The sequence below is a fragment of the Ylistrum balloti genome, unplaced genomic scaffold, assembly GCF_031769215.1.
Source record: "Ylistrum balloti isolate Yb309-2 unplaced genomic scaffold, AGI_CSIRO_Ybal_v1 Utg369816, whole genome shotgun sequence".
Classification (NCBI taxonomy): Eukaryota; Metazoa; Mollusca; class Bivalvia; order Pectinida; family Pectinidae; genus Ylistrum; species Ylistrum balloti.
In genome coordinates this window covers 480653-610828 of record NW_026781986.1, presented here as the reverse complement: position 1 = coordinate 610828, position 130176 = coordinate 480653, and the positions used below count along the sequence as shown (strand labels likewise).

General features: G+C 35.5%; 7 protein-coding genes across 10 annotated transcripts; 3 read left to right on the top strand and 4 right to left on the bottom strand.

Moving 5' to 3' along the window:
* The first annotated feature begins 6028 nt into the window (after positions 1–6028).
* LOC132544953 (uncharacterized) lies at positions 6029–18989 on the top strand. The gene is made up of 6 exons (XM_060208618.1): positions 6029–6101; positions 7774–7992; positions 10544–10774; positions 11305–11538; positions 18005–18223; positions 18787–18989. Exons 1-6 carry the CDS (start codon positions 6029–6031, stop codon positions 18987–18989), a joined length of 1179 nt encoding a protein of 392 aa, XP_060064601.1.
* A 14968-nt stretch (positions 18990–33957) lies between these two features.
* On the bottom strand, positions 33958–55215 carry LOC132544952 (cytospin-A-like). The gene is made up of 6 exons (XM_060208617.1): positions 55159–55215; positions 37449–40324; positions 36810–36939; positions 35926–36042; positions 34785–34847; positions 33958–34059 (listed from the first exon to the last, which is right to left on the bottom strand). The coding sequence occupies exons 2-6, from the start codon at positions 40295–40297 to the stop codon at positions 33958–33960; spliced, it is 3261 nt and encodes a 1086-aa protein (XP_060064600.1). The 5' UTR covers positions 40298–40324; positions 55159–55215.
* An 18922-nt stretch (positions 55216–74137) lies between these two features.
* Positions 74138–79450, bottom strand: LOC132544927 (uncharacterized). Its single transcript, XM_060208588.1, has 7 exons — positions 78739–79450; positions 78146–78278; positions 76431–76854; positions 75805–76024; positions 75392–75569; positions 74824–74877; positions 74138–74372 (listed from the first exon to the last, which is right to left on the bottom strand). The coding sequence occupies exons 1-7, from the start codon at positions 79448–79450 to the stop codon at positions 74138–74140; spliced, it is 1956 nt and encodes a 651-aa protein (XP_060064571.1).
* A 985-nt stretch (positions 79451–80435) lies between these two features.
* On the top strand, positions 80436–98602 carry LOC132544926 (nonsense-mediated mRNA decay factor SMG9-like). The gene is made up of 13 exons (XM_060208587.1): positions 80436–80525; positions 81547–81615; positions 81878–82109; positions 82597–82691; positions 83221–83333; positions 83698–83809; positions 84227–84322; positions 84787–84872; positions 85632–85726; positions 94971–95078; positions 96164–96280; positions 96634–96766; positions 97606–98602. Exons 1-13 carry the CDS (start codon positions 80436–80438, stop codon positions 97682–97684), a joined length of 1425 nt encoding a protein of 474 aa, XP_060064570.1. The 3' UTR covers positions 97685–98602.
* LOC132544928 (ELAV-like protein 2) lies at positions 87357–92737 on the bottom strand. 3 transcript variants are annotated; one of them, XM_060208589.1, is made up of 2 exons: positions 92710–92737; positions 87357–91661 (listed from the first exon to the last, which is right to left on the bottom strand). In XM_060208589.1, the coding sequence occupies exon 2, from the start codon at positions 91566–91568 to the stop codon at positions 90651–90653; it is 918 nt and encodes a 305-aa protein (XP_060064572.1). In that variant the 5' UTR covers positions 91569–91661; positions 92710–92737; the 3' UTR covers positions 87357–90650. The 3 variants fall into 3 exon arrangements, with proteins under 3 accessions (XP_060064572.1, XP_060064573.1, XP_060064574.1); XM_060208590.1 differs by having other exon boundaries at positions 87357–91579; positions 92710–92735; XM_060208591.1 differs by having other exon boundaries at positions 87357–91579; positions 92650–92722.
* A 2590-nt stretch (positions 98603–101192) lies between the features above and the next one.
* Positions 101193–107015, bottom strand: LOC132544942 (uncharacterized). Its single transcript, XM_060208606.1, has 2 exons — positions 105309–107015; positions 101193–104696 (listed from the first exon to the last, which is right to left on the bottom strand). Exons 1-2 carry the CDS (start codon positions 106653–106655, stop codon positions 101499–101501), a joined length of 4545 nt encoding a protein of 1514 aa, XP_060064589.1. The 5' UTR covers positions 106656–107015; the 3' UTR covers positions 101193–101498.
* Positions 107016–109928: 2913 nt separating this feature from the next.
* On the top strand, positions 109929–127202 carry LOC132544931 (microprocessor complex subunit DGCR8-like). Of its 2 annotated transcripts, none has more exons than XM_060208594.1 (17): positions 109929–110355; positions 110884–111231; positions 111604–111746; positions 112828–113182; positions 113510–113626; positions 114596–114665; positions 114999–115059; positions 115414–115483; positions 116634–116735; positions 117449–117547; positions 117871–117947; positions 118970–119070; positions 119393–119492; positions 120655–120711; positions 121123–121206; positions 122325–122435; positions 122907–127202. In XM_060208594.1, exons 1-17 carry the CDS (start codon positions 109992–109994, stop codon positions 122982–122984), a joined length of 2337 nt encoding a protein of 778 aa, XP_060064577.1. In that variant the 5' UTR covers positions 109929–109991; the 3' UTR covers positions 122985–127202. The 2 variants fall into 2 exon arrangements, with proteins under 2 accessions (XP_060064577.1, XP_060064576.1); XM_060208593.1 differs by having other exon boundaries at positions 112828–113188.
* Positions 127203–130176: the final 2974 nt, after the last annotated feature.

The window sequence follows — 130176 nt, the reverse complement described above, 5'->3', positions numbered from 1 at the left end:
GACCACATGTAAACACTATGAAAATTTCACTTCCTGTAAAGCTAGTTTTTGGTGCGTAGACACAGATTCGAGACTGCCCAAATAGTAATCTCCAACACAAAGCAAAAATATTATCCTGAAAAAAATGAAAACCAACATTGTCCCCTTTAACATGACAGGACCAATTTTAGCAAGGATTTTTTTTTTCATTTTTAATTAAAACCTTTATAATGGGGTAATCTAATGAGCAAAAAAATCACCCATGGCCACACCGAGAAACTGTGTACTGCTTCCTGTAACTCAATGTCACAACACTGCTCTGCACGAGATTTCCCGTTTCGTGCTTTCCCCCGAAGACATCGTCACGCAATACAATAATGCAAAATTTGTACACAAGATCATGTGCACTTTAACCTAGAGTTGCCTGGCCGATTTTCATTGGTTTTGAACAACATTTTCGCACGGACCTGTTATACTAATGATACAACTGAACGTGCATGATCAAAATACAGTACGGACAGTACCTGTTATAGTACTGATACGTCTGAACGTGTATGATCACGGTAACAGCACGGACAGTACCTATTATAGTAATGATACGTCTGAACGTGCATGATCGCGGAAACAGCATGGACAGTACCTAATATAGTACTGATACGTCTGAACGTGCATGATCGCGGAAACAGCACAGACAGTACCTATTATAGCACTGATACGTCTGAACGTGCATGATCGCGGACACCGCACGGACAGTACCTGTTATAGCTCTGATACGTCTGAACGTGCATGATCGCGGAAACAGCACGGACAGTACCTGTTATAGCACTGATACGTCTGAACGTGCATGATCGCGGAAACAGCACGGACAGTACCTGTTATAGCACTGATACGTCTGAACGTGCATGATCGCGGAAACAGCACGGACAGTACCTGTTATAGTACTGATACGTCTGAACGTACATGATCGCGGAAACAGCACGGACAGTACCTGTTATAGTAATGATACGTCTGAACGTGCATGATCGCGGAAACAGTCCAGGGTCAATCCTGATCTTCACTTGGAACACGTCGGATGTTATCATTCAAAAATCTCTCTATCGCTATCCAAAAATGGAAGAAAATCATATAATGGATTTCGAAATTATTACGCTTTTCATACAGCTTAGTGGAAAGCTGTTCATGTTGGTTTCAATGTAGAAGATCGTGATAAGTGGCTGATGTAGGAGAGGCTGTGGTATATTTGATTTCCGATTCTGGTAAATAGATTAACAGTCATCACCTTAATTGTATTTTTTCAATATCTGTTCATGTCAACGAATTCGTTTTGGAAATATATAGCAAAAAAGAGGATATGAAGACAAAACAAACGTTTGTTACCTTCTCCAAATGGGTAGAATGAGGTAATTTATATATGAATATTCATAAAAAGATTTCTTGCTCTTGTTGGTCAGAAGTGGTCATCTAAGGCATGTATTATGATGTTTTCATTTTCTCTCTGATTCTTGATGGTCAGTAATTAGTGGTCATTTTACGAGAGTTGCAAGTGGTTTCCTCAACATTAACATTATATTTAATCAAATAAATGTCCACTCCAACATTTTATAATTTTGTTGACGAACATTCACATTATAGATTACAAGAAGAATACTTCGTTTTCCGTAACTTTTTTTGCTTTTGGAAACAGAAATTTGTTTAATCTGCAAAGTAGAAAAAACAAAAATTGTGTGTACCTTGACTTTTTATCTATGAATAAAGAACTGCTGAGAAGGTTTTGATAGATAGTAGATATTAAACATTAGTAGCATTTGGTAAGTAAAGAGATTTGGACGTGTACATGAACTTGAGGTGTGTTATCGGTTTCTTTATTCAAGTGTATTCCAGTGTTTATCATATTACTTGCTTCTTGGTGTTGTATTTTTCTAAAAGTTGAAGCAAATCGTGTTGATAAAGTTTCATACCTCTACTCCATTTGGAGGAGAAGTATGAATAGTAATCGCATTCTCTTGATATCCGTCTCAGGCAAAACAATGTGAACCTCCTCTTAAACCGTTCTTCAGTGTTATGTTATGAAAAATCATTTTATGTCCTGGTTACACGGTTTAAAGATTTTAGCTTTCTAGAAATTAAAGGCATGAATATAAAGACATGTTGGAGTACAATGATATCGAATTATAAATACTGGCAACATGCCAAAATATTTCTCATTATAATACTAGGTGAAATATGGAACATCTAGTTTTCAATACTATATTCAACGATAACGGAAAAATAGGCGTGACGTAAAATTCGAAAATTACTCTCATATAAAACAAAACTTTTGATTTCTAAACTTTTATATTTCGAGAAAATGACGATGTTAGAAAGCTTATTGTTCCAAATAGCTGTCTTTCTTACAAATGTGAGAACAAGTATCCTTCCGGTTTACCATTGACAACGGTCTAATGTAATGTTGTTTCCGTCTCAAATCAAATTCCCTTTAACAGGATTTTTGTGTGCGGCATCTTTTTATTATACTTCTTTACATCGAGCTATCTTCTAGTTTATGGTATATTCGTGTTTAGCAAGACAATAAACCTGTGATATTTACCTAAAAGAGGACTCCACATTATACGTATCAAATTTCCACTAACATTGTTAATATGCATTTTATATTATGATTACTGACAATGAAAACTATAAGGAGCAAAGTGAAAAGTCGAGATTGACATACTTACATAGAATGGGGGAAAAAAGTATTTAGAAATATTGTTTCGTCAGTGACACTTTGCAAATATGAATTGTTACTTCGTCAGCGACGCGCGACAAACATAAACGTTACTTTGTCAGCGGCACTCCATTCATGAATGTCGCTTCCTCATCGACATTCGGCAATCATAAAAGTTACATCGTCAACGATACTCGGCAAACATCAATGCTACGTTGTCAACGATACTCGGCAAACATCAATGTTACGTTGTCGACGATACTCGGCAAACATCAATGTGACGTTGTTAAAAATACTCAGCAAACACCAATACTACGTAGTCAACGATACTCGGCAAACATCATTGTTACGTTGTCAACGATACTCGGCAAACATCAATGCTACGTTGTCAACGATACTCTCGGCAAACATCAATGTTACCTTGTCAACGATATTCGGCAAACATCAATGTTACCTTGTCAACGATACTCGGCAAACACCAATGCTACGTTGTCAACGATACTCGGCAAACATCAATGTTACGTTGTCAACGATACTCGGCAAACATCATTGTTACGTTGTCAGCGATACTCGGCAAACATCAATGCTACGTTGTCAACGATACTCTCGGCAAACACCAATGTTACCTTGTCAACGATACTCGGCAAACACCAATGCTACGTTGTCAACGATACTCGGCAAACATCAATGTTACGTTGTCAACGATACTCGGCAAACATCAATGTTACTTCGTCAGCGGTACTCAATACATGAATGTTATTCGTCAGTGGTACTCGACACGACAAATTAATGTTATTCCGTCAGTGGTACTCGACACGTGATTGTTATTTCGTCAGCGGTACTCAATACATGAGTTTTACTCCGTCAGCTGTACTCGACACATGAATGTTATTCGTCAGCGGCACTCGACACGACAAATTAATGTTATTCCGTCAGTGGTACTCGACACGTGATTGTTATTTCGTCAGCGGTACTCGACACGACAAATTAATGTTATTCCGTCAGTGGTACTCGACACGTGATTGTTTTTTTGTCAGCGGTACTCGACACGACAAATTAATGTTATTCCGTCAGTGGTACTCGATACGTGATTGTTATTTCGTCAGCGGTACACCACACGACACATGACTGTTACTCCGTCAGTGGTACTCGATACGTGATTGTTATTTCGTCAGCGGTACACCACACGACAAATGACTGTTACTCCGTCAGTGGTACTCGACACGTGATTGTTATTTCGTCAGCGGTACTCGACACGACAAATTAATGTTATTCCGTCAGTGGTACTCGATACGTGATTGTTATTTCGTCAGCGGTACACCACACGACACATGACTGTTACTCCGTCAGTGGTACTCGACACGTGATTGTTGTTTCGTCAGCGGTACACCACACGACACATGACTGTTACTCATTCAGTGGTACTCGACACGTGAATGTTATTTCTTCAGCGACTTCAACATCTTGTGAATAAATCACCCGCTAAAAATAGCTCAAAAATCGAATCCTCAATAGGGTTGCATCGGTTACCTTGTATTCAATTTCACATCTTTGACTTCAACAAATGTGACCAGTGACCACTTGAATATGAGCCAATTTATGTTAAATTCTTTACCCACACTGTGTCGGGGTTTATCTTAGGAAATTAAGGTCATATAACATGTTTCTTTGTCTTTCGCTTAATCAGAAGAAATCGGTTTTAAAATTGATCACTGTGACCTTGAATATTGGTCATGACTATTTCTTATTGCACGCTTGCATCGATCTTAATATTTTGTGAAGGTGTTTGCGGGATTGGTCGCGGTCAAATGATGCCAACTGGAGGGTTACACAGGTAACTCAATTGTTAAGGTGATTGACATAACGAACGATACGCGATGATGAAGATACTGTTACAGACGCATACGATACTAACCTTAGAGTTAGTGAGGTCTCGTGGTCACGTCAAACCTAAATCATGGTTCTGTTGATAATTGATCCGAAGTCACCTCGACTTGATATCGATCAAATTTAAAGAGGTTTTCCTGTTTGTGAGATGACTCCTGGGGTGTCCTTTGACACACTTAATACCGGCGCCAATTTTGACCACTGTGAGACATTTTCGTTCAAAGAAGGCATTGTCTGCAAGCATACGACGTAAACAGACAGCAGGTGGCTCATTGAACCATGCTGGTATAAAACTAGCCCACGTCAAACTTAGAATGTTTTACCATGTGTGGTAAAAACAAATGCAATTGATGACTCAGCTATTGTAATAGAAACATGTATTTTCTCCTTGAACAGAACTAATTATCAATATATTCGGTATATGATTTCAAACATAGCAATAAATATACTTTTTCCCTCAATTCGAAAACTCTTCCTCTGGTTTAATTGCCATATCGTCATTATAATCGAATCGTCATGCTCCTTGACAGTGATTTTGTTACCTGTAAACATGCTAACCATGGCAATAACAGACCCTCGTGTCCATGGTTCTTTCAATGGGCGCTAAAAGCAGCAATTTAGAAGGTTCAGAAAGATTGAATTATACCAGGTTGAACCGGAACATAGTCCCTAAGTTACGAAAGCAATAAAATTAAAGCAAAAAAAAAAAACATGGTAGAGCAAAAATGACGTGAACATTACAGATTTTATATGAAAGACAATTACCAAGGGGTCGCAACAGATCACTCTGCGAGGTCATTGCCTACGTTACCCAGCAAAGAAATACCAATGTCATTGATATTAGAATTTAATAATTTAAAAAAGTACTACTTAATATATATTAAAAGAATGTACAAAAGACACACTAGAGAATATCACGTTTCAATGCAAATTTTAATTAGACACAGTAGAGCAAAAACTTGTAATAAAGACCCTATTCATTAAGAATACTTGAAACAAATTTCCCACAAGAAACTCTAAAAATGTTTGACGAGACACTTTGTCTTTAGAATTACTGACTATGTTGTTGTCAATATAAAAAATAATGGCATATAAAATTCATTACAACATCTGAATTTACAGCGGGGTGGTCTAGCTGACAGTCGCAATAACTGAAATCAAATCTAATTATCATTTAGTACCAGGCAGACCTGTTTCCCCGTGAGACAATGAGGGCCATTGAATTTGTGTTGAAAACTGCAATACTAGTCATACAGAGATAAAGATTATTAATAAGCATACCAAACAACCCACAAACCGAGTGTAAAAGAAAAACTGATGGTGTACTAATTGAGCATGATTGCTAAATATTTTATTTTAAGTAGCCAATATCAATCTTTCGCATTCAATTGAAAACAAAGAAACCCGTTATTAAAAGCCACAGTTGATAAAAGGCAAGGCATCGTTTTAGTGATAGTAATGACAGTGAACAGGCGTCTATCGGAAATGGCCAAGCCTTCATGGTGGACAGTTTTCATAATGATATGTTGCTGTTACACAGGTAAGGACATACACAACTGTGATTTACAGTCCGCACGTTGGCATTGCAATTAAATATTTGCTAAACCATATTTAACATGTAGTGTTTCCGAAATCAGTTTCAATGTAAGGCTTTGGGTTATGAATACGTGTTTAATAGTTATTTACAATAATTAATGCCTCGTCATTAAAAAGAAACACCAAAGTTTACATTGGTTTTGTTTTATATCGATATCTAATGCACCTAAAAAGAGAAATGAGACAATGGTGAATATTCTGATAATCTGATGGCGAAACTCTATTGACATCAAAGCTGCTATACAATAATCTTTTGATTGCTAAACAAACAAAGATATTCGCATTGCTAATTACAATAACTTGAACATTGTCAACTAAACATTAATCTTTTATTGTTAACCAAACAATACTCTGTTCATACCACAATTGTGAATTATATAGCCTTTTTAGTTTCAAAGAATCTGGTTGAAAAATATTGAAGGAGATATTTGACCGAGAGAAATGTGTTGAGAAAAAACGGTGGGTGGGGTTAGTTTAGGGTGTGGGGTAATAATCCGTTCCAAAATTGTTAATTAACAATACCATTGTATAGAAAGAACATTTTATGTAATGGTTATAAAGCGCCTAGTGTCTGAGAAATCGGTCAAAAAATCATGAAACCCGGACGAAATTTAAATGCTGAAAAAGCGCAATAATTTCTTCAAAGATAATTAAATCAAACTGCTGTGAAGATAGATTGGTCGATGTGAGTAAATGGTTCACAATTGACAGAGAAGATATCCGGACAATATTAACATCATCAAAACAAGGGACATTAACCGTTCCGGGTACAATTGAACTGCAGTTCAGGAAAATACAATTTTATGTCATACGGTTAAGTTTGCCAAGTTTGAGGGAAATCGGTTAAAAACTAAAAAAAAAAGGAGATCTCCGGACGATATTAACATTATGAAAACAACCAACTCTTCAAGATGTAATCAAAACAAATTGTCTTTAAAGAAAACGTTTGTCATGGAGATTTAGCCTACCAAGTCTGAAAAAGGAGACCTCCGGACAAAGAAAACTTAACGTAGGACGGACGCCATACCAATAAAAAATATGTGATACATCTGATAACAAATGCTGATTTGATGGATTGCATGTTTAGTTGACAATAAAGTAAATCATTTCGTCCTCACACTAGTGTGACTTATTAGTTTCGAGCATGTCTAATTATGTTAATTAATACAAAGATCAGCCTTTAAAACGACATAGCGATGATTGAACTTGTTAATATATAGTCGAAATTCGTTATCTCGAACTCGGGAGGAACCATGGGAAAACTTCGAGATAACCGAATATTCGACTTAAGCGAATTCGAATATTTCGTGTGACACAGAGACCGAAGAAATGCTTCGAATTCAAGGGGTCTTCGACATATACGAGTTCGGGATCTTGAGGATTCGATTATATGTCATTGTCTTTCTTCGCTTGCCGCGTACTGAACGTCTATTTTCCAGTCCTTCGACTATGGCATATTAGTATTTTATAAAGGATGTATGATATTTGCTATCAAGAGAAGACTTGACCTGACACACATATCTATAATTAGATAGATAAAGTTATTCATAAATTCATTAGGTATCGATTTAGACAGATGCACAATATTTTGTATCTGTGATTATTAGTTTTTTCAGTCAGTAGCTTTTCCAGCCGGGTCATTTCCAACGTTGCATTGAACAAACCAACTAGCCAGTCCTCGACCGTGCAAGCTTCTTCGCGAGCTGTAGACGGAAAGGTGAATCCTCCAACCTGTATGTCTACCTCAGAGACAGGATATCAATGGTGGCAGGTTGATCTAGGATCAGTCTACACGATAGCGAATGTGTCTATTCAAAACAATATTGGTAATGGTAAGTATAGATATGCTTTCACGGCTCAACCGCTGGAAAAGTGTAAATGTCGTTGTGGTCTGTAGTTTCATCAAAACTACTTTTTAACTAAACAATCATTCTTCTTTGAAACATACTGTGTAGTTGGTTATATTATGGAGGAATTTACGCAGTCAAAGAAAATAAAAATTAAATACTCAATGAACATGTTTACAGTCAATGAAAATCCCAAACATTATCTGCTATGCTTGTATATATGGAAACCAGTTCATAGACATGTGCGAAATCTCATACGGTACAACTGCGAAATATTAACCCAACGAAATTTAACAGCTATAAAGAACAAACGCTGTTTCGTTTGAGAATTGAATAATAACACATTTGAATTTTGCTTGTAGTTTATTTTTGTACGAATAAGTAGAGATGTTAGTAAGTTTCCGGAAAATACTTTATCACAGGATGTTTTGCAGAAATTAAAATGAATCCGATTCGAAAAAAAAGTATTGGATGCTTTCCAATAATAATAGTAATGTACATACATGTATCCCGATTATTGATAAAGGTGTTATACGCTGCCCAAAATATGTTTCTGAGACAGTAAAAGGCTCAAAGAATCAGTGATATTTCTTTTTGGAATATTTCAGCGTTTGCTATTTTATTACCAGGATCGCACGAATTTAGGTTGGCTTTCACCTTAGCTTATACTGCTACATGTTTATGTAAAGTGAATAACATCAAAACGGCTGTTAGTATGTATGGATGACAGGTTACACCGTGTGTAAACATGGCTCCTGAGTTACTGTCATATTGAATTTTCTGGAGTGCTACAATATTGATTTAGCTGACGAGAACCGCGGAATATTTTGCATTCATCTTCCTTAACTTTTTTAAAGATTAAATTATATACAATAACATCACTTTAATTGGTTGTTTAATGACCATTGTCGCTGGCCGATGTTGATGTACTAGTAACAAGGAATCTGTCATGTTATGAAAACTCGCATTATATTTTCCATTGTTCAAGCATCTGGGTTTGGCTGTCCTTGGCTATGTAAACAAGCATACATGTAAATAAGAAAATGTGATGCTACTTTTCGCGTGATTAAATATTCATTCCCTTTCCATTCTAATAAAACAGATGGGTAGAACTGCTGATTAATTGCAAATGTTTGCGTTCAATTAGTTATGCTCGGCGTAAAACGGAACGTTCGAATCAATTACAAATGCACCACTACTAGCAACGGGTAAGCCCAGCATTTACGAGGTAAAAAACTTCGCACGGAACTCGTCACTGGCGGATAATTCAGGGAGAAATGTTCCGTCATCGCGCACGGCTTGAATCGTTTTCTTCTAGTCTGACGGCCCATTTTGATGTTCACTCACGTCTTGCCAAACATTCTTGTACTAGAGACAAATCTTACTATTTAGATGGTCACTCTAACGTTATTCTGCTGACGCGACTGATGTGTGCTGGCGTTCTTTCCTGCTGGAATACTGCTCAAAACCACTACGCATCCGCCGCCAAAACGGTGCCATCCTGCGACGCAAATCGCTGTCTTTGTCGCATTTACAATCCGCACCTTCCGTCACCGCGTTGGAAACAACATCGCGAATTATCTGAAAACATGACATTTTTTCCATTAGCGTATGGACCAGCTACGATGAATTTGGCTCGAGTTAGGGTATCACAACAAAACTGGTATGGACACCACGCTTTCGATTGGTAGGTTTTTAACCTGTTGTGGACTGTTTGAACTGACGTACAAACCGTTATTGTGTATTTGTCGTTTATACCGTGGTCGTATTTCGGTGTTGGCCGCTTCGGGGAGGATCGCATGTTGGCCCTGTGTGACGTAAACGGCTTAACAACAGGTAAATTGTTTTAACACTGCAACAAAAATGCTGTGACTACCGACACCCAGACTCTCAAGACTGGACGATGCATTCGGCCTTTTCCTCCGCATTTGTGATAGTCGAGGCTTAATGGTAATATTGACAAATAACTAAGTTTGACGAAGTCCTGAGAAACTCTAAAGCAATGTAAAGTTTGACTCGTAGTCCAGCGTGCCATGCCGTGTCGAAGGCCTTGTTACCATCTCAAAAACTGACATACGTATTTTCACCATTCTCCAAGTTATACCTTACACACTCTTTGAGATTAAACGATGTATATAAACTGCATAATCCTTTCTGGTATGCCGATTGGTGTTTATTTGGAAACGAATCGGAGTCTAAAACTGAAAGTAATCTTTACAATAATAGCATTTCAAACACTTTCAAAGTAACTGGTAACAATGTTATGTCCCTACAAATATTCAGGTCCTCTTTTAGCTTATTATATACATTTCACATTTCGCACAATTTACTTTTTTTCATTTCTACATAAACAATGGCCATTTATATTAACTATGAATAGATAAAAGAAACTGTATGTTGTGTATATTTTAAGCAGTCATAGAAATTAGAAGAAAATTGATAACATAACTAGCATGATTTCGATATATAGGTTTATACCAAATAAAAAGTTTTATTAAATGAAGATAACTTCGCCTATTTTCGTTTTTAGGTAAACCTCTGGGATATATTACTGTAGAAACATCCGAAGACGGCGCTATTGACGGAAACGACCATCTCCTTGATGCGAGGCTGTGTAACGATTTCACAGAGTCCCGTCCTTACAGTGGTGAAGTTATCGTGGTTCCATGCTCAAATGGCGCAATCGGACGCTTCGTTAGAATATCCAAGACAGTCGAAAATTCCGATGACACTTTGACCTTCTGTGAAGTTGTTGTTGAAGGTAATTATTTATGCACCATAAAATCTACAAGATATACAGAAGTACGAGGAAACATTATTAGGTTTTTCAATGCCTTTTTTAATTTCCTTCCGATATTTTGAAATATTTTCTTCAGATATGTAAGTAAGTAGAATAGTTCCCATATCACCACTAGAGAGAAAATTATATAACGTTTCGATGAATCACATTCTTCTTCAACAACAGATTGACAGTTTTAAATGTGTTCGGACCGATATAACAAGTGTACGGGACGGTCATAACTAAACAGGACTTTTCGGACCGATATAACAAGTGTACGAGACGGTCATAAATAAACAGGACTTTTCGGACCGATACAAAAAGGTGTACGAGACGGTCACAAATCTTTCGGACAGGTACAAACAAGTGTACGAGACGGTCACAAATCGACAGGACTTCTCGGGTGTATGTGATAAGATGTCGACAAAATTATAATGACATGTCAAACTAGCACAACCGCGATATATTACATTGATCAGTACTAGTATTAATATTTTCATATTTTGTCCTAGTCTTTAGGGATAAATGCAACTTAGCCAATATAGCACTTCATAAAACGGCCATCCAATCATCCTTATACCAAGAAAACGGTGCATTACGGGCTGTGGATGGAAATTTGGATCCTGAATTAGGTGGGGAATCTTGCATGCACACCAGATTCGAAGACACAGGTCAGTGGTGGCAGGTAGACTTTGGAGGCCTCTACAGCGTCACTAAGGTTTCTATACAGAACAGATTCCGTTCAGGTAAGAAAATATTATCATATCACTGTTGTGTAATCACATTTAATGTCCATGTTCATGTCAATAGTATTACCCGTTAGTCTTGGTCTCAGCTGTGTTTGTAATTGTTAATATGTATGTCAAGCGTCTGGCTGTATAGAATGTTGTTGTAACAAGACATGGTGTGGTTTTTTGTATGTGACATGGTGTCAGAAGCGGGATAAAGTGAAATCATTGTCAAAAGATGGAACAGGACAAATACCCCAAAATGGACTGGTCATCAAACGACCTACCGACGGCATTCAAAGCATTCAAAACTCATTGTGAATTTACATTTGGTGGACCACTTGCTGGTAAGAATGAAGAACAAAAATGAAATTATCTAATGCTATGGGTTGGAGAAAAGGGAAGAAACATCTTCTCTACATGGAATGTAACCGCAGATGATAGAAAAAAGCTCGAAACGTACTTCAATGGCATTGAAAATTACTGTAAACCCAAGTCAAATATAATATTTGCACGGTATCGGCTGAAGTCCCGGGTTCAGTCTGAAGATGAACCGTTTGAACAATTCATGACAGATTTGAGAGTCTTATTTAAAGACTGTGGTTATGCTCCTGAGATGGAAGATGAAATCGTCCGTGATCACACAGTCTTCGGTGTCAAGTCAGCTAAAGTTCGAGAAAAACTTATAAATGAAGGTTCTGAACTGACACTACAGAAGTCAATGGATATAGCCAGGACACACGAAATATCACAGAAACAGCTGAAAAGTATGTTTAGTCAAGAGGACCCCAAGGTCCACATCGTTAAACAAACAACGAATAAGACGAGCAGAAATACACAAAGTACGAGACGGAGACATGAAAAAACTGAAGTGAAATGTAACAAGTGTAGGTATGAACACAAATTCAAAGGAGCAACATCTCCTGCATATGGTAAGAAGTGTAATCTGTGCAAAAAGATGAATTATTTTGCGAGCCAATGTCGTAGTGAGAAACCAAAGTACAACAAAAAGAACAGTAAAATGTTAGTACAGGTGGTGGAGAATTACCTCACAGATGGCAGTACAAGTGATGATAGAGAGACAGATTTGTATGTAGGAATGGTAAATGACTTGCCAGTAAACAGACTCAATGATGATTGGACTGTGTTGTATAGTGAATGTAAGGGTTATCTCCCCTTTCCGGTAATTGTTCTGTTAATTTCTCCTGTAGGCGTCTCCCTGCCAAGTTGGCGTCCTTAGTAATCGTGTTTGTTTGCAAAATGAATACAAAAATCGTATACACACACAAAGATATAATATTCTCTACGAGTCGGACATTACATAAAACACAACTACAAACACACTCTATTACTAGCGGGAGTACGGCTAAGGGAGAACTAGGGCGTTATGCCGTCGAATAATAACAATAGTTCCCTGGCAAAACTAAGGCCAACTTAACTAAGGGGGAACACGTTTCGCCATCATCCTCGCCCGTCCCACAATACGTTCCTATGCGCCCTAGTAACCTTCAGCCCAGCTCCCAGCGTCCGCGTTACCCCTTATGCCAATAACTTCCCGGCGTCCGCGCCAAACCCCTGTACTGTTCACTGTGGCAATCCCGGACGTCTGGCGAAGTGCGCTTTCCCCTTTGAGCTTTACAATTATTCAATAATATCTCACCATCAACAAGGCCTTCCTGCTTTGACTCCAGCGGAAGAGAGAAGGACCCTGATGTTCCAACAACCCGGCCTTATATACCCGTAATAAATAACCTAGCTAATAAGGTCGCACTCCCGTTCAACTTCACAGGTGTGCTACGCATGACTACATTTCTATAGGACTGTCACGTGCACGTGATTGGTCACTGAAAGTCGAACTTATACCCCTTGACAATGATACGATAGAATAGGAATTAACGAATACAGGTAACGCTTGTAACAAACTAAGGAGCACTTGCTTTACATAATATACCGAAATCATGTTAATAAGTATCAATTGATAATAAGTTATTTTACAGTTGCATTAAATCACAAAATGTTACATGAACAACAAAATGCTGAGTCAAGTGATGTGAACAAACCCTGAAGTCATTACAGGTGAAAACCTCACTAGAGACATCTGAAGCCATGCTGAGGTCGTATAGTGGTCATGCAATTAAATCAATTGGACGCATTAACAACATTGCAATCTGTGGTAGAAGAGAGCGCTATGGCAAAAGAAGTCAAATCCCTTAAAGAACACCAACACACGCCCATGGAACAGAGGAGGGCGTAAATGTTATTGGCATAATTGTGCTGCGGCGAATCAGGACACTACAAACGTGATTTGAATACAGCTATCGAGAGAGGCAGAATGCGCGCGCCGAAAATAACGCCAGGCGAGCTAATATTGGAGCAGGGTACCATCAAATGGAGGCACCCGGTTTTTCAGTCAGTAATGTCAAACATGTGGACGATGGCCACGGCGGATGTTTTAGTCAACGGAATAAAAGCTACGATCTAAAAGGGCAAAGCTTATAACCTCAAATTAAGTTGATACAGGTGCCACTTTGACGCTTCTTTCGCATGATGTATATCAAGGGATTTCTGAAAATGACCACTAAGGCAACTCCTGGGAAAGGACACATCGGGAATGGAGAGCCCAACAGAAAAAAAAGTTTCAATAAATTGAAGCTGATGGTAACCAAGGCACCAGTGTTGACATACTTTGACACAAACAAACCGATTGTAATGACAGTGGATAGTAGCTCAAAAGGAATGGGTGCAGCAATCATACAGGACAGTAAACCTATTGCATATGCATCAAGGGTACTAACTCCTACTCAGGAACGCTACTCACAGATAGAGAAAGAGACTCTCGCAATAGTGTACGGATGCACAAAATTCCACCAATACCTTTATGGGAGGAAAGTTCAAGTGGAATCTGACCACAAACCGTTACAGAGCATATTTAAGAAGTCTATGTATCAAGTACCTGCTCGTCTTCAGAAACTGTTGCTCACACTCCAAAAGTATGACCTGGAGGTGACCTATAAACCAGGCAAATTGTTATATGTAGCTGACACACTGTCAAGGGCATTCCTAGAGGAAACAGAGGAAACTTTAGTAGAGGATCTTGCTGTCAATGAACTCTATTTGTTGGCATATTTAGCGGTTTCATCAGAAAAGTACAAAACTATCAAAGAAGGTACAGAGAATGACCTAGAGATGTCAAGGCTGAAATAACAAATAATGACTGGTTGGCCGGAAACCAAACAGGAAGTTGATCAACAAATTCAGACATACTGGAATTATCTCAACGAAATTGCCTGCATTGATGGATTGATGTTCAAAGGACACAAACTGATCATTCCAAAGTCTCTGCGACCAGAAATGCTTGACCGGATACATGAGGCGCACCTTGGTATGGTCAAATGTAAGGCACGTGCAAGGGAAGTACTATTTTGGCCAGGAATGAGTACTGATATAGAGAAGGTTGCCACATGCAACATTTGTGCTAGACACACAAACAGCAACGCAAAGGAACCACTTATACCCCACGACATACCAAACCGACCATGGGCTAAAGTGGCAATGGATCTATTTGAACTTATGGGTCAACATTACCTGCTTAGTGTAGACTATTTTTCAAAGTGGCCTGAAATCTCATAATTACAAGGACTGACAAGCAGCTCTATCATTAACCATGTAAAGAGCCAGTTTTCCAAATATGGAATTCCAGACCAAGTCATAAGTGGCAACGGACCACAGTTTGCGAGTCCAGAATTTACCAAATTCTCAAAAGACTACGGTTTTCAACACACTACCATGAGTCCACATTACCCCTCATCAAATGGCCAAGTGGAAAGAATGGTAGAGACAGTAAAGGGACTACTGAAGAAGGCAAATGACCCATACCTAGCAATACTCGATTATCGAAACTCACCGATCGATGGAATTGACCTTTCACCTGCACAAATGTTCTTGGGAAGGCAACTTAAGACCACCCTACCAACAGCAACCCCATTGTTGAAACCACGATTGTCAGACGAGATTCAGGACAGTTTAAAGTTAAGACAATTTTGACAAAGAAGTTATTTTAATAGACATGCAACAAAAGGTCTCAAACCATTACAAGAGAATGACACTGTCATGATGAAAACAGGTAATGAAAGAACATGGACGCACAGCACTGTAGTTGATAAACACCAGACACCTAGATCCAATGTAGTACAGACATCAGATGGAAAGAAATACAGAAGGAACAGGAAGCATCTCAAAGTAACAAAGTCCTTACCTACACTGGATGATGAGGATATAAAGCTGGAGATCACAAGTCCTGCAGTTCTAAGTCCAACAATACACTCCGAGGTTGACCTAAAGCACAACCTGCATGTGTACCAACTGTCAGTTGGTTCCAGTGAATATTAACATATACAAAGCTTAAACAGTTATAGTTCTAGTCAAAACAATATTTAGTTGTGATTTCCTGGCAGGATGTGTTCCAAGTGTTCTGTGACATGTTCCAATACGCGTTCTATTATTATATGTTCTTTGATCTATTCTTTGGTTTCTTAATGTTATACTACTCATTGACGAAGTTCAAGAACATTGTGATTAAGAATTACAACCATTGTATTGCTTTTATAAAAAGACTTTTGATCTGAGAACTGTGCTAAATGATAAGAAATAACAAACACTTGATATGGTAAATAAAACTCATTTTATTATTAGTGTTATAGTGTTAAAGATCTTTCAGTTAAAAAAAAAAAAGAAGAGAGATGTCGTGTAATCACATTTAATGTCCATGTTCATGTCAATAGTGTTACCCGTTAGTCTTTGTCTCATCTGTGTTTGTAATTGTTGATATGTATGTCAAGCGTCTGGCTGAATAGAATGTTGTTGTAACAAGACATGGTGTGGTTCTTTGTATGTGACAATCACCACTGTTATTTCCTTTTTATTGAACACAAAATACTTTTTGAAAAAAATGAGAAAAAAAAAATTCAAAAGGGATTGAGGGGGGGGGGGGGGGGGGGGGAACCAAGAACTACTTGGGAGTTTTGAATTTGTAATTATGGGGGTGACCAAGAATCGACTTGGGAGTCTCAAATTTTAAACTTATGGGGGTGGGGGGACCAAGAACTACTTGGGAGTCTCGAATTTATAACTTATGAGTGGGGAAGGGACCAAGAACTACTTGGGAGTTTTGAATTTGTAGTTATGGGGGGGGACCAAGAACTACTTGGGAGTCTCGAATTTATAACTAATGAGGGTGACCAAGAATTACTTGGGAGTCTCGAATTTATAACTGATGGGGTTGGGGGAGGGGAACCAAGAACTACTTTTGAGTCTCGAATTTATAACTTATGGGAGGGGGTGAGGAGGGGAACCAAGAACTACTTGGGAGTCTCGAATTTATAACTAATGGGAGGGGGTGGGGGAGAGGAGGGGAACCAAGAACTACTTGGGAGTCTCAAATTTATAACTTATGGGAGTGGGGTGAGGAGGGGAACCAAGAACTACTTGAGAGTCTCGAATTCAAAACTTATGGGTATGGGGGATTGGAACCAAGAACTATTTGGGAGTCTCAAATTTATAACTAATGCGGAGGACCAAGAACTACTTGGGAGTCTCGAATTTATAACTTATGGGGTGGGGGGTGGGGGGGGGGGAGAGGAGGGGAACCAGGAACTACTTTTGAGTCTCAAATTTAAAACTTATGGGAGGGGGGTGAGGAGGGGAACCATGAACTACTTGGGAGTTTTGACTTTGTAGTTATGGGGGGGACCAAGAAGTACTTGGGAGTCTCGAATTTATAACTTATTGGGGGGACCAAGACCTACTTGGGAGTCTCAAATTTATAACTTATGGGAGGGGGGTGAGGAGGGGAACCAAGAACTACTTGGGAGTCTCGAATTTATAACTTATTGGGGGAACCAAGACCTACTTGGGATGGGGGAGAGGAGGGGAACCAAGAACTACTTGGGAGTCTCAAATTTAAAACTTATAGGAGGGGGGGACCATGAACTACTTGGGAGTCTTGAATTGAAAACTTATGGGCGGGGGGAACCAAGAACTACTTGGGAGTCTCAAATTTATAACTTATGTTAGTAGTAAAAATAACAGAATTTTATATACACTCGTGTTCAATCATGAGAAATGGAGGACAATATAGAAACGATATGTAAAATATCAACAATCTTCAAAGGTGTCTTCATGCAGAACAAACTATAGTCCGAGATGAGATCGGAAGGGATCACATATTACAAAAGGAACCATGCCAGCTGGTCTCATTAAACATCATCCGGTGATGATGTGGATGGCCTTCAGACAAATTTGGAGACAAAAATAAATATAAAAAAAATGAAAAAACAAATGGGGAAAAAACGGAAAATTAGTTGAGATGTGACATTTCTTAAATTAAACAACAAACAGGGTGTTTGAATTTGATGGATTTCTTGATTAAAAATATTTCAAACATTTTAATACAAATCAAGTGATTTCTTTTAATTTGGTTTAACAGCAGACCGTCTGAGTGACTTTGTAGTGGAAATCTCTGAATCAAATGCCACGGGAGCAGACGGACATCTTGAAAACAGCAGACTGTGTTATAAGTACACCGAAGCTCATGTACCCTCGTCGGAACTGAGGAGCCTGACCTGTTACAATGACACCATCGGACGCTATCTCAGGATTACCAAGTATTCCGACATGTTGCACGCTTGTGAAGTCATTGTAGAAGGTTAGTACATACACGACTGAATATGAGGTATTTGTACAGGTATCAATTAAGGTGTTATATATCGAGAATACAGGCAGAATTTGAAAACCGTTAAAAATTTTGAGATATTTGTCAACACAATTCTTTGTAATGTGATTGATAGTAAATGCACTGTAACACTTATTTGTAAAAATGAGCTGTTCGAAATACATATACCTTGATCATTTCAATAAGGAGAGACTGATTTATTAAAAAAATGTTTACAACAATAATGCTGAAATTATTGGTATTCCACATGTATTTCAGGAGTTATTTTCGTTTTTTCTATGTTTTTCGTTGTTATATTTACGCTACTTTAAGAAAATGATAATCGTCATTTATTGGACGCTTTACTCACTGATGGAACAGCTCCAAGTCTAATGAAATGGCAAAATATCTTATTCCAGTTTAGCGGTAAATGTTGTCAGACTTGACGTTTACTGACTGTAAACGTCGATTTTGCTTGTTAGACCAAATAATGTATTCACACCGGAAATGTAAATATATAGTTTTAATAACATGTGTCTGGTGTCTCATTACTACAGGTAAACCAGTTGCATGTCTCGACAATGCCTGTCTAAACATCCCTACAATTAGACAAGGTGATGGTCAAACTTTACAGGATATAATAAATTCGTGGAAACATCAGTTGTCAGGAACAGGAACTAGGTGTAACTTCCGGCGCAAATGGATCAGTGAGAGAAATGCAAAAACAGCTGGATGGTATTGGTTTGCCGAAATGCAGTAATCACAGAATACCTAACAAACTCGACATGCCTCAAGGATAACAATGTACCACACGGCCACAAGGATAACAATGCACCACACGGTCACAAGGATAACAATGCACCACACGGCCACAAGGATAACAATGTACCACACAGTCACAAGGATAACAATGTACCACACAGCCACAAGGATAACAATGTACCACACAGTCACAAGGATAACAATGTACCACACAGTCACAAGGATAACAATGTACCACACAGTCACAAGGATAACAATGTACCACATGGCCAGAAGGATAACAATGTACCACACTTCCACAATGATAACAATGTACCACACAGCCACAAGGATAACAATGTACCACACAGTCACAAGGATAACAATGTACCACACGGCCACAAGGATAACAATGTACCACACGGTCACAAGGATAACAATGTACCACACGGCCACAAGGATAACAATGTACCACACGGCCACAAGGATAACAATGTACCACACGGTCACAAGGATAACAATGTACCACACAGCCACCAGGATAACAATGTACCACACAGCCACAAGGATAACAATGTACCACACAGACACAAGGATAACAATGTACCACAAAGCCACAAGGATAACAATGTACCACACAGATAACAATGTACCACACAGGATAACAATGTACCACACAGTCACAAGGATAACAATGTACCACACAGTCACAAGGATAACAATGTACCACACAGTCACAAGGATAACAATGTACCACACAGTCACAAGGATAACAATGTACCACACAGCCACAAGGATAACAATGTACCACACAGCCACAAGGATAACAATGTACCACACAGTCACAAGGATAACAATGTACCACACAGTCACAGATAACAATGTACCACACAGCCACAAGGATAACAATGTACCACACAGTCACAAGGATAACAATGTACCACACAGCCACAAGGATAACAATGTACCACACAGGATAACAATGTACACACGGTACCACAAGGATAACAATGTACCACACAGTCACAAGGATAACAATGTACCACACAGTCACAAGGATAACAATGTACCACACAGTCACAAGGATAACAATGTACCACACAGTGGATAACCCAGCCACAAGGATAACAATGTACCACACTTCCACAATGATAACAATGTACCACACAGCCACAAGGATAACAATGTACCACACAGTCATAAGGATAACAATGTACCATACGGCCACAAGGATAACAATGTACCACACAGTCACAAGGATAACAATGTACCACACGGTCACAAGGATAACAATGTACCACACAGCCACCAGGATAACAATGTACCACACAGCCACAAGGATAACAATGTACCATATGGCCACAAGGATAACAATGTACCACACGGCCACAAAGATAACAATGTACCACACGACCACAAAGATAACAATGTACCACACAGTCACAAGGATAACAATGTACCACACAGTCACAAGGATAACAATGTACCACACAGTCACAAGGATAACAATGTACCACACAGTCACAAGGATAACAATGGATAACAATGTACCACACTGTCACAAGGATAACAATGTACCACACAGTCACAAGGATAACAATGTACCACACAGTCACAAGGATAACAATGTACCACACAGTCACAAGGATAACAATGTACCACACAGTCACAAGGATAACAATGTACCACACAGTCACAAGGATAACAATGTACCACACAGTCACAAAGATAACAATGTACCACACAGTCACAAGGATAACAATGTACCACACAGTCACAAGATAACAATGTACCACACAGTCACAAGGATAACAATGTACCACACAGCCACAAGGATAACAATGTACCACACAGTCACAAAGATAACAATGTACCACACAGCCACAAAGATAACAATGTACCACACAGTCACAAGGATAACAATGTACCACACAGTCAATGTACCACAACGATAACAATGTACCACACAGTCACAAGGATAACAATGTACCACACAGTCACAAGGATAACAATGTACCACACAGTCACAAGGATAACAATGTACCACACGGCCACCAGGATAACAATGTACCACACTTCCACAAGGATAACAATGTACCACACAGTCACAAGGATAACAATGTACCACATGGCCACAAAGATAACAATGTACCACACAGTCACAAGGATAACAATGTACCACACAGTCACAAGGATAACAATGTACCACACAGTCACAAGGATAACAATGTACCACACAGTCACAAGGATAACAATGTACCACACAGTCACAAGGATAACAATGTACCACACAGTCACAAGGATAACAATGTACCACACGACCACAAAGATAACAATGTACCACACAGCCACAAAGATAACAATGTACCACACAGTCACAAGGATAACAATGTACCACACAGTCACAAGGATAACAATGTACCACACAGTCACAAGGATAACAATGTACCACACAGTCACAAGGATAACAATGTACCACACAGTCACAAGGATAACAATGTACCACACAGTCACAAGGATAACAATGTACCACACAGTCACAAGGATAACAATGTACCACACAGTCACAAGGATAACAATGTACCACACAGTCACAAGGATAACAATGTACCACACAGTCACAAGGATAACAATGTACCACACAGTCACAAGGATAACAATGTACCACACAGTCACAAGGATAACAATGTACCACACAGTCACAAGGATAACAATGTACCACACAGTCACAAGGATAACAATGTACCACATGGCCACAAAGATAACAATGTACCACACAGTCACAAGGATAACAATGTACCGCACGGCCACAAGGATAACAATGTACCACACAGCCACAAGGATAACAATGTACCACACAGTCACAAGGATAACAATGTACCGCACGGCCACAAGGATAACAATGTACCACACAGCCACAAGGATAACAATGTACCGCACGGCCACAAGGATAACAATGTACAACACAGTCACAAGGATAACAATGTACCACACAGTCACAAGGATAACAATGTACCACACAGTCACAAGGATAACAATGTACCACACAGTCACAAGGATAACAATGTACCACACAGTCACAAGGATAACAATGTACCACACAGTCACAAGGATAACAATGTACCACACAGTCACAAGGATAACAATGTACCACACAGTCACAAGGATAACAATGTACCACACAGTCACAAGGATAACAATGTACCACACAGTCACAAGGATAACAATGTACCACATGGCCACAAAGATAACAATGTACCACACAGTCACAAGGATAACAATGTACCACACAGTCACAAGGATAACAATGTACCACACAGTCACAAGGATAACAATGTACCACACAGTCACAAGGATAACAATGTACCACACAAGTAACAATGTACACACAGTCACAAGGGATAACAATGTACCACACAGTCACAAGGATAACAATGTACCACACAGTCACAAGGATAACAATGTACCACACAGTCACAAGGATAACAATGTACCACACAGGGATAACAATGTACACACAGTCACAAGGATAACAATGTACCACACAGTCACAAGGATAACAATGTACCACACAGGGATAACAATGTACCACACAGTCACAAGGATAACAATGTACCACACAGTCACAAGGATAACAATGTACCACACAGTCACAAGGATAACAATGTACCACACAGTCACAAGGATAACAATGTACCACATGGCCACAAGGATAACAATGTACCACACAGTCACAAGGATAACAATGTACCACACGGCCACAAGGATAACAATGTACCACACAGTCACAAGGATAAAGGATAACAATGTACCACACAGTCACAAGGATAACAATGTACCACACAGTCACAAGGATAACAATGTACCACACAGTCACAAGGATAACAATGTACCACACAGTCACAAGGATAACAATGTACCACACAGTCACAAAGATAACAATGTACCACACAGTCACAAGGATAACAATGTACCACACAGTCACAAGGATAACAATGTACCACACAGGATAACAATGTACCACACAGTCACAAGGATAACAATGTACCACACAGTCACAAGGATAACAATGTACCACACAGTCACAAGGATAACAATGTACCACATGGCCACAGGGATAACAATGTACCACACAGTCACAAGGATAACAATGTACCACACAGTCACAAGGATAACAATGTACCACATGGCCACAAGGATAACAATGTACCACATGGCCACAAGGATAACAATGTACCACACAGTCACAAGGATAACAATGTACCACACAGTCACAAGGATAACAATGTACCACACAGTCACAAGGATAACAATGTACCACACAGTCACAAGGATAACAATGTACCACACAGTCACAAGGATAACAATGTACCACACGGCCACAAGGATAACAATGTATCATACGGTCACAAGGATAATAATTCACCACACGGCCACAAGGATAACAATGTATCAGATGGCCACAAGGATAACAATGTACCACACAGTCACAAGGATAACAATGTACCACACGGCCATAAGGATAACAATGTACCACATAGCCACAAGGATAATAATTCACCACACGACCACTAGGGTTACATTTTACCAGATAGTCACACAAGGATTCCACTGTAGCACACCACCCACTATACAAGGACGATACCGAAGCACACATCCTCAAAGACATTAATGTACCACACAGCCACAAGGATTACACTATACCGGAAAGCCACACAAGGATTCCACTGTAGCACACCACCCACCATACAAGGACTACACTGTAGCACTCCACCGACCATACAAGGACTACACTGTAGCACACCACCCACCATACAAGGACTACACTGTAGCACACCACCCACCATACAAGGACGACACTGAAGCACACCACCCACCATACAAGGACGACACTGTAGCACACATCCTTAAGGATTACACTCTTCCACATGGCCACAATGGTTACATATCAATGTGTTACATCATTAGTGTAACAATGTGCCAAATCTTTATCATTACACTGTGACACATGATTAGTATTACACTGTGACACATCATCAACATTACACTGTGACACATCATCAACATTACACTGTGACACATCATCAACATTACACTGTGACACATCATCAACATTACACTGTGACACATCATCAACATTACACTGTGACACATCATCAACATTATACTGTGACACATCATCAACATTACACTGTGACACATCATCAACATTACACTGTGACACATCATCAACATTACACTGTGACACATCATCAACATTACACTGTGACACATCATCAACATTATACTGTGACACATCATCAACATTACACTGTGACACATCATCAACATTACACTGTTACACATGATTTATATTATACTGTGACACATCATCAACATTACACTGTGACACATCATCAACATTACACTGTTACACATGATTTATATTATACTGTGACACATCATCAACATTACACTGTGACACATCATCAACATTACACTGTTACACATGATTTATATTATACTGTGACACATCATCAACATTACACTGTGACACATCATCAACATTACACTGTTACACATGATTTATATTACACTGTGACACAACATCAACATTACACTGTTACACATGATTTATATTATACTGTGACACATCATCAACATTACACTGTGACACATCATCAACATTACACTGTTACACATGATTTATATTACACTGTGACACATCATCAACATTACACTGTGACACATCATCAACATTACACTGTGACACATCATCAACATTACACTGTGACACATCATCAACATTACACTGTTACACATGATTTATATTACACTGTGACACATCATCAACATTACACTGTGACACATCATCAACATTACACTGTTACACATGATTTATATTATACTGTGACACATCATCAACATTACACTCTGACACATCATCAACATTACACTGTTACACATGATTTATATTACACTGTGACACATCATCAACATTACACTGTGACACATCATCAACATTACACTGTTACACATGATTTATATTACACTGTGACACATCATCAACATTACACTGTTACACATGATTTATATTACACTGTGACACATCATCAACATTACACTGTGACACATCATCAACATTACACTGTTACACATGATTTATATTACACTGTGACACATCATCAACATTACACTGTGACACATCATCAACATTACACTGTTACACATGATTTATATTACACTGTGACACATCATCAACATTACACTGTGACACATCATCAACATTACACTGTGACACATGATTAATATTACACTGTGACACATCATAAAGATTACACTGTGACACATCGTCACCATTACACTGTGACACATCATCAACAGAACACAGAAACACATAAATAAAATAAAACTGTGGAAAATCATCAACATTACACTGTGACACATCATCAACATTACACTGTGACACATCATCAACATTACACTGTGACACATCATCAACATTACACTGTGACACATCATCAACATTACACTGTGACACATGATAAACATTTCACTTCAACACATAATTAGTATTACACTATGACACATGATTAGTATTACACTGTGACACATCATCAACATTACACTGTGACACATCATCAACATTACACTGTGACACATGATAAACATTTCACTTCAACACATGATTAGTATTACACTGTGACACATCATCAACATTACACTGTGACACATCATCAATATTACACTGTGACACATGATTAGTATTACACTGTGACACATCAGAAATATCCATCCATTTTGGGTTGTCACCTATGTGATGTTTGCATGATGTTAGAGTCTATGTACATATGTTTTTGTGATTTTGTCTTTTGTCGCACTGTTTTTCTGTTTCTCGATGTAGGTAATTAACTGAACCATAATGATGCACTCATGCCATACATCAATCAGAAAGAAGTGGTTGTCCATTAAGGATGTTTTAGCATATCTGATATCTTTTATCCCACTTGTCACCCTGTTAGTTATAATCAATAATTTCAGTGTAAATTCTGTGAATATTGAACGAGAGCGGTAAAACAAGGACAAATGCTATGTTGTTGCCATCAGTATAGTAGGTGTTGGTTGTTGTAATTGTCAATTATTTTTTATTGTTTTCACTTATCAAAATCAAGAATACCATTTGTATTTTGAAATTTAAAGTTCACTTTATTTAAAGCAAAACAATTTTCTATCACCATTCTCAAAGGAGTGTCCACAAGATCTGAATCACATTGACAACAGTAGGCAGATGTGTCCTGCTTTTATATAAGGCAATAAGTTACCATTGTATTGATACCACTAAGTCCAATTATTTGAAAAGTTGCCTCTATCATTGTCCTCTTAAATATTGAAATAATTACTCTTACGAGGAAATACTATACAAGATAGGCTGCCGCCTTACAATAAATACATAGATAAATGATCACTGTGTTATATTTATATATAATATCTGAAATGATTATTTTTTTAACATTTCTTACATTTTCAAATGTAAATTTGTAATATCTTTGAGTCACATGGCTTTGATGAAAAAAGTTACTTTGATACTTGATAGAAGCTGCAAGCGTCTGTTGGAAAAAGATACATAAATTTGTAAAATTGCAAAATAAATATTTCAGTATCATTAACAAAATAATGTTATATAATTATAAGTGATTGATTTTAAAATACAATAAGACTTTATAATCTAGCAATGTTATTCATAGAAGGAGTATTTGTGAATTCTATTTCATATTTCACTGACAACTTAAAGGACAGAATTTGAACTTAACACTATTTCCTATTGATATTGAAATAAAACATTTGCATTCCCATATAAATCAAGTTATAGATTATTTAATTAATTAAGCTACCAATGGTTTTCAAATTTTTAAAAAGTGTTATTTGGTAGAAGAAAATACCAGTAACCAATTATCATGTATTGTCCTTTTTAAAATTTGGATTCACTAACAGAAATTGTCACAATAAAAGAATCTGTTCACAGCATTTGTCTGCGTATTGTTTATTTAACATATACACATGTACATTTGTTTTGTTTGTTTTTGCTCCAGAAGCCATTTAATTTGCAACAAAATAGAAAAGTTTTTGAAAGAGTTGTTAGGAATCAAACTACATGTACTGTATATCTCCTAATAAGGGTGCAGGGCCCAAGTAATTGAAGGCAAGGGCACCCTTAATAAGACTTAAAATTTGAAAGTTTTTTTAAATGAACTGTAGGTGCTATGTATGTAAAAGACAGCTTACAGTTCAACTGAGAGTAAATAGAAATTTGAAATGACTGTACTAGCCCTGAACATTGACGCAACTGGACACTCAGCCAAGAAATTTTCCTGAAAAAAAGGCATGGGCATGCGCCCAAAAAAAGGTCATATACAGTGTATGTATGTGGAATTAAAGTAGCTGTTGAAATTTTTTTCTTTAAATCAAATCATCTATAGAAAGTTAGAAATGATGTTCACAGTATGCTTCTCTGAAAAGTTCTATAATTGTAAAGAAGAAAATAAAAACAATTACTATTGCACTATACGCGGAAATTTACGGTACTTAAAATATGTTTGTAAAAATTCCTGTTGATTTTAGATATGGTTTGTATGTAGTTACAGTTTTAGAATTATATTTTTAAGAAAAGAGGAAATCATTTTGACAAGGATATTATCTGATAACAATGTGCGTAATAGGAACTTGGCATATCCACTGATGAGAAGGGTTGGAAGACAAGAAAAATTCCATGGTATGTACATAATTCAAACACAAATTCAATAAAACTAGGGAAAAATATGAACTAAAGAAAGATTTACAAGGAGACTCCTAAGAAAGTGCAAGAACAAGACTAGGTGTTCAGGAAGAGTAAGTGTCTTCTGCTTCGTCACCAGCCATGTAAATCTTGGTCAGTCCCGGTAAGAAATGTCACATTCACAATGAGAACAAGGATACTAACGAACATCAAACATTTCCAGCTTCATATTGGACAAATTCATCATTTATATATTCCAATCAGCACACTGGAAAATGTTAAAATGAAATTGAATTGGAAACAGCTAGAAGTCATTATATTTTCAATGCCTCTGCTAGGACTCAAACCCAGGCCTTCTGGCTTACCAGTCTCCTGCTCAACCAATAAAACAAAAGTTAAGCTCTCTCTAGCCAAACAGTGTATTGCAGCTAGTATTCACCAATATTTATAAATTATATCTTAAAGAATGAAAAAGAAATACTATACAGCTCCTGTGTTGAACTTTAAAACAATTGTAGAACTTCTAACTGTGGAGAAATAAATCAAATTATAAAGTAAATCATAAAATTTAATTCAGTTTTGAGTTTTGTTGTTCAAGTACTGGTGTGTAGGTCTTCCATATTTTGTAATGGCAATTGTAACAGTCGTAATTGACAATATTTTGCAGATAATTATTTTCATATAAAATAAACAAGACATGAATGTATTAATCAGTTTATTAAGTTTTGTTATGACTTCCGTGATTACATACTGTACATTGACTAGAAATTTTGATAGCATTGCAGATATTATCTTCACACCTGTGTCAGATACATATCTCACCTGTTTCCCTCAGGTGCATACATCTGACAAATACTGTATATAAACATACTCATTTTTCATGCTGTACAAAGGCCTTTTTAAAATTTCTATTTAAGTCTTGACAAATTGGCACACATGCTAACCATTGCACTAAAACGATGACTTAATTTTTACACTAAATAGAATTGCACTCACAATTAAGTGCAGCTTTAAATAACTGCTCTTCAATAGAATAATAATCACACAAGTAATACAGTGTCAGTTTTTATATGTTGGATCATTCCGTGGACAAATAAAATAGCTGATTAAAAGTAACCACAAATTTCACCAAAAAAATAAATCAGATATTTGTGATTTTACAGTATCTGCAGATGTGAATGGCCATTCACAACAAAGCAGTAATCAAGACATTTGACAAATCTAGCTGAGTGCACTACTGAGTGGAAACTTCAGAAGTTCACAATACATTTGTGTCTAGGTTGTGGGTGTTTTGTGGACAAGTCCAAACATGAAATCTAGCCAATGTAAAAACACAAATAAACACATCCTTCAAAGAAGCTCTCACTTTCTCTCACTTTCCATCTCCTCTACCTTAACCAATTGTGATATTTCTTATTCAATGATTACATACTGAAATCACTTGCATTTTACTATAAATTTAAATTTTGTATTCATACAGAAGACTTCTTTGACTGTTAGTAATCAAAATTTTTCTGTTCTGTTCCAAGGAACAATGACCTTGGTGCCTTAGGAAGTGAGAAAATATCTATCATATTCCAGAGCACAATAGGGTATCACCACAAGGACCTATCACAATTGACACTTTGTAATAAAGGGGAATAACTCTAACATTGACAAAAAAAAAGTTTTGATTCTAAATTATCTAAACATCATGTCAACTGTTAAAAGAGAATTGAATGATTATTTCAAAAGTTTTCAGGTGGAAAACAATTTTGCAACATACAGACTTGATCAAGTGAAACCTACATCATTACTGCATCTTATTTACTATTACACAAGGCCAAGACAATACAGGAATTGATTTTTTTAATCTCCCCTATGTATCATCTGTGCAGCAAACACAAAATAAGTGTACAGAAAAAGCACAAGTGATCTACAGTATTTCTATTTTAAAATCTCTCCCATTTCAATCAATATATCACTATCTACCTCTCGTATCATTTTTTTGTGTCGAGAAATGGATCTCATATCTCAGTCTGCAGACCTCTTATCTCTCCCTTTCTCCTACTCCTAAAACATCATCAGTCTCTTAAAAATCTCTCATTTCATGTTCCAACATTTCTTTCTCTCCCAATTCTCTCTTTATCTGTTTAACTTTGTCCAGTAAAAAATAAACTTTGAGCAAGCTGGAATCCTCTTTCTCGCCATAAACACTAACACAATCTGTATAAATGGTAAATGTAAAAATCCTTATGCATAAAATACAGTATACCATCGCTATGATTTCAAATAAAGTCCTGGTGAAGCAGATCTGGAATAACACTTATCTCTTTAATCTTTTACAAGACACTTGACTGTTATACCTGGTACTTGAGTCAACACAACAATTGGACAATTACAGCAACTATATAATTTAAGTAATAAAAACAGATTAATTTCCGAAACAAAATTTGGATTTGAAACCTGGCCCTGGTTGATCAAAGACTGGTTAGAGATAAGGAGTGGTAAGCGAAAATTTTCAAATGTAAATACAACAAAATTACGTTTGTAGAGACAAGTCAAACTGATGTTTTTGGGTGTCAAGTTCTTTTTTAAAGTCCTTGTTTGTTCAGTGGCAATAGTTCAAATTTTTCACAAAACCACTGGTTAACACGAAATAACCTTTGAGCAACTGGGGTCAGATTGTAACTTGTGCAATATTCACAGTATTTTCCTTTATTTTTAACAACGATTAAAAGCCAACTTTATAACAGACAACATCTGTTCGTAAAACCACAGTATATAAAAACACCAAGCGAGTTGGTACACTTTATATAAAAACTAAAAAATATTTGAGACAATATTGACAAATTATATTATGCTAAAAACAATCAATCTTACTCTATGTATTGTACCAGATAAAATGCAAGGAAAACTGATCCTCGGAAAATGGTAAAATTCTGAGATACAAGTACAGATATATCATGATTAATTAAAAAATCACCAATAATCAATTAAGTAATTTTTTTCGTGGTGTCTTTTTTAAAGGGGGGATGGAGTTGAACAAATGCTGTTATGTCTTCAATGAAGGATGCTAAGTTTCTGGACCCTTAATACCCTCAAGGCATGAAAGGTGGCTAATAGGAAATGTTATATAGTTAAACGGATTATTCACAACAGGCAACGGGTCTGGGTTAGTAAATTTATCAGTCTGACGACCAGTTTCACCCTCTTATAGGGCTTCCTCTGGAGATCAGATTTATCTTAGTTATAAGCAAGCTTTCATTGCAAAAGAGACTTCTAACGAGCCCCCCAAATTACCGTAAAGTGATTAGACTTCACTAAGCCGTAAGGCATGCATCAGGATGTTACTACAGTAAGGCAAATTAAGAAGATATCTACGGTTTAAATTTCAACCAATCAATGACAGTGGCAGCCATGTTAAAAATGCAATGACAAAATAAATAAGATGAGGGACTTTTATAACACATCAAAGACTTGAAGATGGCCCAGAACAACATTTCTCAATGATTAAGATGTATATAATTGCTGTGGTATCTTTTGATTTACAAATTTGATTGAAACCATTTTGCAAAATGGTATAATGGCAACTTCATTGAATCAAGATTATTTTTTCAACCATTACCATAACTACCAGCCAAATGACAAAAGATAGAGACAATTTGAAAAGTTCCATCAATGTTTAAAATCTCAAGTGAATTATAAGTCACTGACTACTCTATTTGTGATTTATGTAAAAAGACACCAACATTAGAATGGAACGCATTTATACATAGTATTATCATACTTTCCTAACAATGTATTGTAGAGGCTACCCAACCCAAAGTATAGCTAAGCATGGAAAAGAAGTTTAATGAAAGGAATTTATCTAAGTGTGACTTTATCAGAAATACAGCGAAGCAAAGTAGAGAATCTTGATATCAGGAATTTTCTTCAGTGTAACTTTACCAGAAATAGAGCACAGCATAATTGAGAATCTTTATACATATATATGGGATTTAGCTAAATTGTGCATACAGATCAAAGTGTGAAGGTTAGTCTGGGAAATACAGGTGACATCTTTCCTCTGTGTAGTGCATTGATTACATAGGAATGGAATAATACTGTAACATGGATACATAAACTTACTTACACAAAACAAAGAAGTACTTTGGCAAGGAAGATAATACAGTCGTCTTCAAAATGTTTAAAACAAAAAGGGACTATTAATCAAAAGAAATAAATATGATTAAGTACAGAATTAAATACAATAACAATAATAACTTCACATAAACAGTATCTGCTACTACCTCTGTGTAAGCGAGTCTTATGGTCCGATATATATGGCTGAACTGACTTGAACAGAGCAGTGTGGGAGAAAATGCTCTCCATAATAAGGTGGTTATGTATTTGTATGATGAAAAATATGCATAGAACAGAATGAGTTTGATAAGGTATGTAGCTGCAGACATCACTTCATAAAAGTAAAAAGGAAGAAAAAGAGAGGAGGAGGGTCAAAATTAGATGTGACAACAAATTCTTTTATGTAACTTGTTCATTTCTTTTTTATCATAACTAATTGTAAAGAATGGAAATATCTTCATTTTTTAAAAGGGATTCAGCCCAAAATGTGTCACAAAGTGTCTATAGTGAAGCAAGTTGTATTTTCAAAACATGTATTGTCTAGAAGCAGGCGTTGTATTTGATACAATATATCCAAAATCACATTGCAATAGGTGAAATGTTTCCTGGAGCAGGACTGGGGCATGGCAAGGTGTTCACCTATCTACAAAAAATAAATGATGTTATCTGCTGATGTTGCCAGAGCAACAATATTCGTCATGGAGACAACGCCTGGTGAAAAGAGAGTTGCTGAGACAGAAAACCTGTCACCAACCAACTATGAAAAGTACTGAGTCCTAATCTTAGGTTAGGGCGAAGCAATATATATATAAATGCAGGTATTTAAAATGGGTTGGAAATGTAACAGAGTAACGAGACAGGGATCCTGCATCACTGAGATAAAAATCTCTTGGTAGGGAGCATTAATTGATGAGTAGATTGTATTATGCATTTCTAACTATCTACAGAAAACCATATGTTTCCAGCAATAAGCCCATGCATGTTAATAAGCCCGTACCTGATAAAAAAGCCCGCCAATAAAAACATGCTATTCAGTAGAAGTAACAGTGATTCCCTTGTCATGCAATAGGCCCATCCCCATGAATTTGAATCTGAGGTTATATAACTTTGTCCCCCCACCTCTCAATACACCCACACCTCTCAATACACCCCCTCCCCTGGCTTATTGCGGGATACATATGGTTTGTTGTTAGTACAATATTAACAAGTGCCAGGTGTAGAGGATCTAGACAATCATAAAAACAGAAATCTAAATAATGAAATTGGATCACATTGAAATTAATTTTTCATGTTTTTTTTTATAAGATCCAAGTGTTTTTACAAACCAAACATAATGAATAAACAGTTTAAAATTTGTTGAATTCTAACTAATGTATTAAATAGAAAAATGATAATCTCAAAAAAAAAAAAAAAAAACCCAAACAAAAAAAAAAAAAAAAACAACAAAAAAAACCAGTATTACATTTGCATATGATGCCATTTTGAAGCAAAAACTGAAAATACTTCTGGAGGGTTTGGCAACTTAAATTTAAGTTTCTCATCCTAAAATCACATTGGTCCTCACATCTGATGGTCCTCAATTCCTATGGTCCTCATTTTTCACGGTCCTCGCATCTCATGGACCTAAAATCTCATCCATGAATGAAAATGCCATAACAAAATATACAATAATTCAAATGACAAAAAGTAATTTTTGTCTAAAATTTGCATCACAAGTTGCTCCCTTCTCCCCTGAAATTCTCAGAAGTAATGTTTCCAATGAAGTGACATCTGAATACCAACAAAGATGCAAACAAAAAGTAGAGTTGTTCCAGGGGGAAGACCCTAATGACTTGTCGCAGAGAACCACTGATTCAGTTGAAGTGTGTAGCTGACCATCATTAGAAATATTTAAAATCAACTTTGAGTTAAAAACCACATTTCTGTACAACAGTATCTGTTTAACCTGGACAGGCACACAGTGTAAACAGTATTACAACACAAGGTGAGCACCAAAGCAATAAAAGTATAAAATTGAGATAAATCTTTTCCCAACTGATGTATGTGTCCTGGTAGTAGCATTTTGCCACCATGTATTCTCAACCCCGCTTACACGCACTCTCTCCTGGGTCCTAATCATTTAGGAAGCCTTTCACGGTTTTGCTTCTATCTCAAAGTGTTTGTAGATGGACGTCACATATGCCATGACAGCTTGCCAATCTGGACGTTCCATCACAACCATGTCATTAATATTCTGAAAAGAAAAAAAAGGAAAGTCGACTTCAGAGAAAGGAAAAGGAAAAAAGCGAATATTTATGAGCCCACAGAAAACTTGATAGAGATAATGATTAACTATTGGTTCATTCTATCATTCATTGGAACCATAAACACATCCCGAATAACTGTTTAGACATGGACACTTTGTATAAAATGTGTTCAAAGGAGTAAAAAAAAAAATCAAATTTTTTTCGCAAAAACAAAATTTGATATTGTAATTTGAAACAAATGTAGCAACAAAGACATTGACCTTTCACATTTACATCTCAATATGGCTTCAACAATAACACAAATCCTCCCAAGCCTGAATCTTATTCCTAACCAAATAAGAAACAACTCGCATGAACCATTTCTTCCACTGTTAAATCTCACAATGGTGTCCTTACTTTCAGAAAAGAATAATCTTAACAATATTAACTGTAACATAATTTAACAGGCAAGATGTTAAACAAAATTTCAAAAGTTCAACAGAAATAGATATGTTTGAGTCTCTGCAGAAAGTAACAGTGACCTAGACCTTTGTCACTGATTTCTGCAAAATACATGGAATTTTGATCAAAGGACACTGTATAAGAAGCTAGATTTTGAATGACAAATGAGAATTACAGGGAAAAAAGTGGACAGATTGCATCATAAAGTAAATACTGTCAAAGTGGCAGGTTTTACCATGAGGTATCACCATTACACACATATCAGCCTTACCAGGATTGAAGAAGATATCCCAACACTCTCAGCAGCTTCAAATGCATAATTGAAGTTTCTTCTCTGTAAAGATAAAATATGATATGAAAGAACTTCAAATTTATTGAAAGTTATCTCCCCCTACACTATTTTTGATGGGGTAACATGCGAGTTAGTTGAGGATTTATGATCCATGAAATCACCTATAACTTCGTATCCACATATCTACATAAACACCTTAATGATGAAAACTATACATAGTCTAGCAACTTGTTGAATCAGTTTCAAGTGTAGATGAATATAAAGACTGCCTAGCCAGCAGTGAAAAAAAAAATAAAATTCAGCTGTAACATACTTCATGAAAACTTCTAGATTTAGCAAATATACATCTACAATTGTAACAGTAATTATTCACTAATCTGCGATCTGAATATTGCAGACAGCTGTGATAGGAAGGTAGATTGAAAAAGGCTTTAACATTAAAACTAAACAAAAAAGGTAAATGAACACATTATGAATTATGATGCAAAGCCGTCGGTTTATAGAGAGATTAACTGCTAAATTTGTGGGTTATTCCAAAATTGTTGCTAAGTCTGCAATTTATAGAGATTTACTGCTGAAGTAGTGATTCATTCAACTTTGATATTAAACCTGCCAGTTATAGGATTTACAAGTCAACAAGTTATAGTTAGCATTATACTTAACCTGTGGGTTATGAAATGCTAAAACACAAAGTTCTTTTATGTGTTACTTCAAACTTGTGATTGATCAGTATTTTGATAAGTAAACATATTGATAAAGGATGAGTTTCTTAAGATCTGGTAAGGAGAAAATAAGCAAGATTAACAGACCTATCTACATAGGAAACAATCTGTAGACCAAAGTTAGACTCCCTATAATATCTTCCATAGATGCAAGAATTATTTTTGGTATGCTAAATCTTGTCTCACTATAAAAATGTACATCTCCAGATGTGATATCTTCATCCAAGTTATTTGAAAGTGATCTAGACATCTGTAAAACTTTGACATCGGAAACTTATAAAGTCTAGATTCAAAGATAATCTCCCAAATCCTGTCAAAACAAGACAGAATCAATTCAGAGTTGTAAGGACTTTTCCCGATACATCAACAGGCTACAGCAGTTTCAAGGTAAGACTCACCTTGTCTTCTGAGGAGAGATCAACATATGGTATCTTGCTTGGGAGGTAGCTATGTAGCAGGGCACAGAACGCCAGTCCATCATTCCAGCTACTACTGAAGTTAGTGATGTCTACCTTCTGTAACACACAAATAGATCAGTAAGTAGGGAACCAACAATAACAGACTTGAAATAATATTGATAAAGGGAGGTAATCAGTAATTTGCCTCATATACAACCTTAAAAGCTGCTTTAAAAAAAAAAAAAAAAAGGGTTTATCACTTTTTAAAATTAATTAATTACAATTATCTTCAAAGCATGATTTTACAATGATTAATCAAAAGAGTAGGCGAAGGGTAAGACTATCCTAAAAAGTTTTTTCCAGATATAAATTTGGCTATTATTGTTTAAAACATAACGATAAAACCAATCATTAAAATTTGAAGTGATAAATCATTTGGTCCCTGTTGAGCAACTTGTATAGATCCAAGTTATCACCATATTCAAATTACTGTGATGATGACGACAACTTTTGAAAAATGTATGGTAAAGACAGAAAGAGATTAATTCCACAATTCCAATATAATTTTCTATATTTTGAAAAATGGCAAGATAACAGCATAAGTAGCTTGAAAGAAATATACAAGAAAGAATTACTGTGAAAATCTAGAGATGTAAAAAGACAAAAAAATCAAAACTAAATATGAAATGTATTTCCTTAATTTTCATTGGGTTTTTCAACATTATTTTTTAAAGGACTAAATTTCAAGCAACACTAATTGACACAAATGTATACAAATGTATTCAATGAAAATCCTGCTTAAATAAGGAAAAGCATCACTTATTTCATCGTATATGGTGGTCAATACTTTTCTAAAATGACCACTGGTCAGTGACTACACTTACTGGATAATTTATAGTTTTTTGCTGACACCATTTGAGCAGAGCATTCCTCTTCGAGCCTCCCATCTGTTTTGACAACATGCTGAGTGGATCTTTGGAGCTCACCTCTTTCCGGTCACCGCTTTCCACCAGGCTACGAAGACAGAATAAAATATTTCACTCGTGGAAAAGAAGGTACATGTATATGTCAATTAATGATACTGTACTTGTCCCACAACAGATGTGGATGTGATCATTGATGGAGAAGTATGAGAATATTTATTACCATGCTCGTATAGCCTTGTCATTTAACTTGCACATGTCACTTGTTTAGTAATTGTCTTTCTACAGATATGAGTAAGAATTGAGGTGATTTTCAATGTCAAACATATTAGAATTAGCTGTCGTTTGGCTGTGTTAACAGGAAAACAAAAAAATTCTTTAATTTATTCCCATGACAGACAGAAAGTAAAATTTGATCATAACTAAGTTGGTCTCAGGCTATTTAATCTTTTTCCATGATGGAAAGAAAGGAAAATTGGAAAATAACTACCTTAGATCATAGGTTCCTGCATGGTCTTAGAGATTTATGAATATAGGATAACTAGATAGTTTATTAGGCACCTGTGCTTAGATTGTATACACGTGTTCTGTAGAACTCACCCGACCGTACTGCTGCGTCGTATACTAGACGAAGGTCTATTGGAAAGTATAGATGTGATTGTCGGGGATGTGTCAGTTTTGCTGCTAGGGGGCGCTGACTTTGGCCCAGTTTCTAATGGCGAGCGAGGACTATCAAAGGACAGCATACCAACTGAAAGACGTATAGGTGAGGGTTTCTCAGTCTTTTTTAGGGCAGAACGGAGTGTGACATCTGGAGTGCTTGTGTTGTATAAAGGAGATCCTTCAACATTCGGAGAGGATGGAGACTTGACAAGGTCCTGGAATTCACGGATACCTGACAAAGAAGTCCCATCTGTGGTGTCTGAGTTCCTCCGTGAGCTACATGTACTGGAATGAAGAGATGAACAACCGCTCTTCACTTGTTCCTCAATGGAGCGAATCAAGCTTTTTACAGACTGGGTAGCATTCTTATCCTGGCGTTTGTCACGTAGATGTAGCAATTCCCTGTCAACTGTACACATAACCTTTCCTTTTAATTCTGCGTTTGACATGATAGACTTTGGCGTACTACTCTTTTCATCAAACGTTTTCTGAGACTTCAGTCGCTCATTCTCTTCTCGTAGCTTTTCAACATCCATCTGCAGACTGGCAACTTTTTCACCAAGAGTGGCATTGTCCTGCTGTATTTTATCTCGGTCTTCCTGTGTCTCGGCACGGAAGTCGTTTGCAACCAGTACTGCCACCTGGAGGTCTTTTTGAAACTGTTGCCACTCCTCGGTCTTTTGCTCCATCTTCTCCCGGAGCTCCATCGCCTCTGCTTCCAATTTGTTTTTATCTTGTGAGATAACATCAAGTTGTTTATGTAACCCTTGAACTTCCACTGCCAGACACTTCTTGTCCTCTCGAAGCTGGTCTACCACTTGTGCTTCCTCACCCAAACGTTGCCGAAGTGACTCAATTTCCATCTTATTGTCTTCACGTTCTTTTTCCGCACGTTCTATCTTATACTCAAGGTCGTGCACTTGTGTTCGCCCATTATTCTTAGCCACCATGAGCTCATCATCCCTGGAACGTATTGTCTCCCTTAGATTGTCCACCTCATTTTGACTGTGGAGTAATTTTTCCTTAGTATTAGCACATTTATCCTCCAATTTGTCTTTCTCCTGTAGGGCATTATGAAGCAGTTCCTCCAGATCAGAGCGCTTAGATGCAGCACAGTACTGGTCTAGCTCTTGGACACGTGTCTTCTCATTCTCCAGCAGAGTCTTGTAATGGGAAATCTCTATTCTATTATTTGCCACTTGTTCCTTCAGTTCAGTATTAAGCTGTGCATAAGAGTCACGCTCAGATCTTAAACTGGATGCAGTGTCCTCCAACAGTAAAGATTTGTCACGTGCTGTATCTACAACATCTTGTGACTCACGCAAGTCTTGCTCGCAGTTGTGAAGTGCATTTGCATATTCATTCTGCTTGCGTATCATCTCCTCTCTCTCGTCCTGACCCGCCTTTAGTAACTCCAACAACTGCAGTTCCCTGTTGGTAGTGTCTGGTAATGTACCACTTATCAACAAACTCTTCAGCTGTTCAATCTGTATGCGACAATGTTCTAGTTTCTCAGTCTGAGTACAAAGAGACTCCAACAGAATGTTCCTTTCATTAAAGAGACGCTCGTTTTCATCAGAGAGCTCATTAACACTGTGCTGTAGGTCGCCAAGCTCTTGCAATGTAGCCTGCAGTTCCTCATTCGTGCTGTAGTGGCTCTCCTCCATTTGCAGTATTCGCTCTGTCAGTCCTGCTACGCTGACCTCACTAAGAGCATCACTGCTCTTATTACTTCCCTTCTCCCAGTTTGCGCTGATTTCCAGTGAACACAGCGATGGATGCTCAGGTACTTGGCTACAGATGTCATTGAGTGACATACCTGGCTCCGACGTCACTGATCGGTCAAGTGTGTCAAATTTACCAGTGTTACAACGTCCATCTGTCGACAAACTGTCACAACTCATACTCTTTGGAACATTCCCTTCAACAGATTTACCTCCCTTGGCTGCCTGACTCTTTAACCGAGACAGCTTCTCTGTGTCTGTAATCTGTTCAACAGGATGTCCTAGATCCTTCAGCTGAGCCATGTACAATTTATTCTCTGTCCTTAAAAACTGAATTTCATCCTTTAAATCATGAGAAGGAATTTGTTCCTTTAAATTTTTTGTTTCATATTTGAACTTCTCAATTTCTGCTTTCCTGTTTTCTGCCACTTGAACTAACTCAGAGATTCTTGCCTCAAGCAATTTTTTGTCCTTCTCAAAGTTGGCAAGAAGTTCTGCATTATATGCCATCACATCAGCAGGAGCGGAAGTTCGTTTACGTGCTAGCTTGTCTTTACTGACATTCTGTTGACTGTGAGCCCGTTTCATTGCCTGCATCCTACTGGTGTAGGATTTCTGAGGGGTGCCCCTTCCTCCACTCTCACTGCTACCATTGCCCCCACTCTTGTCTATGTGCTGAGTGCTGGAAGCTTTACGTATTGGGGCTACAATAAAAGCCTTGACCGGCTTTGGTTTAACAAAGCCCTCTTTGTCTTTCCGAACGTTTTCCTTATTGCTTTGCTTTCCTGGGTGATCTGCCTTCGGAAGACCTAGACTGGATTTTGGCCTATGATCAACGTAAGCAGAAAGTTTTTTCTTCTGGTGTAAGGACAGGTTTTCATAGCTCTTGCTGAGGTATGGCTTTCCAAGTGGAGAGCCAACAGATTTGCTCTGCAGAGGAGTCTTCTGTTTCGAGGAAAGACTCATATGGTCTGATTTGGATTCCTTGAAGCCGCGACTCGATTTAACAGGGGTAGCCTTTATGGGTGTGGAGGTCTTCTTCACTTTCACGTCGGCCTGCATGGTGGCAGTTTGGACTTGTTAGGGAACCTGTCAAAGTACAAAAGGAATCAATTAGGGAGCAGGTCAACATTAAAAACCAGATCTGTTCTTAATAAACAGAGGTGAAGATGACTGGTGATGTTCATGTCTTATCTATATGCAACTTAAATGTATGAAATGAGTGAAAACCAGAAGTTTCATATCATATCTTTTTTTCATGTTGTTTTCTTCTTTCTATTTTATGTCCAATCCCCCTGCCACTAGTTACAATATGTTCCTTAAGCTTTGTCCATAAACTTTGAAGTCATGAGGGTATTCCTATCATTTAATTTTAATCCCGTATCTTTCATATGGTCTTAGAGTAAAATGAAAGTAAGACTTTACTTCAGAAATCTGTATCAGTATATATATATATATATATATACAACCATTCCCCTATCTACACAGTAGATACCAAATGAACGAACCTTCAGTACATTGATCCATCTTACTATAGACATTAAACAACACAAACATACAAACCTGTCATTTCTTCTACATCACTGGAGATCAAAATAATGCCAAACTAAAGAGCAAAGGTTTCTCAACCTTGATATATATATATAAACGACAATTCCATTTTTGTTTTACCTCCATATTTCAAAATGAAAGTCTACAATGTACAATACCCTTGATGCAGTTAGACTTTCTTCTAACAACATAGCCTGCTGGACGGAGAGCTATTCATTTCATACTAAATACATTCCCAAAAATCCATTCCACATAACAATGACACTGTCTCATTAACTCATACAGTCACCAATTTTGACAGCACAGCTAAGTTGTCTAATGACACTAGCTGGAAGATGAGACAATTATGAAATCCAGGAAAGGAGAGCGATCAGTAAGTATTCAAATACACTGTAATCACATTAAAGAAGCACTTTTAACTTTGATCTGATATAACTTAAAGCCAATTACTAATTAAAATTTTGTTGACCTACCAATTAAAAATTTTATATTTGTTTTTTGCAGTCTCTCAAGAAAGACACTTTTTCATAAATGAAGACAGCAGTGTTTACAGACCTTTCAATGGCATTTCAACAAGAAAATGCAGAATTTTTACAAACAAATCACATTTGCTTTCAACAATATACAACCAATGTTTTGTTTTATATAGCTGTGTGTGATGTAAAAATCTAACTACCTGTACAGGACTGGATCTTTCATGTAGTTGATCGTAGTCAATGTGTGACATATCCTTTGTAAAATTCATATCCAAATTTTGCTGAAAAATTACAGACCAATCCTTCCTATATTCCCTGTTAATAAGATACTCTGTCCTTAAGTCTGACCAGCTGATGACCAGATGTTCACCAGCCTTCACAGGAAGTGATATTCTGTACTATTTCAAACCTGGTGCCTCCAGGGTCCACAGAATTTGTAAAGGACAATAAAAGCCTTCGCATATGTTGCTTTTAAAACCCTGCTCCGAGGTACCGATACCTGTAACAATTACCAGGTAGGAGATCAAGTACTAATGTGATTATACTTATTAGGCCTGTCCTCCAACACCTTAGACAATTACAATTACGTTGTTCCCGCGCCACACTCGGAGAGATCCAATATATACCTATGATGTATAAATCACAGTAGATTGGAGGAGTTTAGCTTTAAGTGGACAACACAATGATACTGCCAAATAAACTAATATCAAATAACATTTAAAACATCAATTACTACAAAGGTTATGGTGCATTAGAGTGACTCACATTTCAGAGCTCAAGGGTACATGTAAAATCTTGAAATTTAGAGCTTGGTGCACCTACACTTTCTTGTGAAACCTTACAACACATATACTAAAGCTAAGGTCCTTTTTTGTAGTATAATTAATTCTTTTCTAAAGACTGTCTGACAAACATAAAACCCAAAAACAATAAGATGAATATTAACTATAAAAATTGTTTTAACTAATTACCCTGAAAATCAGAATTCAGTACATATATCATACCCTATACATGAAACTTTTAGTAGTTTAAAGGTATTCTTGCAGAAAGGAGGTGAAATTAAGTGATAGCATTATATATCCTTAAGTGAAAACTCTGGTGCTGTGAAATCAAATATTGTTGACCCCGGGCTATTGACAAGACTTAAGTCTAAATGGAGGAAACGGGCAAAAAAAATCATCATCAATCCCACAATAATAGCTCCAAGAAGTGTTTTTTATATACCAGGTATATATAAATTAATAGTGTAGGTCAGATACACAAATGCAGACTGGGCCCATGTCGACAGACCACTTTCTCCTTAATCAACCTGGGTAAAAAACCAAAAGTAAACATGCAACAGAAAAGTTTTACACCTGCCAGGTAACCAGGTACACACAGGTAATAAAACACAGGTAAATATTGGTGTTATAAGACTGAATGACAGTTAGACACCTTGAGGTCAATATTACATGTTGATCAGGAGGTCGGTTTTGTTGCAAACCTTTCAACAAACATTTCCGATAGATAAGATACCTAACAGGTTGTGTACGTAATTATTTTGCACCATGCAGCTGCAATCAGAGAATGAGAACAGCAAAATCTGTATAGATTTGTTATCAAATCATTTGCTTCCTGTCTTATCAAAAAAAAAGGTTAACATTTTAAAATTGCCTTTCCATTTCTTCTTAACATTTTAATACATGTATGTCAATCATTGATAAATTTAATCATTAAACTGTCAAGTTATGGCATTTATGATTAATATAAATGAAAGACCTTTGTGAGTACACATTATATTACATTTAATGTTATACTTGAAGGAATTTACGAAATAAAGATTGCAAAAAAATAATAATAATGAAGAACATTCCTACAAGTCTAGGGCAACTAATTTAATATCACATATCAATTACAATATGTTTGAATTAGTTAAATTTGGTTTAGAAATATAATTTTTCTGACTTTCTACTTTAAAAAAATTAATCATCCTGAACTATATAAACATACAGGTATTAAAATTGTTGATTAGATTCTGTGTTATAACTCTGAAAGTCAATTTCTGAATCACTTAATACGTTGATCAAACAAATGTGTTTTATGCTAATACAAAGTTCTGTTTGTATAACATTACATTCAATATCATCTTTTACCACAGACAATTGACAAATGTGACAATATCAGAAAAGTACCTAAGATAAATAGTATCATGCATGTATTTTACTACCTGTAAAGTGAATCCAGCTCTCTTTCCCAAACTGTTCTCTCTCCTACTAAAGAACATTAAGTAGTTCTGACAATCAAGTTGAGAAAGTGTATACAAAAATGTATCTAGATTAAATATCTGATTCATCCAATAAACAAAAATAAACTCGTATGATTTAACAGAACTGGAAACAAACTTTCAAGATGAGATGAAGCCAAAAAGATGTTGATATAATCAAGCTATATCTTGGGTGGTTCAAAGCATTTTAACTACAATTGATCAGAGAGTATGGCATGTACAGCCAAGACAACCATCATGATCCATGTCCAGCTTCACTTACATTAGATCACAAAATCTCAGCCAAAACCATGTAAATGTCTATTTTTAAGAAAAAAAAATACTACAAAGACTCTTACAGCAACAACAAATTATAATCAAATTGAGCAGCACATTCATCTGTATAAATATATACCTGCCTTCACTTCTAATGTTTGACTTCGTAATAAACCAATTATATATTATAACATGAAAAAATGTTTTTTTCTCTTGCAACCAACTTCAATTGCATTTTATTTGTTTTGACTAGTTTATCATCCTATTAACAGTCAGTGTCTCCTTGAAGAAGCTGGTGGCTACCTAACTGAAACACATATGAGAGGTCTGACGCATGCCATCAAGAGCAATAAGTATCATGTGTCTCGCCCAAGGACACAATCACATCAGCACAGACCGGTCAGTTTCTCCTGAGCTTCCTAATCAAGCAACACAAACCGAAACAATTAGAGTTAAGTGTCTCGCCCAAGGACACAGCCACATCAGCACAGACCGGTCAGTTTCTCCCGAGCTTCCTAATCAAGCAACACAAACCGAAACAATTAGAGTTAAGTGTCTCGCCCAAGGACACAACCACATCAGCACAGACCGGTCAGTTTCTCCCGAGCTTCCTAATCAAGCAACACAAACCTAAACAATTAGAGTTAAGTGTCTCGCCCAAGGACACAACCACATCAGCACAGACCGGTCAGTTTCTCCCGAGCTTCCTAATCAAGCAACACAAACCGAAACAATTAGAGTTAAGTGTCTCGCCCAAGGACACAGCAACATCAGCACAGACCGGTCAGTTTCTCATTCCTAATCAAGCAACACAAACCGAAACAATTAGAGTTAAGTGTCTCGCCCAAGGACACAGCAACATCAGCACAGACCGGTCAGTTTCTCCCGAGCTTCCTAATCAAGCAACACAAACCTAAACAATTAGAGTTAAGTGTCTCGCCCAAGGACACAGCAACATCAGCACAGACCGGTCAGTTTCTCCCGAGCTTCCTAATCAAGCAACACAAACCGAAACAATTAGAGTTAAGTGTCTTGCCCAAGGACACAGCAACATCAGCACAGACCGGTCAGTTTCTCCCGAGCTTCCTAATCAAGCAACACAAACCTAAACAATTAGAGTTAAGTGAGCACAGACCGGTCAGTTTCTCCCGAGCTTCCTAATCAAGCAACACACAATTAGAGTGAAGGACACAACCACATCTGCACAGACCGGTGTTTCTCCCGACTTCCTAATCAAGCAACACAAACCTAAACAATTAGAGTTAAGTGTCTTGCCCAAGGACACAACCACATCAGCACAGACCGGTCAGTCTCTCCCGAGCTTCCTAATCAAGCAACACAAACCAAAACAATTAGAGTTATGTAAGGACACAGCCACATCAGCACAGACCGGTCATTGTGACATACTGTGTACTTCAGTGTGACATACCGTGTACTTCAGTATTAATCACCATGTACTTCAGTGTGAAATACAACACAAACCAAAACAGTACTTCAACACAACTTGATCATCACATATGTAGGCCAACCCTGTAACCAACTGAGGTGTGTACTTGTACTTCAGTGTGAAATACCATGTACTTCATTGCAACATACTGTGTACTTCAGTATGACATACTATGTACTTCAGTATTAAACACCATGTACTTCAGTATGAAATATCATGTACTTCATTGTGACATACTGTGTACTTCAGTGTGACATACCGTGTACTTCAGTATTAAACACCATGTACTTCAGTATGAAATACCATGTACTTCATTGTGACATACTGTGTACTTCAGTGTGACATACCATGTACTTCAGTATTAAACACCATGTACTTCAGTGTGAAATACTGTGTACTTATGTATTAAATACCACGTACTTCAGTATTAAACACCATGTACTTCATTGCAACATACTGTGTACTTCAGTATGAAATACCATGTACTTGAGTATTAAACACCATGTACTTCAGTATGAAATATCATGTACTTCATTGTGACATACCGTGTACTTAAGTGTGAAATACCATGTACCTCAGTATTAAACACCATGTACTTCAGTATGGCATACAATGTACTTAAGTGTGACACACCATGTACTTCAGTATAAAATACCATTTACTTCAGTATAACATACCATTTACTTCAGTATAACATACCATGTACTTCAGTATAATAAACCATGTACTTCAGTATAACAAACCATGTACTTCAGTATAACAAACCATGTACTTCAGTATAACAAACCATGTACTGCAGTATGACATACCATGTACTTCAGTATAACAAACCATGTACTGCAGTATGACATACCATGTACTTCAGTATAACAAACCATGTACTTCAGTATAACAAACCATGTACTGCAGTATGACATATCATGTACTTCAGTATAACAAACCATGTACTGCAGTATGACATACCATGTACTTCAGTATAACAAACCATGTACTGCAGTATGCTAAACAATGTACTTAAGTATAAGTAATCATGCACTTCAATATGACAAACAATGTACATAAATTATAGATGTGTACAGTATTCTTCTACACTAGATATATTTATTTACTGTAAAACTTTGAAAATGCTTGAAATCACCACCAAAGGGAATTGACTGATTATCAAAGTAAACCATCCTTCCATACATTCTATCGTTGTAAATTTGGAATACCATACAATTGAGGTTAGTCTGTCAAGGATGATTAAAGGAAATTTTAAGCACTGCCTTAAGCAATGACGCTGTAAATATTTGTAGAATTTAACCTCATTTCAAACCCATGGGCATAGCTGGGTTTTATACATGTTTGTATCCTGTCTATCAATCACTTAAATAGGCTGAAATGGACAAGGGAGACAATTTGTATTTTTGCAATTCCAACCAACTGCGGTCATTGCAGATCTATACAATGAGAATGAATCCATAGTTAGGTTGCCAAATTACATCCTGTAAGTCAGGAAGCGACTTTCATGTTTATACTACATATACATATTCATCCTTCAACTGGTGCTGCTGTTGTCGGAATACACCTGCCACATATATTTTTGCTGTCAACAGCAGTGACGAAAAACTGCTGTATTTTAGCACATGCATAAATTTGAGGGAATTACTTTCTGAATTTATTTTAAAATTATGTTTAACAACATAAATAACTGCTGAAATAAGTGATTTTATATGTTGTAATGTACAAGTTTATGAAAATCATTATCCTATCAGTTAAAGTTTGGAACTACATTTCTGTACACCATCCTGAAAATCTCAGTATAACGTCACGGACAGGTGAACAAAGATTGAACAACAAAATGTTAAAGTTTTACAGGATAGGCTTGGGACAGAAAGACAAAAGTGGCTTACCAAAGACTTGCCACTTTTATCTTTTTTCACCCTCGCCAAAATACAACTTATATTTTAAGACATTGACCATGTATTCTCTATGTATTTTAAACATATGTCTCGAATTTCAAGACAATCAGCCACAGGTGCCACACCTTTTTAACACGACGAAAAGACAATTTTGATCTTTTGGTGTAAATAAAAAAAATGTGGAGACCATATAAAAGTATATTGTAATGGCTTTGAAGTTGGATCTCCCTACTTTGTAATCTTCAAAGGAACCAATCAAATTACTTGACTTGCGCCTTCAATTTTGCCATGACATATTCCAGGAGTGCAGAGAACGAAAGTGATTGTAACCCCTGGAGAATTGAAGATGGACAATCAAATAAATAATGTAGTTTGTAAAGCAATAGAAATTTCTCTTTATACTAACGGCTACCTTGTGCTCGATCGCAGAAGGACAAAACAGAAGCTTGGATCAGAGGTTACAGAGTGTATATAACAATGACTGCTTTGAGAAGATGAAAATACAAAACAAAGTTGATAAGAGATATTTACTTAAGTGGCAAAAGTCTTAACAAAAATTCAAAACCCAAAATGTTCCTGCTTGATGCATATACTATAATGATTATTTTTTTACCTTGTTTTACAAATGAAAACAGTATGTTTCTTTCCTCTTATCAAAAACTATGCTATTTTTGCAATCTGGAAAAGACATCTGAACATCTTCCAGATTTTAAAGAACATGACCATTTCATGAATTACAGTCTCCCACTGAGCACAGCCTCACAAAGGAGAACCCATACCAAAAGTGAAAAATTCTAGTTACTAGTAGTCTAGGAAATAGCAAACTTTTTCTTTAATGTAGGTCAAAGGTCACAATGTAGGTCAAATGACCTACTTTTGATAAATCAAACAAAGGTGAACCCATACCCCAAGTAAGAAGTTCAAATGAAAAATAGCATAGGAGAGACTGGACAAACAATCTTACCAAAGTGAACCCATAACCCAAGCGTAAAGCTCTTGTGATTTGGTAGTGTGATAGGTAAGGCCAAGAAAAACCTTTTCTGTAATGTAGATCAGAGTGACCTAGACAACACACCTTTTCTATGAGAAGAATTCAAACCCAAAGTATAAGATTCCTATGATTAAGTAGTATCGAATATAGGACCCAAACAAATGTTTCCTGTGATGTAAGTCAAATATTAAAACGTAGGTGAGTGTGACTTATATTTTCATATGCGACACAATGTCTCACCAAGGTGAACTCATATCCCAAACATAAAGTTTTTGTGATTAGTGTAGAAGAAGAAGAAGGACGACGACGATGACGCCGACGACGACGATGACGCCGACAACGATGATGATGATGACTATGATGATGATGATGATGATGACGATGATGACGAGGAGGAGGACGACGACGAGGAGGAGGACGACGACGAGGAGGAGGACTTAATTAATATATCCTGTGTCCCTAACTTTGTATTGATACATACATCTAACGAATTATTAGGATCAATGCTAATTTCATGACAGGTACATATATATAAATATTTATCTACACAAAACACTTTCCACTTAAACCTGTACCAAATAACACAATACACTATTACAGATGACACACTATTTAAATTCACCACTTGTCATGTATATGTATCAGTTTCCTGACACTTATTTTCATATTTTATCACATTTGATAGATGAATTGTAACAATGATTTGATTTTGTCTTTTGATAATATCAGCCTTTTGATAGTATCAGCCTATGTAAATGATTAGTGTTTACCAAATGTAATTTTAACTGTGATAAAGCTGTTACTTATTCTTAAGATCATATGCAAATTTTCCTGGAGTACTTGAATGACTTATTTACAATTAACTTACATTTGAAGGGCATTCCTTTATTCAAAGTCAGATATATTCTACATTATAATTTTTCAAATTATATGTCTAAATTAGGATCATTCAAATACTTGTACCTGAAAGTAATGAGCTAAGCATGTAATATTGAACAGAAAATACATATATTATGTCTCTGAACACTGTCTTTATTCATCTTTACCTGAAAATTCTGTCATTTATTTATCAATTTCATTTATTTATAACATGACATCATAGACATTTTGTGGTTTATGAACTTTTGCTTACCTTTGGACTTTAACTGTCATATGAGTGTATAGTTAATAACTTTCTCTACAGTAGAAAAATACAGGGTTTTTTTTATTTTGTTTTATTATTGTAAATTTTTTTTTAAATCATCGATGTAATGTCCCTTAAACATTTACCTCTGTCCCTTAAACATTTACTTCTGTCCCTTAAACATTTACCTCTGTCCCTTAAACATTTACCTCTGTCCCTTAAACATTTACCTCTGTGAAAATATTTACTCTACTATATATGGCCTACAAACTACTTAAGGCAACCAAATTTTGTCCATCATCAGAAACCGAGGAGACTCTGCTCTTGGTGCAAGCGATTAGTGAGTTTCGTTGGCTTCTGACTATGAATACTTGTCATAAATATATACTGAAGTCACACACTTGTTTCTATCTAGCATGTTTATAAGTTAAAATTACTGTTTTTCAGAGTTCCTTTCTATAAAATTTATATACTTTAATATCCATCAGTGACATTTTAGTCATCACTAACTTTCAGGTAAAGTTGGTCAAGTTTCCAAATTGAGTCTGTAAATTTTGTTAACTACATGTTTTAAGTGTTTGATACAAATACCATGTATACAATAAGTTAGTGCTGATGTACATTTTATACATATATGTGCACATGACATGAAGTTGTGAACTTATACAGTTGTCAAGCTGGCTTTAAACTGGCACCCCTACGAGACTATCTATTTTTATTTCAGAATTAAAATTCATACACATTTTTACTGTCATGTAATACACAGGCTGTATGCAACAAGCCTGCTTATAAAACATGAAAACACTCCTAGTTCAAATTGAAATAGACCTGTTTACCTTACAGCCAAAGATTCCCACTTATTGCTTTACCATGTTTTTATCAGCCAGAAATTTTCATCTTGTACCGATTCAATCTAAGTATCTGTAATTACTTTGAAAAAAAAATTCTAAAAGATTAGATACTCAATTTATTTTGATGTCTTTAAAATCATTTTACAAGTAAATATCGAAGTTGGCATGAAGTCAAATGCTTATCTCTGAAACTGTGTTCTTCAGTAAAACATTACATACTTGGAACATATTGTGCATGACAACTTACCATGGACGTCCATTTCTGTAAAATGACTCCTAAACTGAATTTCACCAAAAGATATGTCAGTTATGTTTTCTTAGACGACAAAGGTATTGTTAACCGTGCTGCACAAGAGTATAATTCTACGACGATCACATAGATAGCCGGCAGATCGATAATTCGGTACAAAATCTGCAGTATGAAGTTTACACAGTTCCCAACCACATTTAATTGTAAATCACTACACTGCTGTGGTAGTGTATTAAGTAAACCAACGAAGACAGGTACACGACTCCAGTTGGCAGATATTCAACATGTAACACCACAGGTTATCTGTACACACAAGTCTTCATTAGATATTAGCAGGAAGATATTTGAATGTTTTCAGTATTTTCAAGCAATAACGGATCAATATACAACATCAATGACAGGTACACACATCTTGCAGTCTGTGATATTTCCCAACAGCAGTTTGACACAAAGTTTCCAATATTTTCCAGATGTAAAGTACAGTCACCAGTAATGTTCTCTATTTTCCTTGCTACAACAGCTTGATAAACATTTCTGGTATGTCTTCCCTCAACAGAAGTGGGTAAATCAGTGTCCCAAGTTCATCAAAGGTATAACCATTTGATAAATACTACTGCAACGATATTATCCTTAATTAGAATCTGGGTAAAAACCATCCAATCAACATTTTTGATAAATGTTCTCAGTACTTTCTTTGTATGTCATTGGTACAATATTTTCTCAAACAAGCGTCTGGGTAAATCCATCCATTCAACGTTTCTGATAAACATTCTTAGAACTTTCTACATATATGTCAATGGTATGATGTTTTCTCGAACTAAAGTTCAAGTAAATCAGTCTGATCAACGTTTCCTACAAATGTTCTCAGTACTTCCTACATATGTCACTGGTACTATAATTTCCTGAACAAAAGTCAACGTAAATAAGTCCAATTAACATTTCAGATAAATGCTTACGGTACTTCCTAGGAAATGAAAGTAGGTATAGCAATTTTATAACGTTTTTGGTTTTACCAAACTAAAATATGTAACTCTAACTCTTCCTTGTATCAAATTTCCCAAATCTTCATTGTCAGGCTGTTACAACAGGTAAGTTTTCCCTATTTTCAATGGTAAAATGTACACAAATGGTTATAACACTATCCTGCTGTAACAAGGATGAACCACTCCGCATGCATACTAAAATTTTCCTGGTTGGTTGTTGACAGGTAAGGAATGAGTACATGTATGTATCAACTGAGACACCACAAAGTTGCTGATACAACTTTTACAAGTAAACACATCATGTAAACATACCAAATACACCTTTTGTAAATATCCAAAACATGTCCTACAGTGTAAGTCACACCACGAACACCAATATTAAATAATCCCAACCAGCTTTAAGTGCTTGTGTGGGTACTTCTGAAGTCACATTCCATTCAAACAATACTGCACAGACAATAACAAAAGGTAGAAATATGATTTTCTATCAGAGTAGATATTGACAAAGGAACGTCTTCCTGGTCTGTGGGTTAAGCCTGACCTAAATACCTTGTATCTACAGACTATATAAACCGGTTATGAAATTAAAACAAATTATTGTAGCTAGTTGAATGTTCTGTCAGTAAAGTTAAACAGATCACTGATCGAATGAGGGTAACTTTGTTATATACATCAGCTGGCACACAGTCAAGAGTCATGTTATTCCTTAATACACTTTCGTTTTTACTATTTTACAGGCATATACATGTACAACATTTAAACTTGAATGATAATGATAAAGACCTTTAATCTGTCAATATCTGAGAGAAGGAGTATAACAGCTTGTGTTCAAAGGGCTGAGGGATATATGAGGGTAGTAGGGGCTCAGAACAGTCCAAGACATACTGTAGGACAATGTATTAATAAATAATCATATCCCTGAGTCTCCTCCCAGGAACCATATTCAGTACCTATATGGAATTTCAGTTTTCATAAAGTCTGAAGTGTGTGTGTTAGTAGCAAGGAGGGGATATATTTTGATAAGAATCATGGAAATCGTGCCTTGTTTTTACTTTATAAGTGTTAAGATAGACAATGGGCCAAGAGTCGCACAGGAATTTGACTAACAATGATGAGGTTAAGGCAGGCATGTCAAAGGTGTCAACAGGAGGAGTTAATGTCTCAACTGTGTCAGAGGAGAGGTCAGTGTCTAAACAGTGTCAGCAGAAGGATCGGTGTCTAAACAGTGTCAGGAGAGGGGTCAGTGTTTAAATAGTGTCAGAAGGGTCAGTGTCTAAACAGTGTCAGGAGAGGGATCAGTGTCTAAACAGTGTCAGGGGAAGGATCAGTGTCTAAACAGTGTCAGGAGAGGGGTCAGTGTCTAAACAGTGTCAGGAGAGAGGGGTCAGTGTCTAAACAGTGTCAGGAGAGCGGTCAGTGTCTAAACAGTGTCAGGAGAAGGATCAGTGTCTAAACAGTGTCAGGCGAAGGATCAGTGTCTAAACAGTGTCAGGAGAGGGGTCAGTGTCTAAACAGTGTCAGGAGAGAGGGGTCAGTGTCTAAACAGTGTCAGGAGAGGGATCAGTGTCTAAACAGTGTCAGGAGAGGGGTCAGTGTCTAAACAGTGTCAGGAGAGCGGTCAGTGTCTAAACAGTGTCAGGCGAAGGATCAGTGTCTAAACAGTGTCAGGAGAGGGGTCAGTGTCTAAACAGTGTCAGGCGAAGGATCAGTGTCTAAACAGTGTCAGGAGAGCGGTCAGTGTCTAAACAGTGTCAGGAGAAGGATCAGTGTCTAAACAGTGTCAGGAGAGGGGTCAGTGTCTAAACAGTGTCAGGAGAAGGATCAGTGTCTAAACAGTGTCAGGAGAGCAGTCAGTGTCTAAACAGTGTCAGGAGAGTGGTCAGTGTCTAAACAGTGTCAGGAGAGTGGTCAGTGTCTAAACAGTGTCAGGAGAGCGGTCAGTGTCTAAACAGTGTCAGGAGAGCGGTCAGTGTCTAAACAGTGTCAGGAGAAGGATCAGTGTCTAAACAGTGTCAGGAGAGGGGTCAGTGTCTAAACAGTGTCAGGCGAAGGATCAGTGTCTAAACAGTGTCAGGAAAAGGGTCAGTGTCTAAACAGTGTCAGGAGAGGGATCAGTGTCTAAACAGTGTCAGGAGAGGGGTTAGTGTCTAAATAGTGTCAGGAGAGGGATCAGTGTCTAAACAGTGTCAGGAGAAGGATCAGTGTCTAAACAGTGTCAGGCGAAGGATCGGTGTCTAAACAGTGTCAGGAGAGGGATCAGTGTCTAAACAGTGTCAGGAGAGGGATCAGTGTCTAAACAGTGTCAGGAGAGGGGTCAGTGTCTAAACAGTGTCAGGAGAGGGGTCAGTGTCTAAACAGTGTCAGGAGAGGGATCAGTGTCTAAACAGTGTCAGGAGAGGGGTCAGTGTCTAAACAGTGTCAGGCGAAGGATCAGTGTCTAAACAGTGTCAGGCGAAGGATCAGTGTCTAAACAGTGTCAGGAGAGGGGTCAGTGTCTAAACAGTGTCAGGAGAGGGGTGTCTAAACAGTGTCTAGGATCAGTGTCTAACAGTGTCAGGAGAGGGATCAGTGTCTAAACAGTGTCAGGAGAGAGGGGTCAGCGCTAAACAGTGTCAGGAGAGAGCGGTCAGTGTCTAAACAGTGTCAGGAGAGAGGGGTCAGAGTCTAAACAGTGTCAGGAGAGGGGTCAGTGTCTAAACAGTGTCAGGAGAGGGGTCAGTGTCTAAACAGTGTCAGGAGAGGGATCAGTGTCTAAACAGTGTCAGGAGAGAGGGGTCAGTGTCTAAACAGTGTCAGGAGAGCAGTCAGTGTCTAAACAGTGTCAGGAGAGGGATCAGTGTCTAAACAGTGTCAGGCGAAGGATCAGTGTCTAAACAGTGTCAGGAGAGGGGTCAGTGTCTAAGCAGTGTCAGGGGAAGGATCAGTGTCTAAACAGTGTCAGAAGAAGGATCAGTGTCTAAACAGTGTCAGGAGAGTGGTCAGTGTCTAAACAGTGTCAGGAGAGTGGTCAGTGTCTAAACAGTGTCAGGCGAAGGGTCAGTGTCTAAACAGTGTCGGGCGAAGGATCAGTGTCTAAACAGTGTCAGGCGAAGGGTCAGTGTCTAAACAGTGTCAGGAGAAGGGTCAGTGTCTAAACAGTGTCAGGAGAGGGGTCAGTGTCTAAACAGTGTCAGGAGAGGGGTCAGTGTCTAAACAGTGTCAGGAGAAGAGTCAGTGTCTAAACAGTGTCAGGCGAAGGATCAGTGTCTAAACAGTGTCAGGAGAGTGGTCAGTGTCTAAACAGTGTCAGGAGAGGGGTCAGTGTCTAAACAGTGTCAGTAGAGGGGTCAGTGTCTAAACAGTGTCAGGAGAGGGATCAGTATCTAAACAGTGTCAGGAGAGCGGTCAGTGTCTAAACAGTGTCAGGAGAAGGATCAGTGTCTAAACAGTGTCAGGAGAGGGGTCAGTGTCTAAATCTCAACAGTGACACATAAAGGTTTAAGTGTCACAACAGTTACAAAGGGAGGGTTCTGTGCTTATCTCAATATTGTCAAAGAAAGGGATCAGAATCTTAATCTGTAATTTTTGAATGATTTTTCTGGCAAGTCCTGATCAACAATTCAAATTTTTTTATGTGGGTGGGGACACTGTCTCAACACTCTGAGGGATGCATCAGTGTCATGACAGTTGCAAAGGGACAATTCAGTTTCTCATAGGGAGGGATCAGTGAATTAAATATGCAAATAAGATTAGGAGATTTTTTTATCCTCATCAGGGGAAATATCACGTCTACCAAAAACATAATCATCTTAATTACATGTATACATTATAATGACAATGCTAATGCACTTACACAGATAGTGATGGTCAGAGCCAGTGGTCGTACCAGTCAAGGACCGATGAATTGCTGCACCATGGCCATTCTGTGATAGTCAGCAGCCAATGTCAAGAAGAGGCTGGCTCAGTCATCCCATGTCTGAAACAATTTCAGAATGTATCAATCACATTATGTCAATTTACAGTGTTCCATAAATCCAAATATTCAAATTTTGTTTACTTCATCTTTACTGATCATAACACGTGGATAATATTGAAGCATCTATAGCAACCTGGTGCCTTTAAAACTGAAAATTATTCCTCAAACTTTCCATTTTCTTTTTTATCATATTAAAGTTTGCTAAAAATGGTTCGTAGCTATTAGCAATAGGATTATTCCTGAAGAATCATCTGTAAGTGAAAACAATGTTCATAGTCGGAATACTTGGTCTTCAAAAAAGTAGGTCTCATGTCTGGAGTCAGAACTAGTAAAATTCCATTTCATGTGAAAGTAATGGTCAAGTAAACAGAATGGTTTTAATGTCTTCCCATAAATACTAATAACTAGAGTGATGTACTCTTAATACATGAAATCGTACATCGTATGTGACCAACTTCATCTTGACTTATGTTCTAAAGCCATCCTTAAAATATTCTTGGTTTCGAGCACTTTTGTCAATAAGCAGGAATAATGTTTTATTTTCATTGGGTGGAAAAAAGACGACATTGTGAAATTTGCATTTTGTTTGGCACAATTCAAAGACATTCATATGTTTTGGCAGTGTGGAGAGTAAGTATTCAGCATTTATAGGACATCAGAATAAAAAACACTAAGTTGCTAGATTGCAGAGTAAAGACCTTAGATTCTGGAATTATCTTTCACAATATTACAAAATTGGAATCAATCATTCCTCAAAAATTATTAAGGTGGGGCGTAAATTTTGCTGTCAATTGTTGTTGCAAAAACAAACAATATTTCTTTATTTGAGCCGAATTTTTGTGAAAACAACCTCATCTTCAATTGGGAATACTTCCCAAAATTACTCCACAATTCTCAATCATCGCAATTCAAAATTGCAGATTCACGGAAAGAGTTTTAATTGATTTTATATTAAATACCATATTTTTCTTGATTGTTGGGGGACTTGAAGTCTTGCATTTCAAGCTGAAAATGTTCATATTTCTTGCACAAAAACCATATAAGAATAATACCATCAAAGTTTGACCATTACTCTAGCATGATGACAGAAACACCAAAAAATAAGAAAACAACTTGATTTAAGGTTTTGTCAGTTGTACATGTAAGCTTAACAAAGGATCTTAAATGTAAATTAAAAAAAAAATGTCCTCCAGTAAAAAATTCGAGATTCTTCCAATTTTCCCGAAAAGGAAAACCATCATTTACATTGAAAATAGCCTTATGTCAGATGTATTTATATATCAACTTGATAAACAAGTGGTATAAGTATGTGGTAGGGCCACTTATCAAATGGTATAATCTGCAATGGGAGCTAGTTCCTTTTCTAGTTATTTTCACTTCCCTTCACTATATCATATTTTCAGGAAAATATGTATTCCCAACAATAAAACATATAAATGAAAACAAACTTGACAAAGTAATTCAAATAAGAGGAAACAGTACTAATGTACTAAAACAATGTCTCCAGTTCTCTCCTTGTAAAGGTCATAAATATGTTATCTGGGGACATTTTGCGAGCTGGGAACAGGCAATAATTATAGGACTATTTTTTGTGAAATAACTTTGGATAATATAAGTGTCTTTTCTTAGAGTCAGAGTTTTCCATAATTTGGTTAATAGAAGGCTGTGTAGTGAAAGTAGGAGGCTGGCCTGCCGTGTATGTGTAGTCGTGTACGAAACATTATTACGGAACTGGATTGGTGTAGGCGGCCAAATGATCAAAGTAGCCGGTCAAATTGGCCGGCGACCGGCTCTTATGGAAAACCCTGTAGCGTTAACATTATAAACACTCTATCCTTCCATGTACAGATCTTTCCATAACACCTGGCCACAGTGACACTAATTTAGCCACTTAATTAGGTCAATTATCTTAAAAAAAGCACAGAACCTGAAATCCTGTGATACTTATTCTATACTACTAAGTAGTACAATGGAACTATTAACTTTTTAAAATTACCTTATACTGATGATTGATCATTAACCTTAAATGGAACTGAACCATGACTATGTAACAGAGTACAGGGACAGAGGATTTTTTTCTGCTGGTTTGGGATGTAGCATTTTTGCTAAATTTTGGAAAGAATATTGGTGATTTGCAAAGGAAATTCTATAGAGTATATTGCAAATTTGGCTCAAATATGAAATTATTCAAATTGAGAATGGAACCCATTATCAGCCTCAAAAAGCCCTCAAAACTGCTATGGTGTACCTAGTATACTATAGATCATCACTTTGTCTGAAAGTGGCAAGTTTTTCTCATGAGCAACAGTCAAATATTAAGAAGTTTGCATTTAGTGGAGGAAATGAAAAGAAGGTGTATTTGAGTAAATATAAACACTATACCCATGAGGTATATTTCATTGAAAGGCATTTTTGCATCAGATCAAAGTTGTTGGTAAACAAATATGGAATCCAGATAAAGGTCATTAGAAATACATGAGCAAAATAACAAAATATTTTCCAAAAGGGTATAAAATACTGATTGATATAGAGCGTATTCGACATATTGTACAAATCAAGGAAAAACAAAATGCAACTTAAGCATTTAATTTAGTCTGCCAAACAAAGTTGTTTGACAGAAAAGAAGAAATCATCCAATTTAAAGATTTTGAAGTCCTGTAACTATGGCAAATGTAGACAGATTTTGACAAATATTGGATTCCTTCAAGATATTGATATAAAGTGATAGACCAAATTTGGTTGAAATCTGATAGAAAAGGAAATCTCAACATATACGATGGAATATTTAATACAGACAGAAAACGGACAGACCCAAACCAGTATGCCCCCAAATCTGTTATATACTAAAAGGATAAAGAAACGTAGGGTGAACTTTAAACCAGAAATTAAGTATGATATCAGGCTTCATTTAAAACCAAATTTTGTATACTTACAGATAAATTAAAGCTTAACAATTTCCAAAGTCTGTATTTTGCATCTGACAATTGGTTTAGAGGTACTAACGATTACATTGAATGGACCCATAGGATTTTGAAATTGAAATTGAACTGAGTCATCAATATCTTGTGTGTCCACCGTTTGCTGTGGTCACGGTCCTTATTCTTCTGGTCATAGTGTTCATGAGAGCGTTAATCCGTTTTATGGGGATGTTGTCCCACTCTTCAATCAGAGCTCTGGTCAACTGCTCTCGAGTAGCAGGGGGTGGCTGGCGCTTTCGAACCTGTCTATCCAATTGGTCCAAAAGATGCTCGATCTGGGACAAATCAGGGCTATATGGTGGCCAATCTAGTGGTTGAATGTTGTTGTTGGCCAGAAAGACTTGGTAAATCCTTGCTATGTGGGGCCTAGCATCATCTTGCTGGAGGGTTAGATTATGCTGCTGTAAGAAAGGGATAACATGGGGTCGGAGGATTTCATCTCTATACTTCGCTGCTGTTAAATTGCCATCAATAACAACCAATTGTGATTTTAACCTGTGTGAGATTCCTCCCTACACCATTACTGAACCGCCCCCAAACCTATCCTTCTCTACAACGCAAGCGTCTGTAAAACATTCGCCACGACGTCGGTAGACACGTTGACGGCTGTCAGATCAATAAAGACAAAATCGAGACTAGTTTGTGAAGAAAACTTGTCTCCACTGCCTCAGTGGAAACCGTCGTGGAGCATGTGCAGTGACCGAGGCCATACGACGCTGATGTCGAGCAGGGGTAAGGTGTGGACCTACGTAGGGGCGACGTGCTCTTACACCAACTTCTCGTAATCGATTCCTTACAGTTTTTGAACTTATAGGACGCCCATTATTTCCACGAACATTAAGTGCACTCTCAACGGCAGTAAGGCGCCGATTACGCACATGAGAGACAACGATATAGCAATCCTGACGTTGTGACGTTACGTGCGGATGTCCTGACCTAGGTCAATCGGCCAATCGCCCAGTTTCCCGAAGACATCTTACAAGACATTCTATGGCGGAAACAAAAGTGCCTAGCAACCTGATTTTGCAGCTGTCCTTGCATCAGCATCTGAATGGCCTGACCGCTCTGAACTTCTGTAAGTCGTGCCATTCTTAAAACAAATCAAATTCTCAATTAATTTTAGGGAAGCAGTTGGTCTGTATAAAGACTAACGAAGAGTGACTTGACCAACGCTGCATGAGACCAGAACAACATGGTGCATGAGATTTTTGTTTTTTCCTTCCTCCATTTACCAGAGCTGTGCACTGTACCGTGACTACATTTTCGATACATGATAAGGTGTAATATGACCTAATTACTCAATCCAGAAAGTTTTCCTTTATTTGGAAAACGCGTTTTCAAATATCGGAATAAATATTACCCTACGTTTCTTTATCCTTTCGGTATACTATTAGAGGGCTAGTCTAAAGTAACCAGGTAATCAAGAAGACAATACAGACAAAACCAAATGTTTTAAATATTTCAATCCAATTGACATGTTTGTTTTACTTCAATTCCAACAGATTCTGATGAATAGGACTCTAGTAAACTAAGGAGGTGGTGGGGGGTGGTGGGGGGGGGGGGAGGGGAAGGGGGAGGGCTGGCGGGGTTGTCTTCTTCACTTGTAGTAGCTGGTTGTTACATCACTGAAAAAGACCCAAGTAGCCTGCTGCAAGCATATATGATATCCAAAGCAAGTATGGTAAATTGTCTGCTTCAATGACACAACCAAAACAGCACAGGTTAATGGTATCAACTGTCATTGGATGCATAAAATAATTGCCGATAGGGAAATAAATTTTATGAATGTATTCTTAAGTTTAAACTTAACACAACAAAAAAGATATAAAAAATAATATCAGCTGTGGACACAATTTTGAATAACACATTTTTTTTATGAAAAGTGGTCTGATTTGTGTCCTTCAACATATATGTGCATTTTAAGTAATCATAGTTTCATGTAACTACCCAAGTTTTCATAACTTTAGTATTTATACCAATGAGAAAGCTTCCAGCTTCTTAGTGTTCTAGAACAGATACAGTAACTATAATTTGGTTTGACATTACATGTTGTCTTGCTGTTAAAATCATTTTGTGATATAATATTGTATGACTGCTGAAAGACTTTAGGTAGTAAAATGACAGTTTTCCTCCTTTTATCATTTTAATTATGAATGACTATTGAGCATAATTACCTACATCATAGTAAATATTAATGAAAACCGATTACACCGACTCGATATCAATAATGCTCATGTGGTTAGTTTCCTTCATCCAACAAGACCAGGCTACACGTTAGACATTTTCACGGACAGATCTTGTCCACACTACACATTTCCCTGGGAAAATATTTAATGTCTGCAAGTACTTTGTGAGCCAGACGAAAATATGGCTAAGACATGCGCTTTCTATTTCAACCGGGCACTGAGCCTACATCACAAAAATCAAACGCGTGTCTCCGTCTGAAGTGCAAAATAGAAAATATTTTGTGAATGAATATACACTTGGATGACTGAAAATGCATCAAAGACAATGAATGCACACTATGGAGTGGTATCGAGTCCCGGGACCGTCTGTCAAAGGAGAATGTTGTGTACTATACACAACGACCAAGGGAGGTAATTGTCAAAACAAAATATATGGTGTCAACAGCAATCTTGCGTACTGCTTTGCAATTTATCGTCCCGCTAATAAATCAAGTTTAGAATTAGCAGTCTGCTATGATATACATGTCTGTTACAAAACTCACTTACCCGCAACAGCATGCACAACAAGAGGTGTGTACTTCACTCGATGCAACACATTTAAATTATATTAGTGACTTCCGCGCTCTTTGCGCATGATCACAACTGGTTTATCGAATTTGCATTGAGCGTAAAGCCATACAATAAACGGAACGATATAGTCAATACTGCGAGTCGGGTGGCTTGTCGGTGGGGGATCGCTTTTTACTAAGAGAAAATTTCTTTCCAGAGGATGGCGTAGAGTGTGTTGGTAAGTCTTGATATCTTTTGTTGAGCCTGTTTAACTTGTAATTTAACCAAAATATGTACACCACGAAACATTTGACTCATCTATGTGTCAATGCCTGCAAATAGCTCAGGCTGAATATCTCAGGCTGAATTCCCGTAGTTTTTTTTACTCAAGCCCAGAAATGTTTTGTCGCTACGTATAGATCAAAGTGTTGTCGCATTAAAGTAAATGATATTTGCAGTTATAGGTGAATTGATATATACTTTCATTTTCAATTTTACTTTTTACTAGTAAACATGACAGTAATGTCGCGTCTTCTTGTTTAATCGACTAAAAACAAACAAAACAAAACAAAAACAAAACAAAAAAAGAAGAAAATTCGGGCCGTAACGTCCTTCCAGTGAAATGTTATAATTTGAAGTAACGTGGGAGGGAATCGAATTGACGTTCCAATCAGGGTTACTGGAAGTAAAAGTGAATATGAAAAAGTGCATGTGTACATGCTTTGGTTAAAATACAAGTCAAACTAAAAAATATCAAAACGTACCATCACACTATGTATATCCTCTGAAAGCGGCCACTCTGTATATCCTCTGAAAGCGGCCATTCTGAATATCCTCTGAAAGCGGCCACTCGGTATATCCTCTGAAAGCGACCCCCTAGTCCCCTCCCACCTTTATTCTTAGTTCTTTGTTAATTGTAGATCCACTACATGCAGGAAGTGGGGAAATAAAGCAATGAAAAACTTTTACCACAAACTCAAAACCAGCTGCTTTCGTCTTCCACAGGTCTCTTCAGACTGGGCAATATATTTTGACATATCGTATCAGATGCATGTAGATGAAAATGTTATATGTTAAAATGAGTGATTTTTATAGCATTGTTTACTGTACTGATGTAATATAGGTGCAATGTGTACTCGGCATTATATATGAAAAACAAAAATACAAAAAAAAAAAAAAAAAAACAACAGAAAACGAGAAACAAAAATCCATATGACATGTATTCATAAGCTTATGTCTCTGGTATCAGAGATTATATCTGTCTTTTTAAATATCAGCATTCATGACACTAGCTTCAAAATTACAAAAAAAAAAAAAAAAAAATGCGCATTTCTTGGTTGATCTCGTTGTGTCGTAGGGTACTTTGAATGAGAATGCATACTAAAATGTCAGAGACATAAAATATATAAAATATCGTAAAGTATCAAAAGACAAACGTGAGGCAAGGTATTGTATCTGCAAACATGTTTTTTAGGAACTGTAAAGTTTTTGATTCAGATTGCAGTGCTGTCGAAATGTCGGCCGTACGTTCTACTTGACCCGTGAAACCCTCTGACGTTTTCACAGTTGTAATATGAAAGGGGATGAAAAAATAAACGATTTCTGTAAATTCTCTCACCTGTGTTGATTGAAGAATTTACTTGCCTGGTACAAAGGTAAGATGTCTTTTTAAATATCAGCATTCATGACAGACTGAAGTAGGATCCACCATTCCCTACGACTGAAAATATAAGCATACTGTCTACATTTTTGTTCATTATTGTATACTTTTTTATTTTGATTTTAATGAAAAGATGAAAATGTGTATGGATTTATCAAATGGACTACATTTTTAACATGACTCGCAGTAATTGTAAATATATGTAAACGTATACAATAATGTGGTTTGCATACATACCCAACAAGAGACGACACCAATGACGGTGTCATTATACATTAGAGATGCATGTCATACGGTGCCATCTTCCCTTCGACAATGCTTCTGCCACTTGTAATTAACCACATTACTTTAAGCCTGAATGTTTTCAGTTAGCTGTCACAGTGAATCATTTTAATCGAGTGGCATAAAGTTTGCGCCAGAAATTAGTGTTTCTTCAACATTGTAAAACACATACAAATGATTAATAAAGACTTTAATTAGTTTTTTTTAATATATGTCCCATCTGAACGTCGTGGCACTTCTGATGTAATCGACGCAATATGTTTGATTAACCTCCAGCTTGTGAGATCATTGGACACATAGATGTCTTAACTGATTTCACATCATATTATTGCTTGCCTGATTGTATTGCTGCCATGCTTATTTTTTGCCAACGTTTACCACAAAACACTTCAGTGGAGTCATGTTGTGATTGTGACAACATAGTATATATTGACATATTTTCATTCGAGACAATTAGAAGTATGTGGATACCGATTTTAGGATGGAACTCTTTCAGGACTGCTACCCGTCAAAACTCGACATGTTGCATGTAACGTTTTGATTCGTTTCAAATGGCCATATTGATTTAAGATTGAAATCCATGTCCTGTGATTCAGACTTGAGGTTGGTTATGTCACTGATATATTACATACAATATGTAATACCACCTTGGGATTCATTTCACGGTTATAGGTTCAAGTTGTAATAGGGAAGTGGGACAATCTGATTATTGATGACTTGGTAGTGATACAAATGTATTAGTGGTGACTGGATAAAATAAATAAATTGATTTGAAGAATTTTGATCTGTTTTATATTTTTTTTTATATCCTTTAAACAAAACAAGAAAACAATCAATAATACCTGATATTTATTCCCTCGTGACATTTAATGACAAATTACATGATGAAATACATATTACAAACATTCACAAACCCTCAATGATTTAAATACAATTTTGTCACTTCACATTGTTTTTTTTTTAAATCCTTACATTAGAAATGAAACAAGGATCTTGAAATTATATAAGGGGGAAAAGCATTGCCATTGTGTATTTATAATTAACTGATATAACAATATGTATATGAATTCAACAATTTTTCAAAGAAGACTAAAGTTTTGACACCCAGAGGTTTTGTACATACTGAAGTGTAGCAGATCAATTGTAGTTATTGCTATGTTATTTAATGCAATCAAAATTTATTTTAAACTTGGAAAGCATTGAAGCTAAATCAGTATTTGTGTTATATAGATGAAGCTTTGGGAAGGACTAGATAATTACCTTCAATTACACAGTCTTCCAGTTAAAAGACTTTATAATAAGGAATTTGGACTGCATAACAAGTTTTTAATTTTTCCTCTGAATTAAGTTTAACAATTTCTGTTTGATTTGTACTAAACATACGTTCCATATATTTTGGTGTCCAAAAAGGGAGATTATTGATTATTTTAAGGGATTTCAACCTCCAATGAAGGATGTTTAATCTACAATAAAGTATGGTCAAAAGAACGCCAAGTAAACAGTTCTGATATCATGATGAAAATGATGTCGCAGAACAAATTAAATAATGTCCCAATTACTACTGGTTTTAATTTACAGAATAATTTTGTAAATATCATAATGATTTCTGCTGTCAAAACCTAATGCTGTGTTAGTAACACTGTGATTTTTGTGATCTGATCCAAACAGTCCGAAACATTTCTGCCAAATCAAATACAAATTTTTTTTTAAATGTTATTATATTTTTTAATGAAAACCTCTGGGTGTCAATCATATATGATTTTTCCTATTTCACATAGATCACAGAAAACAACCAACAACCATATAGAATGATAAAGATATAAATACTACATAATATCTATACAACAAAGAATTAAATAGCACACCAGGCTATTCTGTTCACCAGAACATGACTTTAAGTAAATACTGTTACCTTGTGGAATGTTGGATTATCTCCCTTGTATCTATAATTAACCTACCTACTGAGTTCTGAACTAATTAAAATCCTTCTTTAACTGCATTCAGGACACAACTTCAGTTTTTTTCATTTTATTTTCATCAAAATGTTGAAAAACTGAGCAACTGTCAAAAGTATTTTCAGTTAGTTACCATGCCAACCAACTAATGATAATTGATTCTCATGTTTCTGCAAATATGTGGGAATGAAATAGGGCAGTTCGGTCTGGATTAAAAAAATTTTTTTTTTACAAAAAATGTAATACTGTATAGTTGTTTCATTTTGTGGAGCATATATTACACTGTTGTCTGGTTTAAACTGCTTCACAGGTATTCAATTTCACGTTTGTCTATCAATTTGTATAAATTTATACACGAATAATGAATATTTTCTGAGATTTGGATTCAATATGAAAATGTTAATTGCAGTTTTTTTATTGTTACCTTTCCTAACTACTAAAAAATAGCGACATTAAAATCCTTGCAAATATTAACAACTATACAGTATAGAAATTGGATCTGCAATTGACCTTCATTAAAATATGGCAAACAAATTTAAGGAAGACTGAAAAAATAGGGTCAGACAGATGAGCGGGAACACACTGTCAGGTATATTTCAGGCCTTACTAATTTAACAGTTTTAACTTGTGTTTATCCTGCAACAAGGGCAAGCACAACACTGTAAAATCATATATTTTTAATGGAGCTAAATTTTCATGTTTAAAAAAAAAAAAAAAACATTTCATGGGCAATGAATTTCTTGATTATATAAAGCTTGATTGAATCTATTCATACTAATGACCAGTTTGTGAACAAATGAATCTGTGGAGTATTTAGAGCACCAACAAAATCAACAAAAATAAGTCTTCCACAAAAAATAATTATTTTTATAGTACTGGTACCTGTTATTCAAAAGTCTGTGATTGGTTTAATTTTTTTTTTGTTAATTCTACAGAGCTATAAAGATACCTGTGGATATGTTACAAAACACAGCCTTATTGGCAATAAAACCGGTGATACAATCTTCATTTACACTGACTAAATGTAAGATTCTACCTACAACTCCTAACATGGGAGAGATCAGCAAATGTTTATGCAAGAGTTACTCTTGGATATTACAAAGCAGAATGTGATATTGCAAATTAATTATGATGAAGTATTCAAACACCATGTTGCCTCTTTATGTGTAGACACATCTGTTTAAATGGCTTAACTCCAAAGTACTAACTATGACAAACATTTTCTAACACATTAACAATTACACAGTAACCTTAACATTGTTGCACTTTATTAGGATTACATACAAAACATGTTAATCAAATTTTAGGATGTATGCCTAGTTTAGTCTATCATGATATCAAGAGTACTTTGAATTTAGGTTTGTTAAAAATCCTAAGGATCAAATCAAATTGGTAAAATTATCATTTTTCAAAGAAAATTATCAGTTACAAGTTTGTACAATATTTCTGATAATTGAAACATGCTGAAAAAGAAACGGAAGTCAGTATCTAACAACAAAACATACATCATTCAGGTTGTATAAAAGTTTTGCGATGAATTATTTTTTTATAACTGCAGATAATAAAACTAATTATAATATTTATGATAATTACACTCATGATTTCAATCAAACGTCTCACATAAAGCAACAAATCTAACATATTAAACAAGTGCATTATTTTTGTATTAAAAACAAATTGAAAAAGAATAAAATATATCTTGATTCTACTTTTTAACAATGTAGGTAAAACAATCTTGATAAAATAGATAAAACAATTCTGAGATCATTTACAGTTTTAAGGATAAATGCTACGTTACTGTGGATCTCCCAACAAATTAATTATACTGTTTTTATCAATATCAATGAGAAACAAAGATTTTAAGGAGATATTTCAAATCTTACTGGTGGAATGTGTAATGTAGCATATCTCCTTTGATCACAACACTTGACAAATTCTACTTCAACAATATCACAACAGTTTATTGTCTTGGAAGTTGCTCAGACTGTCTAACTAAACAAACCTGTACCAAATAATCTGTCTAAAAGATTTTTTTAAAATAATTTTTCATCAAAGATATTTGTTTTAATGGAATTTGTAATTTCAGAAAGAAATCTGTTTTTATTGATAAAATCTGTTTGAATGGAGTTTTATTGATTAAGTTGATTTAAGAAATCTATTTTAATGGAGTTTTTTTTTTAATTAAAAGAAAATCGTTTTTAATGGCGTTCTGATTACCGAAATTCAATTGGATTCTCCTTATGAAAAACAAACATTTCATAATTAACATTCTAAAGTTAGTTATGAATACACAGTCTTTCTTCAGACTACCTTCAGACTACCTTCAGAGTGAATAAAATAAAACTGCTTTTCTACTTTTGCTGATTAATAGTTGTTTTGAGGAAATGGAACCGATTAGATGTCTGGTGACAGAAAACTTGCTGAGTAACAGACTGATGTGCCAATAAACAACTACAGACAATTTATCATAATATCTAAGTGATAACAAAGATAACTTGAGCAGATAAATTATTAACAGATATTATTAAATGATATTTCCACATAACATACTTAAAATTTCATTCAGTCAGGTTTATTTTATTCACACATTAGTGACCAAAGATTTCAAACACAGATTCTCATCATTGATACAATGTATTATTTATCCAGGAATTCAGTTTCATATAATATCAAAATCACCTTTTAATATATGAGATACACATTCACCTTTTTTTTTCCAAAATAAAATATCCAGAAATATGTGGAAATGTCACTTAAATTGAAGTTATTTTTTGTTTGTAATATCACGGACGTATAATACTGTATTATACGTCCCTGGTAATATCAATCAAATGATATAATTCTAAACAACAACACAACAACATAAATCAAATTTTGACACAGCAGTGTCACAAAGACTCTTGCTTCACCACAAAATATGTCTGTGTCACGGAAACTCCTTTGCATGAAACTTCAGTGTCACAAAGACTCATTCGCATCATGTTAACGGTGCATCTGTGTGACAGACATTTCCATATCACTCAGAAAAATACTATTATTACACACACTTATCTGCTTCACAGGTATATAAAATATTAAATATAGTTTCAGAACATCAGGACAATACACAAACAACATGCCGATTAAAATATCTAAGATATAAAATGCTGCCAAACAATTAACACATTATAAACTACTGGATATTTTTCCTGTGTGGACCAAGCACCATATGAAGCACATTTTCTGCTCACATAATCATTATTATTTACAGAACTGTTGCCATGCGACAGTCTGCTACGCCTATGTTGGTACATAAATATGAAGAATGTTTGCTATTTATAGGCCTTCATTCTTGTGGTGTTCTGGCATTTCATGGCAGTGCCACTAAGTACTTCACAAATTAACTGAAATCAATATAAAATTTCAGTAGAATGAATGTATACATGTGATGGTCAATCAGACATGCGTATTTGATGGATCAGGAACAGAAAGGGCTTTTAGACTTTACGGGAAGAGGTAAGTGTGGTTAATTAACAAAGGCCAATTAACATGCAAGAATATACACTGTATGGTAAACTACATTGTATGTGAAAGGTCATCATCGTCAAAGTAGGGACATGAGGTTTGGTAATTCGATGGGCATGAAAGGAAGAGGGCTTCTGGGGTTACACAGAGGTAGTAAATTTAATAATTAATTGGAAATTCAACAGAAGTTTCATTAGGCAGAGTAGCATAGTTTATAAAATCCAGTAAATTTTACCTTGCAGAGATAAAAAGATAAAACTTTGATTTTTTTTTTTTTCAAATTGATAGATACAATAAAAACAGGTCATGTGGCCACCTTTGTCATAAAACAGATTAAGAATTTTCCCAATGCCGGAATTTCATTATGGATAATGGATTTAGCATAACAAAAGTAACCAGTCAGTATACAAAAACCTGCATGGTCTCTATGGAATACAGGCTTGACTTAACTGAATTACAAAAAAAAAATGTTTTCAATTTGAAACAATTTCTCACTTTTTGAATTTCTTAAAGAGTTATCAGACCAACAAGTCCAAGATCACAGGCTGATTGGATCCAGGACCATTACTTCAGAGTTGATATTTGAAGTGGTGGGCATTGGGATACAAAAATAGTTAATTCTTCATAAAATGCTTCTGGTCAAATTAGAGGGCTTGAGAAAATTGTAAACTAAATTTTACAAAACAAATGTCTTGAAAAGTTTACTTCATATTTATATATTTACCTATTTATTTACTTATTAATCAATATATCTATCTATTACTGTGTAGCATGTAACTATATGTAATCTAATGATAACAATGAAAAATAGATAATTATAGGTTAGGAATTGAATTGTTGAAGATATACACAGGGTTGACAAAAATGATAATTAGAAAAATCAATTTCATTTGAAAAATTCATGAAAATTTTAGAGGGCAAATGTATCTGGGATCAGAGAGTAAAATTATGTAATGCATGTTAAGCAATCAATTAAATTATCTTATGTACAAGCCATGTTCTCTCATTCAGCTACATCCAAAACACAAAGACACAGCCTACTTTTCCACTCGTAATCTATGATTGTTTACCTGCTATGAAAATAAATACAAATATATCATGCTAGTTTGTCTTCTATCTATGCTAAGTATTCTGCTAAGTTTTCTGCTACAAGTAAAAATTGCACCATATCGATATACATCATCCCACACTGTTGAGAGCATGCAGCACTTTGAAAGCTTTAAATGTTCTGACTAAACTTGCAGTGCTCATATCATATTATTTCAAACTGCATGGAAAATGTAAAATGTAAACCTATAAACAAATACCATGCAAAAAATAGATATATATCACAACACAATTCATTTGAATAAAATATGGCAACTATAAATTAATTTGGAATCGATGAAGTCTAGAAGAGAGCTATATGAACTGTCCTTGTTTGTATACAGGAGAAAATTAAAGCCAACGACTCATTACTGTGTTCAAAGTTAATGACAGAACAAGTGTTCAACTAATACATGTACCAAACAGATGAGATAGCCTACGTGATACTGTAAACAATTGAATTCTTGCTAACACTACAAAGTAAAAGAATATTTTTATGTAGTTTTTTTCTTTACCAGGAGATTTAAAATTTGTTTACATCGCCATCTATTTAGACTGGTGTACAATATGGTCAGGTTTGGATACTGTTTTAACTGTACTGTATTTATTTATTATGTCACTACAAATGAGCCACTGGAAATATGGTTCCTTAGCATATACATTAGCAAAACAAATCCCAGCAAACCCACAAGGAGGCTACCAATGTCATCCATATTATATATATTTAAACAAGAATGAAATCTACTAATTAGATTTATATGATAATATCAAATGACACATCACATCTAAAAGATCAAATGACTATAACAAGATAAACAGCCACTTATAAACAAAGAAATATCATGTGGAGACAGATCACATTAATATAACACAACATTTTACTGCAAACTTGATATTGGTACTCGTATGCCCCTAGCCATACAGACTGAAGCTAAACAGACAAAAGAATCACACAATCAAATAACAATTGCACAGAGACAAAAAAAAGATCACATGACTATAACTGACTTAAAACGGTAACTTCAATGCCATTAGCCATAGAGTAGAAAGGTTTGATTAGTGTTGACACATACAGAGTCTCAAGAATTATTTCTTCACACTTAAGTTTCCCTATAGCCCCAATAATCTATATCTCAGTACTTATGGTCAAGGTCAAAGGTCAATATTACAGTGTCCCTCTTCTGGTAAGTGAGAAAACATTCTCCCATTATGTAACTTAGCACAAAGCCTAAAATTTCAGCACCTAGCTAAAAATTTTACATTTTTTTTATTTCAATATTTCAGGTCAAGGTTCAAGTTCAAATCAATTTCATAATGATTAATTTTTTAAAACGTGCCCAATATTTACTAAGCCTTAATTTCATAAGATTATATAGCTGTTAACACAAATATGCCCTAGAAAGAAATATTCCTGTACTTTGAAACAGATTCCATTTTGGTACATGAAACAGCAATTCATCATTAAGTACAATATTCCTACACACAAGTCTAAGACAGATGCTAAGATGCTCTTGAGAAACTTTTTCAGCATTTCAGAACTATTTATTGATCAAGGTCAAAGGTCAAGTCATTCTCCTTTTTGTTATGCTTTTAGCACTTTCTCATGAAGTCTTTGTACTTGCATACCATATCTGAAACACATGCCTTTCAGTACCATATACCAAGGTCAAATAAAGATCATGGTAGTTCTACTTTGGTAATTACTAAAGCGACTTGTCCCATAATAATCTTTAAGTAACATTCAATATACACAGGTAGAAAACAAAAACAATATTGGCAAAACTAAAAGAAATGAAAGATTGCAAAGTGAATGAACATTAAAAAAACAAACATCAATTTCCAGGTCATGATTCGTTTGTTTCTGGGTTTATCATCCTTTCAACAGCCAAAGATAATTTGAGTTTGGGTCTCTCATTATGCAGAAGGTATTGGCTATCTCAATAAACTGCATACTGAAGACCTATTGCATTTCTTCTAGATTGATTTGGGTAATGTGACTTGCCCATACCGCATGGGAAAGGAGAATTAAACAACACACCTCAGATCTTCACCTGACATTGAACAACACCCTAACTGACAGCTATTGCAGCCTCCTCCAGGTCAGGGTCGAATCAAATTGGGTAATATAACTGATCAGAGGATTACAGAATACAAATATCATAGAGGTATCCCGGTAATATATAATATTCTGTTTAGGAAGGGTATGTTATCATGTGTAATTAAAGTTAAATATCAAGAAGTGAAATGGAAAATAAATGTTAAAGAAAAACAAAACAATTAAATTATAAACTAAAATAGTCAATGTATATATATAAAAAAATCATGTTGACAAAATGATATGAAATTATAGACATAACATAACAATAAAAATATGTATGTCAAAACAATAAATAATTAAAGGAAAAAAACCCCAGGTTATATAATAATATAAATATAATATGTACGTAAGCTGACTTCTGAATACATGAATTTTATGAAGTAATGCATATATCATATATTATTTACAGGACTATAAAGCAATGTATTATTTCCTGTCACTAAAGTGTCAAGCTGAATTCCACAACTCTACCACATTACACTTTAAACAGATATGATATTCACATTCTAGAGGAACACAAAATTATAAACAGGTGTATAAAATGTAGGTACTTCTACAGATAAACTGCTTATAGACAGGTACCTCAAAGATGTTTTATGTTCATTCATGAAAGCAAATGTGATATCAGAAACATTTTCAAAAATCTATTCAAACATATGAACATGTTTTTTTTTTCATTGTTGTTTCTTTAAAGAATTCAGATATTCTTAAATACATTGTACTTGATTTGAACACAAAAGTGGAAAACACACCCATGTAGCTTTGTGGCCAAGTAGAGGTAGATAAATAATAAAGAGATTAATAACTATGGCTTATTAATCAATTACCCTTGTATTATACCGTCCTTTTACTGGCCTCTATTTTTGTTAATGAAAATGAAAAAGATATTTTCAAGCTTATGTGACATCCTGGATTAATACAGATAGTATTATCATACCCTAAAAACTTGAAAACAAGATTCTGATTACTTTCATTAAAAGGAAGCAAATGTAGGTTTTTGTTTAGTAAGAAACTACAAGCTTATTTTCAGGAAAGGCTGATTTTAGCGGTTCACTTATTTTTGAGTTTTTAGGGTATTCTTTGAAAGTGGAATGAATATGCAGATTTTACATTAGAGCCATTCAAACAGTTTTGATTAGTCAAACAGTATAAACTGAATCAGAACTGACAGTTAACAATCATTCAATCAATAAAACATGAAAATATTTATAAGAAATGATGCCTAATGGAGCCTGGATACACAGCAAACTTTCTACTGTCGTAATGTGTAAATAAACAAACCTGCTGCTCATTCAAATTTACAGATTTATAAGAATTCAGAGTAGAATTCATAGACTCTTTATCCAATTCTGTGACCAAAGGTAGGATCAAATTAGCAGGGTTTAAATTTCACATATTCCAATAGTTCTAACTGACTCTCCATTATAAACATGTCAAGCAAATGTGTCTTGGCTTTTTTTTCTTTGCATAATATTTTCTGGTCCTGATTATAGCAAAAAAAAAAATATATATATAATATTCATAAAATATAAATGTAACTTCTATAATGATAATTAGGGATATCATTTTAGTTTAGAATTACAGTAAAGACTGTGTAAGAGCTATCTAAAATTTGATCCTGATTGGATTTATACAAAAATTTAGGTTGAGGACAGATTCTTGTAGGTGCATGATATTTCTGAGTAGGAAAAAAACCCATAAGGCATAGACTCTGTATTCATAGACAATCTGCACAGTACCAAAAATAGTCAAAACCAAAAATATTGTATATACAGTTACAAAATCTCTGACACATTGAAAAACAACACTTTGATATATTAAAAATAAATGATTTCTAAATTTTCATTTATAGAGTAAAAACTATAATATTCTGTAAAACACCATTCATATGTTTATGACCTAGGAAGTTCTGTTAAAAACAGTATATAACATTACATCTCAAGTCATTATCTGGTGGCTTTTGTCAATGGCCTTGAACCGTATGACCTTTAACAGTCTGGTCATGAACTTATGACCTTTAACAGTCTGCCCATGAACTTATGACCATTAACAGTCTGCCCATGAACTTTCTACATTTATTTGCTCGTTATGAAATGGTGATCTTTGACTGTTAACAAAGTTTTTCACCTTAAGGTCGGTAGAGAAATTGCAAACAAATATGTTTTTCATTTTTGGTCCTTTGTCTCATGTGGTGTAGCATGAGTTCTGAAGTGTTAACAATTGCTGCTATTTAATTCATGGATCTTTCAACTATCAAAAAGAAGCAAATTTGCAAAAAAAAAAAAAAAATCTAAATTTTTGTTGGAATCTTGACAGGTACATTTAATTTGTAGAAAAATAAATAAATCAGGTCACATTCAACTGACTTCAGTTACAACTTTTTTTAAACAAATTGACAAAATTCCTACCTCATGCTACCAGAAAGTGACTTCAGTTGAAATGTTTTTGTTTCCTTAATATACATACAACATTTATATTCTAAATCAAATCAAACCATAAATCCTACAGTGAGGTGTGACTCCTAGCGATCTGGCATCTAAATGTCTTATTCAGTTGAATTACTTCTGGAAATCACCCAATCGTACTTTACGTCGAGTGATATTCCCGTAACTGTCTTCAACTAGCACTGTGACCACTTCTGCCCCAGCGGGAAGGTTCCGAACTGCAGACAGCTTGAGGACAAAATTTGTGGGTGGAGTCTCCCGAAGGAATTCCCAGTGGAAAAATACAATGCCCTCAGGGTCACTTCGTAACTCCACAAGGCGGATACCTCCAATGGCCATGACCTTTGACCTGTACAACACACACACTTATTATCAACCAGAAATACACAGAAGTATATTAAGTACACAACCAACTATAAAGAGATCTAATATAAAAAGACAAATATATTATTTTGCAAAGAATTAAATAATTTTCACACTGTTTTCTTAATTCTTATTCCTGAAATATCATGCAAGTTTCATGAAAACTCATACAGTGCAAAACATTGACCTTTGACCTTGAAACAAAATTTCTTACATTTCATTTTCAGAAAATATAATATTCCACTGAAATATTAAAACTGAAAATTTTCTTTGGCTGATAAAAAAAAAGATAATCTTATACCCATGCAATTTCAATTTGATCAAATAATAAAAGAGATAATTTCAAAACCTTGTTGCTTCTTATTCATAATACATTGTATGATGGTCATATCCTGAAACATAACTTTAGATTGAAACAGAATCGTCTGAATTCTCACCCTGATATTATTGGCTGCTTTTTAGGATCTTTTGGGTTGGCCTTGTTGAACCATCTACAACCAAGTAGATTTTTATAAAAGAAATTTCAATGTATAATTGACCAGGAGTCAAAATGATTTTCTTATAGATATTCAAACAGAATTTAATTGCTGACAATGATATATTCAATAAAGTAAATTTGTCATGATATTCTGTAGGTGCATCTTTATATTTTGAGTATAGTTGCAAGTCGATTTTTCAAAGCTTTATCTGACAGCACTATATTTACCAAACATTAGAAATTATTTACTGGGTATTGCTTGCAATAATGAGGTCAGCAAATATCGCAAAAGTAACTTGAGGAAATGATTTGTTCTTCATTTATTTGTTCAAGTAAGATGAAACAATTTACCGTTTTGAAAAATTAAGATATGAATTCTGATAGCTCTTACAACAATATAATTTCATTTTTAAATTCAGGTAATCATTTTTCCAAAGTAAGACAATATCTTTCTGTCTTTAAGATCTAGTGACAAACTTCTGAATACTAAGATTGTGTGACCTACTAGCTAAGATCTTGAAACCTACTTGTGGAAAAAGAGAAGCACAGCAGAGGATCGGTACCAGTGGGCACCGCCATCTTTGAAGGTGACTTCTGGGAAGACAAGTGGCTCATCGGGTGAGTTAGGGAGGTTGGATGGAGTTGTTCCAATAGGCGAGTGAAGTGAAGAGGTAGAACTCACAGAAGAACAAGATGATGTACGTTCTGAAATGACAAACATACAGCTGTCTGTATTTGAGACTTGAAGTTAGTGATGCCTTAAAATCAAATCTGGTTAAGTGCTATCTGGGTCATAGTGTCATTACCTGTGTAGTGTCCCTAGGAACAGCTAAATATTAAGCTTATCGTATTTCATAAATTTGATAATACATCTGGTGGTGGACAGAGCCAGCTGAAGACCATCTCTTCCTTGTAAAAGCTAAATATTTTGATCACCTACCTCTGGAGGTGGACTTGGCCAGCAGACGGCCATCTGTCCCTAGTAACATGTCTGTAACTGTCTCTATCCCATCGTCATGGGCAACAACCTTGTGTTGCTGTGTTCCATCATAGTTCTTGACACTAAAAGTCAGTGTGGAGGGAGATTTGACTGGAGTAAAGCCCTTTTCCATTTTTACAACAACCGGTGGGGGTGCTATATAGTTGTTGGTGTGGTTAGTCTGTAAACAATATAAAAAATGTCAATGAAACCTTAGTCTGTTTCCATTGCATTTTCACCTAAATAATCAAAGATATATATACTTTTTGTCAAGGAAATATCATTCTTTTATTACCATGTTTGGGTTTCCAGCAAAGAAATTCACGTGTAAAAGTGACATCTGTGTCCCCAGTGGTTCATGACAAAGCTGCTATTTATTAAGTGTTCATATGATGGTAAATAACATTTGTAATAATTAAAATTTTCCCAAAGGCAAATGACAGCCACTATGTAAAATTCTACATACAAACTAGTCAGTGAAGTAACATACATTTCATAATATGTTTGTATTACAAGTACACTTTCAAGACTGAAAAAGTTCTTTTATAAAATTCAAAAACTTTCTGAAGACATCATGATATACTGACCTTCCTGAGTGGACTTCCAAAACATACATCCTTATTTCTATTTAGTTGAGTTGGTCGTTGATGTATTTGGCTTTGCTGCTGAATTTGACCCTGAGTTAAAGATTTATCTTTCCCTGACCTCTGACCTGACCCTTGACCTTGGTCTGAACTTTCTTCTGCTGATTGGTTACTACTTCCTGTCACGCTCTCCACACTGCTTGTGGAGGATGTTCGGGATATGTTGCTGTCACGACTTCCACTACGGTAGTGGTGTCGTGTCTTGCTACGGTCCCGGTTCCTTGATTTTCGTATCGTGAAGACTTTATAGATGTCATCAAATCCTCGTGCCATTATACCCGTTGGTGTGTGTGCAAGGTCAAAAGTGTGACCAAGTTCGTGGAGAGAAGCGCCAAGCCCTGTTGCATAGTTGGCCCAATAATACTCTCTGTAATGAACAAATGAGTGAAATAAGATAATAGTCAAAATATTTCAAGCCACTTAACAACTGTTCCTCACAAAATTACCTCTAAGATCCTAGTGTAAATGCAACAGGTCTGTGTGGCTTGTAGAAATCATAAATATGGTCTCTGTCACCTAGCTGATGGAACATGATTCTTTCACTAAGTTGGTAGAGCTGTAGATTATCATGCTAAAGACACTGTAGGTTCACCTCCTATCAGTGTGTTCTGCATGAATTGAATCCTTGTTCTGGAATACTTGTAACCAAAACATTGTACAGCTGGGAAAATTCAACTAAAACATCCAGCAAAGTGTCATGTTCAAGAACTAGTGATTACCTCAATGAACAACATAGGGGAGGTCCATTGTATACCATCCAAAGCAATAGTGTCTTGTCCAAAGACACAACTATACATCAGTAATTTCAGCTTTAAATACATAAAAGACCATCAAACTTTTATTCATGTCTGCTTCCTCACCTGTGGTTGTATAGTCCAGTGCTCTATCAAGTGAGCTATCATATCCCCTTCTACAGACAATACAAAATCTCTATAAAACAAGGTTTGTCATAGAAGGCTATGATCCATGAATGGGACAAAATTTTAGTATGAAAAAAGTAAAGGGTAGTAACTCCTAAATTATGCAAAAGAGAGTGATAGTTTTAGTGTAATGCTCCTGACAAAATTTAAGTATGAAAAATAGCACAGGGCAATAAGAACCAAATTATGCAAAAGAGAGTAATGGTTCTTGTGCACTGCACTTCTCCTTGTTGAGTTCTATCTTCCTATGAAGTTTCATGTTGATACCTCTAATAGTTGTTGTGTTATGCTCTCGACAAAATTATGACAGATGGACAAAGCGCTGACTATATACTCCACCTTCACAGAGCTTAAAAATCTGTCTAATCTGACAAAATGTGCACATGTAGCAAATACAGATCAGAATACATTGGCATTGCATAGCTGTTCTCATCAGAAACTAAATTTTAGAAGAAATAGGAAAAGAAAATATGACCACATGAGTCAAAGTAACAAATTACTTTTTAAGGAGATACCAGCTGTATGCTGAATTAATCATCAGGGTTCAAAATTGCAAAAGAATGTCTTACCTCCACAATTTAACTAAAAAACTTCACAGACTGCAAAATAACGTGTAGCAGTTGCATCAAAAATTCTATACATGCTTTTACCTGTTCAAACAACTTGCCTATAGAATCCATCAACTATTTATATGATCAACTGATTGTTCCTACACTCATACACCTGTAACCTTTTTACCTGTAAGCACTGTCATCCATGAGTTCCCTACGATCAATCTTCTTGTTGTTTGTGAAGTAGGCATACATCTGATCTAACGAGGGAGCCCAGGTGTGGAGATTACCTGTTCCAAAAAGGGCAAGACCACCACCTCCTAAAAAGAATGAATGAGTAAGACAATTGAAATGTATATATTTGTATACAACATACATATAAATGTGCACAGATAAAACAAATAATAACAAATAAACAGGCCTGTACATTTTTTTCACTATATGTATATTTTCAATCCCTAACCAAGGTGAAGTAGCACAACAGACAGAAACATCAAATATTCAATTCTACAAATTCTAATATAAATCTATGCCGCATTTCAAACTGGACTTGAAAAAAGTTAATCTTCTTTATCAGTAATTTTTTAAAGGTAAGAATGACATGTCAATATTTCTATCACCCAAAAGAAAACAATCTGTATTTTACTATTTTCATAGATCTGTTATTTTCCTTTATATGTTCAGCTTTTTTCATTTATAACCAAAAAAGATCTTGTCTTGTTTAGAACTGTATAATGAGCTTACTGCAACAAAATCTATATAAAATCCCTTTCAGCTTACCTAATGCTGTATGGCCACGTGTATTGCTCAAAACCTCGCCGTGAGTTTTTGGCATTTTGCCTTCTGGTGGAAAATACCTTGTGAAAGACATAAAACAAAACCATTTGCATGTTTCTTTCTTACTCAAGTCTGAGGTCACAAGTTCTTTTGCAAAGTACGTCCACAGTTCATTTCCTGTTTTACTGTGAGCTTCCTCTAACGTTAGTTTACTCTGAAAAATGTGACAGATAGGTTCCCCACACTCATCCAGTTCCAACTGAAAGTTCTGTCTCCCAAACCCATGTTCTCTCATCTTTTCTGCTGTGAATGTCTGAATCAACATGGCTGCCAGTTTAATTCTTTCCTGAGCACTGTTTGGAGAACAGTCCTCATCTGCTGGGGCCTGAAAATAGCCATCGTTGTCTGAACATACAATGTACACTGGACGGACAAAATGGACAAAATGTGGCATCTCGCGGATGAGATGTATCGTTGATAATTCATTTTCAAATTTCAAATGTATGACATTTTCTCCAATTCCCAGTCTAACAAGAGCTTTGAATGTTCTGTCTATAACTGGCCACTGCAATTTTGTATACTGGGGCCATGAAGCATTCCAAACTTCCACATGAGCCTGACTGAGAGGTGTTGCCGACTCAATCTCTCCAATGATAAGAGGCAGGTGCAGTGACACGACCTCCTGGTGACTAACATTCTGTACATTGATTCTCATCGTCGTCCCATGTTCCTCACTTACAGGGTTATTTCTAAAACCACATTCACAATTTTCTGAAAATTATTTTTGCTTCATTACAAAGGCATCCTTTGCTTTTCAAATAACTGCAAATTTATCTGAAATTTGATCTTTTCATCTTTGTGACTGCCTAAATCATTTCTCCACTCCAGAGCTGGCGTTGTCCGGTATACTTCCAAATTGCGCTGTCGTCTAAACATGAAATGAAAATAACTTGTTTTTTATTTATCAAATTTCGTTTACATCAATAAAATTCAATTAAAAATCTCATTTGAGATGAAAATACTTGCATATTGTATAAAAAAGTCACCAGTGTTATCGCATTAATTGGAAACAAATGCTTTAAACTATCAAAATTTCTGTATCAGAATGCCGAGATTTTACTAAAAAGTATACCCTTATGCGAAAATCGTGGCATGATCATGACATCATCAACTTATCGTGTCTCCAGAGCGTCTAGACCCGGCTTGCACTGAGCAACATTCACATGCTCCTTGAACGGAAATTTTAACCTTTAAAATATCATTCGGTCGTGTACTGGATATGCATTTACTCTTGGAGCGTGTTGGCTGGTTATCTTAAGCACAAAAACACGAATCGTACGAATAAAAATGTTAATCAGCAGTCAGTGTGTTTACCGTCGTATCACTTCTTCGCCTCACTTCATAAAAGAGTTCGAACTTTGGGGTGATCTCAAAACATAAGTTTAATTGTGCAATATTTTATATAAGAAACATACAAAATCAGAGAGAACAGTTCTGTAGGTTTGACTAATTTTTAATTACAAATTTATTGATAATATAAACAGGATTATTAATAAAATAAACTTAATTTATCATAAAAGAAAACAATAATATTTTGAAATGTTCTAGATTTAGGCGTTCTCCAATTTGGAGGTAAAAACTTCAATTTCATCAAACGACAACACACTCAGTAGTGAGGATCTAGAAATTGACAGATAAAAATGTCTTCTCAAAGCGACAGGGATGGTCGGGGGATGCGGCGGAGGCCACGCAGGGGAGGTAGAGGAGGTGGACCCGAAAGACAACGGAAGGTTGTTTTCAGTCAAGTGGATCAAACGGTGTTTAAAATCACAGACACCGGTTTTGTAGTCCTTGATTCGATTCTCAGTATCGGTTTAGAGCTTGTTGCGTACTTTCCGTGATATTGCTTTCCCACAGTCACTAAATCGTCACATACTTGCCATTGTTTTCTATGAAGGAGCGAGACTTCATATCTTAGCCCCCAATTTCAGACACATTAAAAGGCTTAATTCTTCATAATTAAAAGAACAATACAAAAAGAAAACTGAAGTGGGTAACAAAAACCTAAAGTTATATGAATTGATTTGACTTCATTAAATACAGTTAAGGCTTGTACACGTAAAAGGAGTGAGCCAATGTCACTTACTCATAGTGATAAAATTGTTATTCTTGCCCCTTACTCAGTTTTTACAGGTACATATAATTACAGTGTATTACGACCTGCGTTTAATTCCTGCTGAGGCACTCAACGTGATTATTTTTTTACCTGTCCTGTTGCATATACATGTAGATGCATTATTGACCATTTATGGCAATCTTGTGCACTCAGAAATTGGTGTATGGTTACCCCAAGGCTGAGGAAAAATGTTCATACCAGCAACTGTTTAGTTGTTCTTCAAAACAATTCAAGCTTAAGGGTGACACCACTGAAAAAGTAATTAAAAGTCAATGACAAATTAGAACAATAACTGATTGAAGTAACTTAGTTATTATTTCTGGATTTTGAAAGACACTAGGCCTAAACACAACATTTTGGTGGTCGGGTGGTGCAGTGGTAACGCACTCGCCTTTCACCTAGCTGACCGGGGTTCGATTCCTGGAAGGACGTGAAAAGGTAAGGGGTCACCTGCCCGACCACGTAGGTTTTCCCCGGGTACTCCAGTTTCCTCCCAAAGTAAGACCCCTCGCGCGCTTACAAACGGGCCAACAAGAGTGACTAGTATAAGTTGACAAAACTTTTTTTTGCAATTGTTGTAAAAGAAATAAAGTTTATAAGTTTAATCACAACATTTGTTTCATTATTTGGCTTAGGAGGAGTATGGAAATGAAACTTCTGAGAAGCCACGCCCCATCATCCTGGCCAAACCATCTCAAGAACAGGTATAATTTGGTATCATATTGATTATGATACACTTTAGTTGCAACATGGTTCTGACTTACATTTAAAGGAAAAGATTTCATATATTGGTTTCCATGGCCAAAGTGATCTAGAATTTTTACCACTCTATACAATTTTATGAGCATGGCACAAGTTTATGGTCCTAATATGGAAACTGAATACAGCATATATAAAATATTTACATTTTATATCATAAAATGAGTTGCAGATTTTGTTTGATGACGAGAATTATTTTTATAAAAGGGCAGCACTTCCACAACAGCTGGAGTGACTCCAAGCGTCAGTGGACCTGCCACACCCTCGGCACTCGGAAGTAAAACTCCAGAGAAGATGGTGATGTTGAGAAATCGTGATGATGTCCCATCAGCTCCGACTGGAAACTTGACTAGCATTCCAGCATCTTTGACCTCAGGTGAAACCCCACCTCCTCAGCCCACTCACACTGTGCAGCGTAACCAACACTTTTCATCTGAAAGTAAGTAGCTAGGCACTTTATTCAAATTTTAATGCAGTGAACATATGAAGGGATACAAAAGTGTTTACAAACACTGTATACAAACAAACAGACTTAAATCAAAATTTAAAATTTTGATATTGCTGACCTGTTTATGGACTGCCATAACTTTTTTTTTATGTTGGGGTAATTAAGTTTCTAGATCATCATAAGGAAAGGGTGGTCATTTTTCTTATAATTTGGATAAAAATGAAATTACTCAAGAGGGAGAGGGGGATTCTGATTGTGAATTTTTCAATCCTTGTTCCGTTTGTATAAAATATTGAAGTATTTCATCAATCTTGGTCTGCAGCTTGAAAAGATATTATTTCATATATTCATTTAAAACTAAGGAAATTGTATGATGTATTAGAATGTATGTCACTCTTCTTTTCATTCATATCCTGAAGGACCTAGGAAATTGTGTTCTTGTGAAATACCATGTATGGAAGTTATTTCCCCTTAACAGGTTCAAGTCAGAACCGTCTGGCTCCGCCTCCAGAGATGACTAGATGTACAAAACTGGTGGATGAATCTCAGATGTGGCAAGAGTCGGCAATGGAGGTGAGACTTCTGGCTATAAGCACAATGAAGTAACATATTACCCCATACTTAGAGTCAGGTGAACAACCCATGATTTTATATTCCGTTTGGAAACTGTATTTTTCTATATGCTACTGAACAGCTGTAGATATCAGTGAATTTTTTATCAGATATGGAATCTTTGCCAGATAGATACAATGTGCGGTAAGATGTTCCCTGTTGATGAATGCTGAATCAATACAGAATCTATCCAGCAAAAAAATTGATGCTTGGTAATACAATCCAAATCTACTACTATTCAGTAAAATTACAAGGAATTGCTATTTAATGGTCCTGTAATAAGCCCATCACCTGAATCTGAGATAGAATAAGCATGTTTGCATCCGGATCTTTTTCCAGGATTCACAGAGTGATAAGAGACTGGACAATATTTCCAGTATCTATGTCGTTAAGGACTTTGAAAAGCAGATTTTGATACTTTTATTTCTGGGGGTACATGTCTCCGTTTTATCCAGAGAAGAAGATTCCATTGTACGTTTATCCGTTGTAGATGTTGGTGGACCAGACAGATTTCCTGGTGGTTGGGGTTATTGGACCTCAAGGCAGTGGGAAGTCTACAGCTCTGTCGCTGCTGGCCGGTAACTCTCCTGAAGACAATCACAGGTAAGTTAAAACACTGATGATGAACAACTCTTGGGGACAAATCTATCAAAGTTTGATCCAAATTCTGTTTATTCTCATAGAAGACAATATATTTCCAAGAAACGTTAATTCTAAAACATGCTTGTCCAATATGCGAATCTCTATTAAGAGTTATCCTGCCATATGCTTACTAAATCTATGAATCTATGATAGGTATCTGCTTATGTGTATCCTCAAATTGTACAATATCTGGTGACTTTTGACAAGATTTATGAGTGTGTCATTGCCCTCAAACTCAGCATTCTTTTCTATATGGCATGTTCACAGAAACTTTTATTGTTGATTTAAAATTCAAAAACATAAAAAGAAAAAAACACTTTTGTAGACAGTTCCTGTTTCCACCCCAGACCCATGACACCATTGAACTGTGTGAGCACCAGACCAGTGGAGTAGACATGTTTGTGTCTGGTGAACGAGTCATCTTTCTTGATACACAGGTTTGTCTGACATTTTGAAATACGTTTCAAGTGTCTGTCATGTGGCGATAGCATTAGTATTGATAAAGTTTTGTGTAACCCTGTGATGAGAGAATTTACAACCACATTTTTGACATTTTGATTGACCATATTGATAGCCAAAGATTTTTGACAAAATATTTTTTATGCATATTATAAATAATTTTATTATATCATTTAATATTGATGAGCTGTATTGAGCAGAGGGCAGTTGAATAATGACCATATATTTAAAAATTTGATGGGCTGTGTTGAGGGTCTTTGAATATTGACTGGTGGGCTATGCTGAGGACCTGTGAATATAGACTGAATGTTTGACAGTCTGTGCATGATTAATACAGGTGTGTTTATGCAGCTTTGAAAGTAAAACCTGAACATTATTTAATTTTTTTTTGACAGCCTGTGATGAGTTCATCGGTATTGGACCGGATGATCCGCCACGATAAGAAAATTGGTTCTGAGTACAGTACAGCAGAAAACTGCATTGAAATACAGGTAGGTGATGTGCAATGCAATTTCCTCTGATACGATTTGTAACTGAATTTTTGAAAAAGATATTAGAAGTTTTTTCCATTTAGAAAATTCATTCCTCTCTTTATCATTTCGAGATTGCATTGCTGAAATGAACCAGTAGAAATAAATAGGAAAATTCCAACGCGTGCTTGTCCAAAATCCAAGATTTAGAGTTTGTGGTGAAGCTGTTCCTATAGCCTATTGAAGTTGAAAAGGATTGTAGACACTTATCTAGAAGACATCCATTCAAAAAATATAAAAGGACCCCATTTTATCCAAAAAGGGGTCATTTGTTAATACCAAGCACAAACCCTGCAAATGAATCTAAGCTCCTCTCTGATGGCAGTTTGATTTTGTAACAAGAACTGAAGTCTACACAATCAGATGTTGATTATCTTGTTTTAAATATTTTCCTGACATTAATCAGATCTCCAATTTTGTTTTAGTCCTTGCAGCAAGCTGCCTTCTTGATGAATGTGTGTCATGTTGTTCTGGTGGTGCAGGATTGGTTTACTGATACAAGCTTCCTTAGGTAACAAAACATATTTAACTTTATATTTATTTTTATAATAAGCCCAGGAAGGGGGAAATATATAATCTCCAACTCAAAGTCAGATTTTGGGATATTACAGAGGGGTAACACATAATCTCAAACTCAAAGTGATGGGTAGGGATATTACAGAGGGGCAACACATAATCTCCAACTCAAAGTAAGATTTTGGGATATTACAGAGAGGCAACACATTACATCCAACTTGAAGTTAGGGTTTGGAATGTTACAGAGGGGCAACACATTATCTCCAACTCAAAGTCAGGGAAATAGGTTTGGGATATTACAGAGGGGCATCAGGTTGTGTCTAACTCAAATTCAGGCCTGAGGGGTGGGGGATATTACAGTGTGGCAACACAATATCTCCAACTAAAAGTCAGGACTGAGGGATTGGGATATCACAGAGGGCATTACATAATTGATAACCAAAAGTCCGGGGAAAAAGAATCAAACAAGGGATCATCACAGCATTGCAAAATCCAAACAAACATGTGAATAGCAGCTATTATGAACAAAGATGGTAATGTTTTACCCATAGAAAACTTGATCGTGACATGATTGTATCAATTAATCATAATCTTTTCATCCAAATCATTTACATAACTATACAGCAACTGGCACACACCTTGGTAGTCTTTGAAAAGAGGTAATTTTTTCAACAATTTTTTTTTCAAAGAGCACTTTTGGGGTTTTCTTCTGAATTCCGCATGTTCTAATATCTTACATGTAATAAATCAACAGATTTCTGCTGACTGCAGAGATGCTGAAGCCATCATCACCATCCAGTAACCACGACAACCCCAGTGAAGACTCATCAGATTATTTTCCAAACTTAGGTAAGGATTGTATAGAGTGATTATTTCTAAACTACTGAGTAATACTATTAGAAGCATAAAGTGTTGCATAACGGTAATATCAGCCAGTCCTGATCTCATGGTAGCATTTTAAGAACCAGTCTAGAAAGAGATCATGATAGATAAAACTTCAAAACCTAGAACCAGGCAGGATTTCAGAGTAGTTTTTTTTTGGACCAGACAAGATCTTTTAGGATAGCTGCTTGTAGGACCTGGTTCAATCTTAGAGCAACTCCCTTTGAATCCAGTCTGATCCCAAATGGTATGTAGCTCTTTTAGAAAGTTGAACTATCTATCAGTCTTGCAATTGGTTTCAATGTCTAGAATTGATGGCATGAGTTCAGTGTCATCACAAGAAAATCCAAAGTATTAAAGTAGGTGAAGTGAACCAAGAGAAAAGTCTTTTGGATTTCAAAATGTTTTTACTGGTTAATAATGTGTTGTGACATTATTAACCACAAAGATTAAAATTTAAAAAGTAAGTGCATGACTCTGATGTCAATATTAGTGTTTATTTCCTAACTGGTAAAAAATTGTCAGGAAATAATGAATCAAAAGATGATTTCAATTGAATGAGAATAACTAGGCAGTAGGATATAGATGACAAGAATCACAAAGTAGAGCCAATCCCCTCACATAACACACAGCTTGTCCATATGTCTGTCTGTAAAAAATCGTAAAGACAGTTCCTGAACTCAAGAACTAGTGAATGCAACTACACAGGAATGTTAGGAACCATGTGTGAACACATGTATTATGCAGGTGGATTTTTCAGCATGAATTTTGGCTATTATGTTAACAGAAACAGGATTTTATGAAATGATCCCACAGCCCATGTCTTTAAATGAATTTTAATTAAAAAAATTGTCAAATAGTAAAACTTATTGAAACCTATACTTTGACACCTTTATAAAAACCTTTAATTTGACACCTAAGGAGTTCCAAAACAATTACTATGGAAACTTAATGGAGGCATCTGATTGGTTGAAATTTCTGTACTGTCCAGTTATGCTAGAAAAAGATATGAAGAATGGTAATTACAATGGCACAGTTTTCCAAACCATGTGACATTTGATGCCATTTGGTTGCAATGATGTGTTAGAAGGATCTTGTCCACAGTTCTACTTCAACATGGGAACCAATCTCATTGAAACTATCAGAAATATCATGGGCCATATGAACATGCAGGTTTGTTTTGGATTGTTCTTTTGTTGTTTTTTTGGGGGGAGGGGTGGGGAGGAAGAGATTTTGGTTGCCATTGTAACCTGGTCATTAAACATATCTATTTGTGAAATGACCCTTTGCTTTTATAAGATATGGTTAGGAAATGAGGCATGTCCAGGGAGTGGTATTATCCATGATTATATGAAAATTCAAGGTCATACATAAAACTTCCAGGTGCCTGGGGCTGAAACTACACAATTTGTGTATAATCACTGTGGATCTACAGTGGATATTAGTTAATCTAAGGTCCGCAGTTCACGCCAGTCTTGCATTACAAAACTATATAATGTCATCAACATGACACAAAATCACCTTGTAAGACTTTCAACTGACCAAAAAGTTTCTTCTTTTTACTAACAAAATTAACTTAATAACTAAAAAGACCACATTTGATTTTCTGTATCATTTTTATTAACATTCTTCAACTTCTACAAGAAATACAAAGTCAACAACAAACATTTTCTTATTATCGCTGTCTGAAGCTGGCAAGATATGTTACCAGCATCACTCTCAGAAGCTGACAGGTTGTGTTCAGCATTCCCTGTCTGGGGCTGGCAGGATCTGACCAGCATACTACTACTAGCATTACAGTATTCACATTCACAGTATATGTACAGTGTTACAATCTTCAACATACAATGTTATCTTAAACTGTCTCTAACTGTAAATTACAAGCACGCAACTTTTATATAGTGAACTGGTGTGATTGGCAATTTACTAGTGAGAAAATTAAAGATAAAAGTTTGACCTATTGGTTGCAGTGGAATAGCATAAAAATGAAACATTGATAAAAGACAACACATGTATTCAGAATATGATTTGGACAAAGATTTTTTTAATGGTGGAAAGAAACTTGGGATTATCTTGTAATTCAGATATTGACAGAAAACAAATGTCTTAAAATAGTAAAGTTTTTTTCCCAAAAAGCTTGACAAAAAACAAAAAGGAAAAAAAAGGAAAGAAAACCCCAAAAAAAACCAACAAAATGAAAAAAGACGGTTTTGAATACAAAATGATTCTAACATGTTATGTAAAAAAAATTGAAAGTTTAATTTTCGTAAACTTGAAAATCTTGATTATTTAATTCTAAATTATTGCTTGTATTAAGCCTACAAAAATATTCTCATTGGAAGTTCTAGTCCTATAAATGGCTCCCATAAACAGAAATACAAGTATCTGTGTTTGCTCCTGTAAGAGGTTTGTAGCATATACAATCAAACTGTCCTTGCTGTAAACAATTTGAAAATAATGTAAATACACATTACATTGATAACAAATATAAATATGAAAATACTGATGTCCTAGCCTGTATTACAATTTAAAAGGATGTAAGTTTTTATATCTTACAAAAGTTTTTTTGACTTCTCATGGTATATTTTGTTGCTAAATCTGACAAAAGGTGATCATCTGACTATCACAAGACCAAACAATGAGATAGTCTTTGTTATTCACAGCATGACTGAATTTACTGATTTTTTGGAAAGCCCATTTTAAATCCAAACACAAGCTTTCAGATTCATCATTTTTCAAGTCTCTCGATCAACTGATCAGAAACTTGTCAAATAAAAGCAGTGTAAAAAATTTAGTAAGTTCAGAGTGCTTGCTCAATCTTTACACTGTAACATTTTACTTAGTTATTTGTTATATAAAGTATTTAGACGTTATAAGTGCCATATATAAAAAACAGTCCAATACTGTTGTACGCAATGCAAAAAATGTATATTTTTATCATCTTTGTTTGAAAACAAGACAGATGGCAATGATAATAGATGTCTATGAAACAACACATTGTAGATGATGTGATGGTCCTTAATATGACCTCCTAACCTTTTGCCCTATGCAAATGAATACATCTGGCCACACTTCATTAATGAAAAATGTCCTTCCATGTAGAACTTTGATCAACAAAAACATCGCTACTTGAGGGGAACGCAGCAGTACTGCTGTAGTATGTAACCTGATAGCTCCACCTGTAGGAAAGATCACTCTAAACTCATGGATGTACTACACTTTAATGCTGATTCCAATGTTTATTTTATGAGAACTTTTTTTTTTGTGGGAAGTGAAGAATAGTTGAATAATTTGCAAATGTTGTACTTATAATCAGTTTTATACCTTTACCCATGCTCCACTAAGACTTGAGGAAATGCTGTGTATCCTAAAGGTCATTTACAGCATCACATGATTAGGCTATCCTAAAGGTCATTTATAGCATCACATGATTCGGACACCTAAAGGTCATATATAGCATCACATGATTAGGCTATCCTAAAGGTCATTTATAGCATCACATGATTAGGCTATCCTAAAGGTCATTTATAGCATCACATGATTAGGCTATCCTAAAGGGTCATTTATAGCATCACATGATTCAGACACCTAAAGGTCATTCATAGTATCATATGATTATGTTGTCATAAAGTCTTTCATAGCATCACATGATTATGCTGTCCTAAAGGTCATTGTAGCATCGCATGATTATGCTGTCCTAAAGGTCATTGTAGCATCACATAATTATTCAGTGTTCTGATAAACAGATGATCTACAGTACATATCACTCAATAGCACTTTTATTGTCAGTGGTCCACCATTTACAATTTTCTATATTCCTGCATTGAAAAGATCTACAATGTTTTTAACAAAAATCATGTTAACCTGTTGTCCTTGTTTTCATATTACATATGTAGATCTATACAATTATATCTTTACAGTATCATGTGCAATAATAATTTAAGGATTTCAACTATTGTCTGGGGAAATTGCTAAACTGTTGACCAGCATAGGACGTCTGAAAATGCTCAGGCATTTGAACAATTATGATGAAGCATCTTTCCAGTGGTGATTTCTTATAAATATTAATTGCTGCTTTCCTTATCATAATGTCTTCTATACATTCATACGTGCAAGTGAATTTCTCAGCATGAATGGCCTTTATCTGATTAATTTTGACAACTCTTATTTCAAACCCTTGATATAAGTCAATTGTCAAACCTATTTCCACCACATTGTCAGACCAGTTATCCCTGACTAAGGGAAGCAATGCAGAGAAAAGTGATGTTGATGATCCAAAAAGGCTTGCTAAATGCATAGGTACTGGCCATACTCAAAAACATTAGTACCTGAAATACCTGTCCTGCTTATTTTTAAACATGTAATGTATAAAACCAAAAAAACCAGAAAAAAAAAATCTAATCCATTATTATCGAAAAGATTTTGAGGTTAAAATTTATTCATCAAAATCACTTTTGACACATCATGAACATAACGCATTGTAGAAATGTTTTAAACAAAATGATGATTGAAACTTAAAATAGTACTTGATCTAGTAACAATTTTTCATTTAACACCAAGCAACAAAAGCAGCAAGAGCAGACAATTCTACCTCTTGACCTTGTTTAGACCCATTTTTGAATGAAACATTTTACCGAGTTCACAATGTTGCATCAAGTAAATACACTTTAACATGTACCACACTGGCTTTGTCACTGCATTACATTAATGTATATATTTTATGTGACAAATAATAAAGGAAAAAAAAAAAAAAACAGAGAGAGAAAAAAAAGATCCCAGGCATAAGCACTCTGATGCGAGATGTAATTTGCTGGATTGCATGTGGATCATGTGATGGAATAATGAAGACATTATTAAAAAAAATAAAAGTAAAAAAAAAGTGATTTAAGAATCAATTTTTGAAAGAAACAGAAAGTGGCTTCCCCTTGTAATACTTGTAGCCATTTAAACAGTTAACAGCCATCTGAGCTGCATTATAGTTTGCCATGGTGACAAAACCATAGTTTTTTGTCAGTCCCTTTTGGTGGTCATAGATAACATTTACTTTCTGTACGACACCATAGCGCGAGAAAAGAGCCCATAGATTCTTTTCGTTGGTCTCCGGCCCTATGTTATACGCAAATAGAACATATCCTTCATGAGGCTCCATTCCATTACCTGGACTTCCGTAGCCACCTCCAGTCATTGGATTGTAACGCGAACGATTTTGCATGTTGCGCATTGGGCCACCTGGGAAGCCCCTTGGGCCAGCTGGATACATTGGTTGAACTGGTGGGCGAACTTTCTGAGCATTGTCCTCTGCATATTTGATCATTAAAGGCAAGTCCCCCTCACGAAGTGGAACACCATTTTTTTCTGCTAATGCTGTATCTGCTGAAGCTTTTTGACTAAACAGTATGAAACCTACACCTTTAGAATTGCCAGTATCTTGATCAGTTAGAACACGACATTGGATAATTTCACCATAACATTTGAAAATACTCTCAAGATCCCCGGCAGTAAAATCTCGTGGAATGTTCCTGACATACAAGTTAGCTCCCTTGATGCTGTCACCTCCGGGTCTTGCTAATGCTACCTTGATGTATTTATTTTGGAGCTGAAGGCCATTCAGGGACTGTATGGCACGCTGAGCATCCTCGGGCGACTGGTAATCGACAAAACCAAAACCATAGCTGTAGTTAGTAGCCTTGTCACGGACAATCTTGCATGATTTTATATTACCAATGGAGGCAAACATAGAGTGGAATTCGGCATCAGTCAGGGTTTGGGGCAGGTAGTTGATAATCAAATTGGTCTGGTTTTCCGACATGTTGGTCTTGACTGGACACCAAGTTCATCATTGTGAGCAGCGAGGAGAAAAAAAAATATGTAAAAAAAATTAAAACCAATCCTTTCGCTCAGGCTGAGGAAAATGAAAAGAGACAACAAATGAATTACAATTGAGAAAATTATCAGATATAACAAAATGGTAGCCTACTTTCTAACAAGATTTATCCTGCAACTGGTACTGCCATTGTTAGAAAACAACTGCCACATATAATTTAGCTGTATTCGGCAGTGACAAAAAAACAGCTGTATTTTAGCATGGGCGGAAATTTGAAAGAATAAAATTATGATTAGAAATATACATTGTTGGAATAAGCATTTTAATATGTTGTAATGAACAAGTTAATGAACATTTATAAGATCACTTTCTGTGCAGAGCAATTCTTTTGGTGTTCATCATCAGGCAAAATTCAGTGTAATGTCAACATCAGGTTTCCACAGATTGAACAACAAAAAGAGTTTTCATCAATGTTGCAGGATAAATAGAATACATAGTCAGTGTCTGAAAATGTAAGCGGTATTTTGGCTGGGGACAGAAAGACAAAAATGGCTCATCAGAGGCTAGCAACTTTTGTCTTTCTTCACCGACACCAAAATACAGCATATATTTTAAGACACCGGCCGTGTGCTTTTTTTTTACCTCTTGACCAAACATATATTTTTGCTTTAACTTTTAATCCCAAATCCCGATCCTTATCAAACCTATTCCCACTGTAATGGTTTGGACATAACTTACTGCATGTCAATGCATTCCTCATTTATTTTATATAAAGAAATCGTATGAAACAACCCCTCCCCCTCCTTCGCGTTATTGAGAATAGTCTTAAAACAAATTAATGCAGAGTGTGCTTATACTTCTAGTTCTAAATAATCGAGTACAGCATTCCGAAATACTATAATGTGATAATATCAGCACAGAATTGGAAATAATTCACATGCATTGCATTCAATTCATCATTGTCGACGAACCGGCGTCCCGATATTTTACACAAAGGGAATGCTGACACGCGGTACAACCAGAAAGTAATGGAGTTAAAACACGAATTTATAACATGTGATATTACCTAGATGTCACACAATATTCGTTCTTGAAGAAAAAAATACAAAACACGTGGTATTTTTACCTCGGGTAACGGACCAGCGGAGGAAATATGGCGACTGGAAAAAATGACGTCAGATTATAATTAGGCAAGGGGACGTTACTCACACTTTAGGAAGCGCACCACAAAATGTCAATCCTATCATTTACACTGCAATCATCCATTATTTAACCACTTAGGCGAAGCTTTTCAGAAGGTTCCAACCGGTAAAGTCAGGAAAATATAAAATATTCAATACTTTTTGATATTTTATATTTAGACATGAAAAAAATATTGTATTAAAAATAGTCAAAAGCATTGATGTTTACCATGAAGTTTGTGCCATATAGTGAAATAAATTAGAAATAAAATAAAAATAGATTGAAATAGGATTTAAATTAATAGGATTTGCTTTGAAGCATGGATATTAGTCAGTGTAATTTGAACGTATCAAATAAAACTGTGATATATTTTCCAAATGCAAAAATGAGTTAAATTCCCATTCTTCAACAGGATACATTTTCAATAACCTACTACACATAGCAGATTTTGATTTGAACATATTTATTGCCTTAAGGATTTCCAAGGAACCAGACAAAAGGTATACTTTTAAACCGCTAAGGACATTAGTAGGGCATGTTTGTGTAGTTGATGTATGTCATAGTTTTGTTATCGCAGACATGTAGAATGGTGAAAAAAAACAACATGTTACATCAATATTAACTTTGTAACATATCCTTTTACAGCATTATGCCTTGTAATAAGCCCTCCAAGCCATATCTGTAACGGTTCTGTAGAGTTACAAACAGCTAATGTGTTTGAACATTGTCCTTCAATAATTCCAAAACACTTCATTTAGGTATCTGCAGTATAAGCATATTCATTAGAAGAAAAAAAGGGATGTTTGGTCTGATCAATTGCAAAGAGATATCAATCCTCCAACATGATCTATGTTGTACCTGCTTTTTGATGCTCATTATAAGCTTACATCGACATAATCGCTAAATTGACTTGTCACTAGTTATGTTAACTTGAAGAATCTATCATCTGTTAATTTTTAATTTATAATGTGACTATAAAGCATTATTTACCCAGTATGTCAATGCATCGACTAGGATTCGAACATTGGACCTCTGGCTTATACTTGTCTTATGTCAACTGATCAAGTGAAAGAAAAGAAGTTCCCTTTAGCCAATTGGTATACACATGTAGATTTAAGAATACCTGGAGTATGGCATCCATCGGCTATCAGCAATTGAGTGTAATTTTTTCCCTTCAAACATCTTCTTCTCAATAACCATATGTATTGTGATATTTGGATATTAGGTTCCTTGGCTAATGCCTGACAACATTTGTGAAATGATTCATATTCAAGTTCACAGAGGTAAAATTTGTTAAAACCTTCAGACAATTTACTTCTTCTTAATATTCAAAATCCCTTGAATCATGATATGATATCTGACTTGAAAGTTCCCTTTATGAAGCCCAACAATGTTTGTGAAAAGAAATGACTGTGGTCCTAATCTGAGTTTTACAGTGGTTGAGTTTGATCATCCTTCAGACATCTTCTTTTCAAGTTTCATATATGCTAGAATCATAATATATGATATTTGAGTGGAAAGTTCCTGATATCAAGCCTGAAAAATTTTTGTAAAATTAAATGACCTTGACCCATATTCAAGGTCAATGGAATAAAATATATTAAACTTTAAGATGACTTTTCTCAATATTCAAAAGTTTTATATAGGAAATTTGACTGGAAAGCTCCCAGTATGAAGCTTAACAATGTTTATGGAAAAAAATGGCATTGACCCTTATTCAGTTAAGGTCATGGGTAAATTGTAAAAAGCTTCAAATGACATCTTTTCAATGTCCAAAAGGCTAGAATCATGATGTTTTGCAGAAATGTTCCTTGGATAAAACCAAACAGATTTTGTGAAAAGAAATTACCTTTAGACATATAGTAGGTCAAAGTATCAAATCCTATTATTCTGCTGGTGCATATGTAGTTTCTTGAATGAAGCCTGATAAAGATTTAAAAAAAGAAATAGCCTTGACTCATACTGAAGGTCATGGCAGTCAATTTCTTCTATTCATTTATCCAGACTTTGAATGTCGATGATGTAAATTATTTTTTTAAAATTCGAATACATAAAAGGTGATCGATGCAGGTCCATTGGACCACATGCTCCTCTTCCACCATGAAAGAATTTTATACTAGATATGAGTCCAAAGTGGGAAATGGTTTCTTTACCTGTACAATAATGTCACTAGATTCACCAGATATATGTGTACTTTATTTTCAGTGTTTATACAGAACAAGGCAGTGTGGGATCACTTCAGTGTAGAAACATTCAACTCTATGCAGCAGACACTGATGAAAGTCTTTGAAACTTCCAAGCTGAAATATAGAGGTGATCTAGCAAATACTGAAAAATTTCCAAGCATTTCATATCAGTTTTTTTTTTTCTCTATGCAGAAATCTGTAGACTCTATTGATCAGTTTTAAAGGTTTCTATTTAAACAGAAAATCCATAGATATATCAGTATACCTTCTGTTAATTTGCATATACATAAAAGACTTCTTATTTGGGTATATTTTATCAACCTCTGTTCAAATTGCCCTTCCTTCCTGCACCACCAATCAGTCCATAAATAATAGTTGTTATCACTATTTCTTGAAGTTCTAAGTTCGAAAGGAAATCATTTTCAAATCTAAAGTGATAAATTCCAATTTGTTCCTTGAAGGTCGATCAGAAATACTGGATTTTGAGAGATATATTGTCTTATCACTATTTCTTAGCAAGTACAGGATGGATGATTCTGAAATTATGAATATAAGACAAATACACATTGGTCCATAGTAGGCCTCATTAGTTAAGGTGTTTTAGCTTGAAGGTGACCATCTTGGATTTTGACAGATATAGTTTATTGCTGTTGAGAAGTACTTGATGTAATTTCTACTTTGTTCCTGGATGTACATGGAAGAGATATGATCCAACTGATTAAGAACTAATAGAGATTATATGAGGGTGGGCTCGAAGCTCCTTCTTGGTTCTCTCGCCAATATCTCGTAGTGGGTTGTACTGTTTATATTCATTTGCTGCTAATCTCATTGAAAAACACATTGTCACTTTTACTTATGTCTCTGTGCCACATACAAGAATTAAAGAGTTCAGTATTCCCAATGAGAAATTATGTAACTGGAGTATTTGACCCAGTAAGCGTCCATGCTCCTATAAGTGACCCTCATCCATTAATATGCTCCTGACAAAATATTCTGGTAAGTTTTGGTATCACCATTATACAAAATGAAAATAGTTTTCAAGTTTATTAAAGCAAATCTGGTCCTAAGCAACAGAGGAATATTAATTCATCATTTATAAATACAACTTTACAAGAAAGATTTTACTGCCACCCTTATTGATAAAATGTAACGTATCTGTCGTGAATTATTTTGAATTTGTCAAAAGTAGTCCTATTATGTTTGAATCTTTAGGTTCAGTGACTGTGGCTGATGGGAAAATGCTACCAGGTCTTAACCGGAGAACTGTGAAGTCAGATATCAATCTGTATCCTCTTCCTTGTATTGACTCAGCTGGGAAATCAAATCAGGGTAAAGTAGTGTTTTCTATTACAAAGTCAACCAAGGTCACGAGGTCTTTTCAGGATCAAGGAGTAACTGATGGTACAGTTCATGTATAAATATTGGGCAATAAGATGAAATATGAAATGTATCCACCTTACCTTAATTATTACAATCTTATTTATTAAATGAAATAGATTTACTAGTTTTTGATATGCCATAGAAAAAATTGATATTTGTGCCTTTAATAGTTTGTTAGACATTTATTTGTAAAATCTAAATAACTCTTCCAGAATTTTGGTTTTTATTTTTAAAAAAGTCTCAGTTTCATAATTTATTTCATTTGTTATAATAATGTATTTGTGAATTTACTTTCACTGTAGAAGCCATCCTGACCCTGTTGCCTGAGTATAGAGGTTATCCAAGCTTTACTACACTCATCAATGGACTTCGCCAGCAGATCTATGCTTTACCACGAGAACAGCTTACCCACACGACACTCTCGGAAAAAAACTGGTATGTATATTATCAACTTGAGCAGAGTAAAAACCAATAGGATGATTTTACAAAAAAAGACACTCAAGTGAAAAGCACTTTTCAATACAAATTTAGAACTAGGTACAGTAGAGAAAAGTAGGAAATAAAACAAACTGAAGGTTTCTTCTTGTCAGTGATGTCAAAGGCCGAAATTTTGAAACCTAGGAGGTGATGGAGGCAAATCAGAATACATATTTTATTGCCAAAGATATTGATTATACATTGGAAAATGGTTAGATTATTGTTATGTTATCAGTAGACAAAAGTTATGTTATACAACTTTACATCATGATGAAATATTTATCCTGCAGTAAGCCATTTCTTGATGACATGAAAATGCTGTAACGTATTTGTTTTTTTTCATTGGCTTTTTCAATCCAGTACAAAATCTTTAAATCTTCATGGCGATTCCTTTCAAGTCTAATATTAATTATCTTCATAGCTACATTATTAAAGAAATTATTTCTAATTTCTGACAAATTTGGAATTTTTTGGGATCAAAAGTGCTCAAGATTTCATCAAAGCTGTAAAAATACTTCTGTCATATACTACTTGAACATGCAAAAGTTTTTGAAAAATATTGATTTCAACATTTCGTTTTATAAATGATTAGACTTTAAATCTTTTAAGCATGCTTTTAAATCTTTTATAAATTAAGATAGATTTTATTAAAAGATAAATATTTCTGTAAAGATCTGGCATATACATGTACAAAAAAAGAATCATAAAAAATGCTAAATATCTCAGTTAAAATGAGAGATTATTGTTTAAAAATATTCTAAAATGCTGATTCATGACAAAATGTCATGTGTTTCCAGGTTTCACTATGCTGCCAGGACATGGGATGCTGTTAAAAAATCTCAGTTGATGGCAGAGTACAATCGTCTTTTACACTGAGGAATGATGGGATAGCATCCAGAGATCCATTGTAAGGTTACATAGAACTTGAACTTTAACCTTTCCTGAAGCTGACTATTGATGTTCAGGTTGTCCACTGATGTAAAACTTGACCATTGAGAAAAAGGTTGATTGCTGATGGAATGTTTTACCACCAGTGCAAGGCTGGACTGCTGATCAAAAGCTAGACTGTTGGTGAAAAGCTTAACCACCAATTGGAGTCTGAATTGTTGGTACAGGACACGAGCACAGTTGGATGGCAAAGATATTGCAAGACCATCAGACTACAAATGAGACTCAACCTCATAACTTGGCCCTGATAAAAGGATGACTCCATATGTGGAGACATGACCACTAATAAAAGGATGGGTCCAGATGTGGAAAATGACCACTGATAATTAGATTGGTCCAGATGTGGAAAATGACAACTGATGATTAGATTGGTCCAGATGTGGAGAATGACCACTGATGATTAGATTGGTCCAGATGTGGAGAATGACCACTGATAAAAAGATGGGTACAGATGTGGAGAATGACCACACTGATTATTAGATTGGTCCAGATGTGGAGATTGAATACTGATAAAAAGATGGGTACAGATGTGGAGAATGACCACTGATAAAAAGATGGGTACAGATGTGGAGAATGACCAATGGTTATTAGATTGGTCCAGATGTGGAGATTGAATACTGACAGAAGTCAATACAACTTATGCTGGAACAATATTATGCTATTTATAGCTGGTTGACCAGATATGAACTCCAGGAAATATACAATTGTTTATTTTATGTTAAACAACTACATAAACAATGAACAGCTGGACCAGGCTATATTGAAACATCAGAAATATAGGTCCATTTGATATGCATGATACTATCAAAAGTTTTAAACACTATTAAAACACATTTTCTGTATTTATTTGTGTCTTTATATTTTATTACAATTTTTTTGGTCTTATAAGTAGTAAGGAATTGTGTTTTTTAACTTTTTTGATATCTTTTGTAGCTCACATTTTCTGAGGTATAGTTTGATTTCTTGATGGAACTTTTTGCTCTGTGGTGTAAAATCAAGCAACAGTACAGGATTCTTTTGTGACCTATATTTCCCACGTAGACGAGGGATCAAACTACACTCCTAAGATCTTCACCAGAGGATATCTAGTACATGAATATGGCTCTATTTTTTTGTTAAAAATCTGTTCTCTGTCAATAAGCAGCTGGGCCCAGGATAGCGACATTTGGAAAGTTTGATTCCTTTGATGGAATGCTACAAAATATCAATGACCCTGACCTATTTTCAAAGTCATATCAGGTTCAAATATTCTTAAAATATATTTCAATCTTCTTGTGTTTTAAATGATCCAAAGTCCTGAAATTAGGCCAGCAGGTACCAAGGATAGAGTGCAAGAAAGTTTTCTCATATAAATAACCTTAACCTATATTCAATGTCACTGGAGTCATATCATTATCTTTATCTAAGTCCAGGTTGAATGAAAATTATATTCTGAAGTTCAAGAAGACCAAGCTGATATTTAGCTAGAAGGTACCTGGGGTGAATTTCATGAAGTTTCCTCCAGTGAAAGTCCTTGTCAGGTGGCAAGGGTCTAAAGATCATTAAAACGTTTATGAATCTTTTCAAGTTCTAGAAGACCTAGAGCCCATTTGGTACCTGGGATGGAATGAAAAGCGTCCTTCCTTAAATGAACTTTTTAAGGTCACAGGGTTCAGTGTATAAAAACATACCTTCTCAAGTTCCAGAATGCAAAAAATCTGTTCTTGTTTTGGTTAGGAGGTACCTTGTACCTGAGATAGATTGCTTTCTGATATAAATGACAATGATCTTTTTTCAAGGTCACAGGGGTCAAAATATTGAAAATTCATTTAAGAATCTTCTCCAGATAACCAAGAGTTTTGATATTTTGCAAACAAATACCTGGGATGGAGTGCTACAAAGTTTCCATCAAAATGTTCATCAGGTCTTTCACGGTTAGAAGGGTCAAATATGTTCAAAATTGTATACAATCTTATCAAATTTCAAATTACAACAGGCGAAGGCTACAGGCCCATGACATGCCATCCAGAGCAATTAAGATGATGTGTCAAAGGACACAACCACCTCAGCACAGACTTGCCTGTTTCAATTTTCTGAAAAATGTAAACCATCATATATTCAAATTAGAGTACTAATGATCTTGACCTATTTTCCAGGTCACAAGGGTCAAATAAATTTTCACTAGAATTTCCAGGAAACCTCATTTTTGACCAGTAGGTACTTAGAGTCCTATTAAATGTTTCCTGCTATGAAAGACGTTGAGCTATTTAAAGGCCAGAGGGGGTCATACATCATTAACTTAAAAACTTTTGAGAATCTTTTAAAGTTTCGCAAGGCCAAGGGTACTGCGTTTTGGCCAAAAGGTTCCTACTATGGAGTGTTGGTAAGTGTTCTCATGGAAATGATCTTGACCTATTTTGAAGATCACATGGATCAAATATGTCAAAAACTTCAGATTCTTCTAAAGTTAAAGAGTACTTTAGGTCCTAATGATTTGCAAGTAGGTAGAGAGGATAGAGTGCTGTAGAATTTCTTAAAAGACCTTTATGTTCACAAAAGCCAGATCTGTTTTAAGTCAAAAATCTCTTTCAGAAAACCAGGGCAATCTTTCTTGTTATAAATATCATGAATGCTAGCACTACTCCTTTCATGTCCCTGTGAGCAAATTACTGGAATGGACTGGTCACCATCTTACTGCATTTAATCATTTAGTGGAACAGTTGATTATCTTTGATGCTTTCCTTGAGTTTGATCCAATGATTTAAGGCAGAAAAACACCAAAAAATGTTAACGGAAACAAGAGGCCCATGGGCCTGAAAAGTCACCTGAGGTCTTCAGGAGTTTTAGAAACTGACCATCAGTCCAAGCATTTGGGCAGACAGAACAGAACCGATATATGCATACTTACAAAGTTTTTATTGTTACTATGTTTAAAGGTTTAATTTTCAAACATAAGTGATGACACTCTCTGTTGATGTAGTTTAGCATATTTGAGATCAAGGCCATTCATTTGAACAAACATGATATCCCCTTATCGTCAGCAGAATATCAGCAGCAATATCAGCATCCTGGGCCATTTGCTTATGGAGAAGAAGTTGTTTGATATATTTTATACAAATGACCTTGAAAGTGGGTCAAGGTCAATAATATAGACAACCTAGGTAGCACTTCATCCAAGCATGCTACAGACTCAATATTAGCACTCTGGGCCTTTTGATTATTGAGAAGTTTTTTCAAAGATTTCAACACATTTGACTCCTGTAACCTTGAAAGTTGGTCAAGGTCATTCATTTGAACAAACTTGGTAGACCTTCATCCTAGCATGCTAAAAGTCCAATATCAGCTCTCTGGGCTTTTTGGTTAGTAAAAAGTTAAAAAATGTCAATTGTTTACAACAGACGCCTGACAAAAGGCTATCGCAATCGGTCACCTGAGATGAAATTACAATCTTCAATGATGTAAGTAAAATCTTAATTTAATTTTCTTCATCAATAAAAGTAAAATACATTCATCAGTTACATACACATACCAAGTACAACTAACTGTTTTACAGCCTCAAAAACTTCAGGGATTTCTCAGATAGGCCAAAGTGTGTCAGCGTCACTACAAAATGTACTTGATGCTTTTACCCGTGGTAAGACACGTTAAAAAGTGTCGGAGTCACTACACAACACATTTGATGCTATTGCCCATGGTAAGACATATTGAAGTGTGTTGGAGTCACTACACAACACAATTGATGCTATTGCCAATGGTAGGGTCACTAGTCTGGGAGTTCAACTTTGATGAATCCTGCTTCAGAGCTGATGCCAAGTGTCACAAAATCATGTTTATACAGACCAGAATCAACCACAGAATCTTCACAATCTGAGAACTTATCTTTTCTAAACCTGTCTATTTCTGACTTTATTTCCTTGCTGAGATCGCCATCGTTATACTGAATTACATATTCCGGTGTCTTTTGATCACAGTTGGGTTTTTCACACAGATTATCAGTAATTGTTGTGGAGCATTCCATTTCTCTCATTACCTCAGCTCCAGGGAAAACAACATTCTGATACAATCCTACAGCAGAGGTAGCAGCTTCTTGTAGATATTCATGTTCAACAGTTTCCCGTTCTATCACAACTCTAGGAATATCAGGGGCAGATAATCCATCTTCCAGTTCCATGGGTTCATTTTTTATCATAATTTGACTGCTTTGAAGCTCAGGAGGAGAAACCTGATGAACAGAAAAACCCTTCATGTCTAAATCCTCTTCAGGCTCAGAAGAACTAGAGCTAGCTACACATGGATTCTGATGTTTCAAAGCTGATTTTTCTGAGCTGTGATGAGTCTTGGAAGTCATTTTGTATTTTCTTTTTTTTTTGGTCTTTGGTAAAAGTAATTTTCTCTTCCGTTTTCCCAGTATTGTTTTTTCTGCAGTTCTTAATTTTTCCAAGCGTGGCAAGTTAAAATCACTTTGTTCTGAAGTTTGGTCACACTGAATATCAGATTCACTTCTACTTTTCAGAAATATATTGTCTGAAACTATGTTTTCCTGCAAATCAGATGCCTCAGATGATTCAGACGAATTACAACTGTTTAAACTTTTTAGAAACATAAGCACGAGTCTTTCTCTCACTGCTTTACCTTTTCCCATTGTGTCTTGGTCTTCTGTGTCTTGGATTGGATACTCACTTGAAACAATGTTGGCTTCAACATTTGAACCAAAACCCATGTCCCTTATAGAGATATAACTTGGATCTGTTGCCGGGTCTGTTGCGGAGTCATCTAATGAATGTAGTGTACAAGTAAAATTTTCCTGTATATTGTTTGAGACAATACATTTTATTAATTTCTTATTAAGATATTCCTTGGGTAACTTTTCCATACAACATACACATCGTAATATGTTCATATCAATCCACTCTGTGTTTTCAAAGAGGCTTTTGTTACGTTTGAAATGTTTCTCTACAACTGCTGGCGGCTTCTGAGGAAAAGAATTGAGACGTTGCAACTTGTATTCAATACAGTGTATTGAAATCACACGTTTCAATTGTAACTGCAGAAGACTTACAAAACAAACATCATTTACTTTGTAAGCTGTAAAGGCTGAGTGACTAATTCTAACATATCCAACTTTTATGGTTTCTTTACCTTCCTTACGAGTTGTTTTGGAGCTGGCACTATGTTCTTTGTCCTTCAAGAACTCTGATAATGGTTCAGACTCGCATTCCTGATCTTTTTTAACACTAACTAACTCAATGTCAGTGTATACATTAATAGTTCTCTCCTGTATCACATGACCCTGACACGACATACACCACATGTGACCACTTATCTTGACATAGAAATTCTCACTTGAGAAATTTTCATCATGTAGAGCCTCTGACCAGAAATTGGAATGATGTACACCGGGAACTCCACACTGACACATTTTATTCAGAAATTTCTTCAGATAGTGAACACTTATCATGAATTCTGTTTGTAGAAGGAAGGTTGTGTCATTCAGAAAAAGCCGTAATTCCTTTGCTAGATATCGTTGTTCAGAATCATGTTCTTTCAGAAATTCTTTGAGACATTTTATACCTATGGTTCTGAGGAGTTTTTGCTGGATTTCAGCAACACTAATATACAACAAACCCTGTTGTATTATACCAATCATCTCCTTATCCTGAATCAGCAACATCCGAATGTTTGGAAAGTGCACCACTTCCAGGCCCCTCCCTTCCTTCATAAAAACCTGGTCAGCCATTACATGCCTCTGATTTTCTGAATGACATTCACATTGCCGTGGAATGTGGTTCTTTAAATTTTCAATGCGTTTGCTGAAAGAAGTTTTCCTCAGAATAACTGTATTGTTTTCTCCAACATTTGAAAGCTTCAACTCAGTCTTTCCATTCACTTCACATACCGAAGAAATTGGTTCAGAAATATTTGACACAGGAGTTGTTTTCTCATCAATATGATTTCCATTACATACTTTTGGTTTTAGCTGGATGCTAGAATCCTTTCCTGATTCTGTTGGTCTGCTGGCTGGCAAATCTGATATATGATTTTCTGCAACACTAATACTAGTTTTTTCCTGCTTCCCTGGAGTCCTTGAATTTGAACTCCTGTCTTTGTTCAAACCATTCCTTGTCCTCTTACTTGGACACTCTTTAGAGTGCATAGATTCAATATCTTTTGCCTGACTCCTTGTGACCATATGTTTTCCATGCCGACTCCCATTCTTTTGAGTTTCCAAGCTGTCACTTGTGCACATGCTTCTATCTTTTTCCGATGGGTTGTTTGTGATATCACTTGCAATTGCTGTGATTGAAGAGTTCATTGAGGTAAACGCTGATTTTGGCAAGATTCTTGAAACTACACCTGTCAGAGGCTTAGATTCATTAAGATTTGATGAATACGTAGATTTTTCGCACAGTGTATTACAAGGATTTGATTCTACCGTCTGTGGTGTAAGTGTTGAAACTGAACTAATGCATGGTGACTCTGATTTTAATAAGCTAATTTCATGACACTTAGATTGTGACAAGTCAGAATTTTGTGGCTTTGCTGACTTTGAGTCAAATTGTGGGATTGCCTGTGTATATGTCTTGGACAGTGACGAGTCAAATGGTGATAGGATCTTTTCATGAAAATTGGATGGCGTCTGGCCTAAATAGTGTAAATGAGTAGAGGAAGAGGTTGGATGTTTTGATGGTGATGAGCTGTACGATGATCCTGAGTCTACTTGTAGGATTGATGGCGACACACCAGAGACCTGTAATTTTGATGATGAATCAAGAAGTGTCGAGTTCAATGACTTAGAAGGCAACAAATCACTGTGGTGGGCATTTTTTTCTGAAAGTCCTACAGTAGATGTATGCTCCTTCAGTTTTAGTACTTCGGCGTTTGTCTTGTCCATGACATTATCTTTAGTTTTCTCTACAGCATGTTTTGGTTCCTGGATATTAACATTATACACTGGGGCCTCCTGTTAAGAGAAATTAAATGATAAATATAACAGTTAATTTCCCAAAGAATTGTAATTAATAAAGTTTTACCATAAGCTTAAAGCAAAATGGGACATATTTTTTCCATGGAAGTATATAAAACATGATATAAATAACTCAAACACATCAGCTCTGTTTATCAATAAATATTACATAAAGTCTAAAATGAGCATAGCCAATTAAATTTTAAATATCAATAACAGCATAATAAATGGGAATGTTGACATTAAGATATCCTCTCAGAGACAGAAATTTTTGGTCTACTTTCTGGTCCAGTATGGAGGGAAGTTACAACCAACAATTATTTAAATTTTACAAATGCTGACAAATATTTTGTAATCCATCTAACCAAAGTATTACTACAGGTGTTGCATGCATGTACATTCTATTGCAGTTTCCCAATTTGACCTAAACTGTGGCCATTAATTACTAACATCAAAAATCCTGGGAGCTGAAAGCAAAAGATCATTTTCATCAAATTTTAGTCAGTATAGGAATTAAATGGGGCCATTCCATGTAAAATTGGAAGAAAATGGAAATATGGACTGGAAAGTCTCTAGGGTTATACCAGGTACTAGTACCTGTAGCATTACCTGATGTCCGGTTAATCTTTGAGCCCCTTCTGATAGCTTTACTGCATTCAGACTAGCCTTCACCAAAGCATCTGTGTTCAACTGGACAGGAGAATTTAGCAATATCATTCGACTCTTTGATGGAATTTTGATGGATTGGGATGCTAGCCTGATTGTCCTCGCTACACTCGGAGTAACTTGTTCCAACAGGTTTTCTGGTATACCAGTGATTGTCCTTGAAACTGGTGCTGTACTGTTATCAGCTTTGACATAACTGTGGGGATGCACTAGCGTTGCTTGTTCCAATCGAGTAACATTTTGAGAATCATTGACTTTCTTAAAATTATTTTCAATCGGAGAAACATTGATTTGACTAGCTTTTGTAAACTCTTGAGTACCACTGACAGGGCTAACTTTAATCTTATCTTCAGTACATTCAACTTTGTCAGTTTTATAATCAGTTTGAGTTTTTGGAGCCAAGCCAGCTTTACATGCATTTTCAGTTGCATTGACTTTACCAGCTTTAGTCACACTTTGAGGAATGACAGGGACAAGCATAACTTTAAAATTAGTCACATTTTTGGTACCAGGAATTTCCCCAGTTTGAGCTCCAGGGACCATGTTTACTCTAGTCTTGTTTTGTGTATCACTGACTTCACCAATTTTAGTCACATTTTTAGTTTCAGAGACCTGACTTTTTTCAGTCTTACTTTTGGTGCCATTGACTTTTCCAGTTTGAGTCACAGCTTGAGTTCCAGCAACCAGACAAACTTTAGCCTTATTTTCAGAATCATTGACTTTGCTAATTTTAGTCATTATTTGAGTTTGAGGAACCAGAAAAACTTTAGCCTTACTTTTGGAATCTTTGACTTCGCTAGTTTTAGTCACAGCTTGAGTTCCTGGGACTCGCCTCATTAGAGTAACAGTTCTGCTACTGTTGACTTTGCTTGTTGCTGGTGTAGTACATTCCACTTTCTGCATCGGTTTCACAGTCCCGTTACACTTGACTGACAATTTCCTTAATATTTCATCTCTGGTACATTTTGCTTGCAATGCTCGATTGATAATTTCTGAACATTTAACTTGCCTTGTTGGTGTTACAGTTTGATTTCTACACTTTTTCTCAATAAGCTTGGCTGGCATCAACTTCAAGGCATGAGTGACCTTTCTGGAACATTTCATTTGCTTTGCTGGAGTACATTTCACCTGTCCCAGTAAAGTCTTATTTTTAGTACAATAGGTTTTCTCTAATACAGTCACATTTTCATAACACCTGGTATGTTCTGACTGTGTCTTATTTTGTGAGTGAGAGTCTTTGCCATGAAGATAGGGCTGGTCTCTGGACCATGATTCTTGTCCTCCTTCCATCACATTTGTCACTTATTTTCAGATCTATTGAGCCCTCATTTTGGGTTTTAATTTCTTGATATTCTTACTGTAACAGTTCCAGAATAAGCATCAACTGTTTCATAGGGGAACAGTTTCTAATGTTAGTATATTTGCTGGACACCTTACTTTTCCTGATGCCTGGTTTTACCAAAGCATATAAAAGGGAAGCTGTGGTTGGATGGCCAATCACTTATCAGGGAAGCAATGGCCAATCAAAATGTAGGATTTGTAGTATGAAAGGAAAGCTGTGGTTGGATGGCAAATCACTATTAGGGAAGCCTGACTAATCAATATGAAGGATTCATAGCTGGGATGAAATGACCATTTAGTCTGTTCTCCATCTCCCTGTTGTTATCTGAAATAAGTAATATGTAGTGAAACCATAGAGGCTATCACAGTTGCTCCATAAATAAAACATGGTTATGTTGTATGCATGACCCTGTTTACCTCTACTTCAACACCAGACTTTTGACATTTTGATAGGGTCAGAAAAAACTGAAAGAAATTTTTGTCCACTTTAAGGTCATTAAATCATTCAATTTTATCTGAAATTACTCTATAAACCACTACACTAGAAATTAACAGAAATCAAAAGGTTGTGAGGAAATAAGTACATATATAGGTAACCCAGGTAAACAGTTAGCCACAATATACCATTTGGATATAGAGATCCTTTCTTTAGCTTGATCAGTTGAACAAAAGACTGGTAAAGCCAAGGGGTCCTCGGTTTGAATCCTTATAGACAATGACATTAATAATGATCTCTTTGAAACATATGCAGATACAGGTTAAGTGTATTATCTAATTGTTTTTATGACATATGAAAGTCAATGCTATAAAAACCAAAACAAAATACAGGAATATTGTATAACAAGACAAATGACCACACAGAGATCTTGATGCCCCCATTTATTGTTTTTTTTAGTTATCTGCAAGACTGGCCCGTTCTCTCATTTTTTTCTCATTTTCCCCTCTATCATTTGATTCATGGGAATCCTACATATGAAATCTAACAAAAGACCTTAAAAGAATTTTCTGAGAAATTGTGACAACAAACTTCAACTTTCAAAATCCAAGATGGTCTCTAGTCAGCTTTTTTATTAGCATACACAGAAGTGAATATGCACAACTTGGGAACAAAAGTGAAAATACACATCAAGCACTTATAAAAAAATTGCAATAACAAACTTCAACTTCAACTTTCAAAATCCAAAATGGCTGCCTGTTGGCAATTTTTTTAACTGACCAGTCCTAAAATTACATGGACACAAATAGTGAACCAACAATTAAGGCTCAAAAAATCAAAACTTTGAAGAATTCTTTCATAAAATCTTATATAAAATGAAAACTCATTTAAAATCCCATATGTCTCATAGTATCATAGTCCTATGATGCATAATGAACTATGTTTACACGAGAATTACACAGATTCATCATAGTTCATATTATTAAATATTTTTTCCCCATTTTTAGTATTTCCCAAATGTTGGAACTGTCAAAGTTCAGTGCTTGCAAATATTCAAAATCTTAGGATTCTTGGGTAAACAGAATAAAACATCCATTCATGGAATACCTTTAACTAATTTAACATCTAACATATTTTACTTTAAAATGCACTTTAAAAATTTAACATTTCATATTTATGGGTCTTTTCTTCCAATGTAGGAGCATTTCTCTTCAGTACTTATTTAGATTTTAAGACGTTATGTTGAGGGTAAAAATAATTTGTTTTAGGAAATTCAAAGTTTGCCTGAAAATAGGAGACATCTTCAGAGTGAAAATCCTAATCACATGATCTTATTATGTATCACCATTTTCAAAAAGGTGTTTTCAGTAACTTTAGAAAAGCACAGCTTAAACATATTAACAAAAGATAATGCAGAGTTAGATTCTATATAAATATTTCATTTTCATATCTTTTAACTTTGCATTTTATTGTGAATTCAATTATATGCATAAAAGAATTGAGATACATTACTTGTTAAAATTGCGAAGTTTTGCCATTTCAGAATATGCATTAGCTATATCTTTAATGAATAGACACTGTCCATAAAATTTACCTTTTCAGGCTTTAATGATTTGTCTGCGATGTTTCATCTCTACTTAAATTTTTCTGCAGCCCTTCCAGGTGGCGCTTATAAATGTACGACAAACATAATAGGTGTCGCTGCAATTGTGACTTTGATAAGCGGAACGAAACGTAAGATAATTAAATGTCAGCTTAATTTTTATCATTAATTTGCATCGATACAACAACAGGTAATTTAATATATCTTTAGACTTTATTTATGCATAATTCACTAGATAAATTCAAGCACTTTTTAACGTAAACTACTTTATAGGATTTTCATTTTCTTGATGATTTCGTATTTTAGACCCAACTCATCAAGTATTTTGCGGTGCGCTTCAATGTTAGTGCTAGGCAGTCCGTGATGTCTGCCCAACCCGTTTACCGCATCAGCTTTCTCCGTTTTGGAATGATCTCCGACTTACGTCTCAAAATCTGAACAGGGACTACAGCCACTAATGTAATATAGCTCGGTATATCATTCAATACAGTGAATAGACCTACTCAGTTTGTTGCTTTCGATTCTGCCCGACTCGACTATCATCACTTTGACAGTGAGCTGCGAGATTCAATGAACTTTGTACATGCGTATATAAACAACTGGCGATAATTTTGCGGTTGAAAGTCTTATCTAAATCTGGTCAATGCATTTATACAAACCTTTCACTTTCTATTTTGTCTGAATTATACCATCTTATTTTATCATTGATTGTCGTGACTAGGCTACATGTGGAAGCTTTGGGGATAGTAGGTCTAATATAATCTTGATCCCTGAAGCTAGATCAAATTTTATCTTGCTTAAGTTGCAGAAGATCAACCATATTTCAAATGCAAGTATGTGTCCATGTTGTTTGTAATATTTCATCTTTTCAAAGTAAATCCAAAACATTCAATCTGTTGTATTGTGATCTCATCTTCTGATAAGTCTTCTTACTTTGTAGTGCATTGTGGGGTGTACTGGTAAAGGTGAAGTGTCTACCTAAAATCTTAACCTTTGCTTGTACTCCGACCGTGTGCATCTTTCACCAGAACTATTTATTTACCCATTGAAATTGTCTCCCTTTAATAGGTGTAAATAAAACAAGGAAAATTTTCTTGTTTGGTAAAATGTGTAATGACATCAGAATACATGCAGCACAAGTGTTTTGACTTGTTTCTATCATTGTGTGGATCATTCATTAAGAAGACTTAAAGAATTTTATATATGTGACACATACACACTATAGTGGTTGTACGACTCGGGACCAATGGATGCTGAGCTCAATCCTGTAATACCACCATCGTCAACGCAAACGTCCAATCACATATCTGACAGGTTGGACTTTGGCTATGATAATGGTGGGAAAGTGACGTCAGAGGTGTGGGATGGAGATCTGGAGGAAGGGGAGATAGAATCAGAAGTGGATAGTGTTAAGGGTGCTGTAACTGCATTAGAACCAAATCTAGAAAAGTTAACAGAGACAGAAAAAACATCTGAACCAAGTAACGGCCCAGGAGAGGACATTGAATCAGATGGTGAAATAGCAAGTAACGGTCAAGATGAGGATTTTGAGTCGGATGGTGAAATTGTGTCAGAGGCAGAGTTAAATGAGACGGATGACAGTGCTTCAGGTAATGTAAAGAATGGAACAATGGTTTCATCCGTAGTAATAGTGACTGCTTGAATCAACCTCCATAGAGCAATTCTGTGCTGGAATTTTTAAAAATCTGGTATTTTAATTCTACTTTGTAAACTGTTGCTGAAGGCTGACTGGGAACACAATTGAAATTATATATGTTAATTTTAAAGAGGCTAAACTGTGTCTGTATTGACTGGGAAAATAAAACAAGTATTTATTGATTAAGATTTCAGTATAAGAAAATATCGCCTTTGCTCTGAAAGATCAAATCATTCATCACCTTATTAATTTATTATTTACTGAAAAAGGATTTGATATTTTAGGCTAGATATGTACTTCAGTAGGTAATACAATACAGAAATGGACAAAATTCTAGACAGCCATTGTTTAAGTATATCCTCTTGATTAAAAAAATCTGTATCCTCGTTCGGCTAGTGTACACTTCTGTACTTCTATTTTACTCCAAAATCCTATGTAAGAGCTGAATTAAGTATGATTTGACAGAGTGTGATTTTAACAGTGCTTGAGGACAAAGAAATTGACAGGAAGGAAGTTGAAACACGAAAATCTACAAAACGGTCCCATACTGAAGTAGAGGAAAAGGAAGATGAGGAGTCTGAAGAAGAAATGCCAGCCAAGTTCCTTCGTGCTGATAGTGTTGAGAATGTGTCCAAGGAACCTGCAGATGGAACCCAAGAGTTTGAGATTATTGATGACCTGGGGGATGTGGAAGGAGATAACGATGCTGGTGAATATTACAGCGATGATGATCTTGAAGACAGTGAAATTTACGCCTGGCTTGATGAGGGCTTTGAACGACGTACTGCAGCAGACTGTCCTATACAAAAAGAAAAAGTTATCCTGACAGGTAAATTTTTGGAAATCTAAAACGAAAACATACTCTTTTAATTTTTTTTCTCAGTTTTTTAAAACTAAATTGTTTATAATATATGACATGAAATAATATGTAATTGCTAGAGATTTGTTATTAATAGATGCAAAATTGGTTCAAACAAATATAACTGCTGTATCAAACTGGTAACAGTACTAGTCTTGTTGTATTGTGTATAGACTAGATATTCTATACTTGTTGTGCTCTTATATACAGAAAAATATATCTGTTCAATGTTTCAATTTCTGAAGTTTGGTATAAAAGACGTAGTAACTGTATGTGAAGTTGGTGTAATTATGATTTAAGTATAAGTACATGACAGGTTCAGTAATGTTTTACTCTTTCCAGAAAGGGGAAATAACCCATTTGAGTGGTTGCCTGAGGGCTGGGTAGTGATCACCCACAACAGCGGCATGCCTGTATACCTCCACAAAACATCTCGAGTGTGCACACTAGCTCGTCCCTATTTTCTCGGACCAGGCAGTGTCAGGGTAACGTACAATGGATTGAGGTCAAACTAACTTTATTACTGGAGTTGAGATATTACTTTGTCTTATGAATAAGCATTTCTTTAACAATATTGTAGATATTTAGATATTGACAGTTTGGAACAATAGGTATTTATGTAAGGTAAGTTATTAAACAAACTTTGTTTTTGAACCTTTTTCCAGTTTGATGAAAACATGCTACATCAGGTTGACTTCAGACTTCAAAAATAATGATATATTCTTTAAAAGTTTGCCTGGATTTTCTGGTCACATAAGGTCTTGCTCTCTTCGGTTTTGCTGTTTAAGATAACAAGGGCATATGAAATATTCTTTCCCATTAGTTTACATGTACATTTACCTGTATTTGGCTTATAAACATCATGTCCCTTATAAACATTCTGAAATTTTGCTAAAAACAAATGGTTATCTTATTTTCTAATTTTCTGTATCTGCTTAAAGCCTAAGTTTCCCATTTGATCATTGAAAGTTTCACCTCGTATCTTTTATTTGTCATTGCTTTATTTTCACGCTGCTTTCATCTTACGGGATGGGATATGTAGTCATCCTAGATCTATGTTTTCATCTCTATATTGACTAGTGACTCTATTTCAGAAGGGATTTAGGTAAAACTTTACATAAATTTGTAGGTAAGTGTAGACAATACTTTGGATGTAGTTGTGTTTTAGGATTTCAATGATATCGTAACTTTTTATAGAGATTTATCATCAAATAGTATAAATTAGGGTGGGTCATCCGTGTCTTACAAACATTTTCTAGGTTAAGGTCATATGTTTACTGTTACCAACTTCTTACTGACAGAGAATAATATGTGGACAAGCTGTCACATACACATGTCAATTATCTTAATAAATTACTTCTTAGAATGACTGTAACATGCAGAAATTGTTTCTGCTGGAAATATGTCATTCATATACAGAGTTATGACCCTTTGTCATTTTGTAGTTTGTTCTTAGTCTAATTCTGCTATTTGTTGAGAGTTTTTAATTCTCTTTGGTTTCATGAGATGTGTATAAATTTGTTGAGGCTTCTTCATATTAAGGTTTAAATCTTGATCTTTTTTCAGAAACATGACATTCCGGTAAGTGCTGTTCCTTGTCTGCAGTACAGAAAAGAGCTAGAGAAGGAGAAGAATTCCAATACTCAGCAATTCCAGAAACAGAAGGACAAAACTGTCTTTAATGGTGAGAATTCAGATAAACCCACAGAATCAGTGGAAGCAGAGCTACCACCACTACCTCCACCAGAACCTCCACAGTCAGAACTACCACCACAACCAGAGTCACCGCAACCAGAACAGCCTCCTCAATCAGAGTCACTACAACCAGGACAGCCACCTCAACTAGTGTCACTGCAACCGGAACGGCCACTACAAACAGGACCACCACAAACAGAGCTAATACCTAATGGTGAAACAAATGGTACAGGTATTACTGTGTGTAGTTTACACCTCAGTAATTTTCATTCTCTCTATTATTTCACTTGTACCACTATAATCTGTCCAGAAGATACAAAGAAAGTGCCTGACTGATTCTATGTCCTTAACTGCTTTATTATGTTCTAATCGAAAATATGTAGAAAATAATTCTTCAAGCACACTTTTATTTTCAAAATGTCAAGACAAAGAAAAAAATGTCACGTTGTGTTATGAGGACTAAAGACTTATCACAAACAGCTAATTGTTTTTACTAGAACAATTTAAAAAGTGACATTAACCATTAGCTTATGCATTTCTCTTCGAACATCAGGTTCAGCATCAACTGGAGAACAAGAGGCACCATTAGTAACAACTGTAGATGGGGCAGTGATAGCCCCACCTATCAGGATAGAGTACGCAGAAGACAGAAAGAAACAGAATACTGTAGGTAAGGTACACAGTGATAGCCCCACCTATCAGGATAGAGTACACAGAAGACAGAAAGAAACAGAATACTGTAGGTAAGGTAGACAGTGATAGCCCCACCTTTCAAGATAGAGTACACAGAAGACAGAAAGAAACAGAAAACTGTAGGTAAGGTACACAGTGAGAGCCATGGAAGACAGAAAGAAACAGAATATTGTTGGTAAGGTGCACAGTGATAGCCCCACCTATCAAGATAGAGTACTCAGAAGACAGAAAGAAACAGAATACTGTAGGTAAGGTACACATCAATAGCCCAACCTTTCAAGATAGAGTACGCAGAAGACAGAAAGAAACAGAATACTGTAGGTAAGGTACACAGTGATAGCCCCACCTATCAGGATAGAGTACACAGAAGACAGAAACAGAATACTGTAGGTAAGGTAGACAGTGATAGCCCCACCTTTCAAAATAGAGTACGCAGAAGACAGAAAGAAACAGAATACTGTAGGTAAGGTACACAGTGATAGCCCCACCTTTCAAGATAGAGTACGCAGAAGACAGAAAGAAACAGAATACTGTAGGTTAGGAACACACAGTTTATATATCAAAGAGGGCTGCAAAAAACCTTAAAATAGCTTTATCAAAGATTTTTTGTCTCATCAACAAAAGTTTTTGTTCCTGAGCTCTTATACAAACGATGGTACAAGAAAAGCTCTTGAGCTGTTAAATGTAAAGTTTGGATAATTTTGAAATGACTGATGAGATGAAGAAAGATCCAGTGCCAGCATATTTTTTTAAACTGAAGTGTGACATATACATAGTTTCAAATATTTCTATGTATAGCTGATTTAAAAGTCAAATGAATCAAAATCATATTTCAAATTCTGTTCATCAATTACTTGTACTACAATGTTAAATTAATGATAATAATTACAATGTAGATTGAAATAACGAAATATTAGTAATGTGTTTCTTTATTGTTATACTTCAGATCCAAATGAATTGCGAGAATATTGTGAAAAATTATTTGAATTCAGGACCATTACAGTAAAAAGATTCAAGTAAGTGTACATATAATGATATTCAATACAGACGAAGAATATCAGTCTGGTCGCAATAAAATCAAGCCAATGACACACAAATATTGGTTCCTGTCCACAAATTTTGCTACTTATCAAGACTGTTTTGATGCGTTTTCAAGCTGTATTAGATAAATAGCTTAAGCAGCTGGGAGTGAAACAAAGTGATGGGGCCTATTTTCTTTTTCCTTTTGATATCATTACGTCCTTACAAGTGATATGTCAGAATTTGGCTTTAGCTCAAATATTCCATTTATTAATCATCAAACTGCCTGTCTATGCAATGCCTTCACTGATTATTTACTAATTTTGTAGAACCTGGAAAGACCGAAGGCGACACTTAAATGCAATTAGGTCACAGTCTCGTCCAGCCTTGGTAAGTACAGTAATAGAGACACCTGATAATCCAATTCATATTGAGGCTCAGTTGAGGTTTAAATGTCTGTCTGGTCATATTTCTTTACTCTATCATTTCTTTGTTACCAGAAGTTTTCATACTAAATATCTTGATTCCATTTCAACACATAATTTCTAAATTTGACCAGGTGATGTTGCATAAAGTCATTTGTATTTTAGGGTTTATTTCATCTTCTCATTTCTTATTTAGGGTTATATTTATCCTTTTATATTTGTACATACTCATTTTTGACAATTAAATGAATACTGAGAAAAATACTTCACAATTTTTTCACATCTTAGTCTCTCACTAACCTATTCCTCTTTTTGACAGCCTCCTAATACCAAACTAATTACTTGTAAAATTCCGCAAGTGAAAGGAGATGATAAGCCAAAACTAAAAGGTAAGCACCTTTATCTGCTAGTTACCCTTTAAACAATTGTTCTTTTCAAGTCTTTGTGTTACCTGATATATGTGTATAATGATTATTCTCCTTGTTGCTATTTAATTATGTCACCTACTTAATGAGATACTCAAACCACGGCTAGTGGGAATCATCAGACCACACAACTGGTAAAGTTTACAGGTGTCTGGTGCGATGATCCTGGCTCATAAAGAACCTTCCTTTGCAGTGTCTTTTGGCAATACACTTTACCCTAATCGCTTTTTATGACTTGTGATGGATCTCATATGTTGTTCAAAAAGGTGATCTACAAGCTAGATCCTGCCTCAAAATGAATCTGATGGTTGTTGATAGGATGTGAGCTTGTGAGCTAGACAGGAATGGCCACTACTTGATGATTTATTGATTGTGAAGCAATTCTAGATAGAAAGTTTTATAAACCAAGTAACTTTCAAATTTACATCATATGTTAGGATAGGTCACTGTGACTTAATTATCAGGCTTTAACTAATTACATAATAGCTGCTTTAAATTTTTATTTTCAATGGTTAAAGCAAGAAGTATCAAAAGTTTGTGTATTGTGTGAATTAAATCTTAATGAGTAAGCTTAAAGTTTTGTAGTATGAAGTGTCATTTTATGTCCCTTGATCGTAAGATCGCGAGCATATTTTAATCTGCTGTTTGTTTGTCTGTTGTAAACTTTGCCCGTAACTTCTGCACCATAAAAGGTAGTGCTTTCATATTTGGCATGTATGTTTCTTGTGACAAGACCTTTCCGGTGGTACAAAAAATTTTGACCATGTGACCTTGACCATGAACTTTGACTTACATTTAAAAAAAATCACATTGGCCATAAATTTTTCACAAAGTGTGCATGCAATAAGCACATGCCTTACACAGTAGTTTTAATGTCCCACTTTTGTTGCAACTGTGGGCATGGTGTTTCATAAACACATCTTGTTTTTTATTTTTTTAGACGTCTTGAATCATTTTTTGGAAGAATTAGAACTGAATGTAAACCAATCATAGATCCTTTTGTGGTTTTAATGCATTGTTGTGTCATAAAAACATGAAATTATGACATCCAAAAAAATGTTCATGATGATATTAGGTATTGATAATTTATTTCTTCATTTTTTTTAAATTTCAGAATTTGTTTTGAACCCACTGGGGAAATCCTATGTGTGTATTCTGCACGAGTATGCACAGCACACACTGAGAATCCAGCCCAGATATGTCTTCAAAGAACTTGGTAAGTGTTTGCAGTAGTCACTCTAGACAATTACAAGGGATACTGTAGGGAAAATTTGGTACTGTATAAGATATCAAGCTCTTCATCTCCGCAGCTGTTTTCAAAGAAGTTAGAAACAAGATCAATTATTGATGATGTTGAATGCCAGTTGACAAACCATTCTATTTTGTGAAGATTCAGCACATCAAATTTTACGTTAGTGGTTCATTATCCCTTCCTACCGTCATGTGACATTATATTTGTTATGTAAGGACATCAAAACCTGACTGATCCATATCGGTCTGAATATTTCTAACATTCCACATGCTGATATGCTCTATAGAGATATTATGATACTTGCTTTATTTTTCACATTTTTTCTGTTGTCACTGTGGATGACATGGATGGAAAATAACAAAATTCACACTACATAATGTGATATTGCGTCACTATGGATGTGTTGCATGACTTTGTGTTTCAAGGCACAAGTTCCGCATCACTATCAATAGGAAACCAACTCATTCACAGATATCATCCAGGCAACTTCATTTCTTCAGAAATTTTGATGAAATTATCTCTTCAAGGAGCCTAATTTCAAATTGAAACCATTTCTCAGGTTCATCAAGTATTGTATAAGTGTCAGGAATGGTAGTAGCTAGTCATGACCAATACTTATTGTAACTGTATTTATATAACATGTGTCTTTACCCATTATTTTGCTTTTTTCCCCACAGAAAATGCCCAGAATCCTTACAGTGCTACAGTTGTGATTGGTGATATTGAATATGGTACCGGTTATTCTAGCAGTAAAAAGTCAGCCAAGATGGCAGCAGGTAGGTTTGATTAATGAAATCACATGAAAACTACCCACCTTAGAGTTTGCTTTTGTTTTTTTTTCTATTGGCCATGAGATTTAATATTGAATCCAGTATGGTAACAGTGTGACATATATGGGGCTAAATGATTTGGTTAATTATGATGTTATATACTACCAACAGAACCCAACAGAAATGTACCATTTAACAGTACCAGAATTTAATAACTTGTTAGATAAAAACAGAAAAAGGCTTCAGTAAGTATTACAATACTTTTATAAATCTAAACTTTTATCAGAAAATGTGACACCTGTAAATGTGGTATCTTTTGTTCCTTTCAGCCAAAGAAACCCTTAATATACTAATCCCAGAGATGAGCAAAGTTACTGATGAGATCACCTTGGATGAGGATCTGTCTGTGAGTTGATTGATAAATTTCTCGTTAAAATTGTCACAAAATATGTAAAGCTCACCAAGACAGGAATCTTTTGGTATCTGTGATTTGTTCCAATTCACTGTGTGAATTATCCTTAAATGGTTAAATACGAATAACAAGGATTGCTTTGTCATGGTGTCATGGGAACCATTTGATTTATTTTGTTAATTTACCCTCAATATATGCTAGCACTAGCACAACATAAAACAGTCACATTTAAAGAGTCATATATGAATTGATGATTTGTTTGATGTGTTCTTTTACATTGAATATAGATAAATAAAAAGATAAAAATAATGGACTTTCACAGGGTAAAGTAAGAGATAAAATTAATGGACTTCCACAGTGTTAAGTAAGAAATAAAATTAATGGACTTCCACAGTGTTAAGTAAGAGATGAAATTAATGGACTTCCGCAGTGTTAAGTAAGAGATGAAATTAATGGACTTCCACAGTGTTAAGTAAGAAATAGAATTAATGGACTTCCACAGTGTTAAGTAAGAGATGAAATTAATGGACTTCCACAGTGTTAAGTCAGAGATAAAATTAATGGACTTCCACAGTGTTAAGTAAGAAATAAAATTAATGGATTTCCACAGTGTTAAGTAAGAGATAAAATTAATGGACTTCCGCAGTGTTAAGTAAGAGATAAAATTAATGGACTTCCACAGTGTTAAGTAAGAGATAAAATTAATGGACTTCCACAATGTTAAGTAAGAGATAAAATTAATGACTTCCATTGTTAAGTAAGAGATAAAATTAATGGACTTCCACAGTGTAAAGTTAAAGATATACAATTAATGGCCTAACCAAAGGGTTTTGATAGCTTGAAATGAGATATGTTAATAAAGTAATGTACCATTTGATAAATTGCCCACTACATTTTTGCACATTTCAAAAATGGTAATATATTTTCAAGCCAAAATACACTGTCATTTGGCTTGTCATCAGAGCTTTTGGTGAAAACCAGGTTGAATTTACAAACTGCTTGCAATTCTGTTTCAGTTTTTTGATGAGATCAAAATTGAGGATCCTCGTGTTTATGAGTTGTGTAATAAAGTAGGACAGCCCAGTCCCTATCAGATCCTGCAGGAATGTCTCCGGAGGTAATGCACATGACTATTGTTCAAACCCAACAGTGTTGCATTGATGTAGAGAGCCTAGTTTTTGGCTTTATCTGTGAAGTCTGTTTTACAATAATAGTTTCTGATTATTTTGTTTTGTACTTAAATGGTTATAATCCATCAATTTCAACTGTTTCAAATTGACCATCAGCAATAATACAGCAGTTTGAATGTTAAGGACCTGTAATTGAAAGCAATATTATTTTGCTTCTTTAGATTACATTAAATGACCATATTGGATTGTAAATACTTCTAGTCATGTGTTTTTTTGAGCCGGTGTCATTTTGTGTCACATGTTTTGCAGAAATTATGGAATGGGTGACACAAATTGTAAGATTGATGTGAAGCCTCTGAAACACCAGAAGAGTGAATACTCTTTGACAGTCGGCAAGCGGAGTGTCACAGTAAGTTTTCTTATTTAAAAAACACATAATGATTAAAGCTGGCCTTGGATTAATATCCAGTATTAAACTAATACAGGGGTTTTCGTGGTCATGGATAAAAAAAACTTAGAATCTTCATAAAAAACAAATACATTGGTCATATGAAGAATTGCAAATTTTGTAACAATTTCACGCATAATGATGATCACCAGGTCAAAAGATATGAAAGCTCACATTACTTCTTATGTTCTAAACTGTTTTAAGTTATGACACTTGACTAATTGCTTTTCCTGTGAATTATTGTAATCTTAAACAACAATATTGATATTCATTTAAGTTTGCCTTAGTTAACAATATAAATTTACTTTTGGTGGTTAGTACTCTATTATCTGTTTAAACTTGATCAGTCAGTTTTTGAAATATTATATTTAGTCACATTTGTAATTGTGCTAAGTTGGATTAAAAAGGATTGCAAACACTTAATACTTGATGAGTGATACGGGTCCATTTGGCCACTTTAGGTCGCCTGAGCCGAAGGCTCATGGTGACCTATTGCCATCATGATTTGTCTGTTGTGTGTCGTTAACTTTTCACATATTCGACTTCTTCTCAAGAACCACTGAATAGATTTTGACCAAACTTAGCACAGAGCATCCCCATAGGAAGCCGCTTCAAGTTTGCAAAGAAAAAGGGCATGGCCCCAATAGGGGCCCCAGGAGGGGGGAAAAGGGTGTAAAATTAGGTAAATCTTTAAAAATCTTCTTCTCATGAACCAACAATCAAATTAAATTCATATTTGATATTTAGGGTCCTTATGGCATGGTCTACAAAGTTTGCGAATGAAAAAAAATTGAGTCAAAAACGGCCCCACTACCTCTACACAAGGTCCTGGCAAGTGTTTTAACTTTTTGGGGCGCTTGAAAATCCGAAATGGCCACCCTGGCCTCTGTTTGGCTAAGACATTATGGACTTCCTCTCAAGAACCATTGGGTGGGTCATGTTCAAACTTGGTACAGATGTTTTAATCATGGCTCTGCACAAGTGTTGTTACATTTTTGCAACATTTTAAAATCCCCAGATTATTGACATATATTCCTCAGGTGACTGTTAAGGCCCCTTGGGCCTCTTGTTTTTATAATATGATATAACACTTATATACTTGAACATTACTGATGCTTCACAGGTGGTATGTAAAAACAAGAGAGAAGGGAAACAGAGAGCAGCACAGGCCATACTACAGGTCAGCAGGAACATGAGACTCTAATTTCCTTGTTAAATAATTAAAATATATCAACTTTGGAGAAATCAACAGAATCAAGCTCATATATGTTAACTTAGCACAGCCATTTATTTTCTTGATTTCAACCCCAGAGAAATGTCTGGGGGAGAATAAAAATTTAATTGGTTTAAACAATGTTGCAAATATTTGAGTATATTAAAGAAGGTGCACATTTACAGCTGTTGAGATTAGAATTTTCTTACGTGTCTGGTAAATCACCAATAAGTGTAAAATTTCCCTGGTGTAAATAATATGGAAAGTATATTTAATGGTACATATAACATTGTACACCTTTACTTTATCTGTCTGGGGTTTGGAGTCATCATCACATATTTGTATCATTGTGAACACATAGAAATCTCACATTGACAGGAGCTGCATCCTCACATAACAAACCTAGGCTCCTTACTACGATTGTATGGACGCTCCTCATGGAAAAGTCTTAAGGAGAAGAAGGTAAGCTATCTACCTCTTGTGGTCTAAAACAACAACAAAACAGGAGGGAGGGTGGAGGACATGAACATGTGACACTGCTGTCTTTGCATCAGTATATGTGGTTATTTTCTTTTCATGGCCATGTTTTACTAGGTTTTGTAATATTTAAACTTGAAAAATCATAGAATTATGTCTCTGATATACCTTGTAGTACATAGATGACATTTGCTGTAGCGATAATATCCTTTAGTGTAATGATATAGTGGTCATTAGTCACTGAATATAGAAGTCAATGTTAATTGGTCAGAAGTGGTGTGAATGGAGCAGAGGTCAATGTTACTATGTCAAAGGTCAATGTTAATAGGTTAGAAGTGATTGTTTGGCTGTGCCGCGAGTTCAATATTGATTGATGAGATGTCAATGTAACAGGGTTAGAGGACAATGTTACTGGGTCAGAGATCAATATTGATAGGTTAGAGATCAATTTTAATAGGTTAGATGTCAGTTACTGGGTCAGATGTACAAAAATATCTTTTGCTTGTACTTTAATGATTTAGTTTACATTAAATGAATTAGTTTACACTTAAATGATTTAGTTTACACTTAAATGATTTAGTTTACACTTTAATGATTTAGTTTTACACTTTAATGATTTAGTTTTACACTTTAATGATTTAGTTTTACACTTTAATGATTTAGTTTATACTTTAATGATTTAGTTTTACCCTTAAATGATTTAGTTTATACTTTAATGATTTAGTTTATACTTTAATGATTTAGTTTTATACTTTAATGATTTAGTTTTACACTTAAATGATTTAGTTTACACTTAAATGATTTAGTTTTACCCTTAAATGATTTAGTTTACACTTAAATGATTTAGTTTTACACTTAAATGATTTAGTTTTACACTTTAATGATTTAGTTTACACTTAAATGATTTAGTTTTACACTTAAATGATTTAGTTTTACACTTTAATGATTTAGTTTTATACTTTAATGATTTAGTTTATACTTTAATGATTTAGTTTTATACTTTAATGATTTAGTTTACACTTAAATGATTTAGTTTTACACTTTAATGATTTTGATTATACTTTAATGATTTTCTTTCTACGTTGATGCTTTGTTTTTTTTAGAGAGAGGAACATTCCATTACGGAACTCCAGTCACAAACCTGCTCAAAAAAACCTAATACTGCGGTACTAGAGAAACTTAAGGAGGAAATGGAGAAATTATACAAACAAAAGGTAAGTATTACACAAAAAATATATAAAAATCTTCAATCAAAATCTACAATGACTGTTAAAAGTTAAAATGTATAACAACTGCCTTTAACCATTCCATAGGTTTTATAAAGAAGATTGCTCTATATTCTATATCTTGTCCAGATCAATGCCAGAATATTCATTTATGAATAGAAGTTTTTATTATTGTGAAATGATGTTTTAAAAGTAAGTACTCGTCTGTGTAAGTTTAAATACTGAGCAATACACTGCAGTTAGATTCTGAGGCGAATGAATTCAAGGTATCTTAGCTTCTAATTAGGTAATATGTGGGGAAATGATATTGTTTTCAGACAAAATCTTAATTAAAATCTGTATGAAAAAAATTAACAGAAAGTCAAAAAGGTCATCAGTTTGAACCAGAATATTTGAAAGGCAAGGTGTGTTAAAATTGTTTCATAATCTGGAGCTAATCACTTTGTTATAAATTTGCAGGAAGCAATCAAAAGTAAGGGAAAGCTGAGAGTGGAGAGTTCAGCATTACCAGGCACTGTAACAAGCCTAGACTTATGACATAGACGATCAGCATAGGGACCACCATTACACACAGAGAGAAAGCTCATACAGGCAGATGACTAAACGTCATAGCATAATTCCCATTGAACAAGACAAGCCTGTTCATTGAAGGCAGGAGAGCTTCAATCCTATTAGGCTCTCAGTTGAATTTTGATATTGAAAATTTTTAGTTTTTTTTTTTTTTTTTTTTTTTTTGTTACTATTTATATTTTTTGCAATTTATTTGTGGTAGATTTTGCTAATTACTGGGTGCTTTATTGTATAGACATTCCTGTATACTCCAACATACCTACAAGTCAACAGATGTTTCCATTATATAGCTTGGTCTAATGCTGGAGACTGTGATGTCGTTGTAATTCTAATTAGAAATATGTATAAACATTTATTAGAATAATACTGGTTATGAAAATAGTTTAAAATTTAATTTAGAAATCACATATGAAGTAGAAACAAATTTGTGATTTCAAGCATTGGTTTTGACATTTAATAAATACAGAAGAATTAATCAGTTAAATGCAGGCATTTGATTACAATTTAAGTTGTTTTGTGATATATACAATTTAATGTATATGGTGATCATAGTACAAATTGTCTGGTAATTCCTATACTTCCTATCAAAAATTGCACATGTTATGAAACTTGAAATTATTTTTGTCAAAGAAAGTGTTCTTTCAAATATGATCTTGACATTAAATGAGAAATGATATCAATCTATTCATACTTCATTGCTACTGTTGCATCATGTGGATTGAGTGTAGTTGTTCAATTTTATAGGATCAACTGTGAGCCATTTTCCAATTTGTCTTCCCAAGGCCTGCTCTCCGTCCATTGTTAATTATGTAGTTTATGGATATTAAAACACTCTATCTGGTGTCATATGTCACTTAAAGGGGATTCTGGACATTTTTAGCAACATGAGACCTTTTAAAAGATCAAAAGTGTTACACTGAACCATCATCACCCTTTTTTGTTCTTTGTGTAAGTATGCAGCTCACCCAATTTAAAGTATAAATATCATAAAGCTTAAAGGTGTGACAGTGGATAAACATACAGATGTTACATGAAAAAGCGAGGTAAAAAACCGAAACAGGGTGGAATTTTATAGTACACATGAATTCAGTGATATTGTTTCTTCATTAATGTTACAAAACTACCAGTGATATAATGTGGAAAAGGAAATTATCAAAGAAATAGACCGTAAGATATTAAATAAAAAGAGTTCTGATTGAGGTTAATTTCTACCAACTGTGGTACTTTAAATTTGTTTCCTGGAGAAGTGCTTGAAAATCTTGGCTAAGTACATATACACACAGTGGCTTGAGAAAAATCATTATTGGCATGATTAAAAGTAATTTTGTAAACAAGGACATGATTATCATAAATATTGTTAAAAATTTTGTGAAAATGAAAGGTCTTAAGAAATTCCTTTAATTCTGAATGCCTACTTAATCTACTTTCATATGAAATTTTTTTCTGAATTAACATCTTGGCAATTGTGTTCAATAGTATGTGACATTGTGTGCATCTGTAGTTGTGATCGCCAATGCTCTGACAGTACGACTGTCATGATGTGTACTATAAAGTGTAAGTTTCAGAGAGAGTGTAGGTTGGAGATGCGCATGCAACAAGGGATGAGAGTTAGTAATTTCCCAACTGATTGCATATTGGTTTCCCTTGATGATTTTCCTCTCAACACTCAAAACAACATTTGTCCCCTGAGCCACATCATGATGAAAGTTCAACTGTACAAAACTTCAGTTGATTGTTTAACGTTGAAACAATGTAAAGTAAAGGTTCATTTCCCTTGGGTTTTTATTGATGTAGTTTATGTAAATGAGCAAAATTTATTGCACAAATAATGAAACCTTAATTTTGAATCATTCAATAAGGTTATCTTTTCTCTTTTTCTCAGCATCGGGATTTCAAACAAAATGGAGTGTTAGACATGAAATTTCATGGAATTTACCAATTATGAGATTGTTATCATGTATCGGCCTTCCTGTTGCTCACAGTGATAGGACATGAGGAGTTGACTCTTCTTTTTTTATGATAGTTCTGAAGACCCCCAGTAAACCCAAGTCAGATATGCTAGTCATATTTTGCATATATTTGGTGAAGATATATGTATGTATCTTCATATAGTTGTATAAATCATTTACAACAAAATGTCCATTTTTAAATTACTTCATATAAGCTTTTTGTAAGATGTTCCTTTGTTTCAAACAATTTTACTTTTTATAGCTGATGATTGTATAAAATATCTGGATTGACAATCAGCTGTCATCATCGTATGATAGGGTTAGATGCCATTGAAAATCCTATCAACTTTAAAACACTACTATCTTTTAGGTAAATCTATTAGATAAACAATTCTTTTTAATTTCCTAATATTAGTCCCATTGATGAACTTCCTTGACCTAATTATTATCGATTGAGTAAGATTACTTTGTCAGATAAAAATTCACAAACTGGTTTTAAGTTCGATGTGGATTTTGGAGTTCTTAAGAAAAGAATGAAGAGGAAAAATAGTCAGGAAATCTCATCTCAAATATTGTGGCCTAATTATTGAGCCTTTCGGTCAACTTTGGTCTGATGTATATGGCCAACAATTTATTTTGATATTATGAGCAGGAATGTCTGTCTCTATTCTGGCCTACTGTTGGAGACCTTTGGCCTTCACTGATCTAGTTACTTCAGGCCTTCTTTTGGAGGCATTTGGCCTACTTTGAAGGAGTTACTTCAGGCCAAATGTTGAAGGCCTTTGGCCTACTTTGACCTAGTTACTTCAGGTCTAATGTTTAAGGCATTTGGCCTACTGCAACCTTTTTACTTCATGCCTACTGTTAAGGCATTTGGCCTACTTTGACCTAGTTACTTTAGGGCCTACTGTTAAAGGCCTTTGGCCTAATTTGAACTAGTTACTTTAGGTATCCTGTTGGAAGCCTTTAGCATAGTTTGGCCTTGTTACTTCAGGCCTGTTAAGGCTGAATGCATTGATTTACTGGCCTAATATACATATTGTTACCTATTTGTACTATAACCAAAGTAAAATCAATTTGTGAAAGTCTGTCAGTTTGCCTAGTCCAACTTTACAGATACGTTATGTATACCTCAATAAGAATCAGTGTTTTCAGAAATTATCCTTAAATAAAATGTTGGTTCCTCTGGTATTAGGTCTACCACATGTAATTAGACAAATAAATTTAGGTATTTGTAATGAAGAACTTGTACCATATGAACAGACTTTTCTGCAGATTTGAGATTGGCGAGTCTGGTCAGATTGTTCTAAAATTGTCAAACATCCATTGTTTATTTACCATTTTATGGAAAACTGAACCTATCCCACTGATACATAGCTGTGCACTGTACAAAAATATATTTCTCTTCTGCATACAGCCATTGAACGGTAAAACCTGTCCAACTGGGTAGAGTACCAGACCAAATATAGGAGTCTCACTGTTTACATGTAAGGTGCAGCTGAGCTTGTGTTATCTGATATCCTGCTCTGATCTGACCTTCCAAATAGCTTCTAATGTACAGTTGAACCTGTTCAATCAGAAAACCTGTGTAACAGCATTGATCAGGACATGTTCCACTCTGATACATAAGAATCCAAATTTGCTGTGTCTGTTTGTGTTCATTTTGTGCTCAAAGAGAATCTGTTGGAATGATTTAAATTTATTATTAAATTATATGTCAACTATTGATAATAAATATATGTATCTTTACCATGGTTGACCTAATGAGCTCAACTTTTACAAAATAGATCATTAAAATAACCAGTGTGTACAGGATATATCTTTAACACCAAAAACATTTATTTGTTCTACTTTGTGAAAATTGTTATTTTCAAGACACAGAAAATTAGATTTAATAGTTGTTTATGATTATTGAGCATTTTAAGTAGTCATAAATATTTTGGTCACATTTTCAAAATTTGCAATTTTTTTATTTCTTGCTGCATGTTTTGATAAATATTTTCCCAATTTATCTTTTTCACAGTTACATTGAAACTGATTTGTTCCAAATGTTTAATGTTTACACTTGTTATCATCCCCCCTCCATTTTTGTGTCCCATTAAGAGAACATACACTTATTAGGTCTTCTATGGTAATTGGTTTGTGTTTGGGTTATATAAAATTTGATTTCGTCTTGTATTGTCAAATTACTGGTCAATATTGAATGTTGGCAATAAAAAGTTGGTACAAACTTAAAGGTTGTATTTATTGTAATTTTTGAGTCTGAGGAATTTCGGCGCCGGAGGCGACTAAAGTCGACATGCAGACAGGCTGCCGTAGGCGACTTTGGTCGACAAAGCTAATATCTTTATTTCAGTAATGCTGCCATTGTTTTTGGATATTTTCCAGAAAATATTTGGCGCTGAGCTGTACATTGTGAGAGATAATTGGCGCCGAAAGGGTTAAATACTCCAAAAATCTTTGGAAAAATTTACTCCAAATGAAAACAAATAACCGACATAATACTGCTATTGAATGTTTAAACAAAGTAATATTATCGTCATCTAACACAGAAACTGAGTTCTGTATACTGCAAAAATCATGAATTTTTGTGTGGAATATATTTTAATTGATTTTGTGGTTAATTCCTAATTCCACCAAATGATTGAATAAGTATAAGTATATATATTAGTTATATATATACAGAAGATAAAGCTGCTACAAAATTTTGTTTTGTTTTGTAAAACCCACAAAAATATCGAATTTTACACTATTTTTGAGGATGGAATAGCATAGCAAAAAAAATATATATATGACATAAATAAATGGAATGTATAGAGGTTCACAACAACTGATTGTTATATATGGTATTTCTTTCACTTAAGTTAATGGTTTTTAAAAAGTTATGTAAAATACAAGATTTAGTGAGTGTAGTTTCAGCTTTTGTAAAATATTTAACACATTTGGGTGATCTGTCTCTACCACAATAATATAAAACACTCTGAATTTGTAAAAGTAGCAATTTCAAAAACACGTGGAAGGACTAATTGTACCTAGAAATAAATTGATTTGTTATCTTCAAAGCAGAAAAGGAATGAAAATCCAAACAAAAACAAACTTGAACTACTTATCGGGCAACTGTGAATGTATGAGGCAACTGTGAATGTATTGAAGCGCTTTTTCGGTCAAAGTTCATCCTGTCGGCCAATCAAAACATACTAAATTGTGCTATGACAGTTATGTTGATACAAGAGTTAGATTGATTAATTGATACCTTGGTAGTTGAATAACATCCACCTATTATAGTAGAGAAAAAATTTTTTTGATAAAAACCACAAAAAAAATTGAATTATGAATTTCCAGGGTCCAAGGGTTGATCAATTAAGAACACCAATTGTGAAAAATAATAGTCCAAGTATTGATCCCTGGGGTACATCATCTGTGATAAAACAAAGACCTGAGGATTTAATTTTGGGGAACACAATCTGTGATACATTAAAGGTCAAAGTATTTATCCGTGGAGGCGGCACCATCTGTGATACTTATAGGTCCAAGAATTGATCCCTGGAGGGGGCACCATCTGTGATACATTTAAGGTCCAAGTATTGATCACTTGGGGACACCATCGGTGATACATTTAAGGTCCAAGTATTGATCATTGGAGGGGGCACCATCTGTGATACATTTAAGGTCCACGTATTGATCATTGGAGGGGGCACCATCTGTGATACATTAAAGGTCCGAGTATATATCCCTGGGGCACCATCTGTGATACATTAAAGGTCCGAGTATATATTCCTGGGGGCACCATCTGTGATACATTAAAGGTCCAAATATTGATCCCTGGATGGGGTTACCCTCTGTGATACATTTAAGGTCCAAGTATTGATCCCTGGAGGGGGTTACCCTCTGTGATACATTTAAGGTCCAAGTATTGATCCCTGGAGGGGGCACCATCTGTGATACATTAAAGGTTCGAGTATATATCCCTCGGGGCACCATCTGTGATACATTTAAGGTCCAAGTACTGATCCCTGGACGGGGTTACCCTCTGTGATACATTTAAGGTCCAAGTATTGATCCCTGGAGGGGGCACCATCTGTGATACATTTAAGGTCCAAGTATTGATCCCTGGAGGGGGCACCATCTGTGATACATTTAAGGTCCAAGTATTGATCACTTGGGGACACCATCGGTGATACATTTAAGGTCCACGTATTGATCCCTGGAGGGGGCACCATCTGTGATACATTAAAGGTCCAAATATTGATCCCTGGAGGGGGTTACCCTCTGTGATACATTTAAAGTCCATGTATTGATCCCTTAGAAAATCAGTTTACGAGGACTTCTTGGTAAGTTGTGAGCCTTGTATTAAAGCTCTACTCTGGCTATTTAAAGCTGTGTATCCGAAGACTGATGTAATTTGGTCCGTTTATATAGAAGAGATAGCACTCTACAGTAAAGAAGGTAAGTGACCTTTGCAAAATGGACCAAATTGCTGAAAGAAACACTGATTCAATATTTGCATAAGAAAGGTTTAGCAACTTAGGATATTCATACTGATATGGTAGCAACACTCAGGAGTGATGTCCCTTCATATGCTACAATGAAAAAGTATGTGGTGGAATTTAAGCCTTGGAGAGGGCGCCTGTCCTGGAAGACCTGTCACTGTTTCAACCTCAGAAATGGTCAATAAAGCCTATAACATTGTTGTGACAAGCGAGTTACAGGTATATATATAGCCAGTCCAGTTGGGATTTCACAAGAAAGAGTACATTCCATTCTTACAGAAGATCTTGCAATGAGAACGCTTTTAGCCCATTGGATACAAGGACTTCTGACAGTTGATCAGAAGCACACCAGATGGACATTGTTGCATACTTATATGGAGTTTTTAGAGACATATCCTTCTTACGTTCTGCAGAGAACACCCCAAAGGCCAAACAACTGTCTAAAGAAAGGAAGTACCGTGGTTCACCACCGCCAAAAAAGGCAAAGACTGTTCCGTCAGCAGGAAAGGTTATGACATCGGTTTTCTGGGATGCTGGTGGTGTTCTGATGGTATATTACCTGCAAAAGAGATAAAAAAAATCGATGGCACATGTCATACATCACTTTTCGGCAGTTAAGAGAAAATATTAAACTCAAAAGCGACGCGGAAAACTCAGTAAAGGGGTAGATTTTTTCACCGGGGTACTGCCCCTGTTCACATGCCCTCGTACAGGCCAAAC

Excerpts from the sequence above, each read along its gene's own strand:
- LOC132544952 (XM_060208617.1), bottom strand. The coding sequence starts at position 40,297 with ATGCAGGCCGACGTGAAAGTGAAGAAGACCTCCACACCCATAAAGGCT. Across the intron at positions 36,043-36,809 it reads AAAAAACTATAAATTATCCA|AAGGTAGACATCACTAACTT; the intron begins GTAAGTGTAGTC and ends TGTGTGTTACAG. Across the intron at positions 34,060-34,784 it reads GGATATCTTCTTCAATCCTG|AATATTAATGACATGGTTGT; the intron begins GTAAGGCTGATA and ends TTTTCTTTTCAG.
- LOC132544926 (XM_060208587.1), top strand. The coding sequence starts at position 80,436 with ATGTCTTCTCAAAGCGACAGGGATGGTCGGGGGATGCGGCGGAGGCCA. Across the intron at positions 82,692-83,220 it reads GGCAAGAGTCGGCAATGGAG|ATGTTGGTGGACCAGACAGA; the intron begins GTGAGACTTCTG and ends TATCCGTTGTAG. Across the intron at positions 83,334-83,697 it reads TCTCCTGAAGACAATCACAG|ACAGTTCCTGTTTCCACCCC; the intron begins GTAAGTTAAAAC and ends ACACTTTTGTAG.
- LOC132544927 (XM_060208588.1), bottom strand. The coding sequence starts at position 79,450 with ATGAGAATCAATGTACAGAATGTTAGTCACCAGGAGGTCGTGTCACTG. Across the intron at positions 78,279-78,738 it reads ACGTGGCCATACAGCATTAG|GAGGTGGTGGTCTTGCCCTT; the intron begins GTAAGCTGAAAG and ends CATTCTTTTTAG. Across the intron at positions 74,373-74,823 it reads AAGCAGCCAATAATATCAGG|GTCAAAGGTCATGGCCATTG; the intron begins GTGAGAATTCAG and ends TGTGTTGTACAG.
- LOC132544931 (XM_060208593.1), top strand. The coding sequence starts at position 109,992 with ATGGATGCTGAGCTCAATCCTGTAATACCACCATCGTCAACGCAAACG. Across the intron at positions 113,189-113,509 it reads TGGTGAAACAAATGGTACAG|GTTCAGCATCAACTGGAGAA; the intron begins GTATTACTGTGT and ends TTCGAACATCAG. Across the intron at positions 122,436-122,906 it reads AGAAATTATACAAACAAAAG|GAAGCAATCAAAAGTAAGGG; the intron begins GTAAGTATTACA and ends ATAAATTTGCAG.
- LOC132544942 (XM_060208606.1), bottom strand. The coding sequence starts at position 106,655 with ATGGAAGGAGGACAAGAATCATGGTCCAGAGACCAGCCCTATCTTCAT. Across the intron at positions 104,697-105,308 it reads AAAGATTAACCGGACATCAG|GAGGCCCCAGTGTATAATGT; the intron begins GTAATGCTACAG and ends TTCTCTTAACAG.
- LOC132544953 (XM_060208618.1), top strand. The coding sequence starts at position 6,029 with ATGACAGTGAACAGGCGTCTATCGGAAATGGCCAAGCCTTCATGGTGG. Across the intron at positions 6,102-7,773 it reads TTTCATAATGATATGTTGCT|TTTTTTCAGTCAGTAGCTTT; the intron begins GTTACACAGGTA and ends TGTGATTATTAG. Across the intron at positions 10,775-11,304 it reads CTGTGAAGTTGTTGTTGAAG|TCTTTAGGGATAAATGCAAC; the intron begins GTAATTATTTAT and ends ATTTTGTCCTAG.
- LOC132544928 (XM_060208589.1), bottom strand. The coding sequence starts at position 91,568 with ATGTCGGAAAACCAGACCAATTTGATTATCAACTACCTGCCCCAAACC.